Source organism: Pleuronectes platessa, chromosome 14 (genome assembly GCF_947347685.1).
Source record: "Pleuronectes platessa chromosome 14, fPlePla1.1, whole genome shotgun sequence".
Taxonomy (NCBI): domain Eukaryota; kingdom Metazoa; phylum Chordata; class Actinopteri; order Pleuronectiformes; family Pleuronectidae; genus Pleuronectes; species Pleuronectes platessa.
In genome coordinates, this window is record NC_070639.1 from 2,980,050 (window position 1) to 3,122,451 (window position 142,402).

The 142,402-nt window shown below is 40.5% G+C and overlaps 8 protein-coding genes across 13 annotated transcripts in view; 2 read left to right on the top strand and 6 right to left on the bottom strand.

Moving 5' to 3' along the window:
• Positions 1-7,272: 7,272 nt before the first annotated feature.
• LOC128456207 (olfactory receptor 142-like) lies at positions 7,273-9,776 on the bottom strand. The gene is made up of 3 exons (XM_053440296.1): positions 8,780-9,776; positions 8,229-8,523; positions 7,273-7,468 (listed from the first exon to the last, which is right to left on the bottom strand). The coding sequence occupies exons 1-3, from the start codon at positions 9,774-9,776 to the stop codon at positions 7,273-7,275; spliced, it is 1,488 nt and encodes a 495-aa protein (XP_053296271.1).
• An 8,310-nt stretch (positions 9,777-18,086) lies between these two features.
• LOC128456208 (uncharacterized protein KIAA2012 homolog) lies at positions 18,087-23,779 on the top strand. Its single transcript, XM_053440297.1, has 8 exons — positions 18,087-18,376; positions 18,472-18,621; positions 18,741-18,921; positions 19,174-19,333; positions 20,077-20,459; positions 20,579-20,650; positions 20,858-21,030; positions 23,614-23,779. The coding sequence occupies exons 1-8, from the start codon at positions 18,282-18,284 to the stop codon at positions 23,777-23,779; spliced, it is 1,380 nt and encodes a 459-aa protein (XP_053296272.1). The 5' UTR covers positions 18,087-18,281.
• A 3,773-nt stretch (positions 23,780-27,552) lies between these two features.
• Positions 27,553-34,299, top strand: si:ch211-67e16.4 (uncharacterized). 3 transcript variants are annotated; one of them, XM_053439486.1, is made up of 10 exons: positions 27,553-27,815; positions 28,727-29,189; positions 29,272-29,421; positions 29,671-29,825; positions 30,617-30,781; positions 31,559-31,637; positions 31,926-32,131; positions 32,233-32,319; positions 32,768-32,846; positions 33,213-34,299. In XM_053439486.1, exons 2-10 carry the CDS (start codon positions 28,751-28,753, stop codon positions 33,461-33,463), a joined length of 1,611 nt encoding a protein of 536 aa, XP_053295461.1. In that variant the 5' UTR covers positions 27,553-27,815; positions 28,727-28,750; the 3' UTR covers positions 33,464-34,299. The 3 variants fall into 3 exon arrangements, with proteins under 3 accessions (XP_053295461.1, XP_053295462.1, XP_053295464.1); XM_053439487.1 differs by having other exon boundaries at positions 30,644-30,781; XM_053439489.1 differs by lacking the exon at positions 29,272-29,421.
• On the bottom strand, positions 33,649-66,716 carry fer1l6 (fer-1 like family member 6). Of its 3 annotated transcripts, none has more exons than XM_053439484.1 (46): positions 66,561-66,716; positions 63,578-63,660; positions 62,878-62,989; positions 62,155-62,209; positions 61,200-61,331; positions 61,041-61,103; positions 59,394-59,472; positions 59,150-59,306; positions 58,745-58,931; positions 58,305-58,406; positions 58,088-58,178; positions 57,824-57,941; positions 57,509-57,737; positions 57,300-57,405; positions 56,258-56,492; positions 55,825-55,945; positions 55,609-55,709; positions 55,307-55,409; positions 55,022-55,141; positions 54,777-54,929; positions 54,503-54,674; positions 54,238-54,362; positions 53,100-53,234; positions 52,841-52,990; positions 52,641-52,748; positions 52,490-52,552; positions 51,833-51,931; positions 50,418-50,652; positions 41,437-41,567; positions 41,207-41,329; positions 41,093-41,135; positions 39,801-39,845; positions 39,049-39,146; positions 38,830-38,958; positions 38,583-38,723; positions 38,044-38,171; positions 37,797-37,967; positions 37,515-37,669; positions 37,246-37,388; positions 36,702-36,790; positions 36,517-36,615; positions 36,000-36,120; positions 35,695-35,815; positions 35,313-35,470; positions 35,122-35,222; positions 33,649-35,009 (listed from the first exon to the last, which is right to left on the bottom strand). In XM_053439484.1, exons 1-46 carry the CDS (start codon positions 66,575-66,577, stop codon positions 34,829-34,831), a joined length of 5,628 nt encoding a protein of 1,875 aa, XP_053295459.1. In that variant the 5' UTR covers positions 66,578-66,716; the 3' UTR covers positions 33,649-34,828. The 3 variants fall into 3 exon arrangements, with proteins under 3 accessions (XP_053295459.1, XP_053295458.1, XP_053295460.1); XM_053439483.1 differs by lacking the exon at positions 66,561-66,716 and adding an exon at positions 65,055-65,452; XM_053439485.1 differs by lacking the exons at positions 39,801-39,845; positions 66,561-66,716 and adding an exon at positions 65,055-65,452.
• Positions 66,717-68,168: 1,452 nt separating this feature from the next.
• prkag3b (protein kinase, AMP-activated, gamma 3b non-catalytic subunit) lies at positions 68,169-76,391 on the bottom strand. Its single transcript, XM_053439490.1, has 13 exons — positions 76,042-76,391; positions 74,487-74,547; positions 74,126-74,265; positions 73,885-73,966; positions 72,581-72,639; positions 72,377-72,422; positions 72,241-72,295; positions 71,653-71,779; positions 71,369-71,534; positions 71,063-71,100; positions 70,647-70,793; positions 70,366-70,459; positions 68,169-68,680 (listed from the first exon to the last, which is right to left on the bottom strand). Exons 1-13 carry the CDS (start codon positions 76,123-76,125, stop codon positions 68,529-68,531), a joined length of 1,251 nt encoding a protein of 416 aa, XP_053295465.1. The 5' UTR covers positions 76,126-76,391; the 3' UTR covers positions 68,169-68,528.
• Positions 76,392-80,978: 4,587 nt separating this feature from the next.
• Positions 80,979-93,753, bottom strand: ttll4 (tubulin tyrosine ligase-like family, member 4). 2 transcript variants are annotated; one of them, XM_053440435.1, is made up of 21 exons: positions 93,502-93,753; positions 91,319-92,542; positions 89,604-90,081; positions 88,997-89,168; positions 88,831-88,895; positions 88,672-88,735; positions 86,436-86,554; positions 85,450-85,560; positions 85,135-85,211; positions 84,845-85,039; positions 84,624-84,706; positions 84,374-84,502; positions 84,164-84,286; positions 83,275-83,373; positions 82,781-82,915; positions 82,566-82,700; positions 82,283-82,379; positions 81,920-82,130; positions 81,740-81,807; positions 81,563-81,633; positions 80,979-81,482 (listed from the first exon to the last, which is right to left on the bottom strand). In XM_053440435.1, exons 2-21 carry the CDS (start codon positions 91,934-91,936, stop codon positions 81,293-81,295), a joined length of 3,240 nt encoding a protein of 1,079 aa, XP_053296410.1. In that variant the 5' UTR covers positions 91,937-92,542; positions 93,502-93,753; the 3' UTR covers positions 80,979-81,292. The 2 variants fall into 2 exon arrangements, with proteins under 2 accessions (XP_053296410.1, XP_053296411.1); XM_053440436.1 differs by lacking the exon at positions 93,502-93,753 and having other exon boundaries at positions 89,604-90,136; positions 91,319-91,455.
• Positions 93,754-108,912: 15,159 nt separating this feature from the next.
• On the bottom strand, positions 108,913-135,432 carry abcb6b (ATP-binding cassette, sub-family B (MDR/TAP), member 6b). Its single transcript, XM_053440298.1, has 19 exons — positions 135,373-135,432; positions 134,024-134,222; positions 131,008-131,100; positions 130,816-130,892; positions 130,573-130,688; positions 130,375-130,496; positions 129,844-129,953; positions 129,644-129,709; positions 129,429-129,554; positions 128,024-128,100; positions 127,401-127,464; positions 125,144-125,229; positions 124,523-124,580; positions 123,797-123,901; positions 117,552-117,726; positions 117,326-117,438; positions 116,200-116,294; positions 111,602-111,670; positions 108,913-109,030 (listed from the first exon to the last, which is right to left on the bottom strand). The coding sequence occupies exons 1-19, from the start codon at positions 135,430-135,432 to the stop codon at positions 108,913-108,915; spliced, it is 1,929 nt and encodes a 642-aa protein (XP_053296273.1).
• Positions 135,433-137,850: 2,418 nt separating this feature from the next.
• Positions 137,851-142,402, bottom strand: part of kalrna (kalirin RhoGEF kinase a) — a 125,553-nt gene continuing 121,001 nt past the window's right edge. Inside the window, exons 66-68 of the mRNA XM_053439649.1 lie at positions 142,018-142,166; positions 141,729-141,867; positions 137,851-141,630 (exon numbers count right to left, since the gene is read on the bottom strand). Coding sequence (XP_053295624.1) covers positions 141,073-141,630; positions 141,729-141,867; positions 142,018-142,166 — 846 coding nt within the window. The 3' untranslated portion in view covers positions 137,851-141,072. The remainder of the gene's footprint in view (positions 141,631-141,728; positions 141,868-142,017; positions 142,167-142,402) is intronic.

Consider the following 142,402-nt stretch of genomic DNA (forward strand, 5'->3'; position numbering starts at 1 on the left):
AGTGTAAACTAATGGGAAATAAAGTGAACTTTTTTGATTTTAGCAAATGGCTGCAGTGAAACAAAGAGTGAAAAATTTAAAGGGGTCTGAATACTTTCCGTACCCACTGTATATTAGTGCTGTCAGTTAAACGCATTATTAACTATGTTAACGCAAACCCATTTGAACGACGTCAATTTTTTCCTCGCAAGATAACGCAGAGCTGCCAACTCTCACGCTTACGAAAATGTTGGTGGTTGACTAAGTCACAATAATTTTTTAAAACATCATCGGATCAGGTCGTCATGAAGTACCAGGAGCTGGAGAGTGTGTGTGTCTGTGTGTGTGTGTGTGTGCTCCCAGATAGCGCACTGGTCCGGGGGCTCCGCCCCCCGCCCCTGTTCACTCGCTCAGAGAGACACACAGTTAGATCAGAGCTCGTTCACGTGAAGCAGCCGCTCAGTGACTGACTGCCTCTTAACTATGGAAACAGTGAAAACATAGAGTTTCTCTGGTCTTAGCTGCTCAGAGATCAGCGCCTCAGCTTCTTGAAAAGAGCAGAAGCTGCAGTTGGTTTCTACCGAGCTTCAGTATCTGTGTTCGGCCTCCAGTCTGACCCGCTCTCGCTTTTTGTTTTAATATTTCGCCAACTAAAATATATATTTTTAAGCTATTAGGCTGCAGCTATATGTTTTTATTTATTTCAAAATAGGGTACTTCTTATTTCATACATCTTCCACAAATATGGGGAGGACTCAAATAGCCCTACAAAGGTCTGTGTTTAATTTATTTCAAAGTAGGCCGACACTTGCCTTTGCATTTTGTTTGTTTGTTATTTAAAAAAATAAATGAAGGGACATTTAGAATAGATACAAATTGCAATTAATTGTGATTAATTTTGAGTTAACTATGACATAAATGCGATTAATCGTGAAAAAATATTTTAATCGTTTAACAGCACTATGGGTGAAACGCTGACACTGACTTACAATTGCACAAGCACATGTATTAGTGGGACCTCGTTCAATTAAAGAGACGCTATTTTTATTTATGACGTGACTTTTCTGCTCAACAGAGCTTTTTAGGCTGTTTTAACCTACCAATTGTTTTGGTTTCATGGTTCAGTCTGAGTGATCTAGTTACAAATCTTCACAACTTTGCTTGTAGTGCAGTATAGAACCATAACTTTTATCTCAAATGGGATAATTGTATTTATCTCTTGTTGTATATGTGGAAATGTAAACAGATGCTTGAGTTTCTCTGCAAAAGATACATTTGGATGTGTCTCTTCTAGGGTTGTCACGATACCAAAATTATGACTTCGATACAATACCTTCCAAAATATCACGATACCCGATATGATACCACAAATAACTTGATACTGGTATATTTATCTATGATAGTAATAAATAAGTTCCGTCAGGTTTTTTTTTACCAGCTTGTTCCTGACCAGCTTTTTGAACACTTAACCAATGGCATTCATATTTGTTAAGGATTGATTGAGGTTTGGACCCCAAACCAGACACGACGAGTTGTTGGTGGGTAAATGAACAGTTTATTTGCAGGAGAAGTAGATGAAGGCTGGAGCGGTGAGGCACACAAAGGTTCTGGGTTGAAGGAAAGGACAAAGGTTAGAGTACATCCAAAGGACACGAAGGTCGAGAGTTCTGCAGCGCTACAGCTACCATATTAGGCAGAATAATCTGGCAATGAAGTGGTGAGTAGAACAGGCTTTTATGGAGGGGATGATTAGATGGAATGGGAGCAGGTGTGCCTCGCCCTGCTGCAGCCACGAGCCAGCCATGCCCCCCTGCCAGACACAACACACAGGGAGAAACCAGAAGGGATGGGTCCAAGATGAGGGAACGGGAAATCCACTGTCCCTCCTCCGGCCCATACCCCTCCCAATCCATGAGGAATTGGTAGCCTCGACCACGCCGACGTACGTCCAACACCCTATTTATAGTATACGCTATGGTTGGGTGGGGGGAGCTCTGCAGGAGGGCTTAGGGGACTGGCGGACACTGGCTTGAGGAGAGAGACGTGAAATGTGGGGTGAATCTTTAGCAACAGGGGAAGTTTCAGTCTCACCTCACATGGATTAATGGTCCGGTCGACCTTGAACGGATCAATATACCTCTGCGTCAATTTTTGAGATTCGGCCTGGAGAGGTAGATCCCAGGATGACAACCAGACCATCTGTCCAGGCTGGTAGTCAGGAGCAGGGGTGCGGTGACGGTCAGCCACTCGCTGATTGCTAGCAGCTGTGCGGACGAGGGCTGCCCGGGCCTCGCGCCAGACCCGACGAGCACGCTGGAGATGCTCCTCCACGGATGGCACTGCCACGTCAGTCTCCTGGGAAGGGAACAGAGGAGGTTGGAAACCATTAGCTGCCATGAATGGAGACATATCTGTGGCGGAGCAGACCAGGGAGTTGTGAGCATATTCAATCCAGGAGAGGTGTGTGGACCAGGAAGCCGGATCTCGAGCTGTCACACAACGCAGGGTCGCCCCCTGATCCTGGTTTGCCCGTTCTGTCTGGCCGTTGGTCTGAAGATGGTAACCTGACAAAAGGCTGGCCGACGCCCCCAACGCCTGGCAGAAGGCCTTCCGAGTCCTGGCGGAGAACTGCGGACCCTGTCCGAGACGATGTCCACGGGGACGCCAAGATGGTAGGATGGTGCTTCCTGATGTGTCCTCCACATGGAGAGCAAACTGACGTGACAGCGCGTCCAGTTTGATGCTCTTGGATCCCGGCCGGTAGGTGAGCGTGAAGTGAAAACGCCCCAGGAACAATGCCCACCGGGCCTAACGCAACTTGAGCCTACGAGCAGAACGGATGTAAGACAGGTTCTTATGATAAGACCACACAATGACCAGATGAGTGGATCCCTCAAGCCAGTGTGTAACCAGGTGTAAGAAACACTGTTAATTTAGTACCGTAAAAGAAGAGAGACTGTTTGCTTTGATTATCTTATTTGTTTTGAATGCACCGCTCAACTCGCATGGTCCCACGTGGGGTACCTAGTTCTCAGCAGCCAATCAGAAGCTACGCAGGCCACGCTCAGCCTGTCGGCTCGGAGAGGAAGTGCAGTCGCGTTGCTCTTCCGGTCTTTTCGGATCTCGGCCCGGGAAGCGAGGGCAGCTGTGTGTTAAGGAGAAGAGGAAAACTAGAGAAAAAAACCCAGAGTGAAACCTGTGAAAAAGGAAAAAAGAGTCGGAGCACTTACCCAGTGGAGGTCCGGAGCCAAGTGGCTGAACGAAGGAGAGTTACGTCGGTAAGACGTGTTAATTATCCGATGAAAAGATAGCTTGACGCTTACCGTCGGTGTCCATGCTAATGCTAGCTCTGTGCTTAGCAGGCTAACTGCTTGCCTGTCCTCCGGAGAGCTGCTACGAGGTTCGGCATCGGCATGCTCCACCTTGATACACAGAGCAACGGTGAGAAATTTGCTCTTTAGCTGCTCTGGTGCTATTTTCCTGTTGTTTTCCGTGTGCTGAAAGAAAGCAGTGGTGATATTTGGGAAAAAAGAGTAATTTGATATGTTGTGAATGTGATGAATATAAAACAATAGTTTATTTTGTATTGTGCAATTTATTGAAGACATTGATGTTATTCCAACTGAGTTTAAAGCAATTAGAGGGTAGTTTTTGGTGCAGATCTCGGACATGAATAGGCCTATAGTGTAAGAGTGAACTAAGCACAATTCTTTAATACCTCTGAGTCTACCTCAAAATGTGTACTGTTATGTTATTTGCACATGGTTCAGATGTTTATAATTAATGGTTTTGTATGTTAATGGTTACTTGCCATTATTTAAACTGTTCACATGAACAGGTTAATGTGTGAGCACTTTAATATTTAGTTCTCATGAATGATACACTAAAGATTGAACGTTGTACAACAAAGATAGAGATTTGAGAATTGAATAGAGATGAAGATTTGTCAGAATAAGATGTAATTGTGTGCATCTTTTGACATCTGATATCCCTAATGATGCATCTGAGAATGGATAGTGTTGAATGTATTGTGTGACCCTGTCTACAGGTCAGGTTTTTTAGAGAACTGAGAGTCTGAGGTTCAGGACAACTTCCTGCTGTGAAAGATGGCGAGCCAACTACCCTGATTGAAGATTAGCACCGAGGAGATATTCACGTACACACTCATTCACACAAATAATACACTCACATTACACTACAAGGAACCTTGGAATCAGGTGAACTTTCAACAACTCCTTTTATTTTAAGGGCCCCAACAGACATTTTTGTTTTAAGTGTGCACACTACTTTTTATTTTTCTTACTGTTTGGTATAATATTTTGCATTTTGTACGAACCAGACAAATTACTTTGTTCACTGTAAAATATAAGAGTGGCTACTCAATTGTTACTCTTGTGTCTGCCTCATTGTTGTTGCTCAGTATAGTGGCTCCTCTCGAATTTGGTCTCTTCTGATTCTGGTCCTGGTCTTATTGTTAGTCCAACTTATATTATACTGTAATTCACTTTTACACTCCTAAAATTGGTTACAAGTGTCTCCACTCCTGAAGAGCCAGGACGACCACCAGCAGCTCCCGGTTCCCCACGTCATAGTTCCTCTCTGCCGGTGAGAGCTGGCTAGAGAAAAAGGCACACAGGTGCTGCTTAAGGTCAGAGGTGGGGCACTGCAAGAGCACGGCCCCCACCCCGGAGTCCGAGGCATCCACCTCCACAATAAACTGTAAGGCAGGGTCAGGGTGAATCAGAACAGGTGCAGATGAAAACAACAGCTTAAGTTTAGCAAACGCAACCTCGGCTGCCGGCGACCAAACAAAGGGAATTTTAACAGAAGTTAGCTGCGTAAGAGGTGTGGCTACTCTACTATAGTCCCGGATAAACCTGCGGTAGAAATTGGCAAACCCGTCAAACCTCTGCAGTTGCTTCCTTGATGTAGGAGTGGGCCATTCGGCCACTGTCTTAACCTTGGCAGGGTCAGTCTTGATTTCCCCCTTCTCCACAATGGAACCCAAAAAAACTAAGAGATGATACATGAAAATCCCATTTCTCTGCCTTAACATATGATCTATTCTCCAGGAGTCTTTTAAGCACTAAATTAACATTTTGAACATGCTCCTGGAGGTTTCGGGAGAAAATCAAAATGTTGTCTAAGTCAACAAACACAAAACAGTTCAGCATGTCTCTTAAGACGTCATTAATCAAGTTTTGAAATACAGCCGGGGCATTGGTGAGGCCAAAGGGCATCACCAGGTACTCGAAATGTCCCAGGGGAGTGTTGAACCCCGTCTTCCACTCGTCCCCCTCTCTGATTCTTACTAAGTGGTATGCATTTAGGAGATCCAACTTAGTAAAAATAGTAGAGATGAGCCGGATACGGTACGGATAAAGCACTTTTGCCGAGCACGAGTATTATACGAGTAATACGAGTCAATATCTGTGCTCGGACTGAATGAAAATCCTCACACAGCGTCACAGCGCTCCTCCCCTTCACACACCGCTCTGCTCACTCACTCACAGAACAGCTCTCTGTCTCTCAGTCACTCAGTTTCGCGGGTCTTTTCCGTTAACGTTTAGGGTTTCTTCAGCTTGAAGTTTATTTTTATTTCAGTTTGTACTTACTTATTAACCAGTAGAGTTCTGTTAAACGTGGGTTCGTTCAGACTTGGTGCTGGTAGAAAGCGACTCGCGTTGCGTCTCTGCCTGTCGGAGATTTTTTATTTTACTGCACGGATTGAGTGTCTGACTACTCTCTAGCGTCTGGCTTCTCTCTCTCTCTCTCTCTCTCTCTCTCTCTCTCTCTCTCTCTCTCTCTCTCTTCTCTCTCTCTCTCTCTCTCTCTGCCGGTCGTTGGAGTTTTTAGTTTTTTTTTAAACCGTCAGTTGGCTCTAACCAGTTTTATTTCACTTCACACACTGAGTGTCTGACACATTCTAGGTAGTAGTGGTATAAAAAATATTAAAAATTAACCTACACACACACACACTCCCCCTCTCTCTCTCTGTCTCTCTCTTACTCACTCATACACACACTCACACACACACTCCCAGGTTAAGTCACACCCACTTCCGGGTTAGGCCCTGCCCACTCCGAGTACGGATACGGATACAGATAATTCATATGGTTAACAGATACAGATACAGATAATGCTGTACTCGCTCATCCCTAAAAAATAGTAGCTTCGTGAATGGGTCCGAAAGCAGAGTCAATGAGAGGGAGGGGGTATTTATTCTTCACTGTAATGTCATTAAGCCCCCTAAAGTCAATACAGGGGCGCAGCGACCCCCCGCCCCCAACGGAGAAGACGATGGATGAATGAGTCCAGTGGCCAAGGAGTCTGAAATATACGTCTCCATGGCAACCCTATCCGGCTTGGACAAATTATAAAGTTTGCTGGAAGGATATGGGACGTTCGGAAGCAACTCAATACCACAGTCGTAAGGTCTTTGAGGTGGAAGGGATAGTGCATGGTCCTTACTGAACACCTGACGTCCACTGGTTTGGGAGGAGACGGTGTGGAAGGAATGGTGGAATGCAAACAATGAGAGTGGCAAAATAAACTCCAATTAAGGATGGATACGGTGTACCAGTCTATTTGGGGGTTATGAAATCTTAACCATGGGAGACCTAGCACTACAGGAGAAGTGGGCGATGGGATAACAAAAAAGGATATGGTTTCATGGTGATTACCGGACAACAGAAGACTAATGGGCATAGTGCGGTGGGTGACCTGAGCTAGGAGCCTGCCATACAGAGCGAATACCCTCTTCGGGTGAGAAAGAATCTGACATGGGATCTTAGCCTGGGTAGCAAAACTAGCATCAATAAAATTGTCATCCGCTCCCGAGTCCACTAGGATGGACAGAGAACGGGAGGTCTGATCCCATGACACAGTACCTTTAATCATCAGGCGAGGAGGAGACGAACAGACAGAGGACTGGCTCACCAACGCTCCTCCAGTGGTTGGTGAGCCCCCCCTTTTGGCAGAGCCGGGCAGTGCACCCGCAGATGTCCATCCTGCCCGCAGTAGACGCAGAGACCATGGAGCCGACGACGTTGACGCTCCCGTGGAGTGAGTCTCGTCCTCCCCAGCTGCATGGGTTCATCGGGACCGGGAGGGGAAGGAGCGGTCCGAGGAGGAATCCTGTCGGGGCATGATGGTGTAGGTGGAGAGGGCGTAAGTCCACGCTGAGGAGGGCTCATTGTCCGAATCACGGGAGGGGTGTGACTAACTATCCCAGATCTCTCCCTGCGCCGCTCGTGAAGACGAGGAATCTAAACCAATTGACAAAGAAATTAACTAGTCTAACGAGGTGGTCTCATCCAGAGCGGCTAATTCATCCCTCAACTCGTCCCTCAATCCCCGGAGAAAGACCCCCTGCAATGCTTTCTCGTCCCACCCGCTCTCAATCGCTAAAATGCGGAAGTCGACGGAGTGCTTAGCCACGGAGTTTTCTCCCTGGCGAAGAGACAGGAGCCGGCTACTGGCCTCCTTGCTGCGCAGAGGATGATCAAAAACTTTAAGGAATTCCTCGTAGAAGGAGGAAAACGAAAAACATATCGTTGAGTTATTATATGAGAGGGCTACAGCCCAAGCCGCGGCTTTCTTCGACAGGAGACTCATGACAAAAGCTATCCGCGAATTGTCTGTAGAGTAAGTTAAGGGCTGTTGCTCGAAAACGAGGCTGCACTGAAAGATAAACCCCACACATATTAGTATTAGCCTACAGCAAGATATTAATGAAAACTACATGGTGACATCATAATATTGATCATACACGGCTATTGTCTGTATCTGACTATATATGTGTGTGTCTCACGTTACCGTTCAACATATGAACACTGTACAGGGAGCCACTGCAGAGAGGCTTAAGAGCCGCATGCGGCTTCACAACCGCGGGTTGCCGACCCCTGGCTACGGCGAAAGAACGACTTGTTTCAGTGTTCCGCCGTTAAAGAGATGCGGACGTCAAAACATTAGTTCTGCTATAATATTAGTTCCGCCTCACATTTCCCCCTCCTGGTTGCGCGCCCCACCTGTTATGTCTCTGCGCCGGTCGCGCCACACAGTTTGATAATCACTGCGTTAACCACACTGCATCATGATCATTGTACTAAGCATCATCAAAATTCTGTGATGGGGGAAATCGCTTGTTGCTAAACTAGGTTAAGGCTACTCGTGTTAGGCTGTATATGGGTGAGCTTGGGGATGTTCATGTTTATAATTCTCTGAAAAGTTCAGGGTGTCTGTCTGACAGGTGCCTAGCCATATTTGACGTGTGGCCTCCCTTTGACTGAGTGGATTTGAAGCATGTTTTACAGATGGGTCTCTGTGTGTTGATGGGCTTTCCTTCACAGTCTGCTTCGTATCCGAAGTACTTCCAGATCTCACTTCTGGCATCTTTTTTTTCAACAAGCCGAGGATGGTCGGCAAGAGCTCCTACACATGAGGCCATGTCTCCCCTGAGATCACTCGCCGTGAGTGAGGGCTGCCTGTTGCATGTGTGAGAGCTGGGCAGCCCCGCCCTTGCAGTCAAGTCTTGCGGGCAGCCTGACAGGGAGCGGAACAGTGAGTGCGCTCTGATTGCGTGCTATTTTAATGAAGTACCGATACTCAAAATATCCATAATCGTATCGTTTTAAACGTAAGGGTACCGCGTTGTTTCTAGTACTGATACACCGTGCAACATTAGTCTCCTATCTCCAGTGCTCCTATTCCAGACCCGCTCCATCCCTCTTTCCTCCTCTTCACGTCCCTCCAGTTGCAAATGTTCGTTTTCCCAATCTTCAGCCGGCTTGCTCCACACCAGCACAGCCCAGTCCCGAGTTGTTTGTAGAATTTAAATATGCTTCAGGAAAAATATAGAGTTGTGATGGTTTTAATGTCAACACATTTTTACAAGCATGCTTAATTTTTGACAGTTTGAGACCATAAATTAGAGGATTAAGAAGAGGCTGAATGACCACCGCATACGTAGATAAGAAAACACAGAGAGGGTATGGCACTTTGGACGCGTCAAATCTCTGACTGATCAAACTATAAAAACAGGCAAACACAAAGCTAATGAGTGAAACGAAATGTGGAGTGCAAGTTTCTAAAGCCTTCATTCTGGTCTCTTTGGACCCTTTTAAACACACTGAAAAAATATTGACGTAACTGTATGAAATATAACTGACAGGCCCAGCTACAGAGAAAATTAGACCAAAAATCACATCATGAACGAGTGAAACTGTTCTGTCTGATGAACAAGAAAGGTCAACAACTAAGTGATGTACACAGAATACTTTGTTGATAACAGTCCCACAAAAATTTAAACGAATAGTAAAAGACATTAAAACTCCAACCTCCAAAAAACAAAATATCCAAATAAATAATATGACAAGTTGTACTTTCCTATTTGTAATTATGCTGTTGTAATGTAAAGGTTTACAAATGCATACATATCTGTCATGTGCCATAATTGTTAATGTTCCAAATTCAATAGCTATATATGAATGAATGTTAAATATTTGAATGAAGCAGAAGGAGGCAGAAATTTCATGTGTGTCTGACAACATATGCACCATGAAGCAGGGCAGCAAAGATGTGCTGCCGTATATTTCATTTACAAATAAACTACAAAGGAATAAATACATGGGCTCATGAAGATTTTTGTCTGTATAAAGAACGATAATAAGCACAGAGTTTACAACAATAACTGATATGTAAAACATCACAGCCAGAGTAAAGTACAGGTACTTTAACTGTCCTGTGTCACCATACATAGCCAACACAAATGAAAAACTCTCGGTTGAGTTCTCCATCGTGGTCCTAGTAATGAAGGTTAATTTGTTAAACTACTTAACTTTGAATGATATGTGATGGCTAATGTAAAAAGTTAAATCAAATCTTGAAATCCAAGTGTTTTAAGGGTAAATAAAGATAATCACGAAAGCATATTTCTTACCTTAAGAATTCAACCCTGAACAGAATAAAAAAGTTATAGCAATTTCTTAATGTCTGGTTCCAGAATCCAATTTATGTAATTTTATATTACTTTATGTATAAATAAATATGATACACATTGTCTATAAAACATGTCAAGATACCAGAGTTAAGATCAATGCACATTTATGAGACCAACTTCCAAACCGTTATAAGCTGTTGAACAACGTCATAGGAATTCATTACATACCATTTTGCAAAATATCACATTAAAATAATAATATCAAAACTTCACCGAAGAATAAGACAGATTGATGATCAATAGAAAAGTGCAGACTGTAACCTCCCCTCCCCACTGAGAAAGCAGCAGTTGCTCAACCTTTATACGAAAGTCCTGATGAAAAAAAAAAACTCGACAAGCAGAATGTGATGCAAGTGAAGACTGAGCCTGATTCTCTTGATCAATGTCGTCATGTAAAGATAAAGAAAATCTCAAATCATTGTGTTGTATATTTTGATGCCTCTGCACCGGCGACAAGAATACCTTGAGGGAATGTCATCAAATTTGGAACAAAGGTCAAAGATCAAGGTCACTGTTATCTCACTAATCAAATTTTGAATATAGTATCTCAGAAACACCCTGAGGGAGATAATCACATAGTCAATAATCCGACTAGAGTGGCACTTCGAATGCAAACCTCCACCAAGGGTCCTATCTCACAATGTTAAAGAAAGGAATAAAAAATAATTCCCCTCTAAATACCAATTTTTGTTAATCGAGATGAACGAGATCTAGTATTTTCTCTGCCCGAATGTCGCATTCTTCTAAAAAGTTTCATGGAATTTAGTTCAGTAGTACTCAGGGGTGAAAACATGAAGGCCTCGGTGGGGGTAATAATTCTGACAGTCTGGAAAATAGTACAGACGACAAATACAGACTAATTTTGACCAGTCAAGTCTTGTTTGGTGTGTATGAGGTCCTTTCTCAATACTCTTAGTGTCACATTAGATCGTAACCTGGCCTGGAAGCATACTGAAAGACATTTGTCTTTGTGTGTGTGTGTGTGTGTGTGTGTATGTGTGTGCGTTTGCATGTTTTTGTTTCCAATTGTTCAACCATAGTTGCTAGGTTTTCCAGAGTTGGGGCTCTGTGTTTCTTTCTGTTTCCATGGCTGCAGTTACAAACGCGCACGCCCGCGCACACACACACATTCAGGTTTTTGTGCATTACCAGGACTCAGCCTGCAGTTGTTTTTTGCCATACAGGCATTACAGGACCCACCTCTTATTACACTTTGTGTGTGTACAGTGTATATGTGCTGTAAAATACTATCCACTAATGGTTGTTCCCTGTTAAACCAAAATTGTCCTGACATTCCAATGTTTTACAACATCATAACCAGGTCTCAATTTACGATAGCTGACTGGCAGCTGAAGAGTAATTGGATGTTGAGGTTGTGGGTTAATTTCGAAGTTCAACCTCCACAGGTTTAAAATATGACAGTTCTATATCAAATTTATATCAACGGTTTGATACATTTTATGCACTCTTAAGTTTGAAATCCGGTGTTCTAAAAAAGGATTACAAATTCTGCACATGGACTTTTAAGTGTTTCTGGAGAAATTGCATAATGGCCTTTTGAAGTTCAACACCTGAAATGAGCACTCAGAGCCTCTATATACTGAACTAATGTTAATTAATAACTTGGTCAGGACTGCTTCAAAGCTCCAAATACGTGTGCAGACTTTTGCCAAAGGAATCTGGTATAACAAAACACAAGCACTATAGTAATAGCCACTATTATACACTTTACACATTACATACAGTTATCACTAGCATATTTGGTTTAATTCTAGTGCCTTTTGGTCACTTTAGTATAAATAATTCAAACACGATGTTGTTTCATCTACAGTAAAATACTAATAATTGTGATGTTAGAATCTTCAGAATATTTGTCAAAGCCAAGTGCGTAACATGTCGAATTGCAGTCAAAGACACATTTGTTTCATCTAAAGTGTAGCATGAATAGAATACCGGTGATTATAACTTCTAGAATATTTGTCAAAGCAAAATTCGTATATGTTAAAAACAGTGATTTAATTAAATCAGTGATTGACAGACACAAAACATATCAGGGTTCATGTCTGTGTTCATCACCCAATTTTCCATTCAAAGCCATGGATGTTCCTCGTTTAATAAAGGTTGTAAGTTCTGCTCTTGGTTATTTAAACCATTTTTTGCTGCTTATACTATGAAAACAATATTTCAAATGTAATTTATTTTTATTTGTTTGAAACAACAAATTGTCGTCCTTAGATGGTCAGCCTAAGTCGACAGTCCACTGTTGGCAGCATAGGAATGTGTGTATATCAGTTTTGAGAAGCTGCCTGGACTTATACAATCTCTCTCTCTCTCTCTCTCTCTCTCTCTCTCTCTCTCTCTCTCTCTCTCTCTCTTTCTCAGACACACACACAGCATAGAGAGAGAGAGACGCAGCTTTGGCACAAGAGAAAACAGGTATGTTAACTGTTTTGTATTTAACATGATCAAAATTAAGATGTAATAAGGAGCTGATTAACTTAATATATCAACACACAAAATCTAATCTTTAATTTTCTTCCTGTAAGTTTTTGGTAGAACTGTATTCAGAGCTCTAATCTGTGACTCACCTCTGTGAGTTGGTTACTTATAAGCTTGGCAATTGAGGAGTTAGGTTTATTTAAATGATCTAGCTATCAGGTTTTCCCAGTAATTTGTTAGTTTTGATTGTAATTTGCATTATTGTATACCTTTTTTTTAATTTATGGTATATCCTAATTATCCACCAGCTTGAAATGACATCATGAAGGAGTTTTCTCTGTCTCTGCTGAGTCGAGGCTGTGGTCGATTGATCTCGTCCAAGAGAAATCCTGGAAGACATGATGGACGGCTGGACGTCTGCTTCACACCACAGGTACACCAATTCTATGATGGAATACAGTTTATACAGTATTTGCATCAGCATTTTAATACACTTTAGTTGCCACATTAGTCCCCAACCAACCGTCGATCTAATTTTCCATCAATCAATCTAGACATTCATTTCTGTAATAGCCAACAATATAATCCATCCATGTTCCAAAGGATTACTACATCTGGAAGTGCCAGGAGCCTCTGATGCATTGGTCCAACAGTGGTCGCCTACTTGTACAAGCAGAGTCAACCCTTCCAAAGACGTACAGCACTCGTAGGGGCCCACTGCTACTGTACTCCCAGGTATTTACATGTTAAGTAACCACAGTAATGTCCCTTAGGTGCCATGATACATTTTGCCAGGTGCAGTCAATGAGATATATACATATGGCATAGAAACAATGAATTGTATCCTTTCCTTTATATCCAGGACCTGGTTTCAACGGAAAGCAAATGTGGGTCAGTGGCTGGTAAAAGGAATAAGCGGGCTGTGCAACATTACTCTGAACAAGTGGAACAGCAGCTCAGCACCCTGAAGGAGCTGACATCGGCCATTTTGAGCTACAGAAACAATCAGGTAGACCGAGACGGGAATGACTTCTCTAGTTATACTTTGTGTATAATTTATGTGTTTGTACTGTATTATGTAAGAAAATGTTGTGTTTATTTGCTTAGACTACAGACTGTAAATAAAAATGGATGATATGACAACACCCAAAAGTGAAGCCAAACCACTTGGATAGCCAGATAGCCATAGTTTCTGTCATTCTGTTCATGTTACTGGTTTAATTTGTTGTTTGATCATATATAAATGGTGAAATTCTGGCTCTAACTTACAATTGCACAAGCACATGTATTAGTGGGACTTCTTTCAATTAAAGAGACCCTATTTTTTAGTTTTGAGAGTTAGTTAGTTTTAGTTACAGAGCTTTTTAGGCTGTTTTAACCTACCAATTGTTTTGGTTTTATGGTTCAGTCTGAGTGCTCTAGTTGCAAATCTCCCCCACTTTGCTTGTAGTGCAGTTTTGAACCATAACTTTGATCCTAAATGTGATAATTGTATTTATCTATTGTTGTATATGTGAAAATGTAAACAGATGTTTGCTTATGTTTGAGTTCCTCTGAAAAATATACATTTGGATGTGTCTCTTCTCTCCAGTGCTCCTATTCCAGACTCGCTCCATCCCTCTTTCCTCCTCTTCACGTACCTCCAGTTCCAAATGTTCGTTTCCCCAATCTTCAGCCGGCTAGCTCCACACCAACACAGCCCAGTCCAGAGTTGTTTGTGCAGCATAACCCAGTGTGGCTTCCTGCAGAGGAAAACACTGAACAACTGGAGAATCAAACTGAAGGTTATAACATTTTGACGGGTAGAAAGATACCCTTCCAACCTCAGCGTTTACACACTTCTCATGTTCTTTTCATACGCCTTGTTTAGCTTCTTGCTGATAAACCAACTAAATAGAAGGATAAAACCAATTCTAAAATAATCCTACTCTGCAGATAAAGAGGAGCTGGTCAACAGGAGCAGAGTCAGGCTGGATATGTTCCTTCAAATAACATGTACCTCAAGGAGTCCGACCCCACACACAGAGCCTCAGCCCTGGGTACATTATGTAGTGTTAACCCCTAAAGAACCAGAAGAAGATAAGGTCTCTTCCTAATTTCTAATAAATACATGTTAATATTCCTTTATCTTTGCAAATGTTAATTGTGTGTAATTCATTGGTCTTAACTACCAAATGCAGGCGTACTTTGACACGTGTCTGCAGCAGACTGAAAGTATACAGAACACTGAAGTAAATCACCCCAGTACAGGAGAGGAGCTGCATTATCCACACATAAACAGTGTCTACGACATGGCTGATGATCGAGACTGTTCCATTTGGAGAAACAGTGAAACACTGAGTGAGAAAGGCAACTGTGAGAGATCGATGAGTGGGAACCGACACAGGAGAACAGGTAAAGTTTTACATGGTGGCCGCAAATCCTTTAAACATATTAAACTGTCTTAAATAAAATTTTACAAATAAAAGGGCTTAAAAAGTATGAATCTTTCTTGAATTCAGATTGCATAATTTGTTATATTTGTAGGCATCTCATCAACAAATGTCACTATGAACATTTCTTTTAATCTGCCAGACAGATTAACTGCGTCATTTGTTGATACTTTAAACTAAGCCAGCCTGTTAGTTAGTTTGTGAACGATAAATGGCTTGGGAATGACAACGAGGTTATGATTGCATCTCCAACACACAGGACTGTACCTTCCTCCAGTGGAATTGGGAAATTCAGCCTGTTACAGATCCTGCGGGGAGAAGACAGACTGGGTAAGACAACAGCATCTAGAACAGTACAGTGTCCATCGGAAGAAAAAACATGACTACTATTTAGTGGTTGGGGCTTTCATTGCCCATTTAAACTCTTGTGCTTTTTCTAAATATCTTTATTCGATTAACCAAAAAAACAATGTTAAAAAAGTTTACCGAACCAATAGTTTTAGTTTTTATCAGCTGCTGCTTTCCTGTGAAATAAAATATTTCATCTCTCATGGTTTTTATGTTAAAAGAGTACTTAAATATTAATTTCTATCGTGTTTCAGTCGGACGGTGCCGAACACCGAGCCCAACGCTTGCCTCCCATAGCAGGTGCCACCGCAAGAGTGATCAACACTCAGAACCAGCAGGACGTCCGACCACGATCAGAAAAAGACATTGTTCAGTGCAGAGAAAATCTGAATAGACTCCATCTGCCGCCTTTGGTTCTATCCCCACTGTTTCCTGAACAAGAAGGTGAACAGAGAACATAAAACTGTCCTTTCTATCTAACCGATTCAACTGGCTTACTTAATCTCATACATTCTACAATTTAGTGGACTATGAACTTCTGTGACCTCTTTACTTGTTAGAATCTACTACCAGAGCTCTCTTTCAACAATAGGACCAAATTTATGTGATATTCTGTCAAATAATAGGGAAAGTGTTGTTGTGTTTTACAAACTGTGTCAGGTAACCTCCTGTTGTTCTAATCTTTAGGAACACAGAGGTTGTAGAACAAGTTCACTTTATTTCATCTAATTTAAAAAGCTGACCTGACGTCAGTGTAGAGATGTTATTTTCCATCCTCACTTTGTATTTCAGAGGAGATGAGTGTGAAGCAGAAAGGACAAAGAGAAAAAAATGAGAGATTTTACTTTAAAAAACAGACCGCAGCAGGAGGAAGAGAAAGGCTGCTGTCTGAGAAAGGTGCTACAATTCTGCTGGAGCCCGGACATGGTACAGTGCGCACTCACAAACACACACACTAAAGTCACAGTGAAACTGTATAGTCTGTAGGTGGATACTTAAAGATCCGTCAATTTAATCTAAAATAAATCAGCAAAGCAACGACATATCCATATTGTTGCTTTGTCTTTCAGTTTAAATCTTATTTTGACTAAACCCTTTACAGTCTTAGTTTTGCACCAAACATGTACAGAATATTACTGTCTCAGGTTTTTAATGTTTCTAGTCGTTATTTCAGTTTATGTTGTTCAGTTTTCTTGTTCTACTTTTTCTTTCACTGCCGTTTGGCGATGCAATTTTCCACTCAGTATATTGTGTTTCTATACATTTAATTGAATTTATTAAAAGATGGTGTTTCACTCTGTTTTCTCTTCTAGAGCCTCCTCCTGCAGTAGGAGTTTCGGGTTGTGTTGTGGGACGGATAGGTCCGGGTAGGCAGAGCTCTTTGGCTTTCTTACAGAACCGACTTCCTGACCTCCAGAATCCCTGTTGGTCCAGGGATGCTGACAGAGGTGTGGTCAGGGGCCTTCTACCTCTGGAACTGAGAGGTAATTAAAGATATACCTCTACCGTAAACCATGATCCTCAAAGTATGAGTAAATATGCATTGTATTTTATTGGATAAATGGACTTAATAAGTGTAAAGCATACTGACCTCACAAAGCTTTGTGAATTCTCAGGTTATGTGTTTCACTCATGTATTAGTAATAATCAAAGAAATGTCATTAGTGTTTCTTTCCTCTGGGATGTTTAGGAGGTTGTTTCTGAATATAAAAGTTCTACAAAGTGAAAAACTCGAAGGATGCCATGTAACATCACAAAAGTCAACATTTGCATAATACACATCTACCTGCTAGTTTGACTAGCCACATAAAATGAGAGTGGAGGTCGACATTTCCTAAATGTGCTGCAAGCGGTTGACCAATCACAACAGAGTTGGGCCGGTTGTTCAATCAGAACTTCCAAACAGCATAGGTTATTTAGCCATTTATCATTCTGACGTCGCTGATTTGCATGTACACATGAAAACTGAGACATTCTGCTTTCCGATTTGTGATCCGACCAAAAGTTTTATCTGAAAGTTGTTATATTATCAGATTTGCAGAATGGCAAATCTGTTGGCAGCCTGATCCTGGGTCCTGATGGCGAAATCATTCAACTGTCACTGTACGACAACAACAGCCAGCATTCATCTCAGGTTGATAATGGAACACAACAGCAAGGTACAAATGATGAGCCAAAACCTGCACATCTTACAACTGTGTATTTATCATTAGTAAGTTACTGTTTTTGTCCCCCAGCTCTCCAGGTTCTTTCAACAGAGGGAGAGACGTTACCCTGGTTCATTGTGCTGCAGTCTGAGGACACACATATAGGTCTGGACACAAACACACACACACAAACACACACACACGTACACACGTTTGAAAGCAGTTCAAGAGAAACACAGAAGTATGTGTTTTTAATGACACAGAGTGGAACCAAGTTTTCACATACAACAAACACTTAAAATGTTGTGTGCATGACCAGAATCTTTGTCCTTCTCCTTGCTCCAACCAACCATTGTCTGTTCATTGTATATGTGTGTGTAGATAGAGCAGTGGAGCTGAACACAGATGCTCTTTTAAGTAACGTCCAGCAACATCTACCTAAGCATGAGGTGAGTGGGTATAAAGATCCAGGATCCTCTTCATGAACAACATGTTTGTTTTGTTTTCTTATTTTTCTACTGTTTCTCTAGGGAACAGAAAGTCACGTGTCTGTGGGTCAGTTTGCAACAGGGAAGCGAAGAATCAGAACCAGACTGGTCAGTCAGCTTGATATTATTCTGTATTCTCCTTCAATATGTACTGACCCTGTCTGATTCCTGTCTGATGAACTCTGTACTCCTACCAGTTCCAAGATGTCCATGGCTCGACTGAGCCTAACACTTGTCCAGCCACCAGCTCCCCTGATACAGGTACAACTCTGATGATTATTTTTTTATTAATTTAAATTAGGTTTAAAAAAATGTTTTGTTTGTCGCTCTAGTGGCTGTGACCCTGAAAAAAAGTAAAAGTTCAGTAGCAGCGACGGGAACATTAACTAAACCAAAGAAGGATGGGAGAAACAATGTAAGGATAACTCCACTGAGGGAGAAGGTAGGGATGGAGGAGCAAAGAGGAGGCGACGCTGAGGCAGAGGTGGAAGAGGGGGATGAGATAGGACAAACAGAACATTTGTCTCCATCACATCGACCAGGGTTTGTTTAATTCATTTCAAGATGTTACATTTTGTGAAAAGTCTAACCATTTGTTTATTCTTTGGGGTGACGTTTTTGATTTTGAATCTCTCAAGTCAACCCAGAAAGAAGCTTCACGATAAAGAGGATATGTTTGGCAGCGAGCAGAGAATCAATCCAACTGCTGCAACAGCAGAAGAAGCTGTGGACAGAAGAAGGAGGAATATTAAGAAGAAGGACACAGAAGAAGCTGGAATAACAACCGGGTGAATGAGGAATAATCAGAAACTGCAATGAGATCAACTTTACAGATTTGGATTAAAAAAAAATATTCTCAGTAGTAGTTGCACAAACTGACACAGGCTTGTGTCCTTCGTTTATATAGGACAAGTGCTATTACAACTGCAGAATCAGAGGGACAGAAGACGTCCAGGGTCAGCAGAGACGGAGGATTGGAGAGACAAAAAACAAGAGACACTTCTCAACATATCAGGAGCCAGAAACCAGAGGAACGGACAATCAGAGGAACAACAGAGACTCATGATGACTCCGCTCCTCCTTCATTGGTGAGAACTGACATTCACACTGAAGCTGTGGCCTCCACCTTCTTTTGTGGAGAGCTAAGTGGGGTTATTTAAGTTTTTATAAATACCCAAAGTTTATGAAATATATAGAGTAGCAGTACCAATAAGTATAATGGTAAAATGTTTTTAGTACACACAAAAATACTGTATCAGAACATACCTGTCTTAAGTAATGCATGAAATCAGATCAGGTTTACAGTTACTTTTCTGTCAATTGTAATCACTGCCTTTCAGAAAAAGCAAATGAGAGATGATAGGGAAGGAAAGAGAGGACCGGTGAAGAAGAATGAAGGACACGACCGAGATGGAGGAGCGGCGGCGAGGCAGAAGGAAGTGTCTACTGGGAAGAAGAGGGAGAGGAGAGAGAGGCTGACACACAAAGAGTTAGTTGTTGGTAAGACATAGCAAACATTCTGTCAGAAAAATAACATACATGACACGTGTTATGTCAATGTGATGGGACCTGTTTTTAATTATCTCGTAAAAGTTAGTGATTGTGGCACAGATTTTCATATGGATCATATGTTTTATCCGTGTACCACTAATACATGTATGAAAAAGTAGTTACGTCCATGCACTCAAATCCTGGAAGGGAAGACAAATAATAATTTAAATCTAGTGGCAAAAGTTTCTTCTTAATAAAATAATTTAAATCACATTATGATACATGTAGGAAATAAACACTGTTTGTACTTATGCAATAATTATAATATTAATTATGTGGATGACTGACAAAACCAACAAAACTATTTAATCTGACCACAATTTTAGCTTTTTCATCATGATTATTGTCATGATTGTGCAAATTGATATTAGCATTTCACAGAAATATTGATATCAGAGTTTATATTTGTTGATGTAAAACTTTTATTTTACACAGTAAACAAGGAAAAACAGATTTCCATCAGCGTGTCTGTATCAGATTGTTTAATTCCTAATGTTGGTATTTGCCTCTGTAAATCTAACATTTCCCAAGAAAATTCTGCAAAAAATAAGGCTAGAGAGTCACAATGAAGCCAGAAAATGACAGAGTGACTTAATTTTTAAGGTATCGCTTAAATAGACACAACTTAAAGCTTTGCCCCCCAATACTTTTCTATTTCCTTGTTTTTTCTTAGTATTTTCATTTCTCTACAGAGAGCAATGATGACCCTGTGGAGAAAGGGGAGGTGGAGATCAACCAGGAGCTGGAAGAAGAAGAGTCTTTCCTAAAATCCCCCAAAAGCTCATCAGCAACACAAGAACACAAAACAGAAGCAAAGTCGTGTGAAGAAGTGGAAACAGATTGTCTCTCCAGCAATGATGAACAGAGAAACATCCGATCAGTGAGTTCCCTCAGGTCCAGTGACGCTGCGTCCTACATCCGCCAGAGGAACTCGAGGGGGTCTGCAGCCTCTTCCTGTGGGGGGGCAATGATAGCCAGTGCCACAGGTTTCTCTTCAGCATGTGGACGTCTGTCATCATGTTCCACTGTCATGGTCACGGAGGAACAGCTGATGTTGAACCCAGTTAAGCCAGAGGTCGGTAGAACGTGAGCTGAAATAACTTACAGTACTTTTTCCATGTTTTTGATTCATTTAATTTCTAAAATAAATAATAACCGTAGTCAAAGTTCTTATTTGGACTTTTTGTGTAACAGTTACCTAGAATGAGTCAGGAGGAGGCTGCTGCTCTGCGTCTGGCCCAGCGAGCAGAGAGACGGAGGCAGGAGGTGGAGAGGAAGAGGAGGGAGCGGGAGGAAGAGGAGAGGAGGAAGCAGGAGAGGGAGCAGACGGAGGAGCGGATGAAGAGCGAGCTGGAGGGGGAGAGGAGGAAGAGAGCTGAGGAGCTCAGGTCCTACCTTCAATTCAGGGGAACTAAATTATAAAGATTATGGTACACTGCTACGTCAATAATCTTTTTACGTCTCCATCCTCAGACTGAAGAAGCTGACAGAGGAAGAGCAGAGGAGGAGGCACGAGGAGGAGGAGCAGGCAAAAGTGAGACGGGAACAGGCGAAAAGAGAAATGGAGAGAAGGAGTCAGGAGGAAAGGAGGAGGCAGATGGAGCGACTGCAAAGGATGAGAGAGGAGGAGGAACGGAGGAGGAAAGGTGAGAGGAAGTAAAAGGGAGGATAAGGGAAGGAAGAGAAGAAGGAAACAAAGAGGTAGAGAAAAGATTTAAAACAGGCCCCCGCTCAGTCACCTCCCTAAAATAAAGACATTTAAGTTTCCAGGTTGTCCGTCCATCTCCACATATGATTAAATTTGTTTGTCAAAGTTTACTGGACTTTTGATAAATGTTGACATGGTTGAGGTCATTGCTCTTTTTTCGATAATGTTGTCACTACATTTTTTTGTGAACACTTTAGATACAATTTAATGTCGCATTAAACTTTTGTTGCATTCTGATGATGCAGCTGTTGTTTTATAGCATTAGTGCTGTTTAAAGAAATTTCTGAATTGCTTGGAGTCGTATAATTATTGGAAATTTTGTTTTCGTCCTCTTCCAGCTGAGCTTGAGCATTTGCAGATGGAGGAGCAGCGGAGGCAGGAGGAGGAGAACAGAAAGTTACAAGAGATGGATGAGAGCGAGAGGTTCGAGTACCTCCGCATGAAGGAGCAGGAGGAAGAGGAGAGGAGGAAGAAAGAGGAGGAGAACAAAAGGATAGAAGAAGAGGCCGCTCTATGGGGCGCAGAGCAGGCTAGGCTGCAAGCAGAGCAGCTCGCCAGGTATATTTTGAAATTATTTTTCTTACTGACAGCTACAGTGCCTTGCATAAGTATTCACCCCCCTTGGACTTTTTCCCATTATGTACTGTTACTAACTGGAATTCAAATAGACTTAAATAAACTTTTTCCCGTTTGATCAACAAAACATGCATAGTACTTTGGAGGTGCAAAATAAATTTTATTGTGACACAAACAATAATGAGAACAAAAAAGTTGACATCTGTTGGGTGCATAAGTATTCACCCCCCTGTGTCAATACTTGGTAAAACCCCCTTTCGCTGCAATTACAGCTGCAAGTCTTTTGGGGTATGTCTCTACCAGCTTTGCACATCTAGAGATGGAAAGGTTTGTCCATTCTTCTTGGCAAAAAAGATGAAGCTCAGTCAGATTGGATGGAGACCGTCTGTGAACCGCAATCTTCAAGTCTTGCCATACATTCTCTATTGGATTGAGGTCTGGGCTTTGACTGGGCCATTTTAAGACATTAACATTCTTTAATCCAAACCATTCCTTTGTAGCTCTGGCTGTATGTTTAGGGTCATTGTCCTGCTGGAAGATGAACCTCCACCCCAGTCTCAAGTCTTTTGCAGACTGCATCAGATTTTCTTCAAGGATTTCCCTGTATTTGGCTCCATCCATCTTTCCCTCTATTCTGACCAGTTTCCCTGTACCTGCTGAAGAGAAGCATCCCCACAGCATGATGCTACCACCACCATGTTTCACTGTTGGGATGGTGTGCTCAGGGTGATGGGCAGTGTTGGGTTTTCGCCACACATAGCGTTTTGCATTGAGGCCAAAAAGTTCAATTTTGGTCTCATCTGACCAGAGCACCTTCTTCCACATGTTTGCTGTGTCTCCCACATGGCTTCTGGCAAACTCCAAACGGGATTTTTTATGGATCCCTTTCAACAATGGCTTTCTTCTTGCCACTCTTCCATAAAGGCCAGATTTGTGGAGTAGACAACTAATAGTTGTCCTGTGGACAGATTCTCCCACCTCAGCTGTGGATCTCTACAACTCCTCCAGAGTAACCATGGGCCTCCTGGTTGCTTCTCTGATTAATTTTCTCCTTGTCCGACTCTTCAGTTTGGGTGGACGGCCTCCTCTTGGTAGGTTTGCGGTTGTGCCATATTCTTTCCATTTTCTTATGATGGATTTTATGGTGCTCAGAGAGATGTTCAAAGCTCTGGATATTTTTTTATAACCTAACCCTGCTTCATATTTCTCCACAACTTTATCCCTGACCTGTTTGGTGAGCTCCTTGGTCTTCATGATGCTGTTTGTTCAGTAATGATCTCCAACAAACTCTGAGTCCGTCACAGAACAGGTGTATTTATACTGAGATTAAATTGCAGACAGGTGGACCCTATTTACTAATTATGTGACTTGCAAATGTGACTTGTGAATGCAATTGGTCGCACCAGATCTTTGTTAGGGGTTTCACAGTAAAGGGGGTGAATACATATGCACTCAACACTTTTCAGATTTTTATTTGTAAATAATTGTGAAATCCATGTAATATTTCCCCCCACTTCCAAATGATGCACTATTTTGTATTGGTCCATTATATAAACTCACAATGAAATAAATTTTAATCTGTGGTTATACCATGACAAAATGTAGAAAAGTCCAAAGGGGGTGAATACTTATGCAAGGCACTGTATAATTTGTAAAAATATTTGATTTCAACTGTGTATTACTCGGTTCATATTTGGTAAATAAACTCATGATTCAAGTTTTTCTGCCAATTAAAATATAAATTTAATAACTTGTAGTCTATTTGTTTATAGATGAATGAATAAATAAATAAAATAATAAACGTATTGATTAATGCTACCTTACTAATATTATTATGAACTACTATATTTACTATTGGGGTGTTCCACAGATGACAAGCTAAGACAAATGGGAAATAATTTAATGACTCATACATTACTGATCTCTCATTTTGTTGTCCGTGTAGAGAGGTGGCGCTGTTGCAACAGCAGTTGGCCTTTAAAAGGGGTCTTGTTATGGAGGCCGGAGGTCTGGAGAAAACTCAGGGAATCTCCCGTCCCTGGATCTACTCATATTTTAGTTTACTGCAGCTACTGGGTCTGACTCCGTCTCAAGCCGAGACGACCATCTGACAGACGAGTGGAAACAAGGTTTTCACTGGTGACATGAATCTCAATAAATCCCTTGACACACATTGACTGATTCTTTCCATCTTTCATGTCATCAGATTTTCAGTTTCAATGAAAGATGATATAAGAGAAGCTCAGAATCATAAGATCATCATAGAGACAAAAATCAAGTCACATTTACTATTGTGATACTGTTTAAAACATATTTAAAGACATAAGTATGATTATATCACGAGAAAACTTTATATATACAAACCATCATTGGAGTTATGTCAAAACACAGACTTTAAATGACAAGAAACATTACAACAAACATACTAAGATAACTTGAGATTATCAGAATAAATAAAATGGATTTAACAGAAATAGCTATGAATCTACTGTATTAAGTTATTTTACTGTATGATAGTAAAAAAAAAATTGATATCAAGCACTTTAAGCTTCATGTTCATAGCTATTACATATTATATGTATATACATATTTTTGTATGATTAAAGATAATAAATAAAGCAATTTATTTTAACAAAATACAAATAAAAATCACTCACAAGCATTTCATATGTTTTGTTGAAATTTACTGAAAACTGCATCTGTTCAGAAGGAGAAACCTCACAAGCTTAGACGAGGAGGCTGCATTTGTGCAAATTGAAATAGCGGATAATGGACAAATGCAGGGATATCGGTCGTTACAGCATAAACTCCAACGATGTTGCGCGGCCACATATCAGTCAATCACTACTTATTAGATTCGATGTACCAGAGGAGTATTCCTTATCCTTAAAGTGAAAAAGAAAAAAATCTCCCTTCTCCAATTTGTTACCTATTTCTAACCTAATCTAAAGTATGGGGGCCATATTGAAATAAGTATGTATATTCTTGAGATTTAGAGAATATTGATTTATTATTTAGAAATTTAGGTTGTCATTGAGATAAAGTCTTAATTTTACGAAAAATTTGGAATATTATGAGAATAAAGAGGTAGTTTAATAACTTCCTAAAAGTTTGTGACAATGTAAACCCTTGAATCAAGATTTTCAACTTTACATGAGAAAATTGTGTAAAGGAAAAGTTTTAATGTGTGCTTTGTGGTTCTTCTTTGGATACAGTCATTTCAGAGGCGATACACTCAAGCCCAGAGGTGATGTAAGGAAACTGTAATGTGTGTGAGGTGCTCTTCTGTAACGTCCCCGGTGAACTGACCTCAGGGAACAGGACATGGCTGCAGCCACACTTCATACAGCTAATTACTGTACGTCTCAGTGGCTACTGTGAGTTTCCCTAAAGGGACGATCCTTAATTCAAAAGCCTTACACAAGAAGATCAAAAGATTAAATATTTTATAATTATTCAGACTCAGTCTTTTTCATCCGCTGTGATGAGTTTGTCATTATATTTGAACAATTCACTATTAGGCACAATGCTGAGTAAGACTTGAAGGCTACTTGGATGTGCAGTTGTGACAGCAGAACTGGTCATTGTGGGATTATCTTCATTATCCTGTGAGAGCAATTAAACTAAGTGAACCACAGCTGAGAACAAAACAACTGATAACGTAAACAACACAGTCTCTGAAGGTGCTTTTACATGCATCTGTTGGAAAGTTGATGTTTCAGGAAAAACAGATTGCACTAAAGTGCAGTGGTAACACCCTGTTTTAAATGATATGCGAGATAAACCACCACCATTGTCCAGAAACTAGAAGAAACACATCTTCATTGATGTGTATCATCATGATAAAGAACAAAACTATGAGACGCCCTACGAGAGATAATTCATACTTGGTCTCACACAAACACCACCATACTCTTACCTGCACACTACTACTCTCTCTCACATGTACCATCATACTCTCTCACACACACTACTATACTCTTGTAATGGAAATTTGCATTTGTTTAATGATTATTGGATGAACAGACGTGTATGTAGAAGATGCATGCTAAGAGGTCAACTGTGAGTTAACGTTAGGTTTACGATTATTGCTCAGGGATTTTAACTTTATGGCTCTTAGAAGCCTGCAACTTTATGGTGTCTTTGAGAAAATGGTTTTGGGATTTCACTCCAGGGGTCTTTGTTTTGTAAATGATGCCATGATGTCCCGACCCTGATAAAATGTCAAAGAAGGTGATGGATTCCTTCTTTTCCATTGTGGGATATATTGACATACACCAAACACATAATACATACTCATATTGATACACCACATATATTCCTTAAACCATACTCATAGTCAACACTTTATATCACACATCCCAGCTCCCTGATTCAGTTCGCACAGAGACAGTGAGTAGACCTTGGCCCACAATCTCTCCCCCAGACAGCACACTAACGCAGCTGCACTGATACAGCAACATTATCACCTCTGGTAACCACGACAACGGAGTGCACGTACGACATCGTCATCACGCGATATTCCAAGAGGATATAATCTATGTGCGCACTCTGTTTAAGCGTCTTTCTTCCTGCGCAGCCTTCTGCATAGAACTAGAGACCCATGCATGTTCAATTGCTGGACACCGCGTTTTCCTGACCTGTGACCTCTGAATAAACTTGCTTAACTTCAACTTGAGAACGACGACTCCTCTCCTTTGATTTCCACCCGCAACAGATACCTTCACTCATTGTATTTGTCATACTAGGTGATGTGTATTTTGTGTCCATCTGCAGATGTAGAATTGAACTTAGCGAAAGACAACTGTTGGACTTTGTGCTTGATACATGTACCATCATACTCTCCCACACACACTTCTATACTCTCTTACATGTTCCATCATACTCTCCCATATACACTACTACACTCTCTCACATGTACCTTCATACTCTCCAACATACACTACTATACTCTCTCATAGTGACAAGCTGTTTTATATGTTTATAATCATATATAAGGTTTAGCGCTGGTTGTTTTCTACAAGAAGTGAGAGACTAGTTTAAAATATAATTTCTTAGGATACATAACAAATTTTTGTATCATCAATATTATTTGCACAGTCAGACTTAGAAGCATAAAAATGGGTTAAACATCATAATTGATCTTTGCTGGGGCTGACTTGTGATTGGTCAAGTGGGCTCGACTCCATGATCACTACAGCAAAGCAACAGTTGCTGTTTCCATTTAATCTCCGAGCTCAGAATGACGTCACACCCATATAACGAGATGATAGAGTTCCAGTTGCACAGGAACAATGTTAGCTAGCTAGCCATTGTTAGCAAAACCAGTTCATAACGTAGTTATATATTTTGCGCAACTTTGTGTAACACGTCCACGACAGTAATTGGACAGTACTATTTGTACCACACACTTAATGACAGTAGTGCTAACAAACAATTGATACATGGAGCGGACATCTTGGATTTAGAAGTTGGGGGTGGTGAGGTACCCCGACTTTCGAGATTCCGACTTTAGGGGCCATTCCAGTCGCAACTTAGGACTCACGGGGTTGGAAATTCCAAGTTTTTTCAAGGTTTCAAGGTTTAATGGATAACATCACCAGCACAAGACGGCAGCACCCATATCTGGGAAATTTTGGCTTCATTTTTTTTTACAGTGGGAGGAAGTAAAATGCAGAATAACACATTGAAATAATATAATAAATAAAAATAAAATGATACAAGCAAACATGTTGGGCAGTCTTTTAAACAAACATTTAAATGTATAAAAGGCTGGTAGGAAGAATTTCCATAAAGAACCAATCGTGATAACTACTATAGTCAGGAAGAAATAGCCTAGAAGAAGAGGTAGAGTGATCATCTGTCCATAGTGGAAGATCTTCGCCTCAGAAACCGGAAGTTGTTAACCGGTTTTGTCAGAAAAGACTGGACTGTTGTGTAGTTTACTTAAAACATTTAACGTGGAAAGAAAGAGATTTAAATAAAATTCAGTTTCACGTCCCGATGAATAACGTGAGGCCGTGTGTCGTAAAAACAACTGAATAATGGGTTAAAACAGAAGTTAGCCCGTAGCTCACTGGCTTACTCCAGCTCGTATCCTGTGTTGGCTGAAGCTAGCAGCTAAACAACAAAACCCCAGAAGAAACTGTAAGTTCGACATCTTCCCCTTCCTCTCTGTTTACGTTAATTAGAAATACACAGGTTATCCTATGCAACAACTATGGACTTATGAAAAATGTGCAAATGTCAGCTAATGCTAATAACCCGGTCGTTCGTGGAGAGTCTGAAATGCCTCTTCAGCTGAAGATCACAGTAAATATCCATTGTTTCATCAATAGGTCCGACATATTGTTTGTGTTCAGACTGTACTGTATAGATCAGGATTCATGTACTGAAAGAAAACTGTACCACCAGTTGTGAGTGAATGTTCGAGCATCAGTGTTGTTCAGTGTTTATGTTGTGGGTCGTTCTCAAAGCTTCAGCTTGTTTCTTAAAGTAGTCCATGCTAGATGTCTCCGTCTGTTTATGACAATATTAAACGGTGAGAAAAGTTTTTCTTTTCCTTAAATGCTGCTTCTGTTTTACATCCGCCACATCTTTGCTGATTGTTACCTAATAGATCGACGTTATGTATCCACAGTTTCTGTTTCTTAAGTGCACCCACCTGGATGCTGTTTTCTAACTCTTCTAGGTCTATAATTTTCGTTGCGTAAAGTTTTTAACAATTTTGTACACCAATATGTTTCATAAGGTTAACAAATGTAGCATGATCATTTTATTTCGTTCTTTTCAGATTTTAAGAGCTGCAGGAACAAATTTACATTCACATCCCTTTGATGTGTTCCATATTTTTGGGAGCATAGTGCAGACCCTAAATTATTCAATGCTGTAGTTTCCTAAAAATGTACCAGAGGAGTGTTTTTTTTCTGCTCAGAGCTGTATTCCCACATGACATCAGTCTAATTTGAACTTAGACTGATTAATGTTCAGTGTGGTTAATTCTCTCCGTGTCTTTAGTCATAGATTCAAAATACTGTGTACTGTGCTTCTGCTCACAGGTTAAACTTTGAAGAACCTACAAAATGGATGTCAGCATTGCTGTATCACTGATTAGAGGCCAGATGGGCTCTGTGGTTGAACGGGCTGTGAACGGAGCGGTGGAGACGGTGCTTGCCGAGATGCTCAAAGTGGTAGGAGTCAAGTTTGAGGAGGTGAAAACCCAGCTGGCTCTGATGAAGAGGGACGTCACAGCGCTGCAGAGGGAGAAAGCCCTGAAAGAGAAGGAGAATGACAACATCCGTGCCAAGCTGCGCTACACTGAGCTGAAGCTAAAGTACTACAGGCAGGGGGTGGAGGAGGAGCTGCAGCAGAGAGCCTCTGCCTCCACTCTCGTCCGCATCCACCCTTCCTCCTTCCCTCAGCCGCAGACAGAAGCTGCAGGCCTTTCGTCCACTGACACTTCGCCATCATGTTCGACTCAGAACAGGACCACTGAGGGATCACTGATGAAATGTAATCAAGGTAACCACAGTTAAAATGACCGAGTTCTACTTCCCCTTCTCTCGCCACTGAGTTTTACTAGTTTCTGTGTTTGTGCTCCCAGAATGCACCTCGCCACAGAGCACAACCAGGCGTCCCCTGAGAGTGCGTTATCAGTCAGATGCAGGAGGTACCAGCTCTGACCCGTCTGACTTGCTGCTTCCTGTCTCTCTTTCTGAGAACACACCTGCAGAGTCTCTGGACAGCAGCATAGGTACCGATCTGAGGGGTTCAGGGGTTCAGAGCTTCATGTTTTCTCCCAAAACTTCTGCTGACATCACCAAATGAGATTGGAAATAATTGGTTATCTCAGGTAGAAGCATAACCCAAAATAATTCTCAATTGCTGCTTTTTTTCAGAAAAGTTTTTTCATAAAATATGTTCTTAAATATCACTGCTGTCACATTATATTCCTGCACGGATTAAACAAAGAGGCCTGTGTTTATGTTATTTTGTCCCACAGAACAAGAAGCAGTCGAGAGTGTTAATGATTTTCTGGCTCCTCCTACTGTCCAGACCTTGACTTTGGTTTTGGGGAAGAAGTCAGCAACTCAACCGCTGTGCCCTCATGGTTCTATTCAGGCTGTCAGCTCCACACTGCCCTTCTCTGCTCCACAGGTAACAACACACACAGATTACACACACTGTACTGAAAAGGACAAAGAGAAAAAACGGTCTACTTTTATTACTCTATTCATAATAGAGTAAATTATTTGAAGAAATAAATGGATAAGATTAGAAAAAGTTAACTAGATTCTATTACTTTTTTTAATTTTTTATGTTTGAACCCACACATAATTTGAACATTGAATGCTATTTAGGAAACACAGTAACAGTAGTTCCTAATAATTCCTAATTTTAAATTAAAATCTGTGAATCCTATGTATATACAGTATATCTATATATTAAAGATTCAGTGTGTAGAATTTAGTGATATCTAGTGGTGAAGTTGCATGTTGCAGCTGAATACCTCTCACCTCACCCTCAACTTAGATAACCCATAGAATAACAAAGTGCTGCGAATAGATGCACTGTATGAATGTGTATGAGATGAATGTAAAACTGTACTGTAAAGCGCTTTGAGTTGTCATCAAGACTAGAAAAGCGCTATATAAATACAAAACCATTTATCAATTACCATTTAACTTCCAAATATGAAAGAGGAAATAATTGGTGATCTCAGGTAGAAGCATAACTTTACAGTCATAAAAACTGAAAAGGTGTCTCGCTTGTCCAGTTTGGGCTACTGTTAATGACATGGCGGCCTCAGTTGACACTGGAAAAAAAACTTAGTTGACTCGGACAGTAAAGTATCAAACTCAGTGTTAGTCGTGTCCCCCTAACTATGAGAAGAATCACATCTGACTGATGTCTTGCAAAATAATGCTTTGCCCGATTTCTCCTCACAGTCCTGGTCGTCTCCTGTTGTGATGCAGATGAAGCAGGAGGCCCAGCAGCAGCCGGGGGAGGAAGAGGTTGTGATCTGTATCAAGGAGGAGCCTGAAGAGGAGCAGCAAGTTATGGCAACCTTAGGGTTGGACTACCAGGTGCAGCAGACACTTTCAGGGTCAGAGGTGAGGCGAGAGCTCAATATAGTATAGTGTATCATTTCTAAGGGCGGCTGTGGCTGAGGGGTATAGTGGTCGTCCTCCAACCTGAAGGTCGGCAGTTCGATCCCCAGTCTGACCCATCTGCATGCCGAAGTGTCCTTGGGCAAGATGCTGAACCCTGAATGACCCCCTATAGAATAACAAAGTGCTGCGAATAGATGCACTGTATGAATGTGTGTGTGAATGTAAAAACTGTACTGTAAAGCGCTATATAAAATACAAAACCAAAAACCTAAACATTTAAGTTGCATTTAAGTTGGTAGTAATATCTGTCCCTCAAGAGCAAAAGTTATCAGTTATCAAACAGAACAAATACATTTTTTCCATCACCATTTACCATTTACATTCACCATAGTGCTATTTAGCCAAAGAACAGAATATTAAATGTATATATCAAATAAACTCAATCGCATTTTATTCGTATAGCATTTATTCACAAATCACAGTTTACCTCATATGGCTTAACAATCTGTACAGGAAAAAACATCTTCTGTGAGCAAAGACTACAAAACCCTTTTAACAGGGATAGAATGTTATATTAATATATTGTTTCTTATTTTAATGAACTCTTTACAACACAGTTTAGAGGACTGAACTGGAAGACAAGGTAATCGAACTATCAACCCTCCAAAAAGACGTTGAATCACTCTAACTCCTGAGCCACAGCCGCCCAGACTGTCGCTAAACATAACTCAGTGTTCATCTGTGCAAGAAAACAATTGTTTTTGTTTCCTCCTCCAGGGTCAAAGTTCAGTGACAGAGCTTCAACCAAGCCAAGCAACTAAAGCCACAGCCTTTGGCTCAAGTGGAACAAGCAACTGTGAGTAGATGTGATAGTGGGAGCATGACGCCATGAACATGTAGATGAAATGATGCTGTATAGCTGTGTGTTTATATATATAATCATATCACTTGCATGTGAGTGTAGAGATAAGGTTCTCCTAATTTTTTTCTCTTGCCAAAGTCTGTATTAATAACAATTAAAATGACTTAAGACCACTGATCATTATATAATTTAGCAGCTTAATGCATAAGTCTTCCTGTAAACTGTCCATAAATTAAACTTTGAATAAAAGCCCTGCTAACTTTTCCATGTATGTTCTCTCAGACCTGATGCTTCAGCCCATAGGCTCCCTGCCATCGATGGTGACCCTGCCCACCGGCATCCCACCTTTCCAGGAAGGGCGACCTTGGTCTAAAAACCTTAGCTTTTATGAACAATACAAACTACGTAGGAACGAGCTCCAGCAGCGACGACTCAACAGGCGCAGAGAGCAGGAGGAAACACTGCCCCAGCCACTGCTGGCAGATATGGTAAGTCTCAGGGCAAACTCCCTCCTTACAGAAATATTCTGCATATTCTGAGTTTGTCTTTGCATCAAGCTATTTTTAAATATGGGGACAATGTGTTGAAGTTGCGAGAGCGTCGAGAGAAGACCAGGCTGAGGGTGGCCAGATGGAGAGCAAAAAGGAAACTCCAGTTCTGTTTGAACCAGACTCAGGTCAGTGAAGACTCAAGCTGCTTTCAGACACAGTGAGTGAGCCGGCGTGTTGATGATGTTTTTAAAATGTGACCTTTAGAGGAAAACAAATATCTCAGGATAAAAACGTGAAAAGACGACGATGAAGACATCAACTTGTAAACCTTGAAGAACTTCTTCTGTTAGTCTGGAAGCTTTTCATCTAGCTTCATTCTGAGTGACTGATGTAAATGTGGACTTGGCCAACTTAACTTAACATTAAACCTGACAAGTGACAGAACAGCAGCAGATCCTATTTAAGATTTCATGGTCAACACATGACCGGATGGCACAGTATCCACTACCTGGAGCTCACTCCGGTGAGTCTTTATATGCTCACTGATAAAGACTCACCAGAAGACTTTCCTGTTGCATTGGAGTATCATTAACATAGATGGACTGTTGATTGGTTTCTCTTCTTCACCCTTAGGGTCTAGGTGGCGCTGCAGGTCTTTCTCAACCTTTTGTTCCCAGCAGGAGCAAACATCCGGAGGGCAGAGAATCTTTTGGTGGGTTGATCTTCTGAATTCTCGTTGTAAAGCATACATTGAACAGTGAAAGACACATATTTCATGTATGATTATGGACTGTAATTCTTACCTGTCAATCACGACATTTCAAACCCTTTTTGTAACCTCAAATAAATAATTACAACCGAACTTATCAGAAACATGAAAACTTAGAACAAACATGAGTGTGATAAGAACTAACTGAAATGATGTTTGTTCAAATCAAACAGGCTTTTTGTCAAACATGGTCTATAGACATGTTTTTATAGTCTTTATACAGATTAGAGGAAACTAAATTGTTAAGTGATATCATCAGACAGCTGCACTTATCAAATGCTAAATTGTTTTCGTCTTCTTGTGTTCCAGCTTCCTCCAGTGTTCATCGTAGACTGAGCTCCACACTGCCTCAGTCCAGCAGCTTCCTTGACCACAACATGTCTGTGACAAACACCATCACCACTGCTCTGCCCTTTATAACCTCCGTTTCCTCTTCTCTGCTCCCGGGAAGCTCCATCATGTCTGCACACCAGCACACTGTGACATCAACGTCCTCATCCTCGTCCTACCCCCAGATCAAACAGAACTTTTCTCTGACAGATGCAGATATCTTACAGTGAAATGATAAAAGTCACAACTGTGAGGGTGCACACAATAATATGACGTATCATTGATGTTCAACAGAGGTCAGAGGTGGATTAGTGATGCGACACAGTGTTATTGTTTTAAGTGAGAACTGTGACGTTAAGTATTACTTATTTATTTTTCAGGTCAAAATTAAGTCGAAAACTAAATTAAACATAACAACTCTGACAAAAAGTTTATTTACTTCAGCACGTAAAGACTTGACAATAATGAGAAGGAATAAAACTTGAAATCATGCTGTAGCCTAACTAGAATGTCAATTAGTAGAACTCATGCCTCCAGAAAAATGTTTTAATTCAATTGTTCATGGGGTAGGCTGTGTGTACATACAGCAAAGCTTCAACACAGAAGCATGAATTGGGTTCTAATGAGAAGAGATGATATATTTATCAATGGCGGATCTTTATCAGTTGCCAAATACAGACTCAAAACCTTAAAAGATTACATTGTAAAAAATCCTTTACTCTCAATTAATATCTTTTACACTTGCATCCAACTTCAACAGAATAAAAAACAGTCGCTGGAAGCATAAAATCAAATTCATTCAAATAGTCATATAAACAACTTCAACATCCAGAATTTTATACTTAAATCATTTCATTCAATCAATCAAATTTTATTTGTATAGCCCATATTCACACATCACAATTTGTTTCATTGGGCTTTAACAAGGCGTGACATCCTCTGCCCTTAACCTTCAACAAGAGGAAGGACAAACTACTACATGATTTGTTTGTTTGTGTAAAATTATGTAGAAACCTTCAATAATATATGTTATTGATTGACTGAAGTCATAAACCTGAAAAAAGTTGTTTGCAATGTCACGGACAATCTCTCATTATGTTTCTCAGAGTACATGTGGTTAATTGGTGAAATTTGCTGTGACGTTGAAATGTGAGCGCCATGCCAAATTGCTGAAATGATACAAGTATTATTTTATCTCTGGGGTCGTTAACAAGAAACACGTCAAGGCTGCTAAAAAGAAACAGGTTTTAGTTTGGTGCAATCACCAGATAAAAATCTGACTGAAACCTTGATTGGTTCTAATAAATGCAGCTAAAATAAAAAATATTGTCAAACTCTTTTTTTGCATATGAATTTGGAATTTCTCAGGCACCAGAGAGAGACTGCACTTGGCTCAAATATTAACTGACTATAATTCAGTGGTCAAAGCTGAAAGATCAGTGACCTCATACAAAATGTAGACTGAAAGTCTTGAGTGCGGTCTTTCCGGTTTGCAAATATTTTTCAGATGAGGAAAAAAGCTGTAAGGGATGCAGAGGGTTTCTATTAACTAAAGGGTAATTGAGAGCAGAAAGTTCAGTTATTGTATGTTTGTGTTATCCATTGACGATCCTCTGAGAGATGGCTCCAGGCAGTGTGTAGAAGAGCAGGGCGAGGAACAGTATGGTGATGAGCAGGATCAGGGCGAGGATGATGTACTTTTTGTAGCTTCGCCAAACAAGGTGGAAGAAACACTTGAAGGGATTCACAAACCACGAAAACGAGGTGTCTGGACGACTGAGGTGAGCAGAGCGGGGAAAAAATTCAAGTAGTTATATTATATATTACATTTGGAAGCTTGTCTTTTTGGTACCAGCACAAGTCATCTTGGTTATTTGTCTTCTCTTACTTTGGTTTCGGAAGTGGCTCCGGCTCCTTGCGCGCTCGTCCAACAGCATTTTTCTCCGCCTCCTCAGCGGTCACAAGATGAAACTCCGCCTCCACTTTCCCCTGATGCATTCAGAGCACACGGAACACATGTCAGTCAATGTCTCAGCAGCTGTACAACCCGAAGTATAGTGCGTGTGTGTGCGTGTGTACCGTCAGCTCTCCAGATTTGCTGAAGGGCCACCAGCCTCTTGCTCTCTTCTGCTGGAAGATGGAGATTCTCTCTGTACCGTCTGTCAACATGTCTGCCTTACAGGACTTGGCTGACTTTGCTCCATGAGGGAAACCATGGAGGTCTAACTCTACAGTGCCTACACACAGACACACACACAGACAGAGGATGGTTTAAACGTATATGTTGTCGTGATTATTTACTGCAAAGAGAGATGACATGGGAGATGGTTTGTATGAGCACTGAACTGATTGAGGCTGAAGGAGTTGTCAGACCAATGAGAGACATGGATAACTGTGACATGCAGTTACAATTCTAGGTATGTGCACATCAGGCTACAGTGAAGGGTCTACAAACACACACCTAGGAAGTCGTCGGAGGAGAGCGTCTCAAAGTCCCAGACCTGCAAAAGGAGGATGGCGGGAAGCTTCTGCTCCGTTTTATCCAGAGAGAAAATGCTGTCTCTCTTCCTCACCACTACAACCTGTGAGAGAGAACAGCATTAACAAATATGTTTAATTTCACTCATGCCATTTATCTACCCGAGGCAAATGTGACGAGGACAATCCAGAGAAAATAGAAGGTGAACTTGTTTTATTCTTGTAGTTCATGTTTCTACGTCTGCCAAACAACCTTGGCTGCTGGGGATTGTGGGTCATGAGCAGTACCTTCTCAGCAGGCAAGTAGCTGAATGGGAAGACAAAGCGCCAGTTGAAGTTTCCCTCTCCAGTCAGAGAGTTGTAGTGGACGTCAGTCTCCTGTCGGTCATCCTCAAAACCTTTCAACCAGCTACAGAGAAAGACAATAAGTCTCTGTGGTAAATAGTGATAATTAACACATATAATGAATGGATATAATTGTTGGGAGAAGGCAAACAGGCAACAAGCTATGGTTTTATTATTTCATACCACATTATGCATTATTATTGGTTATTAAATGTATTAAAGTCGTATTTAAAATACATTTTCTTATTTCAAGTTCTATGCAATTTCAAGTACTATTTGAAGTTGTATTTGTTTTTTTGTTTTTCTTAATAGTTATTTATAGTAAAGTTTCAAGTTAAACTGTAAGACATTGAAGCTTGATTACATTTCTTTTTCAAAATGACATCTTAGGAATCAATGAAAAATTTTGAAAATATATCAGCAAAATAAAAACCAACAATGTGTTTGAGCTTGTTATTACCCCTTGACGTAAATATCACTGGACTGTTGGCCAGTCAGGAAGTTACTATCCTCTAGAATCACATCCTCTGTATTCCAGACGATGATTCGTAACTCGTACCTGAACACACACATTCAGGTATTTACTGTCATTTCAAAAGAAAAAAATCGTATATCAAGACTTTAACCAAGAGACGCAGCTCTTACCCTTTTGGTGTACGAGGTGAAATGTCCACTGGAGGTCGAGGATGAGGCAAGTCCATGGGAAACATGTCGACCCACATCTGGACCTGACCCTACACACACACGAACACAAACATTTAAAGGGTATTAGTGTTCGCCCTATGGTTGTTAGTGTGCTGATGTGAATCAAATCATGCATCATATAACTATCAACTGTATTCTTTGTTTGACCTGTGTTGAGGCTTTTATTTGGGATCTTTGGATGTCCTTAGTTAAACGACAGCTCAGTAACTGGGTCAAATTTGATGCCAGAAGATTTAGTAATTTGATTACTTTTATTTCACCATATCAGACTGAGAAACAGACAATCACAGGTGCAGATCCATCATGGCAACATCATTCACAAAATGATTACCTGTTGTAGATAGTAGTCGAAGTAATGTATGACAAAATAATATCAGTTCAGTAAATCCTTCAAACTTATATATAAACCACAGTTTATATAACTGCAGTGTCCAAAAATAGTAACATGCAGCAAACCATGTGCTGAGTTAAGGTTTAGTTCTACCTGGTCCATGCCGGGCCGGGCCTTGTGGAACAGAGTTCTGGTCTCGATGTGTTCTGGAACTAGTTTGCAACCCACAGCTGGAATCTCGGCCCAGCGGTGCAGGATCTTCAGAGACAAGTGTTCATAGGACTCCACTGGCTGGTCTGAAACACATCATACATACTATCAAAAACTAACATTCACCATTACAAGGTGGATTACTGCAGACCTCTGTCCCTGCAGATCTAGATATCTGATGCCTCATAAGAGCAGTTTTCCCTCCAGTTTACCTTCATCCATGAAAAGTGTTTTGCCAGTGAAGACTTTGTCCGCGAGAGTGATGCGTCCTGGGCTAAAACAAGGTTCGTCCAGACCGTTGTCTTTGCACATCTTGGACAGCAGCTCTGATGGCTTCAGACAGTCTCTCCAGGCGTTATAGCCGTCACTGACAACAGAGGGAGGGAGCGGGTTCAGTAAAAGTTAAAAACCTGTTCGCTATGACCATCTCTCCATAAACTAAATGCGAAATGATGTGAATATCAAGCAGAGGGAAGGAGAAGGCCAACACGTACAGACTGTACTCAGTGGGGATTCCACAGGTGGCTCTGTGTCGGCTGTAGAATCGGTTCTCAAGGTCAATGCGGGTCTCCCCAATCAGGTCGTCTCCTCCCACCATGTCATAGTCATAGATCACTACTGACAGCAGGGAGTCCTGAGGGAATGTTGCCTGCATCTCATAAGATCTGGAAGACGGAGAAACAGCGTGAGAGGTTACGTGTCAGAGGCACGGGATTCTGCTGTAGTCGACCAACTACTTACCTTCCAAACACAGGATTTAGCTGTTTGGGAATGTATTTGTCTCTGTCTTTGATTTCATTTTTACCAAGACGAAGAACAATGTACGGGTCCGCCTTTCCATCTGGGTCAGATGGATGGAGGTTAGAGGCCTGGAGAGAAGATCAAATACAAAGTCAATGCAGTAATCCAAAAAGTATAACTTGTGCAGAGGCTTGGCACGATGAAGAATTACATTTTTACTATATGTTTGATGCCTTCCTCTACCATGACCTTTTTATGATTCATTGAGTATAACAGATATGCCAGAGGGATAAAAAGAAGAAGACTTGCGGAAACATCAACAAAACATCAGGATCCCCATGTAGGTTTCTAAAATATGTATCAGTTACTATAGTCCAGCTACTGGTTGTACCCTACTACAAACTAAGTTAGCACTAGTGTTCTCTACTATCCCCAGTACATCAGTTTCGCAGTTACTTGTTTCACAAAGCAAAATGTTGCATCGTTTTTGGTTTGAACGCACCATAAAAAGGGGAAACAAGGTCTTATGAGGGACTTACAGACACTATATAAACCCGTATGAGGACTTGGGACGGGCCGTTGCGAGGGATTCCTCTGCTGACTCTGAATTGACCTGTGTCCGCAGATTCATCCCAGTCCCCTTCCTCATCCTCAGAAAGTTTATACAGGCAGAATCTCCCCTGCAGAGAAGATCACAGCGTAATGTGGAATAGATCAGTACTGCTCATGCTTCCCCAGATACAGTAGCATATACAGTATGGACAACAATCAAACAAACTGTCTCACCTTGAATTTGCCGATGAAGCGCTCCTCATTCGCTCCATCGTCCTCATTGGCCTTCCCTCTGAACAACTCATATGTGCTTACCCAATCATCGAATGGCCCAAACTCTGCCTCCAGCTCTTTGTTGTACAGCTGAAAATGTATAAATACCAAAATACAGTGGTTGATCTCATTTGATATCAAAAGATTCAGATTCTACTGTGATCTGATAAGAGCGAGTACCTTGAGTGTGGCTAATCTAGTAGGTAGACCAACATTAATCATGACGGTCTCTTTTCCTTTCGGCTTTTTCTTCTTGTCTCCGTCTGAGTGGGTGCTGACTGATGGAACAAACAAGACATGTTTTAAGTGCTAATCTTCACTTTGAGAAACATGGTATATGTGTGAAGGGTTGACATTGTAGGAACAAACTAAATTCTGTCAGTTTTTTAGTCACTTAAGAAACTCCAGGCTCCAAAGTCACTGAGAAACCTCCATCTCCACCAGAAGAAAAGAATGGAAAATATGTGCAGTTTCCATTTAATCCCTTAGGCTCAAGAGAATTTGTCAGAAATCCTTTTAAATGCGACCCACTTCCATGTTAAAGAACGCTGTGGTGATCGCTTTAGAATAACTTCATTAGTCCAAGTGGTCACCACAACGTTGTCCACAGCTAAAAGTTTGTAAAGAAACAAAAGCTGCAGGGTAACAGCATTGACTGCAGGGGATATCATGCAGTGACAGAACTTCTAGTGTATCAACATCATCCAAACACAGAGCTGTCGACATGTAACCAAGGAGTTGTACCACAGAAACCAATAGGATTCAATCACTCATCAATCACATTTTATTTGTATAGCCCATATTCACAAATCACAGGTTTAGTCAGACCCAGCAGAAGATTTCCTCTAAGGAAGGTTTAAATAAAGTCAACAGATTGTGGGTTAGGACTTTAAAATGCTCCATTTCCCTGAATCACACAACTTCATCCTTACCCAGAGATTCTATTCCCTCGCCGAGCATGGTGTGGTACTGCTGAGCTGCAATACACAACAATGTGTGTGGGAACCCTATGTTATTTACTACTTTTTATTAGAAATGTAAGTTCACAGTATCAGTGGTGACATGCAGCAACATGCAGTTGAAAATATCTTAATCTATAATAATATCTGTTTTTTAAATTGTCAGTAAATAACAGAAGTCCAGACACAACCTGGTAACTGCACTTACTCTAATCTGCCTAAGCCTCCATCCATCTCTTCCCTCCTGTTATCTGACCTCACGTGTAATCCCTACTATTAATTCCAGACATTTGTCTGTATTTGTATTTCTTCTCCCCTTCACCCTAGATTGTTAAGGTCCTCGGGATGTGAAGTGTTGAGTTTGGTACGATTTGGACATGCATAAGTCTAAATAACCAGGTGCACAGCTCTTTGTGCGGTGGTGGTGGTGCAGCTTCAGGTTCTGTGGTAGAATATGTTTTTACTTGCCATGGCTCAAACACTTTTACAGTTTCAGAAAGAAAAACTCAAACCCTCACCGCAGGTCAAACAGCCCTTTCCAAACAGGCAGGTTTAGAAGACTGAACTCGTTATTTTAATTATGTCAAACAATTGATTCTGTATGATGCACAATTTAGATCTGTCTGGTATGAGAGCAAAACATATTGATTTCACTGCAGCTAATCCATGCTTCCTGTTTTTAGACTGGAGAGTAAATCCTGTTCAGAACAGAATTTAATAAGTGTCCTATAGAATAAATATAAATACAGATATCTGTAATTAGAAATCATAAGTAATGAGGCACAAGCAGATGTGTCACCTTTTTAACCCAAGTATACTTCTTCCTTGTCCAAACCTGACCTAACCTACATTACCCACAATGCAAAGTGACCGCAGACAGGTCAGTCAGACAGAAGCTAATGTAGCCTCGACCCTCATATGGAGATGTGACAACTACATGCAGTTTGGGTAATGTCACATTTGCAAACACAACTGCCGCTGACTCAAGTGACATCACAATAGGCAATGCATCAGTCTTCACAAAGCAGGCGAGTTTAACTTTTACACATCTGCATACAAGACATGTAATCACACCTTGATATGTATAAAACTAGTAGAGTTTAAGTTTAAAATATGTCACTGGGGGAATGTGTTGAGGATCTAAAGAGGTAAAGGATCAAAACTATGGTAAATAACGAACAAATGATCTTCATCTTATTATCACCACATTATGTTGACATCAGACAGTGGACGAGGTCATGGTGTCACATTAGAGGAGTTCTTACCATTTTCAAAGCCCTGGGGGAACATGGATTCATCTTTTTTGGCCTGAAACACACAGACGTGCACATGATCACATCTTTTATTTGAAAAAATCTAGAAAAACAAACCTGAGCTACCTCTTTCTCTACAGACGCGTAGTATTTCGACCACCAGTCGATGACGCTCGCTGCTGATTCGTCAGCGATGGTCCGCCTCTTTCTCTTGGTGGAGCGACTGCGAGAGCTTTTACCGCTGCCGTCCTGGATTGAAAATGTACAAAACGTGCAAATAATATTTAGATATTGATATGAGGGATATCCATTGTTGCAGTTACTCCTGTGCCATGTTCACGAGCAGTAACGTTCACCTTTTTCTTCTTGGCGTCTCTCTTTGGGGTGGGCGGGGCTGGAGGCGGAGCTTCATCCTCGACAGTGATGAGTAAATCCTGATTTGTCAGAGTTACAGCCGAACTGGTTTCTCCAGCAAACTGCGAAGGTGCTACATGACAAAAGAGAAAGAGGGAGTTCTGTTGAAGAACATGACTAAAGCTGTTTTCAGACATGAGCCCCTGATCATGCCTTGACAATTGGGTCCAGACATTTTGCAGAGTTTGTCCTTCACAAATGGAAAACGCAGCAGGACATTGTCCGGGGCAGATTCGTTCTCAATATCAAGAAAATGTGCGGAACATTGAGGTGAGGGATGTAGCCTGGGTAGAGCAGCTGGAGGCAGGACATGATGTATAAATTCTGCTTTGAAAAGATCAATGTTTTTTGTTTACAGCAAATCCACACCAGCGTGGGTTCTTATCATCTTGTCCTCTTTCCAAGTTGGAAATATCTCGCCTGCTTCTACGAGATATTTGTGTACAGTGCTTCACTTTGTCTCTGTCAGTATTGCCTCCAAGTTGGGGGTGCTCTAAGTCCTTGTATGACTCTGTTACTGTGTGTGTGAGTAATAATTCGAAAGATAACTGGAATAACTGGCGCATACCTCCACCACAATCCTACAGCTCTTGTAGTAGAAATATGAAAAACACAAAATTACCCCAGAGAGAGAGAGAGAGAGAGAGAGAGAGAGAGAGAGAGAGAGAGAGAGAGAGATTAATATATACTAAATGTTACAATGTATCTATTATCTACATGGTTATGGATCAAAGCCATAACCTATGAAGACAGAGAGAGAGAGAGAAGCCACTGAATATTTACTAAAGGTTACAGTATTAACCTATTAAGTATTAACCTATTAATGACATGATCATAGATCACAGCAAGCAGTTGCTCTTGCAAACCTACAAGAAAAGCATATTTCTTCCTTTTAACGCCATATTTTGAGGAAACATGCCTGCCACGCGTCATGCCAAGAACAGCCAGTTGGTTCTAACAAGCCTGCTCAACTCTGGGTCTTCCAGCTACCAGGTGGAGTCATTGCTCGGCCAGGGCACTTTTGGAACAGTCGTAAAGTGCAAGAATCTGGACAACAAGAGCATCGTGGCCATCAAAATGATTAAACTGCGTGACGATAATATGAAGATGGTAAATCAAGAGGTAAGAAACAAAACTGTGTGCTTATTATGGTTTGAGTTATAACATCCTGCATCCATATCCACACATGTGTACTGCCTTTTTTAAGTTTACATGTGTAAAGCTGATACACAATCTTTGTATTCACCTGTCATGTGTCTCCAGGTGGCTACTCTGAAGAAACTTAAATCGATGGACTTGAGCAAATGCAACATTATTCAGTGGAACCAGTACTTCATTGACACAGGACACATTTGCCTGGAGTTTGAGCACCTAGACAGAAGTCTTTTGAATTTCATGGAGGAACGCAAATTCAGACCTCTCCTTGTGAAAGAGATAAGACCAATTGTCCAGCAGGTGTGTCCACCAGTTTTCTCCTCTGCACCAAAAAGCAGTATGAATATATATACTTGTGGCACATTGCTGACATTATTATGAAAATAACTTTTCAGGTTGCCCAAGCTCTGAAACACTTGAAGGCTGTAGGGATTATCCATGCAGACCTCAAGTTGGATAACATCATGTTGGTTGATCAGCTACGGCAGCCCTACAGAGTCAAGTTGATCGACTTCGGACTGGCGCATGAGGTGTCAGCTGCTGTGGTGGGGTCATACCTGCAGACCCGTCCATACAGGTAGTTAGCTGGAACCATGACAGATCTTATTGGTGTCTTATTAACTGAAAAAGCACGCAAACTAAGAATATAAACATTCTGTCTTTATCCATTGACACAAATATCTTTGCGAGGTGTTTTGCTCCCGAAGCAGTAAGAGTTTTTGAGGTGTCCTTAAAAAAGGCTAATATTTGTCCTGGTTTATGTGACTGTGGCTGTTGCTCCTTTGTCAGATCTCCAGAAATCTTGTTGGGGAATCGCTTCACAGTTGCCATAGACATGTGGTCTCTGGGCTGCACGGCCGCTGCTCTTTACCTCGGGGCCCTGCTCTACCCTGGTTTGGGTGAATATGAAATGGTACACAAACTACTTGAAGTGTACTGTTTTCTGTTCTACATACATAAATCAGTAGTAGTTCCCCTCGACTCCGGTGGAATTTTTAAGTTGTGTTGTACTTTCAGATCACGTTCATCATGGAGACTCAGGGCCAGCTCCCCGTCACCATGCTGAACAAAGGACGTAAGACTCAAAAATATTTCAGGAGAGCAGTCAACTCCACCTCCTCCGTCTGGAAACTCATGGTACCGACCTGAAACAGCTTGTTATATTCAAATATGTCTATATACTTGCTGTAACATATTTGGTTCCCTCTATACATTTGTGCAAGGCTGATGTACTCTGCTAACAACAACACTTTCTGAACAGACACCAGACGAGTACCGTAGAGCCACAGGGAAGCAGCCTATGGAGAACAGGGGTTTTAAGTTCAGCTCCCTGGACCACCTCGTGGATGTATGTCTTCTTTGGATCATTCATCATGAGCTTATTTCTTTAAGATCAAAAGAAAACCCTCCAAATGTCCCAGAGAAGTTATTTTTATTCACTGCTGGACCTCACTAATGACATGTTTGTTTTTTAGGTCCAACCCATCAAGACACACAACTCTGCAGATAGAGTTGCAGAGATATCCGACGTCAACATGTTTGTGGACATGCTGAAGGCGATGCTTCAGCTCGATCCCAACACAAGGGCCACACCCTGTGAGGTGCTGGAGCATAAGTTCATCAGCATGCACCACATTGCCAGCATGAGGAAAAAAAGAAGCTAGTAAGTCATCGATGTGATCCGGTTGAATGTTTTCTATATATATGGAAAACATGTACAGTCCTTACAATATGTCTTATTCATCTTTGCTATCTCACACACATGATGAACTTAGCTAATGAAAGGATTCATTTTTCTGCAGTGTCTTGTCCTGTTTTCAAATGATGGAAATCCAGAGTTCTGACAGTAGCACAGCTGTGTGCGGGCCACTGGTGCAGCCCCAGTGCACCGCTACCAACCTCGTCCAGCCGAATCCTCCATCTCATGCTGGGTCGGGAAAAACCCACCAGCCCCACCACACCGGCTTACTTCCCTGCACCAGCACCCAGTTCAAAGAAACTGATGAGTCTAATACTAAAAGAAGCCTCCAGGGAAATTGTGACTTCAGCTCGAGAATACATGATTATTGGCACACTCGCCAGCGTCGGCCGGATCAGAGGACCAGGCCGGCTGAGCACCATCAGGCCAGCGCGGGTCCTTCGGACAGCACCGTGACCGAGGGTCAGGCTCAGTCGGGACTGAAAAGAGGTGATCATGACAAGGTGGCGTCACACAATGACAGAAGGCAAAGAGACCGAAATGTCAGAGCCACCGGCAGAGATGATTATAGGCACACTCGCCAGCGTCGGCCGGATCAGAGGACCAGGCCTGCTGAGCACCATCAGGCCAGCGCGGGTCCTTCGGACAGCACCAGGACTGAGGGTCAGGCTCAGTCGGGACTGAGAAGAGGTGATCATGACGATGTGCCGTCACACAATGACAGAAGGCAAAGAGACAGAAATGTCAGAGCCACCGGCAGAGATTATGATTGGCACACTCGCCAGCGTCAGCCGGATCAGAGGACCAAGCCTGCTGAGCACCATCAGCCCAGCGCGGGTCCTTCGGACAGCACCAGGACTGAGGGTCAGGCTCAGTCTGGACCGAAAAGAAAAAGAGATGATCATGACTATGTGCTGTCACAAAATGACGGAAGGAAAAGAAAGAAATGACAGATCCACCGGCAGAGATTATCATTGGGACACTCGCCAGCGTCAGCCGGAACAGAGGACCAGGCCTGCTGAGCACTATCACCCCAGCGCGGGTCCTTCGGAATGCAAATGATGGTGTAAATGCTGTGAAATCCATACTGTTGCCTTACAGTCAGCAGATCTATAGAGTTGAACATCTTTTAAGACGGTGCCAGTAAACACCAAATGATGTTTACTTTATCACCCATCTGTATAAGTTTGTAGCCTTAAAAAAAAGAAAGAAAAAAATACGTTAAAAAAATACACAATATAAAATGTTTTAAATCAAGTTATTTTCTGTAAAAATGTTGTACTTGATATGTACTATCTGATGCTGTACAATAAGTACACCAATACAAGTCATCAACAACATCGACAACCAGAAAAAAAAAACTAAAAATGAAAAACCTGCTGTCATGTCAAGTCTGTGTCGACTGCCATAGAGTCCATTTCCTCCATTTACTGTCCATCTGTGATCCTGTCAGCCGTAGCCTGTGTGTCAGTCTTTCCATAATATTTATTTCCCCCACTGTGTCCACCCAATGAGTCTGAGTGGGTAGATCTTCCGTCCCCCATTTCCTTGTGATGGCCTTTTTACCTGCAACCATGAGTATCTTGAATAGATACAAGTCCCCATCATGAACATCATTCTCTGTGTACATACATAGATACATCAGCCCATGATTAATTTGAAATTCGTATCCCAGAATATCTTGTGTTTTCCTATGGACCATTCCCATAAAACCTATTATTTTGTGACATTTCCTGAATATATGTGCATGGTTGGCTTCAGATGACCCACAATTCATCCAACATGACTTTCTTGTTTCAGAATAGTTAGTTGATATTTTAGGTGTGATAAAGAACCGTATCTGATTTTTCCAGGAAAACTCTCTCCAGGCTCGCGAACAGGTTGTTGTTTATGCTTATCCTACATCTTATCCTATTCATCTTCAGATATTTCCAAGTCAAATTCTCTTTCCCATTATTCTTTTATATACCCTGTTGTGTTTTTGCCATCCATCAATGCCTTATATAATGTAGTCCTGACCCGGTTCCCTTTATATGTATCAATCATTACTTGTCCCACCTTGTTCACTTCTAGAGAGAGCTCCTGTCCAATCCGTTTCCAATAATAATCCTGTATCTGTAAATATTTGTAAAATTCCCGCCAATCCAGGCCATGTTTCGTTTTCAAGTCTTGAAAACTCAATTTGAACCTTAATTCCAAGGTAAATTTTGTGATCGAATCCATTTGATTTCTAACCTTCTTAAATGTTTCCCTATCTCCTATAATACTCTGTATCGGACACATTTCAAATGATTTTCCCATTTCTTTCCATTTTGCTTCATAATCCAGTTTACACCAACAATGCAGATTTCTCAGCTGGGCCGCGTGGAAGTATTCTTTCAGGTTCGGCAGATCCAGGCCCCCCCCCCCCCTCCCTCTTTAGCTGGAGAGTTCTGAGTCTCACTCTTGGTCTCTTCCCCCCCATATGAATCTGGATATCATCCTGTCCCATGATATGAATTGTGTTTGAGGTATCTCTATTGGTAATGCTTGGAACAAATATAAAAGTCTGGGTAATACATTCATTCTTATTAATTCAATCCTTGAGCTAAAATTCGATGTTAGGGTGGTCCATCTATGTATATCTTTTAATAATTCTCGGTTAATCCTATCATAATTTGCACCATAAAGTCCTGATAAGTTTCTAGTAACTTCTTCGCCTAAATAATTAATTTTCTTTAGATTCCAATTTAAATTGTATTTTTCCCTGATCTCCTTTGGTGGTGTATAATTGAAAGTGAGTGATTGGGTTTTAGTGATATTTATCTTGTATCCTGATAGCTGTCCATATGCGTTCAAGAGATCTAGCAATTCAGGCAACGATTCACTAGGCCGTTCAAGGAATGCAATAACGTCATCTGCGAAGAGGCCGACCTTATGTTCTACTCCGCGCACTGTCACCCCTTGGATTCGTCTATTCTCGCGTATGGCTTGGGCCAATGGCTCAATAAAGTATGTGAACAGGGTTGGTGACAGACCGCATCCCTGTCTGGTTGATCTCTGTAGATCGAACTTGTTAGATAGGCTTCCATTTATTTTTATTCTAGCTGTAGGTTGTTGATATAGAGTCCGAATAATCTGTATTGATTTATTGTTGAATCCAAACTTCTCTAACAATGTGAATAAGAAAGTCCAATTTACCCTGTCAAACGCCTTTTCGGCATCTACGCTAACCAGAATCGTGTCTCTTTTCTGTTTGTTTGCCTGATCTATAATGTGCAGAGTCCTCCTAATGTTATCGTGCGTCTGTCGCCGGCTCACAAATCCTGTTTGGTCCTCGTCGATCAAATCATGTGTAAAGGCCTGTAATCGTCTAGCAATAATAGATGTATATAACTTGTAGTCCAAATTTAGTAAAGATATTGGTCGATTATTTCCGCATAGTTCCCTATCTTTCCCCGGTTTAGGTATGACCGTTATTATTGCTTCTGTCCATGTTGGTGGTAATTTGCCTTTTTGTAATGTCCAATTAAACGATTTCACTAACAGTGGAGACAGTTCGTCTTTGAATGTCTTATAGATACCATTCTGCTGGGTATCCATCACTACCCAGTGATTTCCCATTTTTTTATTTGTTTATTGCCTCCACTCCCTCCTCTATTGAAATATCCCTTGTTAGGGTATCATTCTGTGTCTGTCCTATCTTTGGTAGGTGTGACGGCCTGCTGGCCTGTGCCGTTCCATGCCATGTATCTAACTCTTTGTTTGTGCCCTCTGGTCTCTGTGTGCAGTTTGGCTGATTGGAGGTGATGAGCCTTAATTGGCTGCACCTGGCACGCAGGTTCACCTGACTCGTTAAAAGCTCTTGCTCCTCCTTCTTCGGGAGATTCGACCTGCAGCAGACACTGCCTAAGACGCTGGTCTTGGCCCAGCATCGGCGTGTTGTGCTGATCATTTGTTTTGGCTTTGTGTGTTGTCATTTGGATTTGATGCAGACGTTTTGTTAACGTGTTTTGGTTGGATAATTGCACCGCTCGAAATCTACAATAAAACCATTGTTGTACATGGTAAAACCTACTCCGTCTGCTCTGTTATGTCATTTCTACCCTAGGTGTGACATAGGGGGGCTCATCTAAAATGCCAGTTTCGTAGCCGAATTGGATAAGTAAGGTTGAGTAAATCGTTCTTTGATACATTGATCGGAAAAGTGCGTTGTTCTACTGGAGCGGAGTATAGTGCATGTGGGTTGTGCAAACCGTGGTGAGTAAGCGTCATCGTGTGATTATTTCTGATTGACTTAGATTTGGAAAGTCGGATCAAAAAATTACCTTGCTTAAGATTAGTGCGTGTCTTTGGATGCGTGGTTTGTTATTTTGGTTTGTTGTTTTTGGGTGGCAGGGATCTAGAGCGGTCGTCTCGTGGGGCACTTCTGATTTCCACGGAGTCATTATCAACCTAGCCTGGATGCCTGTTGTCTTTATACAACATGTGCCGAGGATCATACAACTCACTGTACTTCTCCACTTCAATTATTAATTTAATGTCATCCATGTTGAAGAACTTCTCCGCTGTTTGATCCGTTAAATGTCGGGTGTGGAGGGTAAATTACGTATTCTCCACTCAAGCCAATGTGGAGAATATGTAGTCCCCCCCCCCCCCCTCTCTCTCTTTTTATCTTTATCACTGCTTGTGTGGCTGTAGTGGATGGGCAGAGGGGGACATTTAATAATGTCATCGGTAAAATTAAAACTCCAGGACAACAGAAGGGGAATTGAAAGTATGGGATGCATATTTGATAATTTATATCATATAAAATATGTCATCAATATCGTTTAAAATCATTTTTCAGGGTGTTTCGTGGCACAATACGCTCGCGTCAAGCGCAAAAAATAGACTCGACGCCGACACGATCGCTGCACAGTGCTAGGCAGCCTTGGTGCAGCGCGGCGCTTCCGGCTACGGTGTGACCCGCACAAAGGTTTAACGTGGGAGTGGATGGGAGCCAGCTGTTATTTAAGGCTTGGCGCTGCCCAGTGAATGCGCATCTTTGCTAGCGGTGTCTGGAAGTGGATCTGTTCTTCCTTCAATATTTTCTTTATTGCCCCGTATGCCTTTCTCTTCCGGACCACTTCAGTTGCATAATCATGGTCGAAAAAAATCCTCTTCTCTCCCACCTAAATCTTCCTCTTCCATGCATGACTAAGCACCATTTCCTTAGTCTCGAATTGTAAGAAGTTAACTACCATTGATCTGGGGGGTGCGTTCGGAGGCGGCTTCTGTGCCAGGGCCCTGTGCGCTCTCTGTATCTGGAGCGGGATGTCTTCAGGTAATTCGAGTTTGGTGGTCAGGAAGCGCTCCAGGTACTTGCCTGCCGAATTCTCCTCCGTGCCCTCCGGTAAGCCAAAAATGCGTATGTTTTTCCTCCTCGACCTACCCTTGAGGTCAAACATTTTCTCTCTCATCCTTTGGGTCTGGGCCGTCATAATTAACATCTCACTCTTAGCTTCTGTCTGCCACTCCTCCAGTTCAGCTATGCGTGTTTGAGCTTCCTCCATGTTGTCATGCTGTGTTTTCATGTCGGCATTAATCCCTTCGAATTTGTTCTACCGTCAGCATTTTAATTAATTTTCTTCCTTTTCTATCACCTCTGACTTGATTTTCTTTGTATATCCGTCCTCTTCATTAGCTCCCTCCTGTATTACATTGAATCCATTTGTCCAAATTATGCTTTTTGAGGGTTTATCGTCGCCGAGTTGAGAGAACCCAAAACTACGTGACTGCTCACTCCGCCATCTTCCTGAACTCCCTACTATCTTATTTCTAATAAATATATAAAAAAATCCGTGCTGTTTTTTTACCTCTGCTCTCTACTTTCAATGTTCTCTGTTTGTTTCAGTCCACCATCCACTGATGATTGTGTGTGTGCTCGTGTGTGTGTGTACCTCTGTGTGAGTCCGCAACACATGGCGTGTCCTAAGTGAGCTAGAGGCCTAAAGCTAATCAATGATCGTCATTTAAGGCCATTCTCGTCCTACACACACATACACACACACACACACACACACACTGATATACACACTGTGGTATTACCTTCAGTGCTTTGTTGGTCTGCAGTCAGTGCAGTTCCAGGGGCGTATTGGACACTGCGTATTGGTGGTGTGGGAACCTTGGTGGGAGCCTTGGTGGGAGCCGGCAGTGGGGTGCATTTAAAGGCTTTGAGGTTGTTGATGATGTGGTTTCCAACCAGCGTGCTGCGACCGAAGGCCCGCCAATCAACGACAGTGATACTGAGAGGAGGGAGGAGGAGCTCGTTCTCTGGCAACTGCTACAGGACAAGAAAGTAGAAGATCTATGTCAAAGATTTGTAATCCCCCTGGTCAAACTCCATTGCTGCATAGTACACTACATGGTCAAAAGCATATGGACACTTGAACATTTCACCTTAATAGAAGCTAATCATCTCATTCTAAACCATCAACTCTCTGCTGTTGCCACGAATTAACTATTATCTGAAATGTCATCATGTGTGGGCAGGTGGGTGGTGTGAGGATGCTCCAATAGTTTTTTTTATTTTTATTTTTTATATTTTATTTTCAGTTTCATATGTAATGTGTACAAACAAACATATCAGTATACCAACAGTATAGAGACATAACAAAGGACAACAAAGGATAAAGTGCCCCCCGCCCCCCTTAAAAAAAAAAAAAAGTCAGTGTTCAAGGTCAATACAAACAACTACATTAAATCATTGAGTATTTGGTGTAAGAGATGTACCAATATGGTCTAAATATGGCTGCCAAATTTTGAAAAAGGTGTTATATCGTTTTCTGAGACAATAAGTGATTTTTTCCAGGGGGATGCAACTATTCATCTCAACAGACCACCTGTCAATAAGAAGAGGGGAGTCAGATTTCCATGACACTGCAATGCACTTCTTAGCCACACATAGAGCAACTTCAATGAATTTGAGTTGTGCATTGGTTAGAGAACGGCGAATACTTATTAAGTTCCCCAATAAACAAAGTTCAGGTTCCATTGGAACATTAACTCCCGTGATCCTGGTTAAAGTGGAGCAGATATCATGCCAGAAAGGCCTAACTTTCATACACAGCCACATACAATGCAAAAAGAAACCAACTTCAGTATCACATCTAAAGCACATTTCTGACAGGTTAGATTTGAATGAGTGTCATTTTTCTGGGGTAAGATATAATTGATGTAGAATATTATAGTTAATCAATCTGTAGCGGGCATTGATAATAGTTGACAAGCTGTTTTGACATAGTTCTGTCCAAAATTGTTCGTCAATTGTAACATTGAGATCTGACTCCCACTTCATTCTAGACTTATGCACACCTGGTTTTGGGCCTTCATTCAACAATAGGCGATACATTTTAGAAATACATTTATGTGTGTTCCGGATGCTCCAATAGTATTCCCACTATATGCACTGTGTGCAGAATGTTTATTATAATGTTATGTTGTGAAGGTTGTACTGTTCTTACCAGCTCTATGGCATCAAATAGCGTGGTGAAGTTCGGGTTGGACTTGTACTTCTGAATGATGGAGGATCGCAATGTTTTACCTGCACACTCTATGAAGACCTAGAGAGCGAGAGAGAGAGAGTGAATTATTTAACTTGTTCACCTGTTTTTCTTCATCTGAAATGACAAACTGTGGATCAGGGTTTTGGGGGAAAGTTTTCATTATCCAAAATAGGATTGACGTGAAAATATGACAAACAAATGCATAAGGAATGTATAATGAATAAAATTAACTCAACTTGTTTCATTTTCTTCAAAAAGAAGCAACTTTAAAGACACAAAATAGGGAGATATAATAAATATACAGAGAAGTTGTGATGCTTGGAAACTCAAATTTTCCAGAGGCATGAAATCTTTCACCAAAAGAGCCAAAATAAAAGAATCACAATAAAATATTTCTAACTCTTTTTACAGGTATATTGACATAAGATGGATATTAAAGCTTGAGCCCGGAACATCCGGTGGAATCTGCTTCTAATCAACAACTGTGTTTTCAAAACAAACCAAATCAGGGTCAAACCAGCTGATTTCACCTCAGTCTGCAGTGCAACTCAGATGAAATGCACATTTATGGACCTGTGAGGAAGCAGAAGCCTTGTTAGTTTTTTGTTTTCGTACCTGTGGACGATCGACAGATAGTAGCTGAACTTTCTTTAGCTCCCTCAGACCCCAGAACAGCACCTAGTGGAGAGGAAAACTGAAATATAGACTCATGTCTGTCTCAGCTGTTCGAGAAACCCTTACAGACCACACATGCAGAGAGCCAAACCTCCAGCCTGTAGGTGCTGAGAACAGGTCTGATGTTGGCTGGAACCCGGTAGATCCCTCCTTCCTCTTCCTCTAACGCCGTCAGACTATCTTGTCCAGACTCTGGGATCTACACAGTTAAAAATAGCGAAGCCTCGTTATCATCAGTTCGTCATCCTGCGTTTTCATGATTGAAACAGAATAGGGAAGCAGAAAACCCACCTGCAGGAGTTCAAATGCAGCAAGCAGGTCTCCTCCAGATTGGCTGCCGCAGTGCAGCGGGCTATACTTTAGGGTCGGAGGTGTGTAGGGGCTAGAGGTCAACTGAACCTCGGGCACAGCCACTGTGGCTCCCAGATACTCAGCTTTGCCCTGCACACAGCGGGGTTAGATCATAGAGAGGAGGTCATGTGTTTAAAAAATTCTTTTAACCCTTATTTGAATAATATTCTATTCAATGTATCTATCGGCTCTGCAGTACCAGTGCATCGTCGTCATAAACTTCGATGATGATGCGTGGCGGCTCCTCCTGGATGTGCTGCAGGTCTCCACTCAGCAGCAGGCGGCTCATCGGCAAACACTGATTCCAGGTCGGACTGAGAGTCTGACTGATGATCTGATAACAGTACACACACACACACACACACACACACACACACACACACACCACAGTGATGACACACACACACACACACACGTCACACCCAAACAGCACCAATTCAGGTCACTGACAAATGGAGGCGCAGCTCATCACACAAGCAAAACACGAACGCAGCTATTTCTCTTTTGAGAAAGGAATTTAGATTTATTGAGGCACCAGTTTGTTGCATTTTTTATTTTAATATAGGTTTGACTCTATGTGTAGTTTATTTATCTTTCTGTAGAGACACACACACTAGGTGGAAATCATAAATCCCCTTGCTGATTCAAATAATTCAGCTAAAATATCACACTCACAATTTTTTGCACTCTATGTTTTCTGAATTCAAGAGCCCGATTTTTCAGTTTGAGGGAAGGACAATTTTAAATGTCATCACTACACCTGGTATTCTATTGGTTTAATAGATTTGACAGATTTTTTGCACAAATAAATCCAAAGTTAGATGAGAAATCTGAGAGCTTCAAATGCTAAGAAGCAGCTGATACAAGCACACAGTTTGAGAACAAGCAGCGTAAATGTAAACACAAGCGGCTGCATTCGCAGGGTTTTGAGTGAGAGCATAACTTAATATGAAAATGAAACCAATACTAGGTGCTATCAAATTGAGAAACCCCACTCTTGAGTGAGGAGAGAGAAAAAAAAACTCAGCACTTGGGCGGCTGTGGCTGAGAGGTAGAGCGGTCGTCCTCCAAACAGAAGGTCGGCATTCTGCATGCAGAAGTGTCCTCGGGCAAGATGGTGAACCCCAAACTGCCCCTCATAGAACAACAAAGTGCTGCTAATAGATGCACTGTATGAATGTGTTTGTGAATGGCAAACTGTTCTGTGAAGTGCTTTGAGTGGCAATTACCATTTTCTCCTAACTTGCCACAACATTGTCCAAATATACTTTAGCCTGTGCCTAAATTAGTCAAGAAAAATTTCTCAAATTCATACATGTACTGAATCACACACTTACCTCAGTGGTTTGGCTGTGCGACAGGAAGGTGACGCGAGCGAAAGGATCAGACAGGCCAGAGGTGTCGCCGGCGATCAGACCACGAGCCTGATACATGTGACACCTCAGCTGGAACTCATGCTGCTCTGGAGACACAGACAAGAAACATAGCATGAAAACAAAGATTTATTTTGTATTATTTTGTTGTTTTCCTTTAGTGTTGGACTGATTTACAAGGACAAAATGTCAAAAGGAACCACAGAGATTTGAACGGTCAGTTTCTCACCTGTGCAGAGCAGGTGTGATGGGGGGCTGCTGGCGTCAGTGCCCCCTCGGGCCGGACTGAATCCTGCAGGCAGGTCGTCCAGCATGTGAGTGGAGTCTGAACAGGTTCCCAACCACAGATACACATCCAGCTTCGCTTGGACTGATAAACCTGCTACACGCTTCCCTGGAGGCTGCAACACACACCCCCACACACTCACATATCTTTTTTTCCTGCCTTCCTTTGTTAAAAATGACTTTTGTGTTATGTCGTGTGTGTGTGTGTGTTTGTTTACCTTCAGAAACAGTGTAATGATCTTGCCACAGTGTTTTCCTCGGGCCTCCTGAATGCTAGAGAACAGCAGATCTCTTGCTCGGACCCGAGCATGTGCAACACGCTTGTTGTTGCTTAGCAGCCACACAAACACATCTGGCACAGTGTGCTGGGGCTTCAGTGTGTGAGGGCATACGTGAGTGATTGAAACAAGTTAGATAAAGAAAATATAAAACGCACTCACATACACTTAGGCTGAGTCGTTACCTCTTCCACGAGAAAACGAAGCCTGACTGTAAGTTTCGTCACATCTTGCAGCATCTCTTTCATTCCACCAGATTTGCTCTTCCTCCCTCCTAAGGACTGAGCCTCTCCTATTATAATCTCCTGAAACAAACATAATAGTAGAGTGGTCATCAAAGTTTTTGTAAACATTAAACCCGCTCAAATAACTCCTGTAATGACCCAATGATCCTTTGTCTGTTTGTGGAGACTGAGCAGAATTGATTCAATGGTTTATATAAAAAGTTTTCAGTGTGTGTGATTTCCTACCAACTCTTCTTTACACATGGTGAGACGTTTCTTGTCCAGCTGTGTCAGGTAAGTGGATTTTACTTCTGTCTTAAGCTTGGCCTCCGCTGCCGATATGAAACTCCTTCCGGAAAAAACACAGCACATGTATGACATTTAACATATACTGCTGGACCAGCTTTTATTTAGAATATGTTGCCAAGTTTGGATTCTTATATAAAATGAAAAGAGCTTCATCCCAATAAAGAAATGGGACATTCACACAGCAACGACAGGCTTTTCTGACTTATAGAAACTATATCATCATGTGATCTGACATATACCTGGCGTCCATGCAGAATTCTTTAAGAACATTATTCAGCTCATCCTTTGCTCCAGGATCCGACTTTCTGTTTAGCTCTGCAACACCGGACACACCCTCCTCCTAAATTCAGTAATAATAAATAATACAATATTTTTGTCAGTACTTTACATTCTGACAAATCTGAAATAGTGAAAAAAACGTGTGTGTGTGTGTGCGTGTGTGTGAGTGTACATACAAACAGAACAGCTATGTTCTCCAGCATGTTGGAGTTGTAGAGTCGGTAGGGTCTGTTCTCCCAGTGACTCAGCACATTAACACACGGCTTCTGCTTCTCCAGGGGTAGATACATAAAGTACCTACATGTAAATATGTGTACAATATAAAGAAACATAACATACAGTTATACATAAAATGCACAGACACACTTATAAAAGCACTGTATAGAAAAAAATACTGTATGATACTGTATCCTTGAAAACACTCCTCTTTACGGGAAGTCACTGATCATCCTGCTACAAGCTTTGAAAAAGGTGCAAACTCCCGTTTCCTTCTCCTACTGACAATATGTAAATATTAAGCATCAGTGTAGCTACAAATTTAATTTAATAATTTACATCCTTGGCAGCAGTCATCTACTATCCCTCTTATCAAATGCAGAGGTGACTGACCTGTTTCCTTCGATGATGACCGGTCTTTCAGGAGGTGTGGTGGACTTGGAGGTCGGGGCGGTCTCCTGAGCTTCTCTGGGCAGGAGGGGGGAACGTGGAGAGGTGGGCGAGAGGCGGGGATGGGATGAGCCTGAGAGGTCGCTGGTGTCTGTGACATCCAGCACTCTTCTCCTCCGAGGAACAGAAGGACTTGGGATGGGCTGGCCCGGAGACTCCAAGGTATTACCACAGTTACCTGGGGGAGGAAGTATTTGGATTAACACAAACATTATTAGCTCTTTATTGATAGATTTTAGGAGTTTCTGCGAAAGGCATCTCCACTTTCCCCTCTGTACAAAAATTAAGCCAAAACATCGTGGATACTTGCGCATCATCATGTGCTCGTAGAATCATTTAGAGCTAGTAGTGATCGGGTAGTTGAGGCACCGTCTAATCTAATCTAATCTAACTATTAATTCAAACTGAATTTATCAGAATCATAAACAATCAAATTTATATCAGTGTTATAAGAACTACTTAACATGACAGAAACTTAAGGTTGTTTAACGTGTACTTTGACATTTTAGGTTTATTTTTAGGCCATTTCCCCCCATTCATTAGCATTAAAGAGTTACGCCGGGTTCACACCGGACGCGGAAGCGACGCTCAGCGCCAAGCCAGAAAAGCCAGCTGGCTCCCATCCACTCCCATTTTAAACCTTTGTGCGGGTCACACCGGACGCTGAAGTTTAGAAAACCATCTAAAAAAGGCAATTGACTCTTCTGCCGCTGTCAGTTGAGGAGTTCCTGTTTTCCCCGTAGAGTGTAACTTGCATGATACACAGAATTCACTGTTGCACGTTGTTCCCAAGACGTTAAAAACAAAGCTCCCGTAAGTGTCTCCATCACTGCTGATAAAAAGCAGTTTCTAATGCAGAGTCATTTCACCAGTGAGTTAATGATTTGATCTATTCACATTGTAGAACAAAGCCAGATGTTAGTGGGTTTTTTACCTGTGGAAAAGGGACTTCACTGAATAAGAGGACCAAAAAGAGACGACTCACCCACGGAGAACTCAAAGCTGATTGGTTTGTCTCCAATCTTTCTGTCGATCATGGTGGCTTCAAACACGGTACCAAACAGCAGGAAGCTGGTGTTGTTGTCACTCAGCTGCAGAGAGAAACACAATTTATTCATGAAGCTACAGTCTTGTAGATAGGACTCATGGGTGAAGCTATTTGCCACAGACAAAAGAAACATAATTCTTTCTCACTGCAGGAGGAGATTCCACCGGCAGGACCTCTGCGGCCAAAGCTTTTCCTTTGTCGTCATCGGCAGCTCCTCCTGCTGCTCCGCTTGCTGCTCCTCCTGCACCAGTCTTACCGTCCTTCCCTCCAGCCTTTCCTGTTTTCGTGTCCTTCACAGGTTTGCTCATTCGTCCTGAGTCCGAACCCGTCCCTCCTGACATGATCTCCACTGCCAGCTCCACGTAGATCCGCCCCCTGCAGCCAACGACATGGACAGATATTTTGAGGATGCTTTTTCATTATAATATCCTTTGAATAATCAGCATCTCTTAAAGGTTAACCTGTATGACACGCCCTGTCCGATACCCTCGTTCAGCTCCGCTGTGTCGTCGCCCAGGGAAAAGTTTCGGGCAGATCCGTACAGGTTGATCCAAGCAGGACCAAAAGTCGGTAAAAACCCTGGAGAAAGAGAGGAGGACGGGACAAGATGGAGAGAAAATATAGAGAACAAACAACAATCATTTCCTGTGTTACCTCGTCATGTAATTCTCTTCTCCCCTCCTTTCCTTCATCCCTTTCCCTTCACTCCTTTCATCTGTCCTTACCTCTGTCACCATCCTGTTCATTGGAGATGCGTCTCAGGTCAAAGTAATGGGTTCCTATGGCAACGTCACTCATGCTTCCCGCATCCCAGACCTATGAGGCAAGAGGAGCCAGAACTTGATGACATTTATAATGTGTATACAGTGTTAGATATTTAAATCTAATGTGTTTTTAGCGTAAAACAAAAGTAAATCTTGCAGAAGCACATAACATTCCAACCTGGATCTTCATTCTCTGACACAGAGGAGGAAACATCTCTATAAAGACGATCTGTTCGTTCCACACCGGGTCGGCCGTGGACTTCTGAGTGGATGTGCGACCCTGAGAGGTGAGGGAAAGAGAATTGAAGATGAGTGGATTCATTTGATGCGATCGAGATTAGTGTTCTAGAAGTTTAAGGACAACTTTATGTACCTTCCTCTAATTTCAATGATTGAAGCATAAACCATATGTAATTTAGATTTCTGTCTGGAATTAATATGATAACTCTTTGGTTCTTTGATTTTGAGCTTTCTCGTGTTTGCCCTCTTTTGTACCTGTTCCTTGAGTCAGTAATTACAGACATGTACATCTCGGAACCTCTTGTCTGCTACACAAACCCTTTACACATAGAATTCAAATGAAAGTACACAAAAATCATTCATTGATATTCCACCCACCACTTGTCTGTAGAAGCTGACCACTACATATGGGTCTACGAGTGCTGTGTTGTCTCCGATGAAGGCCTTGGTGACATTGGCCATGATGCTGGAGTTGTTCCGGGGAAGACCTTCAGCTCGATACACCTTCATGCAGAATCGTGCCCATGGCCGTTCAGAAGGACAACCCTCTGGTATCAGCAGGTTCCTGTGGAGGAGGAACATCGCAGCAACACAAAATTATTTAGATCCAAGACCGAAACTAATCAATACATTTTTTCATAAACAGGGTTTGCAATCTTTGAGATAACTTACAAATCATAATGGATTATGTAAATATGATCTTTCAGCATATAATTTGTTTATTATATATTTCACCATATTTTCAGATAAAGAAAGGATACTCTGAAAAGCTGTTTCTTATACTTGTCTATCTGCTCGTCAGCATCACTTGCTTTGGGACCGGGTTGCATGGCGTCTCCCTTTGCCGAGACGCTGATGTCACACTTGACATAACCTTTGACCCCAGTGCTGATGTCACCAGCATTGGTCAACATGGCCCACTTATTAACAAACTGGTGACCTGAGGGAGTGAGACAGACAAAGGCCTGTAAGCAAATCATTGCATCAGCCTGAATGAATCACAACATGGTCGACCTTGTGTTGTTACCTGGCTGTTTGTAGACTGTCCACAAATCCAGCTTGAAGGAGCCGACACAGAAACTCCTCAGCATCTTAGAGTGCATCACCTGGAGGGAAAAGAGACAGATCAAAGCCAAGAAACAAACAGGACTTTCCGTTGGGACAGTGTTTTTGTAAAACCAAAGGCCTTCTCTTCGGCCTATATGTGTAGTCAAAAGCCTGAAACCACAGAGCACAGGGAACCCAGTAACCCAAGATTCCTCAACTTCACACAGAGGTGTGAAAAGCCACAAGGTTCACTCCTATTGTCACTCTGGACCCCATGACCTGTTAGGTCAATATAAGGCCACTTCTCCCCCTCCTCTTTCTCTTTCTTCATCCGTCTGAGGGCGGAAGGCTGCCAGCCTCTCTTCCTGCATCGCCGAGAGGAGAAGCCTGATTTCTCGAGCTCGCATCTTCTCTTCGCATCCAAATCTACGAGAGGAGCGCAAAGGTGCAGCTGGAAGTCAAGCCCTACCAAAGTCCTAGTAGTGACTCGATGTCCTGCAGGAGAACTTCAACCAGCAACTGAGCCCCAGAGCTCAAAAGAACCGTGAAGGAAGAAACCATACGACCAGCTAGAAGACTTCACAGAACTGCAAACTGATCTGCAACTTCCTTATTCTCTTTTCCTCGGACGGGTAACACAACTGAGCTTAACAATTATACTAGGCTAAGCAAGACTGTTAATTCGATTTTGTGTGGTGTTTATAAGTTTGATTTGTGTTGTGATACTTTGGTTATAGGTTATTCAAAAGTAATGCTAGTTTGCTAGGAGTCTTTCTTTGCATTTCATTCTAAACTCTTTGTCTAACTTAGCACCAACACAGACACACGCATATCTCTTCACCTAGTTATCTCCTCCCCAGCTACCTGTCTTAAAACCACTCCAAAAGGAGGGGGGCTGTTTCTTTAGGTTGACCACCGACCATCTTAGAAGCACACAGGAAGGTGCTTCCCTTTTGGCCAGCCGCCATTTTGGGAGAACTCCGATTTACATAGACATACACATACACACTCACATGTACATCTTTGGTTAGTTCTTAGTAATTTGTGTAGTTATACTTTATTATATTCATAATAAATATTTTTCTTTAACATATGTTCTTTCATTAATGCTGCATAAGTGAATTTTGCCAACCTCTACACTGTCAAGAACTCCATAACCTTCAGTGTTCATTCGATAATCTTTAATAGTAAATAGTGAGATTTCTAATTGAACTAGATTTAAATGAGACGGATCTTTACATTTGATTGGGGGTCCCTGATACCAGGGTGGTGCCCCATCTTTTATAAATTATAATTACAAATTGTATTATTCCTAATGGATAATTGTACTGTTTTCACTAATAAGTGCATTATTCTTAATTGATAACCTTGTTGTTTTAATTAATAATTTTATTATTTTCAATAAATAATTGTATTATTATAATAATCATATTTTAAGAATTAGCTAACATCAAGTCTACCTATTATTGCACAACAGTTCCTAAAAACCTAATGATATAAAAAATTCTGACAAACGCACAATTGACCAGGGAAGCAAAACACACTATGTCTAAAGTCAAGATTAAACATTTTATTCAAAGATTTTGGAGGATAGCCATTCTTTGAACAACCACCTCTTTTTGCTCACCGTTAGCTTGATCACTTTGTCGAAGAGGACGTCTTTGTGGGCAAAGAAGTCAAACACGAAATACTGATGGAAAGACGAGAAGGGACTGACAGTTAGAAAACTTACAAACACATGCACAGGTCATCATAAGTATTTCAATTTTAGTTAATCTATTCAAACCTCATTGTAAAAGGGAGCGTTGGTTCCTTCCTTGACAGACGTCTGTTTCTTCTCATCACCAATCTCAATCACCACACTGGGGTCGATGTTCTCCCCCACTAGCTGTCTGGCCTCTGTGATGTTGATGGCTATCTAAGATAGAAAATAAATATTACCTAATATATATTTAAGTTTTGCCAATATTTAGTTCCAATTAGCCTTTAAAATATCATACTTTACGAGTGTTGCCACAGTTACTATGAAAAAGTAACTTAGTTACTTTACAGATTACTCGATTTTAAAAGTAACTTAGTTACTTTACAGATTACTTGATTTTAAAAATAACTAAATTAGATTACAATTTACTTTATTAGTTACATTCAGCAGCTGCCGACAACATCCCCGCCGCCTCAACATAAAAATGACAACCGATTTTGCCAACACTGACTTTATTAGAAACCGCCGGAGGGGGCCCCGCGCGAACGGAGGGTTCCCCTAGCGGGCGCCGTTGCTGAGGTGATCCGAGAGAAGGGACCGACACGCGTCCAGAGTCGCCGTACCCGGTCCCCTCCAGCCTGTCCCCGCCTTCCGCACCGGCAAAGGACACCGCCCCGTGGCCCAAGAGAAAAGAAAAAGGACCCCGCACCAGTGACGCCGTGAGGCGCCACCGGACGAGGACCTCCCCCCCCAAAAAAAAGTTGAGGCATGCTGCACAACGAGCCTCCGGCGGCGTGGAGAGGACGGCGACGGGGCGACTGCTCCCCCAGCCGCGGCACGTGCCCAGCGGTTTAACCACAAATACCAAAAAAGTAACGCACAGTGACTTGGACAAGTACCTATAATCTGATTACTGGTTTGGAAATGATGCCGTGTTACCGGCATCACTGTACTTTACTGAAATACTGTGTTTCACAGAGCAATTCCAAACAGTTGTTGACCCTTGGCGGAGGTATGAGCTCTACAGAGAGATATTTACCTGGAAGCTCTGTGGTTTCCTGTCAATGTCCTGGATGTTCGTTTTCAGTTTGGACCTGTTGGAGTTTCACTGAAGAGGTCAGGGTCAAAATAATAGCGGTAATAGAGAGATATGTGCATATTAAGGTTATAATATAGTGTATATACATATATATATATATTTATAATATATATATATATAAGAAGATGCATTTATTCGTCCCAAACACATGCACAGTCATGCAAAGGCACACTCATGCAGGTAGGGAAATTTAATCTCTGCTTTTAACCCATCTGGTGCAGGACACACAGAGCAGTGAGCAGCCATGTACAGCGCTCGGGGAGCAGATGATGGGGGAGTAAGGTGCCTTGCTCAGGGGCACTAGACAGGGTAGGGAGAGTCATGGATTTTTGGACAGATCAATCCAGGTTCGTCTTTTGTTGTCTCTCCGTGGAGTCGAACCAGAGACGAACCAGAGACCTTCTCTGCCCATAGTCCAAGTTTCTGCCACTAGACCACCGCCTCTCTAAACAGTTATTAGTTATTTTCAGTTTCAGATAACAGGTTTATTCTATTTTCATTTTGATTGGCCAATGCTTGATTAAAGTATAGTGATACTTTAATTAAATTTGTATTGGTAGTGTGGTGATATCAAACTGTGTATTTGTTGTCATAAACAGATTATATATATTTTTTAAATATATATAAATGTATATAAATGTTATGTAGAAACATAATTCAAACCTCTTCTTGTTTGGTATGATTCTGGATCTGACTTCAGACCTTCCTGGCTGGTCATCAGTGTTTTCTTCTTCCAGCAGAGGAGTCCCTTCAAAATGCAACTGTACCTCGCTGTCTGCACACAAACACATGCACAGTTTTTTTTTGTTTTATCGACCACCCATTCACACACATTCTTGCAATACTACTACACTCAGCTCAGTAAAACAGTTGGTATAACAAAAACAACAACAACAATAATGGTATTAATAATAATCATGATAACGACATTAAATTGACATTATCTGAAAGACTTATTGGACTAAACTTTCTGAAGTTGTGTTGTGTGGAACCAGAGTTTTGACACTAATAAGCACTTGCAACAGACACATTCATGTCTTAAAGGGAAGTTCTATTTTAGAAAGTTCTGTGGTTGTGTTGTGAGTGGTTCTGAAAATACTGGAACTACACATAAATCCTGCTCCCTCATCCTACAGAACCTTTATCAGCTCACTGGTTAAACACGTGATTACACCTCTGAAAACCTAAATGACCCATAATGACTGTGGCTGTATAAACTCTCAGTCCAATATTCAACATGTGACTGTTTGACAAGGGTTTGTCTCAGCCACAGTGAGAGGACACGGATGATTACTGCACACTGTGAATACAGCCACAATTCGTGTGTGTGTGTGTGTGTGTATGTTTGTTTTCCAGGCCTTACCCACAGCTCCCTTGTTTGCCAGGACCAGGTCTTTGTTGACTTTCTTCTTCTTCACTTTCAGGCCGAACATCATCTTGGCTTTTCTGCAGGACAAAGACTTTCAGTTAGAAGGAAAAAAACTTTCTTATTTTCAACCTTCTCCACTAGAAGGGACAAAAAACGCATTTATATCATATAATTGTATCATATATATTTGTGTATATAGCATCAACATTTTGCAATCACAAAAAAGCCTGGAACCCCTTCAATTTATAGTGTAGTATATTATTTGTACCGGTAATTGTTTATTTTCTTATAGTTTATATATTGTATTTTATCTTCATTATACATCAAATATTCAACAAATTTATTGGATTCAAAGAGTGACTATGTTTTTTTAAATCGATATTATTATTTTTTAGCTGCAGAGTTTAGTGGAGAGTTTACTTTCCTCAAAAGTGGATTCAGCATTTTATACAAGAAAAAGCAATGGATACAAAATCACTTGATGCTTCCCCTCCAAAGAAAAAACTCATAACCAAAGTCTTACATTTTTACATTTATTATTCGAAAAACTTTGGATAAACCATATTCTTTTCTCAATTATTTTAATGTAAGAAGGGTCATCAACAGTGTTGCCATAGTTACTTTGAAAAAGTAACTTAGTTACTTTACAAGTTACTTGATTTTAAAAGTAACTAAGTTAGATTACAAGTTACTTGATTTTAAAAGTAACTAAGTTAGATTACAAGTTACTTTATTAGTTACATTCAGCAGCTGCCGACAACACCCCCGCCGCCTAAACATAAAAATGACAACCGGTTTGGCCAACACTAACTTTATTAGACACCGCCGGAGGTTCCCCCCCCCCCCCCCCCCCCCGCGCGAACGGAGGGTTCCCCCAACGGGCGCTGTAGCTGAGGTGATCCGCTAGACGGGACCGACACGCGTCCAGAGTCGCTGTCGCCGACCGCCGTACCCGGTACCGCCCCGCGGCATACTATAAGGAAAGCCCCCGCGTCTCGGACGAGCACCTCACCCCCTAAAAAAACGCCGAGGAGTGCCGCACACCGAGCCTCCGGCGGCGTGGTGAGGAGGGCGACGGGGCGACTGCTCCCCCAGCCGCAGGACGTGCCCAGTGGTTTAACCACAAATACCGAAATAGTAACGCAAGGTGACTTGGACAAGTAACTTTAATCTGATTACTGGTTTGGAAATAGTAACGCGTTAGATTTCTCGTTACTGAAAAAAGTGGTCAGATTAGAGTAACGCGTTACTAAGTAGCGCGTTACCGGCATCACTGGTCATCAATCGAAAATATTACCTTTCTGTTTCTATAAGATGTGGAAATGAATATTGTTTTCCAAATTTTCATCTAAGATACAATTTTAAAAAATTATATTTTCATTATTAATACAGATCTTTTCTTTGAGAGTGGTGTTAATAAATCTCCTTCTGATTTAACAGTAGGGAAATATTGAAAAATCAAGCTGCTCACCGCTGCAGGGTATTAGGACTCTCAAAAGGATCCATTCTGCTGAAGTCCAGAGAAGTTTTCTTTCTCTTCTAGAAGGCCTCCGTTGGTGTAAATCTAACTTTCAATCTTAATGAATCACGTCTGGTTACAGAGAATAATTTACCATCTCATCTCCAGACCATATCTGAATAAAAATACATCACGCTATGGTCGACTGTTATCAGCACAGCTTCTTGTCCCAGTGTCAAATAATCGGTTCTCTTTTTCTTCACTAGATTTCCTTTAGATTCTTCAGTAAACATATTTTTAACCAGCTCATCCTCATCTGCCTACTTACGCCCCAATAAATGAACTTGAGCGTGTCTCACTATTAAAACAACTCTGCACTCATGGATTAAACCTGACAAGCTTAGCGCCTACCTCCTGGATCTAAAGAAAATATTGTTTATCTTATCTGTGTCGATGTTTAACTTTCTGTGGCTGAGTTTCTTCAGTGTTTAGTGTTTAGTTTGTGGTTTAGTTGAAGGGAGCTGCCCTCCGCGCTCAGCTTCAAAAGATTAAGTCACATGCCTTAAAGAGTTATTCCCACCATTGGTTTCTAACGTCTCAGTCACGAAAAACAAAGTACACAAAGCTTTATGGACAGAAGATATGATTGATGTTTGTCATGTGTGGTAGATTAAAACAGAACAAACTGAAGGATCATTGGTGATACACGGAAGGTAGAACTAATTAAGAGTCATTGTTTTATCATGTTCTCCAAATTAAAGTCATAGACTGTAAATAGAAAGGAAAAAATATATAAAAACCAGAGTTTATCTCCAATATTCAGCAGGAACATTTAAAATATGAAGAATTCTGAACAGAGCTGTGTGGTTTTGTTACAGGTTCAGGAAGCAGGGGATCATGGGTAATATCCACCCTTCTGTTTGTGTTTGAGTTCAGTGAGTGGGACGACGCAGTCAGAGCTCCCCACAACACATAGACTTTGTTTTTTATTTAATTCATCGACCAAGCAAAACCAAAACACAAAATTTTAAATCTTGAATAAAAGGGGCAGAACGAAAAATAATCCGATATAATCTGCCCTTCTTTCACAAGACATAAATTAACAAAGCAAATAATTGAATAAAATATAACTATGAAACGTAAATTTAGAATTAAAACCAAGTTATCGCTAAGAGATGGAGCCCAACAGAATGTATCCCTACATGTGGCTGCAGAGAGTGCTGTTGCTTAGTGAGCTTTAAATAGTGTTGCTTTTAACAGAATATACAGTATCACCGTTGTAAACTCTTACAAAGGGAATATAGGACAAACTTGGCAAGTCATTTTACCTTTTTAAAACATATTTAAAAGCAAATACCTACTTTTACTTGAGTAGAAAACTTTATGTGGTACTTCTACTTTTACTTGAGTAAAAGTACAGAGCACACCCTGCACTTCAGTTTAGGTAAGAAGATAAAGAAAATAATGCAACTGCGGTAAAAGCAGAATGAACCTGTTGACTCAAAGCCGGTCTCTTACCTGGGTTTAGGATCCATAGCTGCTGTCAGAAGTCAGAGTCACACTGTGTGTAACTGTGTGCATGTGTTGGCAGAGTCAGGCGTTCAGAGTTAAACAACCTAACCTGCAACTCAACTGTTTGTTCAGGGGATGGAAACATGTGGCTGATGGACAATCAGGTCGTCACTGACTTTTACTTCATTACCTGCTGAAGAGTTCAACAGTTTAACTTTATTTCATTTATCCTCTTTTACTGCTTTATTTTTTTGGAAAAAAACAACCAAAACAGAAGAGTCTTAAAATAAAAGAATATAAACATATATATCTACTGGGTAAAAAACTAAGAATAAATAAAACACAAAAACAATAAAACATTTGACAGAATAAATATTTGAAATCGAAAATAAGGATCTCAATAGAAAATTAAATCGAGGTTATCAAATGGAAAGCTAGCATCAGTCGGAGCAAGATAAAAATTATTTGCAATAACAGTAGAATTAGTAAGTCTGAAGCTTAGGTTAAATTAGCTTTGATACCATGCTACCAACTCCTGAAAATAATTCTGTCATTAAGTTACATTTATATTTTATTTAGAGATCGAACAGTCTCAGAAAATGTAGAATAAACTACAGCTCAGATCTGCTCGACATGAAAATTACCCAGAGATTATTTCTGTTATGATTTAATGATAACTAATTAAATTTGATTAGACCTAACATCTGTCTGTTTGACATATCTCACTAATGAGGAGTGTTGAGATACAAGCAGAGACATTTACTGAATATGTATATGTATAACTGTGTGTGTGTGTAGACTAGACCAGGATGTATGAGACTGGCAGAGTTAACAAACCCTCCCCTGGTAAACAGAGCGGCAGCAGCTCATGTCGGACAGAATCAACCGTCCAATCAGCCAACAAAGAGGACTTCATGTACAAGTTACAAATTACAATATGTATGATGTCATCGCTGACCAAATTAAATGCGAATTCAATCATTACAATGATATTTAAATCCTAGTCATCAAGGTGTTTTCAAAAGACAATGACCCCTGACCTTTGTTGTATTGTTAAAACAACACTAACTTATTCTGTCGACCCATTCACAACTAGAATCCTGAAATCATCCCACAAATTAGACTGGTCCGTGAAAGAACTTAAATTGTATTTAAAATCTTAAAACCTATAATAGGGACCACAGCTGAAAAGTCAGAACATATAGTTAAACATTTGTACTACTGACGTTGAACTGTATTTTACTTTGTTCTCTCCTGCCCTACTTTATGTATAACTTTAGTAACCATTTATCAATTTATGGGATCAGTATTGTTTGATATATATGCTGCCATTTTCCAAAATCTTCATGGGTGTCAGATGTTAATTTCTACTCTTTTTTCAATATGAGAAAAAATGCTGTAAGTTACTGCTTTATTATTTTTGTTATATCTCATATTAGTATTAGTTATTATTAACAATAATTAATAGGAGTATTTATCCTTCATCTGACTGACATTACTGCATCACTTCTAAAGTTTGTCTTTACCCCTATCAAAACTAAATCGCCTTAAAGAAAAACAACATTTTGTGTTATTGCAGTTACATACATTTTGCGCACAAATAAAATGACGGAAGACAAAGCAAAACATTTATTGTTTTCACAGTGATCGGAGCATAAGTGCATTTACAAAAATCTCATCGAAAATTCAATGATTTCAAGTTTTCATATATGAAGTTTCAAATATTCTAAAACCACAAAGTTAAGAAAAAAATCATTACAATCATCTACTTTTTTTATCATATCAGCAAATCAATCTCAGAGTAACGCAGCTTCCAATGTGACTTTAAATTAGACTTTTTAGTCCAGTTCAGTCTCTAAGTTTGTTTAGTTTTGCAGACAAACCCAGCTCCATTTATTTTCCACCAGGGAATAAACTGTTGCCTTAAAGGGCACATTACTGAGCTCATTGAGGAGAGTGTAAGTGTTTCTGCTTTCACTTTTCCTTCCAATGTTCTTCCTCTAGACTCGGACTGAAAGCAGTGACTTCTCTGTCACCATCCTGCTGCGCCTCCTTGTTCTCTGGTTTTACACAAATCGTCTCTACCTGGTTTTCTTCAGGGTCAAAGGGACGAACTCTGTAAATATCTGTAAAAGATGAAATGAGGAAATTAAGGTGATTTACATTTAATACACATTCACAACAAAACATCTAGAATGTGTTCAGTGTTTATTTGTAGACAGCCCAAAAACATTGAAGTGCACAATCGGACACTTATATCAAAGCTGAAACTCAAAGCCATGTTCACATCATATCAGGAAACACTCGGTGTATTAAAGCATTTGCACGGTTGGACAAAAAAATCTGTTATTGACAGCTCATCTTTGTTTTATATAAGGTTTTCTACTTTACCAAACAGAAATAGTTGAAATTGGTAATCCCACTTTGTGATCAGGTCTGTGATCAATGCTGCTTGTATTTAGAGTATTTCTGATATGATGTAGATGCAGTGTCATGAAAATGTCCAAAATGTCAGCAAGGTTTTGTAATTAGGTAATAAACCATCACAGCATGGTTTAGCATTATTAATAGCAACACCATGTAATTCTTACTGAGCAACAGCGCCCTCTGTAGCCACACATGCTGATTAATTCTGTTCCGTCTCTGAGCGATGAAGTGGTTGTCATGTTTTTCAAAACGTATTTTCCTTCACCCTCACATTAGTGATGGGTCAAGACTTTTAGTCTCCACTCATTTCATTAATCTGATGTTCAGGTACTGAAGAACTGTCCCTAGATGTCAACACACTCTTGAACAAGAGACGGTTGGGAACGGTACCACACTGGAATGAGAACTCCACGATGTACTGGAACCAGAAAACTACATCATAAGACATTTGTTGCCTTATTTGGGTCAATGGAGCCTGTTGTAGGTCTTAGATTATATCATTACATGCTATATTGATAAAAGTTGCATAGGTACCAGTTCTCCTTCACAGCAGCAGACCTTGAGGCTTAGAGGAAAAATAAAGATGCAAAGTCAAACAGGCAACCAGCTGTTTGCTGGGTTTCCTACCTGAGTTGTGTTGGATAAAAGGTGTTAGTGGCCTGTTGGTTTCAGAAAAGGCGCTGCAGTATGAAGATGCTGCCGGAGCGATTGAAGTTTGGGTGAAAGTGTCGGAGACTATCGAGAACAAAGAGGCTGAGGTGAAAGGCTGATCGGTGTGAGTTTCAGTAGATGTTCGGATGTCCGGTAGGATGATCATTTTTTGGTATGGTTGATTTTTGAAGTTTGTGTGGATGAACATCCAGATCTGAAGGGTTTTAGAAAAGGTCTTTGTTGATTGTGAAGAACCTATCAAAGCAGGCTTGGGAAACATGAATTATTTCGTTTGATGCTTCAGAAGAGGGAGTAGGCAAGAGTACACCATTCCAAATGGTTTCTTGGGGGAGGTGCTTTGTTTGATAATGACGTAGTTGAGGCTTTCGGAAGAGATGGCTAGTTGTTCAGAGGGTTTGAAGGTTTCAAAGGAGGTTGATCTTGGATGAGCAGGATGAGTTTCTTGGATAAGGAATTAAAAAAGCTCAAAGGTTCAGGAGGAAACAGGCAGAGGCTGGAGCTTTGACACCAGAAACGTTCACAGAAGAAAGAACCTCAGTCTTCAGGAGAATGAAAAACTGGATGAAGAACAGTTTGGCAGGTGGGAGACATTTGCGTTCACAGTAGGAGGCAGGAGCGTAGGTCGGGCAGAGAGGTGGGTGAACAGAGGGACTGAGAGACAGAGCAAGGGATGGATGGAGGTGTTGGAGTTAGGAGTACAGAGCATCAATACCTGCAGGAGTGAGGACTAGAGATTGTAGGAGGTCCGATAAAGAAACAATCCCTCTCACTACATCGTCACTGTCGACCAACACCAAACGATGCACCTGTAAACAAAAAACAGGATTCACGATAGGCTGCAGTCTTATCACAAACCCTACCTCCTCAAAGTTAGTAGATGTGGACCAAGCAGAAAGTATTCCAAAAATACATTTTTGCCCAGGATGATTTCATTTAGGACAGTTACAGTGTCTAAGCTTACATTTAATTAATTATTGTATGTGTGTGTATCACCTCTGCCTTTGCAATGCGGTCGATGATGGTCTCCAGTGTTTCATAAGGGTAACACTTGAGGACTCCCTCCATGCAGCAGGCTCTGGAGGCGATAGCCTCCCGCATCGTCATGTTCAGGTTGTTGTAGTTTTTCTGGGCTGCGAGATTCTAAAGGATAGAAATAAACAGAAAACTACACTTATTTCACCAGTAGCAGTTGGCTTCACAAAACCCATCCTATAAGGTTCAATTTAACCAACAACCATCATTAAGTGTTGACAGCCATCTTTAATTTACTCTCTAAGTTGGACCAGTCTATAGACGCTTTATTTATGACTTGCTAGCTATGTCAGCAACTAGAACGAATGTAAATGTAAATGTTAATCACAGGATTTATTTGTTCATCGATGTTATAGTAAAATTGTTAAGTGACTTACAATGACGTCAAACCTGGAGTACAGCGCCACCACCTTACCTAGAGAGAAACCACAGATACAAATTAAATATGAACATAAACAGATGTCAACTTATGTCATGTAACATAAAAGATATTCAGCCTTTAAAAGAAAATATTCTGGTAGTCACAAATTTCACCACCCTGAAAGTGAAGTTAGTTTGACCTTTAGACACTGTGTTGTAATCTTCATGTTAAGAAATACCTGAAACTCTCAATTTACTAAACTGTGATTCTAACAGGTAAGTGTGAACTAAACTGTTAAATAGGAGCGTGAGCTCGGGGCTACCTAGCTCATTGACAACAGGCAGAGCCGACACTCGTCTCTCTACGAAAATCGTCAGGGCATCGTACACAGAGGCCGATTCCTGCACCGTCGCAATTTCTTTGAAAGTTCCAATCGACACTTCACTGATCCGCTTCTGGAGAAACCTGGGTTTGGGAATCATGGATCCCTGCGCGAGGGTTAAAAACATGTATGATGGTTTGAGTTAAATCAAACAGATCCGTTTCTAGCCTGGAGTAAATAAATATTCAAAAAGTGTTGAGTTGCACAATCAAGTCCTAACTCACAAAGATGTGGAGGAACTTGAGGATGCGTTTGTGAGTGAGGATGTGAAGGACATTTCCTGATGCCGGGTCGATGACCGGCAGGCGGTGGATCCTATTCTTCAACAGAGAGTAGATGGCATCGAACAGACTGAGCAGACGACAAAACGTGAGATTAGGATTTTAGAAGAAAAAAAGACTTAAAAAACAAAACATCAAAAACTGCTCCTCTTGCATACGATACACAAAACGATATGATACAAAATGATATGATACAATACGATGTGATACAATATGATCCAGTACAATAAGAAAATATTTGTTTTAAATAGAAAGATGATAAAAAAAGGAATACAGGAATAAGTAAAAATTAACAAAAGGAAATATATATATATTCAAATAATAACAATACTATATTCAATGACAACAGAATTGAGCAGACAGATATTGATCATTGCACAATAATAAATAAATAAGTTAAACCTGAGTGGATTTGTATCTTAGTCCCAGAATTTGTAGCATTTCCAGATAAAATAACGATAAGGAGAAATATTACAACAGAATAAAATAATAAAGGAAGAAAACTACATCATTGCAAGGGGCTCTATTCACCTTGATTCAGGAGTAATGCTGATCAGTCTGTTAATGGAGTACTTCAGATAGGTCTCTGCAAAGTTCAAATAAAAACAGATGATTTTATAACACAAGACGTTTGGGGCTATATGAGGAGGTGGTTGTTTTAACAGACCTCTCCATGTCTCTATCTTGTGTTCCTCCAGCTCATAGATCTGAACCTGCAGACAAAACAAACTTCTCAGATCCAAAAGGGACGGTCCTCAGGTGTGATGTGTACATCTTATTTTATTTTCATCAAGATTATACTGGTTAACCTGACATGTGACTTCACTGTGATGTGCGTCATGTCAACAAAACAACAGACACAACAGCTCACCAGAGGAGACTTGTAGTATCGATGAAGAATGTTGATGAAGTCTGTGATGGTCAGCATTCCTGCACGCACACACGCACACACACACACACACACACACACACACACACACACACACACACACACACACACACACACACACACACACACACACAAACACACACAATGCAAAAATCAAACATGGATTTATCACCAGACATTAATCTGCCACCCACTTGTGATTGACCTTCTCTCCATCTATTTTTATGTATAATCTCAGTAATAAGAACAATCAAATAAACATAAAATGTAGCTCAAGCCTTAGAACGGAACAGATTAAAAAATTGTTAAAACAAATATAAAAAATTAAAAAATTATGTTACATGATAACAAAAGAAATGAAATTATTTTAAAGAAAGATTTTTAAAATAAGTTTGAGCATTTTTTAAAACCATGTTGAAAGGGAATCCATTTATAATATTCAGTGGAAAATTGAACTATAAGACAACGTTTCATCACTCTATTTTTTTTGTAGTTTGTGTACGGCGCTGCAGCAGTGAGTGACCTCAGTAAGCGTTTTGAAAAATTTATATGAGTTTATGTTGAAAATCAATCATGCGTTGACATGAACTTGGTTTGCACGTTAAAGGCCGCAGCTGTTTTGAATATGAGCAGAAAACTGATACCCACAGACCTGGTGTCATGATGATCAGCTCTGCGTGCCGAGCGAGGTGACTGAGTTTGTAATGAAACACATGTTATGTCGCTGACCTGCTTTCCTCCGAGTGTTAGCAAACAAACTGGCATCATATGAAACTACAGTGAAGAAACCTGAGCCTTCACACCTGAGCTTCAGTAGAAGAGAACCCAGCGTCAGTGTCCAACTGTTTACAATTCAAACTCATACTTTTTCAGATTGTATGTGACCATTATAAAATTAGTAGTGATTGTTTGTATTTTACTAATGTGCGTTATTGAGGGAAACATGTCCGTCTGTACGTGATGGACAAGGGGGTTAAAATAATCAGGATACTAAAATAATGGTTGGTTATCACACCTGGTGTGAGGATGAACCTGAATATGGACCATGCTTTTGTTTTTAGCACATCTTAAATCAGGTCATGTCTTTGAATCAAAGGTGCAGCTTGAACTTCCTCACTGAGGTACACTCAGCTTATTTAATTCTGCATGTTTTTTACGTGAAGCTAGATTTGTAGGCGATGTCTATCTCTGGTACGAAACTTCAATATATTCCATCTGGCAAAGCTGCTGCTGATGTGTGTTTATGCAACTAAGGCAAAGACGTGGACAGATGAATTGGGGCTCACCCACAAAACACTGAAGCTTGTTGTCCCACAGAGGCGCTGCCCTCACACCATTAGCCACCAGAGCAAAGAAAGCCTTCTTCACCTGAGGAAAAAGAGGATCTTCAAAGCTTACAATGCAAAATTGCCAAAAAGGAGGAATAATAACAACAACAACAACAATAATAATAATAATAATAATAATAATAATATATAATATTATTATCATTATTATCATTATTATTATTATTATTGTATATTATACCTGTAGCGTTGTGTCAAATATGACCAGTTTGGAGCTGGTAGGGATGGCGTCGTAGCAGCAGTGACTCTTCATGAAGTTCATGTATATGAATGGGTCAGGGTCTGTGTCTGCAGGGGGCTCCCCGGTATACGTGCAGCCACCTATAGATAAACAATTACACACTTGAACTGGTTAAAAACAAAAAATATGATTGTATCTTTTTTTTCAATCTTGATAAATGTTTGGGGGTTTGTATTTGATATTTGCATCACATGGTTCTCACAATAATTCATTTAGGTTGGGATTCGTTTTGTTTGGAGTATGTGAGGTTGTAGACGAACAGTCGCAGAAGATTAGATTCACACAAACTGATCTGCTTTACCTCTGCTCTTCAGTGATGAAACATCTTCCTCCTCATCCTCGTATATCTGAAATAACGGAACCTGGATGAGGGAATAAATCAGAAGTTTACCGATTTAATATTACGATTTAACAAACTTACAGCAAGAATAACCCTCAATGACTCTCGCAATGCTTTTCATTAAGAATTTGTTCGCGAGACCATTTCAGCTCTTCTTCATCATGCAGGACAGGCAGAAGGAACAGCCTTATCCATTGTATTTGGAACAGACTGCAGTGAAAAGTCCTTAGAAGTAACTGTGCAAAGTGTCTGTTGGCCTCACATCGTCTGAACCTGCTGGTGGAAGGTTTAAAGTGGTGATAAAGATGTTCACACTGTACATTCTTTACGTTATCTTGACCTCAGCTGGCACAGAGCCCAGGGTAAATGAGCTGAGCACATCTATGTGGATCACAACATTAATTTAAATCTTGCTGAGGTCATGCAAGCTATATATAAAACATGATGTTGCCCAAAGCTGATAAAAGACAATACACAAAGGTTCAAACACTGAAGAAGAAATCATCTCATATATTTACGGGGAATGACAGATTATTTATGGTGCATTAATTTATGTGTTGATTAGTAAAAGGGACCATTAACAGTATTTTTATAATTGTTTTTATTTCAAACATAGTCATTCAATGAGCTTTGAGTTAATGTCACTTTCTGCCATATCATAAAAAAAGGATAGTTCAGTTGTTTGCATTTTAGCAGAAATATCTTTAGTTAAGGTGATCACTCAGTGTCAATATTCTCATTATGCTACATGATGCGTTATAATAATAAGTGTTTTCTTTTCATTTCTAACAGCTTCAGTAGAAGAAACAGCAGGAGAACTGCTCTGACATTTATTTTCATCTGGAGCTGCAGCTTCTATTGTAGTTTCTTTTATGCAACATTTGGTGGATACACTGCCAATAATAAGAAATATAACAAATATAAACATTGCTTTTACACTGCGATTATATATGTAAAATACTATAAAGTCTAGTAGGAAATATCTGATATTGTATTTATAACCTCATTTTCATGAATGCATCACGAAAATGTTTCGATAATATTCCATTATATTGATAATAATTATCAGAGATAAAACCTATTTTACAATCAATGACAGTACAGTATTTAGGATGCGTTATTTTGTATTATTCTAGCCTGACCTTTCACCCTCATCACCATCTCAGCTAACAGAATCAGTTAACATTCTGTTCCCAGTGCTGTTGGGATTAGGTTGTTCTCACAGTCCAGACTTTATCTGGAATTTATCCAGGTAAAGAAAAACCCAGGTTGTGAATGTGCTTCACTTCAAAAAAGGTAAATAATAACAGATGATGCCGAAGGGTTTGCTTCAGGTAATAAAAACAAGTGTTAAGAATAGCAATGTAAAACAGACTTGTGTTTTTCTCTTTGCAGCTTCTCAGTTACAAAGTCAAACACACACCAGCACACACACACACACACACACACACACACTTCAGTTTACAAACACACACAGAACAAACAAAGAGTAGGGGGAGTCAGCCGAGAGCTTTACCTCAGGAAGAGGCTCCATGTCTGGGGAAGAGGAACAGGCCGTCTGCCTCTGCGGATCCAGACCGACAGGTAAAAACATGGGCATGAAAACAAAAGACTGCGAGATTCCGACACACAGTCGCCCTGAAACATCTGTGGAGATCTGCCACCATGTCAGATAAAGAGGTGATGAAAGACTCCACACATGGTCAGAGGAGGGGAGGAAGGAAAGAAGGGAGAATCGGACAGAAAACGAGGAGACGAGGGAGTGGGAGCAGCAGCAGGCAGCTTCGGACAGCTGGGTCTGGAAGTCTGGGAAAGACTGATGTCTAAATCTGGACCAAAGGGGTGAGAGGCCTGTGGCACTCACACAGAGAGAGAGAGAGAGAGAAGGGGAGAGAGAGAGGGAGAGGGAGGGGAAACATGTAGAGAGAGAACAAGAAGGGAGGAGGAACACACAGAGACCCTACATGTAAATGTTAGTGTGGTGACAGGAATCTTTATTATCCAGGGTGAGAACATCGGGAGGCAGCATCATTTAGAAAACACAGAGAGCAGAGCAGTTAAAGGAGAAAAGATGAAGAACAGTGAAATAAAACAGACGTATCATTATTAAAGAGGCTGAGAAAGATGAACGAAGCCCAGACAAGACACTGATGATTCAAATAAGACTTGATTTACCTCCAACTATAGTCAAGTTGCAGGAAACATGGTCTCCTCTTCTCTTCCTGAGTGCTTGTGTCAAATAATGTCCAGTGAGATATTTTTTGCAGAGAATTATGATGTCACATAAAAGTTGACCTTTGACCTTTTGGACGATCTGTCATTACTTTATCATTTCCAGTTGTTTGTCTGTAGACTGATCTTTGGATAGATACGTACGTGTCAGGGAAGAACTCTCCTTTTCTCTTCCAATGTTTCGTGATTTCTCAGATTCAAAAACAAATCTGACATGTTTAAAGGTCTGATATCTATAATGTTTGGATCAGATAAAAATCCAGATCTAGTGAAATTGAATGTGTTTTTTTGAGGGAACTGCTGGGCCTTGGTGGAGGTGTGAACTTTCCTGAGTTACATTCTAGTAAGCAAAAAAATCTTGACATGTTCGGTGAGCTCACAGTGACCCTTTGACCACTAATTTCCTCTTACCAGTCATTCTTTAGTCCAAGTAAACATTCGTGCCAAATATAAAAAAAAATTCTTGAGGTTTTCTTGAGAAATCGTTTTTACAAGAATGGCAGACAGTGGTCATGTTTGTACAATAATGCAATTTATGCATTAAGGGCTAGAATATGAGAAACTACTCATAAAATCATAAATAAGTCTAATAACTAAAACTGAAAACAATAATGATTAGGTTAGTTGATTTTGTTAGAAAATCGTGAAAAATATAATAATTTGCACCTCAGGTCACTGAATAATAGCTGGTAAACGGCTTAGTTAGTAAATATATACGTAACAGACATATTTTCCCAATGACACAAACGGGACAAAACACAGCAGTTTTTCTCTTAATACCGAAAGTCTTTTATTTGATGTGTTCAAATACTTTGTGTCTGTTTTATAATCTTTGTGACTTGCTCTGTCAAAGGTGTAATATTGATCACATTTTACTTTCCAATACTTTGTTTGTCTGTGACATTAACAGTAGTAACAATGAGAAATAATCCACTGGTGTTGTGGCAAATAATAAGAATAAAGTGAGTGAATGAATAAATGTATACATCTAGATCTACGACATGACAGCTCCTCCTGTGTGGCCAAAGCGTCTTGATAGTGGCAGTAGACGTTATAGACCCCGCCTCCCCCATCTTTGCAAATGGGACTTGGGCCAAACTCAAATTCGAAGATGGTTTTGGTCAAGTTGAACAGATTTCCACACTGATGTATGTTGAAATGTTCATGTTGCTGATAAATTTGGTTTATTTGATGCTATAAAAACAGGGTGAAACGTCATGATTGAGAGCTGGGAGTGACTCCTGATTGGTTGAAAGGTTATATCGGCGAGTCCTCAACAATTCAATCCCCCTGTGCAGACTCCAATCCTAGTTCAAGATGGTTGCGTTCATATACGGGGATATTTTTGCTGGATTATCAGAAGGTTGAAAGAAGTGGAAACGGATCTTCATATCTTCATGTATCAGTAATATTCATGCAGCAGGAACAGAGAAATATCATCATTCCTCTTGTTTCTGGAAACCTGGCAGACCCACTATAAAAATAAGAGAAGTGCAGCTTTAAGGGTTTGCCAGTGCTTCTGTGGGAGACGTTCCAGTTTCATTGGGTCAAACTATTTATAGACACACTGAACTGCATCAGAGGAGTATCGCCTCCTTCTCACAGAGCTGAGTTTACATGCAGCCTTAAAAGTCAGGAAAATAAAGATCACGCACATTAAACGTGTTAAAAATAACCTTTGAGAATCAGAACCAGAGACGAACCAGAGACCTTTTCTGCCCATAGTCCAAGTTTCTGCCACTAGTCCACCGCCTCTCCCGTTTATTTCCTGTAACTCCCAACAGATCATCTGTCATGTCACAGAGGAGCAGAAATCAAAATCAACGATCTAAAATATTTTAATTATGACTGAGCAAAGAAAAATCCCTACAGTTAATTTTGATTTGTTGGTGTAGAGATCTACTGCTTTAAATGAGATTTTAGTTAATAAAAATCAAACCAGATATTAGAAGTTCCCTGAATCCAGTCCACAATTATAATTCGGACCTTACATTATACAGAACCTTTCTAATAATAAATGCAGTTATTTAACCGGGCCTGTCACTGCTGGTCCCAGAGAAGAGCTCAGATATTAATAGTTTACAACTATTTACAGTCCTGACACACATTCAGTTTAACAAGGTCTTTACTCCTCAGCAATTCTCTCCAGAGCAGAGTCTGTGCATGTTTACTTATCTCTCTCTCTTTCTCTAGCTTTGATATTACAATAGGAATAAACTAAAATAATATAGTAAAATACCATTTGTATTGTTGTGGGCGGAGCATCTCAGACAGGCAAAAGATTTAAAGCAACACAATGCGAGTTTAAAAGTAGAGCTGAACTGTAAATCAGTTAAAAAGACTCAGAAGTTATTAAAAAGTTTATCTCTAATATTCAGCAGGAAATATTTAATATTAGGAATTCTAAACAGTTTGGTGGATTTGTTACAGCAACTGCTCTTCTGGTTCAGGAAGCCGGGGATCATGGGGAATATCCACCATTCAGTTGTTTGTCAGTGAGTGGGACGATACAGTCAGAGCTCAATAAACAGATTGCTAGACTTTGTTTTTCCTCTATTTGAAAACTAATTCTGTTGGGCTCTGTTGGGCTCTGTCTGAGCGATGAAGTAATCCCCACATGTTCCTGCAGAGGGCGCCATTGCTCTATACAAATTACATAGTGTTGCATTAATTTGTGTAATTACAGATGAGACAATAATTAAAAACAAATACAAGACTCCAGGTATGAGATGGCAACTGCTTAGACACATTAGTCTGAAAATAAAGTTGCTCTTAAAAATGTGGTTTTGGAGCTGCTGATGTAAATAAAGCCTCTTTTCTTAACTTATTTTTTCACACCACCCATTTTTTAAACATGCTCTCAGGTTCAGACAGGAAAATGCATTATTGATCAAAAAGTGATGAACAAATTCATATTTTTTAACTATGGAAAAGATAAAGACTCTTACTTTCACCTCAAATGACTTTTATTTTGAAATAATCATCCTGAGCATCTCATACAGCCTTTTCACATAGGAACTTTACAATTGTCCAGTTAGTCAAAATATTTGAAACATCTTTTAAATTAAAAACACTTTCTTTCCGGCCATTTTCCTGAAGCATTCATGGACTCACTTGGACATTTTCTGAGGGAGCTGGCAGAGAAGATTCTGGAAATGGTCTGGAGCAACTGACTTGGATATTTGCTTTCTCATAATCATTCCCTCTGGAAAATGTCTGGAGTTCAGTGCACATCTGAAAGCAGCCCAGTTCAATCCTCAGGAGCCTATGAGCCTCATTTCAAAGCAGGTGAATAGGATAAGTACACAGGAGCATAGGAGCAAGACTACATTGAGGCTTTTTTATATGTTTGACCTTATTTAACCTTTGTTTTAGAAACTTCCAAATGAGACAAAAAGGGATATATTTATTAAGATTATGCACAAACGTACCAATATACCCATAGTGGCCTACAAAGTGTTGACTTTTCAAATGGTGGATCTGTGAAGCTCGGCTTATGTTGCGTCATCAGGGTTTGATAGTAACATCTTAACGAATTATTGCCAATTCTTTTTTAATATACATCGGTCGATATATCAGTATCTAACATTTTTTACTCCCTCAGTAACGACATCATCCCTTAAAAACCTGTCTTCCGTCAGGCTCTAGCCAAGTTGGAAGGAAGCCCAGCAGGAGTTATTCACAGATTAGGTTGCGTACCAAAAGCCATGAGGACTAACGTGTGCAGGAGCAGGCACATGAACATGGCATAAGACTGTAGGTTTGAGGGGGACATGAATCTCCTGCTGCAGGTGAGAATTACCGTGAGGTTTCAGTAAAACATCCCAGAGTTTTAAGACTAATCCTTAGATACTGCATGACGGATTAAAATACTATAAGGAGTTGTTTCATTCTCTGTCACGCGAAAACAGCAGAACGTACTTTTTCGATTTGAAATGGCCTTGCAAGATGGCGTTGTGTCGACTGCGCAGGGTTCTAACAGAGTTCTCATTGCAACCGTAACGCTGCCGACTCCTTTTGAACATTTGTACTGAATCAACATGTTGTATTGTAAATGTGACCGTGATGGACGACCACGTGTCACCTCCATGGTTCAAGTTTCTGCTGGATGATTTGCACAGAACTTTACTGAAGCTGCTCAGAGGTTTTGAAGAACTCTAGAGTTTGATTGGCATATAGATCATTTAAACTTATAAGGCTAAAAAAAACAAAAAACACTGGTGTGGTTCTGTAGGTGTTTTATTTTCACTGATGTTTTAGTACTTTAAGACTAGAATGGATACGCTGCCACACTCATGACCTAAGTACTAAAATACTTTAAAAAGCTGCTTCTTGCCCAAAATCATATTAGTATCTGGTTCCGTAACACTTCACTTCAATTCTGTTCAAAACCAAAATTCACTCCCTCCTAGTGTTTGTTAAGACTGGATTTTCAAACTTCTGAGTACATTTCTCATCTAGAGCGACAGTTTTGGTGCCGAGGAAAAGGATGAGGCTATATATGACCCTGAGCGTCATGTTGGCAAACCGGATGGTCAGAGTGAGGCGAACTGGTGTGGCAGCAGGCTCTGGGTGGGACTGGGCTGAGGGCTCGTGCAGGCACTGCTGGTGACACTGGATCCAGGACTGGGCGAAACAGGAAGACTGGAGACGCAAGTGACTTCCCTGTCCGAAGCGTCATCATTGTCATCATAATCTAAGCAGTGATGATGGCTCACCACAACCCTTGAGAACAGGAATTGAGGAAACTTTAGAGAATCGGTCTATACTGTGTTGTATATTGTTGTTCTGCTGTGTGACTGTACCTGGATCTGGATTGGCTGATGAGGTCTTGTCTGTGAGCTTCAATCCTGGAGATGTAGCTACACTTGGACCACTACACAAACAGATTTATTAAACATTTTAAATCAAGCCAACAACTTTCTGATTATAAAAATATCACCATTTATTCACATCAATTCAGTCTTCCCACAGTTACTTACTATATGAGCAGGGTTGGTGGTTCCCAGATGGACTCCTTTCTGACAGAGCGTTTGCAGCAGACTGATCCCTGGACACACAACAGAGAATTAAAAACTTTACACAGTTTTAGCATTTCTCCTCCTCCTCAGTGTGTTGTTCCGTCTTTAAAGGAAAGTGAGGAGAGACACACACGCAAGTACCTTTTGTCCTGTTGCTCCAGTATTTCCGTTCCCACTGATCCAGCAGGATGTTGAGGTATCTCGGATTCTCGAAGAAGCGGAGGTAGCGGGACGATGACTGTTTCGGGAAAACTCGCTCGAACTCTCCCCGGCGGTTCAACTCGTCTTCACTGTCTGCCAGCACGCGAATGTCCTCTGGAGTCATGACATCCAACACCGTGGAGAAGAACTCCTGACAGAGACGAGAGGAAACCTGAGCACAGAGCTTCTATTGTTGCAATTTCAATAAACCTTCCAAAGTTTTGAAATAAATTGAATGCAATGACTTTTTTTTACCTATGATTTAACGTATATTGTCTTAATGTAAATTCACAATTTGCTTACCTGGTCGGCGTAGCGCTGTGTGAGGTAATATGCCCGTTTAACCTTCTCATCATTGGACAGGTCAGGTTTGGTCCTCTCCCTCGACCCTCCAAAAAGGCTACACACACACACAGACACAGACACACACACAGAGACACACACACACACACAGTGGAGGGTTAGTAAAAACAATAAGGTCATTTCTGAGGCTGTACATTGAATTGCACTAGTTGTTCCTAAACTATCTCTGCTTAGTTTCCATTCAGTCAAACGATGTAGGTGTGAAGTAGAACCTCCTCCCTACCTGCTGGTGGAGCTAGAGGCGGAGCTGCAGGGGGCGTCCACATCTTTTTGTGGAACATGAAAGCCGGCCAGGTTCAGGAGATCTCTGATCATCTGACCTTTGATGGCAACATCCAGTGCTGTGTTGGAGTGGAGGCTGGACCAGAAACATGACAACAGTTAAAAGATGTGGTTTGAACACCTGCATGTGATTTTGTTTGTTTGCGTACATATTACCTGGGTGATATGTTAACTTCAAGGATCCAGGGTTTGAGGTTCTCATCCAGCATGATGTCGAAGCCAAACAGCTCGTGGCAGCTGTACGATGTCTTAACGTTCAACTTCAGCAGGCTGTTGACGTACGGTTCTGACCTGAAAAACCAACCAGCAGAAGACGGAGGGTTCATTTCATCATTATTATTATTTCATCGCTTCCCTGTCTCCAGTCAGTCGTCGCTTCATTGCATGCAAAATGCAAAACTGAGCTAATTTCATGTTTCCCCAAAGTTTCAAATAGGAGGGAGTGGATGATCAGCTGTAGCTCACTTCACATTTAAACCAGGAATTTTTTTTACTGCAGCATAAAAAATAACTTGTGAACTAGAATATTTCTTGGTAGAGCAAATAACTCTGCCAATAATTTAATTAGGTCTCAAAGCTGAGCCAAGATAATAAGATTAAAGATACAAAACCTGTTGATTCCCTAAATCCACTAAATGAGTGAAACTTACGCAATGATGGTTTTGATCACGATGTCTTTAATCTTCTCCCAAATCAAAGTGGTGTTGACTCCCTTAGAGCCGAGAAACTGCCACAAGGCCTTCAAAGCCCTGAAAACACAAAAACAGGATTTGTTAAGAGTGAATCTATGACCAGAGAAAGAAAACACTATAGTGTGTTAGTCACCAAGATGTGGAGCGGGTTGGAGTTTCACTTTTACAAAACCGCTTCTCCGCTGAAAGATATTTTCTGGTAGGATTATAATTGTTGGTTTATTTAAACTCTTTGGAAAGACCGAAATTAACAGAATGCAATATAATAAATAAATTCCGACCTTCAAACACTTCAACCACCAAGTGTTGTTTATGCTTTATTCAGTCAGACTGTGTCCTTAATCCTCACTTGTTCCCTACTTTCACTTCTTCCAATAAACCCTTTCCCTAGCTCCATGCCTCCTTTTATTCAGGCTACGTCTACATCTTCATTTTAAAGCAGCGTTGTAAATTTAAAAGGATATTAGTCTACACAGACAATTTAGCTCCTTATCAGAAATAATGTCCATGCTAACACAACTAAAGACATATTAACATTTTCGTTCACTGGTCATGTGGGGCAGACAGGAAGTGCCATAGCTGCAGTTGGTTACTCAAGTTCCAAAAATCTACGAAACATAAACATTGTTCAAAATAAGAGCAGGGATTTAATTTCTTGGAGCGACGACGAGGTGGAACAAGAAGTGTTAAAAACTTGTAAAACTTGACATCTTGACATGCATTTTCAACGCTCAGAAACTCCAGGGTAGTCTGGATAGCAGGCGTTAATGTAGAAGCAATGGTTAGTTTTTAAAACTGTAATTTAGTTGTGTGTATGTAACCTCAAACATAAACACCTGTCTGTTACCATTTGTGTCCCTGGCAGGCCTTGTCATCGCTGTTCGTCTGGTATTCAGAGTTTTTCTTGTTGACGCTGTAGTTGGTCAGGTGCATGAACTTGTTACTCAGAGTCTTCATGGAAGACGAATACCTACAACAGGGAAGAGGACAGAGGTGTTACCTCCGCTCAGATGCTGCACATTGACTTGTCTTTGTGGACGCTGTGGGGAAAACTGACTTGCAGCTGGCGAATCGAACCAGCCCGTCGGTGAAGATGTAAATCCTGAGCGGGTCGTAGGATGTCACGTAGACGTAGATCCTCAAGTCAAACTTGTTGCCACTGATGAGGTAGGGCTTGTGAAGGTATCTGCAAAAACACAACTACATTAATGGAGTTTCAACCCAAATGAGTGATGCGTGATTTGGAGTCACGTCCTGGGAAAGTGTCTCTGATCCAAACCAGTGGTGCTCACATCTGGACTACTTACTTCTGAACTAGTAGTGGTCTCTTACGGGGCATCTGGCTCCATTTGTGGATGACCTGGATACCTATTCCTCTGGCTGATGCAGGCTATTAGAAACAATAGAATCAAAAGATAAACTACATATATTGGCTTAAAATTCAAGATATTTTAAGGATCATGGTCAAATCTAGCTTATTAAAGCTAAGAGTAAACCAACAAAATTAATATTTACTGGAAGAACATACAGGTTTGATGATCCATTTCTGCCGGGAGACTCCATCCTCCCAGGCCTTGCGGAGCTGCTTGATGTCCTGGGGAAGAATGAAGGTGCGGGGGAAAAAGCTGAACTCCTGTTTCCCAAAGCGCCCCTTCATCTTGGAGAGGTTCCTCCACAGTCGGTCCTTCCTGCCAATCTGAAAGGTTCCTGGGAAGTGGTTCAACTAGGACACAAACAAAAAACATGTGTTACAAAGATCAAAAAGGAAGTTAAGGCTTCCTAGAGACACAAGCTTGGATCAGATTCACAGTTTCTCACTTTCTGGTGTTCTCCAAGGGCCTTGAAACCAGGAGACTTCATGTGGTGTCCCCAGCAGCCAAGCCAGTCATGGCTTTCTACATGAACAACAGACAATCATCACATCACAGCTTCTGCTTACTCTACATCCGCATTGCAAAGTTTGAGTTTAATAACTGTTGCTTTTGTCTGCCTCCCAAAGTTCTAATTCTAATCTTAATGATTGTATCGACACATCTGGCAGATGTTTATATTTTGATAATGTCACTCTCTGTCTCTGTATGAAGGATTCTGAAATATGTGCAGCAACTGTCACTCTCACACACACCAACTTACTCTTTGTGACTTTGAAGTGTGACCTGGCGATGGTATGCCTGACCACATTAGGAGTGACGGTGCTCATCTTCCATTTTAACAGTCGTCTTTGTTCCGCAGGCAGCAGTTCCACTGCAGAGCACACAACACAAAGTTTTAACTATTTTATTGCCATATCTTTCTACAAATAAAAGTCACAGGCTGAAGATACGACAACTACTCACACACTTTGATGCATTTTAACACGTACTGGAAACATGCAGCAGTAAAATTATTTAGTACATTTAAAAAACAATAACATTTACATAAAAGAAATGCTGTAAAATATGATAAACTTCTGTTTCTGCTAAAAAGTTAGAAAACAGTTTTCAGTTAATTCACAAACATTCAACACACAACAGCAGAACGGTTTATCAGTTGCTGATATAAATTGTCTAATATGAGCCTTTCACATACATATTGGTATCGGCTATAATGAAATGAAATAAACAAGCTGGTAAGATTTGAATTTATTATTCAAAATAATTTGATGTTCTTAATTTAACTTACATATATATGAGTTTTCATTTGTGTATCCTTTTTTCCAATAGATATTTATAATAAAGTTTATGGATTAGCTGTAAAATTATTATAAAAATTATCATTATTTGTCATAAGGGTTTTATGAAATTTTAGGAATGATTGACATAATAAATAAATAAATATCAGAATTTCTTTACTGCCCAATATCAGTTTTGACTACCAAAAATCCAAAAAGATATTTTAGGATTTTTGCTAATAAACAGCTCTGATAACAAATATTCCATCATTCTGGAAATTGAGGATCACAAAAAGATTCTCTCTGACTGTCTTCTCAAATAAAAATAAATGAAAAATACAACACGTCATAATCACACCTTGAAAGCATGTAGCTTAGATAGTTTCTATTGGCCCCTTGACAGGTGTTTAAATGACTGTTTGAGTTTGCCTCCGGTGTTTTATACAACAGAAAACAACAGTTTCCTGACCTTTCTCATTAGCGGTGCTGAAGTAAAGTGTCGAAGGGATGAGGGGAAACAGACTGGGAACCAGCGCTGGACGCTCTTCTCGAACATCCTCCGCCCCAGATGACATTGGCTCCTCAATACTGAAAGACAGAAAAAGGGACTATAAATACATTCATACAATAATAATCAGACCATGATAATAACATTTTTCAATTTTTTTTTACTATTATCAAAAAGAAAAAAAATCTGTTTATACATAAATGATACTGCATTCTGTTAACACAATATTTTTAAAGTCACCTTAAAACAACACTCAATTAAAAGACGAGTTAATAAAAACACTCACATGACAGTCATAAAGAAAGGAAGGAAGGAAAAAAGAGATGATGATGATGGGGGATGATAATCTCGTCTTCCAGATCTTGTAAGTAAAATCCTTTCGCCACTGACCGGTACATAAAGGCATTACAGCCAGAGCAGGCCAACTTCTCTCTATACTATAACTATGCGGGAGCTGTGGCTTACAGAAAAGGTTGTGGGGTGGTGGTGTATGTAAATGAACACATAAACAAATCAGCATATTGGGGTTAAAAAACAAATAACAACAAAAAGAACCTGAGTGAATAGCACTCCCTATCCAGGCTGTTTTAGCAGAGAATCGGCTCCGAGTCTTTGGTAGGGAGTTCTACTGTTGAGGCCATCACAGTGGAGAACAATGTGACACACAATGCTGCGGACCTTTCCACCATGCTCTGCTGCTTTCAGGACATTTTTAACAATGCACTGAGAGATAAAGGCAGAGAGACACAAAGATTCTCTGACCGATGGATATTTTTGGAGATCAATTAGAAAGCAGGCTTCGATGATGGGCGCCGCGAGGAAAAGACATTTCCAGGTGTGTAAGTTAGCGAAGGAAGAAAATTAACTATGTATCTTTATTTTTTATGGCCATGTTGAAACCACAGGAAGGCTTGAGCATCACTACCTCATAAACTCATTTTGAAATTACGATATTTGTAGAGACCCAACGTTTTACCAGTCAGAGAACTTTTTGGGGTTATTGGCTGACTGATAAATACTGATATGAGCCATTTACTGACGCAATCTGTATCTGTTTGTCTTTGCCAATATGAAAAATTATATTTCACAGTATAAACATCGCAGAAAAGAAGCGTATTTATGCATATAACCAAGATGCTAATTTGAGAGGTTTGCTGACAGAGTAGATTTCTAGCAGTATCAAACAGCACAATATTTGGAATTTGCATAGGCCTACATTCATTTTATCAATGGAGATTTAACCTCCTCTGGTATGTGTTGTAAGTACTGTGATACCTAAGATGTCCTCACTTTTTATGTTGCCCCAAAATCCACCGTACTCTCAGCGATCACTCGTATCTTGGCTGTTAAGGGGGGAGGGAATGAAAGAGGACCCCCTTAGATCGGTCATACTGGACTTTGAGCTCATTTATTTTCCGCGTCCTTACCTCTGACTGCTTGGGCTAAGAATCTTCTAAGTGTCAGTGTTTAGTTTCCTAATAGTGTTTTAAATTGGCACTTTTGTCAACCGCAACAGACTCTGAGCAAATGAGATACACCGGTCACATTGACCCCACTGCAGGAAGAATATACACATACTTTTCTGTCCACTTTTCAGATTTCGTTTATTGAGTGTCTCCATCTGCATGCTTCTCTCTACCTAGCAACCTACACAGTGTGTGATAGCAACACATAGGACCCAGATGGCCCTCTGGGCTTGGGTCAAAATGCCTGATTAAAAGTCTCTTAAATGTCAAACTAGGCCTCCAATATTTTTATTTTGAGTGAAGAAGAGTCGGGGACCTGTAGGAAACCTCTCACGGTCTGTATTTGGACTTGAGTCCTTCAGTTGGTGACCCCTGATGTAGTGTGTGACCCCATAACAAGGCAGTCATGTAGCATAAACTCATGACAGTAGACTCACAAGACAGCAAGTCGTGTAATATGAACTGCACATTGATTACTTGCAGGCTGGACAGTACCCAAAGCTGATTTTCCCATGAAGACAATAAAATAAAACATATCTTATCAACAACTTTGAAAGTCGTGTATTGTGATCTTATCATTTGTGAGACGAAAAAAATAAACCTGCCAAAAATTCTCTGTCATGGGGTTTTGTATTAGAACAGAGATATAACAGATATGCTCAGTTTTCTTAAATGTGAACAGAAATGATTTAGCTATGAAGGTGTGTGTGTTTGGTTACACAGTGTCTCACCCAGAAGAGAGGCCACTAGACGCCGTAGAAGAAGTGTCCGTGATGGACGAACAGTCTGAATCATCTGATGATAGAAAAACAAAAAAACATTGTTTTAAACTGTTGATTACCGGCTGAATAAGCTGTAGTACAATGAAGAGTTATACTGTGTTTTCTTACCGTCGTCACTACAGGCATCTTCCAGCTCCTCCTCAACTCCATCCACCTGCATAACACACTCCATTCTGGAAACAGTTAACAGAAGGTGAAATCTTCAGATTGAGAATGTAAAGGGTCAATAAGTGAACTACACTGATTGATTGAGAGGGAATCAGCCGTTTCTCACCCCGATAGGTGAGTCTCTCCTACTACACACTCCTCTGTTGGCGAGGGCGAGGACGTAGAAGGGGATGGACAGGAAGATGACATGGAGACAGGCTGTCCCTGCTTCGTCAGATGGATTGCTGAGATCTGAGTGGTCATAGAACCCACCAAGGTTCCTGCAGGAGAGGCCACAGCTACGAAGGAAGGAGCAGCAACACATTCTCACAGTTTCAGACCATGTCTGGTGTCATGCTTTAATGAATTTAATTGAATAAAACTGAAAGTTGATCTCTCATATGTCTATTATTTCTGATATCCTGACCCCTTTAGTTTTTTTTTAAAAAAAACAAACAACCAAACTCTCTGTGCTTTGCTGAATTAGGTCCAGATATCACACACCTTTCCCCCGTTATGTTGAAGCCAATACTAAAATATATAAATAGAGAACATAGGACCATTCTAGGATACAGTGAGATGTGCAAGTATCGCAGAGATAACATTTTGTTAATGACATTTATGTCGTTGCATAATTTTTTACACATTCTTGGCTCTGAAGATGTTCATCAAATGACCATACAATCTACTGATCTATCATCCATAAGTTTTAATAACTTAATCATTCTGATTACCTGGGGTGACGTGCGTCAGCGTCTGCTCCTGCATGGCACAGACATTGGCACTGAGCACAGTTGGCATGATGCAGTTTGGAGAGGTTCTGATCTCTGGAGGGCCGTGTCCTATGCATGAGGTCAGGGAGCTTCCTGGTGCATATTGGCTTTCTGGGGGCTGTTTATTCACTTCTAGTGATGCAAAAGATTGAGGCTTACGGCTTGTTGTTGCTAACAAACCTGCAGGAGAACCACCGCTTACATGCAATTGATTGTTTTTGTCAATTATTGTGCAATCGTTTCGTGTCGGACTAGGTTTTGTTGGCAGTTTTGCAGAATGGCATCTTCCTGTCGTCATTTCTCTTGTTGTGGTTCTCATTTCTAATGTTGTTTTATCAAGGCTGGAGGCATCGTTTTCAAATGTTGCCCCCTGATGTTCACATAGAGCAAGGCATAGAGGAGGCATTGATGGTGAAGAGGAACAGTCTGCAGCCTCAAGCTGCGGAGACAAAACCAGGAGAAAATTAAAGCCCTCAAAAAGCCAAATAATTTGCCTGAAAAAGAATATAAATAAAAATAGGAAAAAATAAATAAATAATAAATGGAAATTTAAATCAAAGGGACACATATCGAAAAAAGTATTTATAATTTTATGATAATAATAATGCGCCCGAGCACATGCTTTGATGAGAATTTGAGGGCTTGTTGAAAACTTTGATGCTAATAATGCAGGAGCTGTTTGTCATCAAATGCATGGTCCATTTATGTCCAAGATACAGAACCTCTTTTGACACACCGTGTGATGAAAAATATATCTTTGGGTTATTATCATCTCCATCTTGTTTAGATGACACTCAACTCAATTTGAAGTTGATCTTATGAAAGCCCTGGGACAAGTTCGTCAAAGTAAAAATGTGAAAGAATTTTGTGAAGATCGGTCAATGTGAACGCGTTCCAGGGGGAGCAGGGGGCGATGTTGAGGCATTTTGCCATGCCGATTTATAATTACTCCAAAAATACATACATTTCCACCGCTTTGGTAACGATTTAAGCATGTTAAAGTCCTAAAAAAGCCAATTCATTTTAATGAAAAAATAAATAATAATCCTTACAATTTCAATAGGGCCTCCAACTGTTCGGTGCTCGAGCCCTAATAATTAATTAATGAATATTGTATAAAACTTTTAAATCCATGACATGATGATGTTTCATCTGACAGTGAACACATTTTATAAACAAACTTGATAAAGATTTACGGTGCAGGGGTGATACTTTTTTTTTTTTTTTTTTTACAAATTTGATCGTGTGGCTAATGAAAAATACATCTGACATACAGGCCATATAAACTGAAGAAGGCCAGTGTGCCGTTACTAGGTCCAAGTTAATCTTGGCTAAAGAAAAAGTGTCTTGGTTTATTTTGTTTAATTCCATTAAAACTTCTGATTGAATGATGAACTGCCAATTATTACTTACATCTTATCTAGTTTGGCATTTTCTGTTACATACAGGCCATCATATACAGCCTCCATCACATTATATCGGTTGCCCAGATGCAGGTGTCCAATATAACTCTTAACGTTCAGCAGGAGCTAGAAATTAACCTCTAACCTAAATTAAGCCGTTTTTAAATTCTTACGATCACAATAAGCACCGTATCTCCTGAATATTAAAGATCAGACTTAGTGGAGTGAGGTATCGTTTTTAAAGGCTCGCTGCTATTAAACATCAATTCTCACCATGGACTTGTTTGTTTGCAGGATGGACTGTCCTCTTATGAACAGGTCTTGATGGCAAATGGACAAAAGTGGCTCAGATCGCAGCAGTGCATCACTGGATGCACCCTGATGTTGGCTCATCGATACGCCATTTTCATGCGGAGAGGTTTGGAGCGATGTACATTTCTGTATAGCATCCGACAGCTGACCGTTAAATCCAACCTGCCAGTCTTGCTTATAGATGGAGGAGGAAGCATTGGTCCCTGTGAGGCTACTGCCAACCTGCTTTTGTCCTGCGGCCAGAACCTGGCTGGGAATCTGTATACCATTAAGTAGTTGTGGCAGGGTTGGAGACCGGGTTGGCACAGCGGTGAATTGGCTCTGGGTGTTGGTTTTACATCTGTCCCCGTTCTCAGAGTGGGCAGCTGATGTCTGTCTCAGATGGGATGCAGAAGAGGCAAAATGAGAAGATGAAGGTTTGGCTTGGTCTTTTCGTCTGGATAGCTCGAGAGAGGTCTGACCAAAAGGCACCTTAGAGGCCACAACTGTCTTGGCAAGGGTTGTAGTGGTGGAACTGTCTGCATTAGAGCAAGCGCGTAGCTTTCCCCCACCCCAGAGGGAGGACTGATTGGTGGGCATGGCACCGCCCAACAAAGACGTGGTTATTTCTGAAGGGCTGAGTTTTCCGGGTTAGAGTCCTGGGTGGGAAATAACAGTCAAGTTGATACTGAATGAGTTTGAGGTGGAGAAGCCCTCCTGGATGCTCCTCAACCAGTGACTGGTTCTTCAGTGAGTCACTTCTCAGGTGTCAGCTCCAGCTGAATGGAGTTTTACATTTTCTGTTGGTTGCTGTAGATGGACTACAAGTTCTTGATAAGTCCTTACCAACAGCACACATAACTGCAACCACAGATGCAGTGACGGCAGCTCAGCCGGACTCCAAAGCAGTTATGAGCCGACTCGTGCAGCTCTGACAGGCAGGCACATAAGTTTTGATTTTTTATCCTGAGGAAAAGTGGTTCCCACTCTGACAGTCACACTCAGAGTTTGACATAAGGCCGAAGCTGTGTCAAGTAGTCTTGGTGTCATTAGTTTATGAGCCAGAAGCTGGTTCTTCTTCACTATCACAGGGATGTAATGTGACTCTCACATCAAGGTTCCTGGCCTGAGGGTAGAGAGCAGAGTCTATTGGATCTTCCTGTCATCCTCCTCAGTTGCTTGAACTGTCAGCTGTCTCTGTGGAAACTACACAAGAAGAAAATCACAGTGAATTTGAGAGGATCCTTGTGCTGGGCCATGGAACAATGTGAGGATTTCTGCAGTTTTCACCAAGATTATTTAAGACTATGTAAACTTTACAAAAGACATCTGAGTGAGCTGCGATCAATTCTGACTGAGTGTTTGTAGAAGATCTCCTATCAGTAACACGTTTGTAGTTTTCAAAGACTTTTTCAGACCTAAAATTCAGGTTACTGACCTCTACCTCAATTAACAGGTTTCAGGTTACTGAATTTTGGACTCAATAGTAACATAACAAAAAGTCCAATACATACTGATATAATACATATATGTTGTGATTTGAACAAAATCTGTCTCTAAACTTAAAAGATTACATTTATCGTTATATATCCATACAAAATAGTGAACTGTTTTTCAATCAATCAACTGATAGTTTTTGAACTATATTTAAAAAAAAAAACATTTTCAAATTATCATTAGGATCAAATAATCCCAATATGATACAATGCTATTGTTTGTTAATATAAGAAATAGTGTCACACTTAAATGAAAAGGTGTTCGACCATCATTATTATAGAATTTTACATAAATACAACAATCAAAACGTCAAACTAAAATAGTTATAAACATAATTTTAGAATAGTTACAAAAATGAAATACACTGAACAGTTAAGAACACACGAGAGGAGTTAGTTCACCTGTGTCACTAAAGTAAATATAATTCATTAGTGACTTAAATGTGATTTCGCTGCTGTCAGTCTCAGCAGAGATGAGTTCTCACGTGTGTGTCAGACATGCCGCTTAGCTTAGCTCTGGCTAACCGGCTAACTTTAGCAAAGAGCTTGGTTGTTACCCTTTAAAAATAAAAACATTAGCTCAAGATGAGACTTGACTTTAAAGGCAGTCTGTTCTCTGACCACAGTTGCGCTATTCGTACAGCTACTGTTAATTTAGCTAGCAGTTACCTGAGGCTCCGGTTAGCATTAGCTTCGCAACAGCGACCCAGACAACACAAACACTGTCCCCCGGTGTCCCCCCCGGTGTATCCGCTGCACCGGTGTCAGCGATAAAACACAGGTTTGATACCGGTGGAATACAAAACATTCACAGCTTCCCCATCTCTCGCGGTGAAGATGACATCTTCGGTGTATCGAGCAGCGGCAGTTTCTTACATCGCAGACAGAAGCCGAAATATCAAAGTGACACGTCCCGGACAAAGATCGTCTATTGGTGTCCACGTTTCCGTGAGCTTCTGCGTCACCGCGCCCCCACCGGTCAACAGCTGCTACTGCACAAGCATATACATATAAACATGTATAAACTTTTCACATGGTGTAATTTCAACGTATTATTTGAAGCCCAAAGACGACAAATATAATTTTTTTACAAATCAAGAAGGTTCTTGAAGAAACTAACCCTCTATCATCTATCTTGATTTATATCAGATATATATAAAAGGTTAGAGTCAAAAGGCAACTTTATACATATTTCATTATCTTAATCAGACATGATCATTTCTAATTATAGCTCAACTGTAACAAAGAATATGAGGAGAGCTTCTCCAGAAAAAAAGACAACTTAAATTATTGTTTAGTTTCAGTGCTTTGGTGCTTTTAAGTAATTTTATTTATCTGCACTATTTCAATCCAAATAAAACTCCCAGGGACCAAAGTACCTGTAAAATAAAAATATCCTTCTCTGTGAGTGAAATCTGTATTAGCAGCAGTTTATTCTGAGGGACCATAGAAACCTGTATATCCCATATTTCATCACTAGAGGACACACTAGAGAAGCCCTACCTCCTGTCCTTCATCTCCTACCTCCTTCATCACTTTACTCACCTCCTTATGTCCCCCCTCTTACCCTTCTCCTGTCCTTTCTCACACTTTCCTATCTTTCCTTTCCTGTTCTCCCTTCTTCCCTCCATTTCCCAGATTCCTTCCCCCTGTACTTCTATCATTCGTAGCATTTTCATAATTTTTCCTTCATTAACTCTTTCTTTTTCATACTCTTCTTTTCCCTTTCTACTTTTCTTATTGCTTCTGTTTCCCATTACTTCCTTTCCCCATCTCTTCCTCCCTATTTCCTTTCCTCTCCAGTTCCCACTTTCCCTCATTTTCTTCCTTGCCTTTCATATTCTCCCCTTCTTTCTGTTTCCCTATTTGTTTCCCTACTGCTCTTTTTTTTCACTTCAACTCTCTTGTGTAGGTTTTCTTCTCACTTTTTCTCACTTCCTTTCCTTTTCTCTGCCTTTCCACCCTTTTTTTCTCTCAAATCCTCCTCCCACTTATTCATCCTTTCTCTCTCTCCTTTTTATCCTAATCCTTCTCTCATGTTCCTTCCTCTTCCATCACTGTTGTCTATTCTTCCCTCATCTCTTCTCTTCTCCTCTCCTCTCCTCCTTCCTTCTCCTCTCATCATTCCCTCTTTTTTTTCTCATCCGTTGCAAAATTCTTTCCTCCTCTGGAGTTTTTCTCTCTTATCTTAGATATGAGAGATATCTCTCATATCCTCTTTTCTCCTTTACCTCTGGCATGTCAGAGCTAGAGGAAGAGAGAGAGGAAAGTGTGTGTTTGTGAGAGAGCAAGAGAGAGAGAGAGAGAGAGAGAGAGAGAGAGGGAGAGAGAGAGAGAGTGTTTATGTATGTGGGTGTGTTTGTTCGTGGGTGTGTGTGTGTGTGTGTGTGTGTGAGAGAGAGAGAGAGAGAGAGAGAGAGAGAGAGAGAGAGAGAGAGAGAGAGAGAGAGAGAGAGTCAGACAGATAAAGAGAGCAGGGCAAGCAGACTGAAGCTGAGCAGCAGGAGTGGTGTCCGTCCTGGTGGATGTGGACGCTCTGATCTCAAGTGTCACTGAGAGCAAAGAGTCTTTAAGACTCGTCCCACAAAAAGGAAGAGAAGAAAAGGACGACAGAAGAGGATCTGATCACCAGTACAAACTTTTTTCTTCTTTCTTCAGGATGATCTATTGCCTCCCAAACCAACACAGAACCTGAAGCTGTTCCAGAATAAATCCTTCTACACGAGGGACGAATAAAGAAGAAAGAGAAGAAGGAAAGAACATCAACAAAAAAAGTGTTGCCCTTGGGGAGTGTTGGATATATTACCCTGATCTGAAGTCCAGAAGAAAAGAGGAAAAAAGCAAAACAAGTGAAGTGAGAAAAAAAGGGAAACAGGTTATTCATTGTCAGATCGACCCAAAGAGGATTCTGAGATATGTTTCATCCACTCAGGTGCAAAGAAAAGTAAATTTAATGATGAAAATAGAGACAGAATAACAGGTTTTTTTTTCATTTCAAAGGCAGAAAAAAGGAGAAATAAAGCTGAAAAGCAACAAGACAGAAGAGGAGAACGTTTTCTGATTTCGTAGACCAACGTTTGTGAGAACTTCACCCTCTCATGTCCAGATAAAGAGGGAAGAGCGTGAATACAGAAGACATCTTATTGGCGTGAAAAGTAAAGGAAAAGCATATGTTGTAATATATTATTCTGGAAGAAAACAACTGGACGCAAAACCAGGAAAAGCTTAAGGAACAAAAATCTCAAGTGAAGAGACAAAAGTGAAGGAATAATAGCATACAGAGGAAAAGAGGAGCATCTGGGTATATAAGAGGAAAAAAGAGGACCAGGAGGTTAAGAGCAGATACCGAGAAGAAAAGGAATAATCGAGAGGGAAAAAGAAAAAGGGAGAAAGGGATAACCAAGAGTGAAGAACAAAACAAGGACGAGTTGAAAGTAGAAGAACTGAGGTGGAATAATCACAAGTGAAAATATCAGACGCTAAAGAACAAGTAGATCCCTGGTATGAGAATGAGGCTCCTGCTGCTTCTCGCTGCTCCGCTCAGCATCCTCAGCCTCCATGTCTCCTTCAGGGCCTCCCCAGGCAGCGTGATGTCCCCAGGCCGGCTGGAGCGCTGGGTCCGCTCCGGCCTCCAATCTCTGCAGTGGGACCAACTGGACCGGTGCCTCCGCTTGTCCTCACTCTCCGAAGCAGAGTGCAGGCAGCTCGCCCACCTGCCGCCGTCTGCTGTGGCCGTTTACGTGTCGGAGCCACGGACCATCGCAGGTACAGAGGTCAAAGGTCATTCATCACCACAGTGTTTAAACATTGTTTCTTATTTTGTGTGAGAATCATATGATGTTTGTGGCACTTTATATGGAATAAACCACTGGGAAAGCACAGTGTAAGTTCATGTGCAAATTTATGAGTCAGACAGTTCGAATAAAAAAAATACAATAAAATCTCGCTGATTATGAAGCAAATAAAGAGAATAATTTATTGACTAGGATTAAGGTTTTAATTGTCTTAGAATAAAAGTAGTTCACTGATAAATGGTCCTTATTATGTGCACAAACTGAAAAATAAATGATTGTTTACATTTTCTGTTTGCAACTTCAATAACAAAGCTGTTATCACTTATATGTGAATAGATAATTTACTTGTGTCGGTCTGAATATTAGAATCAATATTAATGTGCTAAACAACTAAATGGGTTAAGTTGTCAAGATGTATTCAAATAAAACATCTTTAAAATCTGCTATATTATTAGAAAATGGAAATAATGTCATTTTAAATAAATAGAAATAGAATATTTACAAATTTAGTGATAATTTTTTTACTTAACAGAATTTATTCAACTTTATATGAATATGGCCACTTATTATGTTTAAAAAAATTATTTTTCAGTAAAACATTGTTTCAAATTGAGCATCACTCTATGATTCCTATAAACACTAAAGACACAGAGACCTCAGGCAAACTTTAGATTCCAATTACTAGTATTTAGTATCAACAGTCGTATGTTTTCTAATTTCTCTAATAAATGGATCATTACACTTCATTTTTTTGGTTACTATGAGGAGTCTGCTGTTCCAAAATCTTTCAGGTTCCTCAGACAAAGTTGTGGCCATCCTGCCGGACTCCTCAGGTGGGACATTGAGCTTCAAACCTCGGGCAGGTTTCGGGGTCAGTCAGATGCCGAATGGAGGGGACGGCCCCTACAGGCACCAGCAGCCTTTTCCTGGATCCATGGCCCACGATGCCGTCCTGGTGCTGGATCCGAGCCCCGGGGAAAACTTTGGACATCCTGTGGTCCTCTTCTACTTGGACATGAACATGACAAAGAAGAGATGCTCCCACCTGGACGGCATTTACCTGGGTGAGTCTGTCTGATTTAATTTGTGCAATGTACTCTAAACAATCCGATGTTTTGGAAATGCCCAATCGTTAATCAAAATTTGTCCTACATGAATGTGTGTACTCTATAATCAAAGCATTTATCAACTAAACATCAACAGAGTCAGTGTGATGCAGAAGGCTTGTTTTTGAGCCCCGCTGCCATAGGGAAAAAACTGTTCAGGTGGTGCCAGGTTTTGGTCCTGATAGCCCGGAACCTTTTTCCGGATGGGAGTCTCTGAAATAGGTGGTGACCGGGATGGGAAGGATCAGCAATGACTTATAGTCGTAGTGGCAATAGCAGATAGAAGACAGTTTCAAAAGTAGCAGAAGCGATAATAATGGGGTTTCGCAGGGTTCTTTTCTTGGCCCAATACGGTTTACATTGCACATAGTTATATTCTGTACTAAGTATATCGGTTTCTATGCAGATACTGTGATTTCAAACGTCCCAAACTAATACTTATACTACTAAATACAGTATTATCTAGATAATTCACATAAACATACTAATCTTACTGAAGAATTTCAAGTACGTTACTGGAATAAACAGTTAAGTGCCTTAAAACTAGATGATTAAATCCCTGTGGAGATCTAGAGGCGGTTTGATGTTTTCATTGATCGTAATTATTTCTATGAACTATTGCTGTATTGACTGTGTTGATTTTGCCTTTAACTGGAGCAGAAGAGACAAGTTGGTTGGCGTGGTCCCATTTATAGCTCATTGTGTGATGCAGGACATTTTCTTGCTCAGAGGGCATTCGACCAGACTTCAGCACTTTGTGCCCACAGCTACACCTGTGATGTCTCAGCCTGCGTTTGTGTTTGCATTTTCTATTTATGGTAACCTACTTGAGTTAAAGATTAAGAGTAAGAGCATTTGCAAGGTTTGAATATTTTGGGTTGTTCATCACTTCCTGTTTTGGATATATTATTATGTTTATACGGACAATATGAAAATTCCGCCGAAGTTTAATTTCCTTTTAGTTTAAGAGAACCAAGGTCTCTCCTCCCAGACTGTAAGTAAAGATGGACAACACGTCACTACTTCATCCCAGTATCTGGAAATAGCACCAAGAGGGATATGAACGCTGCCATCTTGCGCCGAATATGTAATTTGAAACCAGAGGCTACGCAGTAGTGATAGGAGGATGAGGCCACTCTATCAAGATCCTACCCATACATGTGCTTGACCAATCGAGAGTAACTCCCAGCAGTCAATCATGATGTTTCACTCTGTTTTAATGGGGCGAGGCCTGTGAGCTAGTTCAGGCAGCCAACTTGAGCTGCGCTGCTCAAATCATGTGGAATACATCATGTGACATATTATCAGGTGGTCTATTTAAGCAGAGATAAATTTCCCATCATCCCCTTTGCTCGCACTGCTTCTGCAGTTTTGCTTCCAGTTGCTTCCACCCCAGCATCCACCTGTAGGCTCAGACGGGGGGATACAAGTATTTGCTAATCAGTCCCATCATTCCTGTGTAATCATACGGGGGTGTGATTAAGTTAGAGCCTAGACGCCAAATGCTAAACATGTTCTACTGCTACAATAAACATTTGAACGTGAGTTTTCTGACTGACATTTTATAGCCTATATTAGAGCTAGACACCAGGCAGGTAATCAAGACATTGCTTTACTTAGGAGCTAGTGTCATGTCGTCCATCTTTATTTCAGTCTGTGTTCAAATTCAAAAAGTTGCTTCTGTTTCTCATCTTGAGTGGTTTCCATTCATTCTTATCTGTTTTCTAAAGTTTGTCATCTACAGCGCCACGGTATTAAGTATATTTTTATATTATTTCATTTTAAATATTAAATTGTATATATTATATACTGAAGATTTACTGTTTGTCCTGGTAGTTTATTAAATCCCAATTAAGTACTCTGCAAATCATTTTATCAGAAAAGAAGATATGTCAGTATAAGCAACTTTATCGAGAAATGTCATCAGCATAAACAAGAAAATATTATTTTAAAAGGAATAAGAGAGTATTTCAAATAATTGTGAAATTATCAAACCTCAGTGTTTCTTAAATATAAACGCCCGTTTCAATGTGGATAAAAGGCCAAAAGTGAGAGTAGAAGTCTCCAAAGTGCTTCATTCATGTAGAAACGGTCTAATGGGACAGGAAGTCAATGTGTTCTGCACCGGTCCTCACAAGCTCTGTAAAATCCTAGTGTGTTGGAGTGAAAGTCGCTGACCTCCTGCTGTGAGAGAGGTTGGGGCCAGATGTTGAGGTGAATTTGGCTTCTTGTTACACGAACACACACCGGTCAATTATTCATGCACACGCACATGGAGCACGGGGCCCCCTGCTGGGTCCCGTCGACAGAGATTGAACAACGTCTTTAAGAGCAAAACTTTCTTTAGACCTAATTTAACCTTGAGAAGAGTGGAGGGAGTAGGAGAGATGGAGTAGGGGAAAGGGGGGGGGGTAGTACACGGAGGAGAAAAAGTGAGATAAACTAGAAGCTCTGGGAGTGAAGGAGATAAATGACAGAGGGCATAGGAGGTGAACAGAGAAGAATAATCAAAAGCAGGATGGAGCTTTGGGTTCTTTATGCTATGTATGATTTTACAACTTAACTCTAGCCATGGTGATCATGGCACAATTAATTAGACGGCCCTACAGCAAGGCAACTGTGGCCAGGCCCCTAACGATCACCAAGTTAAGATACGATAAGATAAGATAAGCTAAGTAAACAAGAGAGCAAGTTCTTTTTAAAACAGTTAGTTTGTGCGAATCTGATTAATTATAATTATTCAGGGGTGAATACAGTCTGGTGTGAAATAAAAAAAAGAAATAGAAGATAATAAACTGCTACCATCAATTTAAAAGATATTTATGATAATATTATGATACAAGACGAATAGAGTCAAATGCAGTTCTACATAAAGTTTCAGACTTTCAATGGCAACAGACAATAAAAGAGTCTAGTTGTCAGTGGGTTTTATTTCGAATATCTTAAAGCCCAAAAGAAAGAGGTCAAACTCCTTATGCATTGGGAGAATCTGTAAAATCTCAACAAATCTGATAAAAACTGTATCCATCACCTTCTTTTCAAACTCTTGTCGCTCTCTGTGTCTTCAGGTGACGAGTGTTTGACTCTGGCTCTGAAGGGTCGTTGTCAGAACCAGCTTAAGCGTCGGCAAGCCGGGCCAGAGAGGCTCATGGGTAACGGACACAGCCGGCTGGCAGGTGGGGCCCTGCGCGGCGGCAGTATCAGCACCAGTGGTGGCGGCCGACTGGTAGAGCGGACCGTCGGAGGGCTCTGCGAAGTCCACTTTCTGCCGCTGGTTGTCGGGGTCGGAGACAGCAACCGAACACAGAGACTAAGATGTGTGGGTGAGGAATTCAGTACTGACACAGGTTGAAAGGAAAATGGAACACATTTTTGACTAAATAGAGAAATCATCAGGATATCATCAAAACCAATAACATTTCATTTAAGATCAGAGATGTCAGTGGTGGTCCTTGATGAAAAGTCAGGGGATTAACCAACGTCGTTATTCATCCAACATTTAACAGTTTACGCTTCATGCTTGTCACGGAAAGTTGGTTTTCCAAGTGTAGAAAAAGAAAAACTAAACGAACCGCAGAGACGGGGATTGTTAAAATCCACCTGCATTTTATAGCTTGAGTGGCATTCCGTTGGCTTCACTTTTCCTGGTGGGAGGCTTTCTTAGTCAAATGCACATTCTGCCAGGACCACCCACACCTGCAGCCTCTGCTAGCAACCTGGGAGTCGTGAGAAAAGCTTATATGAAAAAAACACAGACAATCCTCAGGATAAGACCAAAACCCACCTCCGAAATGCTACAAATATGTGGGGATGAGGTTGTCCTTAATGGTTGGTTGTGTCCCAAGCAAATGGTCTTAATGTCAGGAAATGTGTTAAATGCTCTTTTAGAAGTCGTTTCCGAGACAAACACCTGTGCATTTTCTGTGAAGCTGATCCTTTTTTATACCTGCCTCCAACAGACCACACAGAGTTTGCGAGGTGTCCTCAGCCACTGCCGATGGGCTCTCCCAGTTTGCCTGTCTCCAGCTGTGAGCTGAATAAAAACACTCGCCGCTGCCACCAGCAGCCGCTCGCCACTCACCTCTCTTGCCGGCTCTACCAGACCTGTGACCACGCCGTGCTCATATCGGGTATGACTCAGTTGTTTGTTAAACACAAACCACCATCTCTCCATAAATCTATAGTTATTTTGGTTTGTAAAACTGATAAATAAAAACAGTGCCACATCTCAAAAGTTTTTTTCAACATTGATTTATAACAGTCCTGTTGCTATTAGAGTGTAATGCTCCATGTCGGGGAAAATAACCTGTGTGGTTTGTTGGTGTATGTGTGTGTGTGTGTGTGTGTGTGTGTGTGTGTTTGTGGGCAGGTGGCTGGCAGCAACAGATGACGTTCCAGCATCACGTTGAAAATCTTCAGAGGATCTATAAAATGCTCCGGAACAATGGCTTCCATAAAGATCACATCAAGACCTTCTTTGCCAACAGTGGACAACTTCCTGGTACGACGATTCTAAAATCTCATCATTGTCTCGGTTACACACAAAAAAAAAATAACGATGGAAGAAGAATTCATAAAATGTATTGAAGTATAGTTGGTATCAAGTATAAAAATACTTGTAAACATCCTGCGTTTAGAAGTTCACTTTGTCGGTAAGTAAAGGTGCAAAACTAGAAAAAATATTGCATGAAGTATCAAAAGAAAATATTTCACTATACAGAAATATATGTTCTGTATAGTGAAATCTTTTCTTTGAAAGATTGATGACATGACAGCTTTCCAGCAGTGAAGCCAAAATGTCTTGATTTCCCCCTGGTGGGGCAGCCTGCAGTATAAGTCATAAACCTTGCCTCCTCCATGTTAGTGAACAGTTAAAGTATTTACAATTTTCTCAAAGATGGTTTCTGTCATTTTATAGCATTTTGCTCAACTGTTCATGTTTTGAAAAGTTAGTCATTTATGTAGTCTGAGACTGAAACTTCTGGACCAAATATGAACTCAACACATTTAATCCTCTTGCTGTGAGATTCGTGTAAGTAAAGATATGTATTTATTTCCCCCCTTCAGAGGACATAGAGGGCGTGTACTCAGCAACAGAGAAAGCGGTGATTCGTAACCACGTGTCGTACGTCTGCAGGAAGCAACACTGCGCTGACACACTGGTTCTCTACCTGAACTCGCCAACACGCAACGATGGCACCATGCTGCTGTGGGACGCCAACCTCAATGGCATTGTAAGAAAAGACAGTACACAGTCTAGGAAAGAATGATTTGTTGGACACACATTGGAGGCATTATCAGCCTGATAAAGATAACTCCATACACACACATGCACGCACACAAGCACGCACGCACGCACGCACGCACGCACGCACACACACACACACACACACACACACACACACACACACACACACACACACACACGAGCACACACACAAACAGGACTTAGAAGATGAGCTCATATCATTAGGTCCTGGTAAATGGATGGAATCTCAGTTATTTATTCTGTTAATATGTCAGATCAAAGAGCTCCATGTTGGGCAAGGTATTTGAAAACTGTAATCAGACGCATGCGCAAGATGGAGGCATTAATTGGAACATTTAAGCTTCATTTCTGGTTAGCGGGAGGAAGTGGAGTCGCTGAAACTTTTTTGTGAAACCCAGTAGATGCACAACACTCATCTAACTCATCTATAGCAATTGGTACTATGTGTGTATGGCTGCATGCAGTGCTGGTAGATCAGGAAGTCAAAGGAAAACCTCAGAAGATTTACAACCCACCCAAGCCTCCTTTTCATTCCATTCCCTTTCCAGGCTGATCTGAAAGAGCGATACTCTGTCAATGAGCTGCTGGCCGACCTGGCCGGCTGCAGGGCCACTCGCGTCCTACTCTTTGTGGATCAGAGCTACAGTGGCGTTCTGTTCAAGAGGCTGCAAGGGTCCCAGAAACACCTCAACGTGGTCCTGATCCCAAAGCAGCCCAGGCAGACCCACAACCACCACAGCCAGAGGGTGAACACAGGCTCGGAGGACGGCAGCTGGTCCAACATCCATCCTGCATCCTGCCTGCTGGACCACCTGGGGAAGGTAATTTATTTGTTTGCCGTTAAGTTTAATTTGTCTCGTCACTCTTCTAAATGATCTCCTGACCTCGTCCACTCATGATACCTTCAGGCTGCAGGGATATCTAATTTGCTGGAGCCGTGGGCCGGCCTTTTGAACGTGACCCTGGCGGGCGCCCCCTGCAACGCCACACCGCCGCTGACTGACGCGGAGATGCGACGAGAATACCAGGGCTGCCAGAACCTGCCGACCGCGCTGTGGCACCAGAGACACAGGCGGACCAACTGAGAGAGAGAGACACTGAGACTGACCAGGAGAGAGAGAGAGAGAGAGTGAGAGAGAGAGAGAGAGAGAGAGAGAGAGAGAGAGAGAGAGAGAGAGAGAGAGAGAGAGAGATAGAGAGATAGAGATTTATTATGGACACACACAAACACACACACACACACACACACACACACACACACACACACACACACACAAACACAAACACACACACACATACAAACAAACACACGCATCCACTCACAGGAATCACACAAGGTGTTTGCGGTGTGGGTGTTGACTTAGGACTTAAGTTGCAGAGTGCTTTGTGGACACTGAAGTGTGTGTGTCCTAACTCTGAACTCGAAGACTGTAACCATGGTGATGACAGCTCATCCCAATGGGAGTGTCCTGAACGCCATGTTGTGTGTGTGTTTGTGTGGGTGTATGTGTGTGTGTGAGTTCAGCAAGAGGACAACCACGCTTGGAGACTATTGCTAGCTTACGCTCGGGTCAGTGTGTTTTTGCGCGTGCGTTTGTGTTTGTGTTAGTGTGTGTGTACGCCACATCTCCTGGGCACTTTAACATGTCGGAGCCAATCATCCGCCTCTATTTTAATCTTTACGACATTTATTACTTCTTCCTTCTTTTCCTTCATTTTGTCCTTTGCTTTACCTTTTGTCTGCCACCTTCCTCCCAGCGTCCCTCTCTTCTCTAACCTCCTTCTCGCCTCCTTCTTTCCTTCCTTGCAACTGTTATTTCGCTCAGCTGCCTCCATCTTTTCACCTTCCTCTGTCGCTTTTTCCGACATTTCTTTTTGTCTTCTTTTCAGGATCTTTATCCACTTTATTGTCTCCTTCTCCCCATTTAAAGTTAAAATAAGATGCTGGAATTAATTTGTAATAGACAGCAAAAGGGACAAAACGCTGAAACGTAAAATGACTTTCCATCCATGTGTTGTGTGTATTTGGGGTTTTTATTTCACAAACTGACTAAACTCTTCACTGTTGTGACACATTTTTGGTCAAACTAATACTTCCAACACCAACAGTGAGTTTTTTATCTCAGTATTCACAGTATTTTTTCCCACAATCCCCTAATGTTTATTCAGTATATTTAAAATATGATTCTATATTGTTATCATGAAAAAAACCAAAGCCAGCAGTGCATTATTGTGTCCATCAAAATATTTCAAGTTCCCTTCTATTTTGTGGCAAGTAATAATGCATGAAGAGGAACTAGTTTCCCCTGTGGATGAAAACACATTTTAAACATGTTTTAGTATTTGTGGCGAAAGGACTGAGTACACATAGACTGTAAATAGAGATTGAGGGATGGAGACATGGTAGCAATGGCCCACTTTTATATAATTGAATAACAAATTAAATCCAAACGTAACACTTAGACAAAAACCATCTTACAGAAAAATATAGTTGACTTTTAAGTTTGGTTCATGTCCCATCCGCTTACATGGAGGAGCCAGAGTTTATGACCTATAAAGCAGCCAGCCACCAGGGGGTGATTGAAACATTTTGGCTTCACTTTTGGTAGCTGTCACGTCGTCCAAGTTTATGGTTTATAGCCAATGCTCCTGTGTTCATCATAATGAGGCAGCATGTGACAGTGTGGCTCATTGATTTATAGATGATACTTCCAAGTTATTGTTGATTTTGGTCTTTTCACTGGATTTATAACTAAAAATACTAAAATATCCTGAAAGAGGAAGCAACAGTGTCCATATGAATTGATATTCACAAATTTTTTTGGAGAGGAGAATCTCTACCGAATAAACCTTTTTCAATCATTTGCAATGTCAATCAACGGCGCTGTGACAACCACGTAAGGTTTTTCACAAATCCTCAATTCATATGAGAAGTGAGTATTTGTAGCTACTTTCTTACAAGTCGATAATTCGACAAGTCCCCGATTTCAGAAACAAAATTGAAAAATAAACTTATGCCATAATCAATTGATGGCCAGCACTCCAGAAAAATGTGGCTTTTACGTCTTAATACCAGAGTGTCTGACGTCAGGAGGCTCACTTTTTTTTATATGTAGAGGTGAAGGAGTTTTCATGAGGAAGGACAGAGACAGAAAATGACAGACAAGGAGATTGGTTAGCAGCGATCATGATTAAGATATGAAGCACTGAGACTGCCCTCGCTGCTACGCAGACCGTCTATGGCATTTTAATAAAGACATGTAAGTGTGTGTGTGTGTGGTCCATCACATCAAACATGCACACGCTCTAACATTAACCCATCTCTACACTTACAGCGTACGTGCTGGCTTTGCTGGATCTTTGTGATTTTTCTCTGTGCATTACCTCCTGTCATGTTTTTGTTTTCCTCGAAGTAGCCACACAGATCATGATCCACAGTCCAGAGTGCATCTCCTTCCCTCCCCGCTGTGTTTCCTACTGATGTTTCCTCATTGTACTGATTTTACTATAGAGATTTGTTTATTCAAATGACAGAGGTTGAACTTTCCAGTTTGCCTTGCAACATTTTTTAAACGAAACCTCGTCCAAGAAGTCGACATGTGCATATTCACAGTTTGTGTAATGATCTGTACAGAATACGAGATGACATTTTAGCTGAAATGTTTCTAGTTGCATGCAGCATCACAAAATCTAGTCAATAAAAAAACTTTTAGAAAGCAGTGATGTATCACAGATTGATTTGTTCAGTTTCCGCCTCTGAAGCACCGTCCTGACGCTGATGAGTTATTGTCAAGATGTAATCAACACAGGAACAACTTTGATGTGAACCCTACTTTATAAGGAAATACAGCAGAATAGTTGGACCTGTTCCATGATTTTACTTGTAAACACTATATTAATAGGGTTAGGGTTAGAAAGAGAAAAGACATTAGACACGGGTACCTGGAAACCAATATTCCAATAATAACCTGTTTAAATCAATTGTCTGAATAACACACAACCACGGAAGCAGTATTTTCTGATTAACTTAGACTGAATAAAGTCATAAATCCTAAAAAAATGTTTACAAACATATTCTGAATTGAGCCGCATTAATTCAACACTTTGTCATAAACCTTATTTATTCTCAATGTTAGATACGAATACTTTGTATATTATCTTCTGAAAGCACAGTGTTTTGGTTTACTTTCCAAGTTGACGTCTTCGTCTGCGTGTTCTTTGTTTACGATGTTCTCCTCATCTTTGTCATCCTGAGTTATTTGGATTCCTCTTGTGTCCCCTCCACCGCACTCGCTGTGAAGTTGTCAGACATTGTTCTGCTGTATTCTCACATGGACTAACTCTGAACATTAACAGTGTGGTTGGCAGGTAAAGCTCCGGAATTGTCAAGAGCAAAAGACTTGCTCCGGATAATTTCAGTAAAATGTGTAAAGTTCATTGCAGGTCTGAAAGCAGCACTAGTGTATAAACCAAAAGAGGAAAGTGTAATGGTGCAGCAAAGCATGTTGGGAGCTCTGGCTGATGAACACAGCGACACAGGGGCTAATAATCAAAAAGAACAATTCATCAACACTTTTAATCACCTAAAGGAGAAAACAACTTGATGTAGTTAGTTTATTTCTATGAAAATTCCAATTAGGCTCTAAAAGATGATGAACTAAAAGCTATTTTTTTTTTTCTTTTGAGTTGCTTATTTACACATCAAGCCGGCGAGCAACATTATAATAGTTAAAGTTCTGATGAGTGAAATATTCACTCTTCTTCAGCTCTGTTTTTTCAGTCTCTGACGACTGCTGAGAATAACATCTGGATCTGTAGCTGCTAAACACTCCGCTATGTTCAAAGAAAACCCTGTCGTTTTTTTTGCTGCCTGCTGGGATGAAAACGCAGCAGCGAGGGCAGTAAAGTTTTGGGACAGACAACTAAACAATGAGCTGAGCTTTAAAATGAAGCTGAGGGCAGCTCGATTAAAGATATGAATAACTGTTCATTTAATTGAACTGCAATACATAATATACCTACGTGTGACTTTTTCCAAAAAGTTGTAAAACCAACATAAACACATTTTTAATGTGCATCACTGATTCAGTTGTTGTTACATTGGGTTTTTATTGGTAACGACACATTCTCTCCATCTGTCTCCGTCTCTTTAGGACCCTCAGGCTGCAGATATAGTGTTTCCCCCAAACAGTAACTTTCAACCCATTCAGGATGTTTGGACCAAAACAATCCCAGTAACTCAATCGCCTCGTTTTTAATGACTCAGGTGGAATCATGTGTCCACTGCTGCTTCTTCTGCTGCAGAGGAAACTTTCACCTTGACATTTCACTAAGTTCTCACCATTGTTCATTACAGCTTTGCCACCATGAGGCCACAGAGCAAACATCTCCATTTCTTGCAGCTTGTTCTCTACGATGGTGGCTGCTATCAAGGACAAGGTCTCAGGCTTCATCCACACTTCGATCTTACTTTAAAATGTATCACCTTTGTTACGTTTCTGTAGTATCCTGAGATCCTTGGAAATCTTTTCATATTTTGGCTTAATTTTCTCAGTGGGAGAAGGTGGAGAAGCATCGTCAACCATAAATTAAAGTTTATGATTCCTCATAGTGAAAAATTCCAGTCTTACTCAAATTTAGAAAAAGTAGAGATTGATGAATACTAAATAAACTGTAATTCTTGGGTAATTGAAATTAAGTGCAATTAATTATAATGAAAATTGTTATTTTTGTTAACTGTTCCTAATGCTTCTTAGACACAGTGAATTTTGGTAATTTAATAACCAGCTGCAGAGTTTCACTTTCTTCGGATTTATTTTATGCAGTGGTGCATATACACAAGAATATGTTAGATATGAAAAAAGTATGCGATGAGTTCAGAATCCAAAAAGTTTTAAAGTCAAGGTCTACGTCAAGTTTCCTGAGCTTGATTGTTGATGTGTGTTTCTGTTGTTGGTCCGTTGAGAGTTTTCTGCTGTTTCATCCACATGGCTGCATACAGACCTCCCTGGAGCAGCAGCTCCTCGTGTCTGGATGAAACAAGAAAATGAGAGGAACAACACAACAAAGAGTAAAAAAACAGTATTGCTTTTTTCCTTCAACATGGAGTGCGTTCTGCTCCGGTTTGTGCACAAGAAGCTGGATCTTTTGCAGCATTTTGAACAGGAGTATATTGATTTTCGAAACCTGCTAATTTGGTTCCCAGTTGCACCATGGTATATAGTAAATGGTTTTGTATTTATATAGCGCTTTTCTAGTCTTGATGACCATTCAAAGCGCTTTACATTACAGCGTTACATTCCCCCATTCACACAAACATTCATGCAGTGCATCTAATCGCAGCACTTTGTTATTCTATGGGGGGGCCATTCAGGGTTCAGCACCCTGCCCAAGGACACTTCGGCATGCAGATGGGTCAGACTGGGGATCGAACCGCCGACCTTCACGTTGGAGGATGACCACTCTACCCCTCAGCCACAGCCACCCATGAGTCCAAGAACCAAAGCTAAGTTGGTGGAAAAGTTGGTCAATGTGAATCTCTAGCAGCACGTAAACTCTTGAGACATCCAAACATTCTCCAGTGAGGCTGGTTCTGAAAATGGAATTTCTCCGGCCAGCCCCTTGTGAAACCTCAGCACAATGTAAGAACATCCCCAGGATTCACCGGGAGTGAGTTGCTGTGCTGATGAAAGTGACACATGCAAAAATGAAAAAAAAAAAAAGGAATTTTATAACCCAGGATGAGGCAAAGACATAAACGTTCAAAACAGACAAAGATGTCAAGAAAGTTTTTGTGGATAAGTTTTGACGCCGGTGTCGATGAGCCGTTATGTCCTGGCCTTAAAGAAACTGTAGATCCTGGAGCCTGACGTTTAACTGGATCAACTCCAAAATCGAATCTTTCCCTTCCACATACTTCATGGAAATGAGTTTTTGAGTAATTCTGCTAATTGAAGGATTGAAGGAAATGTGGAGCAGGCGGAAGAGGACGTGGGTCACTCATAATGTCTTGTGACACCAGAGCTGCGTTAAGAACAAAGTTTAGCTGTTTAAAATCTTCTTGGAGACTTTAACCAACTTTACTATGAATTAATAAAACCACCAGTCTGTGACTGTCTGGACTGCAAGATGGAGAGAGAGAGAAAGAGAGGGTCAGAAATTAAATAAAAAACAAATTCAGGAAGTAGAAAGTGATGGAAATGCGGAGATGAGATGATAGAAAAAAATTGTTCAATCGGAGAGTAAAAAAAGAGGAAGGAGAGAAAAGTACGTAAACCTAAGACTAAAAATACTTTCACACTGAAGCAGAAACATTCTTGTGAGAAGACTTAATCACAGAATTTTTATTTCATTGTTTAATTTATCTTCTCATTGAATATCGAATGACAAACACAGGCATATATAAAAGTAACAAACACTAAATAAGGTTTCTCTTGACTGAAATCAAACCATTTTCATAAATTAACTCCAGAAATGATCTGGCAAATTGGGTCTCGACATTTTCTGAAGTTTGTTTTTCCACAAATAAAGAAGCAGCAGGAGATTGTCCGGGTACGACTAATTCACAGTGAGCCCAGGTAGAGCAGCATGAGGCAGGACATGACGTATAAACTCTGCTATGGCATTTCCCCCACATTTTGCTTGGGGGCTGACAGGAAAAGTTCCAGAAAATGTGAGGAACAACGGGCTCGGACATTTGAGTTCTTACTTAAAGCCCCTCCCCAAAATTTCTTGAGAATATCCAGGGTTCAGTTCATGTCTGAAAGCAGCCACAGTTCAGGTGAGCCTCAGATTAAAGGTTTAAAACTCTTTAGGGATGTGATCTATCGAAAACCATAGTTGTGGTTTGCTGCCCAAAAGTGGACAAAAAATAATATATATATTTTTCAGGTGTATCGTTGGAAGAACTATTTACAAACATCTTTTTTGGATGCGCGTTGCTTTCACACATAAAGAGCGTTTTTCAGAATTAGCCGGCTCAGACTGGATGGTCCATGTAGGACTTAAGGTAAACCCAGAGGACAGGATGAAGGCTTTGGCTTACGATGCACCCCCACACTTTGAGGCACACACTGTGTGTAGTCCGACACCGGAGGTTATATGGGCCTGTCCTGTGTTTACATCACAGTGTCAATCAAAAGATGAATGGTTTTCGGATGGTTTGCCTTCCACCTGCCTGCAGGGTTTAATTGTGTTCTGCTGCGAGTGGTGGTTTAACGCCAGCGTGCATGTGTTTGTACTGCTCCAGATGTGACCACCTCATCTCCTAGGTGTGTTCCTCACTGATACCGTGCTGTCCTTTGTGTGTCTGTGAAACAGTGTGCGAGAAAGGAAGTCTTCGTAACCAGCTCCTATATCAAAAGATCTTATGCATCAGCAGGTAAGTGACAGCTCCCCTGTGTGTGTGTGATGGTCAATCAGCCTCTGGGGCTGAGATGGATATCAGAAGGTTTAAGGGTCACACAGTCAAACACAATCTGAGGTTTTGATCAACCGATAACAAATTTGCAAGCACTTAGGACACACAACAACATTTAGGTGTCTCTCTCTCACACATACACACACACTCACGGGATGGAGGAGGAAAAAAACATCCTTACCTTCCTCTTTCTGCTACGTGTCCATTGTGAACCACCAGGATCTGGTCTGCTCTGACGATGGTGGATAACCTGCAACATCACAATCACAGAGTTTTTGGGATGGTAGACATGCCAGATACCCAAATGAACGTGTAGAAGCACTACAAAAGTGGAATTTTCATAATATGTCCCCTTTAAAGCAACAAAACAAACGTTATGCTTTTTAATTTGAAGACAACTTGCCAAAGATACATATTGCAGTGAAGGAGCTACACATTTATATATATAAATAAATGTGTAGCTCCTTCAGAGCAATGTTCCCATGTTCTGAGATTGCAGCCTCAAACAATGACATTTTATTACAGACATATTTAGAAATATTCTTTAAGACAAGTAAAATGTCACAAAAGTTTACGTTAAAAACTTTTATACAGTCCGCTTCTTTACAGTGCTTTGATCATTTTCGAGAAATTCCATAGGTGCCATAGGTTGGGAGGAGAGGGATGAGGAAAATGATGAAATGGGAAAAGAGGAACACATCTAAAGAAAGGAAGAGCAGTTAATCCCAATGTGTGGTTAGATGTTAAATATACTCAGATGCCCTATAAAGGTAAAATACACTTATTCCTCAGTAACCACTCACAGGAACATACCAACACACTCACACAGCTGAGGACGTCGCTCAGGGCTGGAGAACTCTGAATGAACCTCTCTGTAAATTATTAAAGTTAATATTTATAACCGTGCTCTGATGAGAGTCTGATTAAAGCCACACTCAGCGATCTGAATGGTTCTCAGGGACGGACGCAACTTCGCTCCGGTTACCAAGAAAAGCTTTTCCCAGGTGCACCCATGAAAGTTTTCAACAGATGCTTCATCTTCTCGATGATAAATGTACGAATATGACATCTTGGAATCTAAAAATAGTATTTTTGAAAACTGAAGGGAACACATCGCAATGTTCCCCAGTTGATGTTACGCTCGTATGAAGAACCACCCCAAAAAAAGGTCTCTGCAAACTGCTGAATGCCACTTTAAAGCTTCAGCAGAGCCGCCACTCTGCTTTAATGTCATCGAGACCATCTTTGGACGTCCGCCTGCTCAATATTTGATAGAAAGCCTCGGTCACAGGTAGAATTATCTCTCTCCAGAGAACGCAGATGTCAATCTTGTTTTTTTCTCCTCTCATTCAGGCGTTTGAGCAAGAAAAAAAACATCCAATGTGTTTACATGCAGATATTTTATTGAAGGTAGAGTTCATGTCCTGAGTTTAGGTTTTGCAAAAATAAAATTATTTGTTTTAGAAGGTTTCTAACCTATGTTCAGGGAAGTGGAAGAATCTGCTGACGTTTTTAAAACTGCAAACTGTTTCTAGTTTTGTCAACATGCTTACCTCAGGTCTGAGCATTTGCATTTTGATGATAATGGAAATTCAGGGGAATTCATTTAAGTTTAAAGGAGACAAATTATGTTCTTCCAGTGTTTCTTTCCTCTTGTGTGTTTTAAAGGTTTTTCGTGATGTATAAGTTCTGCAAAGTTAAAACCCATAAGGTTTCCCAATAGTATATCTGATAGTTCTGCATCATCGTGATGTTAAGTTTTTACACAAACCGTATATGACACAGTGAGCTTGATGCCATGTTCAGGAGCTGGTGCAAATCCATCCAATAGATGAGGGTCATGACCTGCCTGCTCTGTTTGTGTGTGTTTTAATTTTATTTAAGACCCGACTGAATCAGTCAATAAAAACAGATCTGTTCCAGACTCCATCTGCTGCTGCTATTTAAAGATTAAGAAGCTGCTGGATCAAAGACTCTCAACATATAATCAACATGGAGGAGAGAGACTTACACTGTACAACAAACAGTTAATTAAAGAAGGAATGTAATTATAATCACAGCAAAAATTCATCAACTAAATCATTAAGTGTTTTTGGGACAAATTATAAGTTGAAAACTGAAACAAACTCATTTATTTGATGCCAGTGTTAACATATTAAGTGAATACAAATCAAAATATTTTTCCTCAGATTTGTGTGATAATGTCAAAGTAACAAGAAAGTTAAGTTAATCAAAATACTAATGTTGGTTACAGAGACTCAAATATCTAAATAAATTACCTACATTTTCAGTAACCTCAAGTTTAAAGGAGATGGAGACATTTAAAGTGTTGGTGCCACAATGTTTGCTGAGATGTATATCTGAGTCACAGATGACGAGTCCCAGTCCACATCTGTAACCAGTGTTTGTATGTGTGGCTCAGAGTTTCCATACAGGTGTAAAAACATGTTTGTTCTTTCAGCGTGTCTCAGGGAAGAATGTTCCTTTAACTATTAGGTGCAGGACTCTTACAATTACCCTGGCTCATGCTTCAAAATGTGTGAAAATGGTTTTCAATACAATCAGGTTTTGAAACTGGCAATGGAATTGTATATGGGAGGGTACGACTATGTAATTAGACTTAAAGTGGTAACTAAAACTTAATTCGGACATAAACACTGCAATTTGAGCCTAATTTTGGGGATTCAATGAGTAGATTCTCCCAAAATCAGTTTAATCGGGACTCACTGCGTCAGCACGAAATAGCAGAACACAACAGTAGTAAATGTATAGTAGTTTATGGCTGGAAGCAGCTGCACAGCAAGAAAGAGAAAGTAGGAGATAAAGTGGTTACTACTGTATCAGACTGTAGCTAGAGAGCAATTTACATTATAGTAGCCTCAAACTTAGTTATCTTCCTTTCTACAAAACAGCCAAACCAAATGGCCCCACGTATTAACAATCTAGCTGTGTCTAAGACACTTATGACCAATGCAGCCCGTTTCCACATGGTTAGCATTGTTGAGAATAAGACACCGGTCCGAAACTGGTCCAGAGGAGCCAATGCAACGCGCAGTGTAAGCAGTCAGGTCATGTCAGACAACCGAATCTTAGAGTGAGCACATTGTGAGCTTTAATAATAAATAAATACAAATATATAGATATATAACTGAACCCATAGCTGCTACAACATTTACAGATCCTGTGGCCTTGTTTATTTTAGCCTTTTGCCAAATTAGATCCTAGGCCACCTTGTGGCAACTCTGGGCTCAGCAAATCAGAATGTAGGTACATTATTAATGATTATTAATTAATTATTAATTACTTCTGCCTAAAGCCCATGTTGCTGGGACAGAAATAAAATTGTGGCAAAATCAAATCAACGCTATTTTTAACACCATCACAGAATGTTTGTCACAGTGTTTAACATGTTCAGACAAAAGTTGTTAAACCTTTGTTTTGGTTGTTTTTGTTTTATCAGTCCTTCTTCTAAAATGTAACCTTTTCCTTTTGACCAGTTGATCAAATGAGTCAACCTGGTTCAGTACAATAGAGACCATGGTTTAGTAATGTCAGTCACAGAACAAGATAAACGAGATCCATTGTGTGGAGTAAGTGATGAAAACTGGGTCCTTGCAGTGATGCAGGCATCAGCTCTGTAGGCTGCTTCACTCCTGATGTAGTTTAGTGTCTGCGATTGTCAGAGCCTTTCAAGTCTTTTTTCAAAATCACTCTGACTGATGAACGAGTAGACATCTGTTTCTTTTACTTTTGTTGACCTGTCATCACCTGTCATCCTCCAATCAGCTTTCCCTTTAATCTCTCCATCCTTCTCTTTGTGTGCGCTCTAATCCTGTTTTTCTTTCACCACATCCCACTTTTCCTTTCATCTTCTCTATTCACATTTGGTTTTCCTTTTCAGTTCATGTCCTGTATTATCATGGCTGTTACCATATTGTAACAGACCGTTGACATTTTTTAGAACAAGGGATAGAAACCCATGGCCAGTTCCACATTGTACAATGTGCTTGTCTACAATAAAAGAGGGACTGTAACAATGGTATGACTATGAACACAATATAACATACTTCACTAGTTACCTCCATTTATCAGTTCTGATCAGTTAATAAGGTTGAGCTCAATATTCTTCAGACCACAGATCACAACATCCTCACTTCATTCTACTAAGATTTTAATTGGCATTGCTATCCAGTCATGATTGAGGCAAAGATCCACAGATAGCTCTTGTTGAAAATATTGCAAAACCCGTACAGTCCTTTGAGCAAAGCTGAGTTCCTGAATTTGGTGCAAATACATCTACAGATCCTGTGGCCTTGTTTGCTGTCGCCTTTTTGCCAAATCTGATCCTTGGCGCACTTGTCAACTGTAAGCAAAAGCTAAGCTACATTTTCACATTACTAATGTGGTGATTCCAGACAAACACAGAAGTCCAGACATTTTCCTAAAAGGACAGTTTGTGAGAAATCAAAAAAAGGCTGCACCACTCGCCTGAACGTTCCAGATGTTTTCCTGTTGTTGTAAACAAGTCTGACCAGGACAATCTCCTGCTGCTTTCTTCATATGTGACGAACAAACTAAAGAAACTATCTGGACCCAATTTTGCTGAAGTTCTCCAGAGTGAAAACAGCTTTTCTGTCCTATTAGAGAATTCAATGATAGTCAAAAAGTAACTGCTCAAGTAAAAAAAGGGAAACCTATAAAGAAGCTTAAGGGTCATGAATACAGAAAGCAAGAGTTTGTCTTCCTTATGAGACACATCTTCATATCATGTAATGTCACCTGTGTGCGACCACTATAGTCGTCCTGGTGATGCAGACCTTGGCCAGTGAAGCCTGGATGTTCCTCTCAGTTTGGGTGTCCAGTGAAGAAGTGGCCTAATGGAACAAACACAGTAAAATAATACAGTAAAATGAATCACTGTTGTTGCAGGAGACACCACAAAAAAAGAACCGCTCCGCAATTAACTGATAAAATGTGTGAATTCACGACTGCTTTATGTCTTTGTTGTTTAGCATGTCGTGTAATTAGTTCTCTTGTAAAACAAAAGTAGATCTAGCACTTAAAGAATTTCCTTAGTGAAGAACGCTTAAATAGCTCAAATTGGACACAAGACTTTTTTTAATGACGCAGTGGTGGAGACGGCAGTTACAGCCAGACATGGTCGGAGATGTTTATAATTGAAATCAGGCTGAGATGTACAGAGGACTTTACATGGAACACTTGAATAAGTTTCTCAGCTGTGTGACTTTTATTATCGAAAATATCTTGAACAGGGAAGTTAATGCCCCACTGTGACCTCAGCCACTGGTTTGAAACTTTGAATTGGTCATTTTGTCGGGAGCAATCATGTTTTTTCTAAGACCAGAAGTAACCATATTTGAAAAACACGGGTCGAGGCCTGCACGCCAACCTACACCTGGCACCTGCACCCATTGGACGCTGCTAGCTGTCACCACACAGTGATTTACGATCTATTTGACTTTAAATGGATCATAATTTACAAAATAAACATCAGCTGTATTGAAGAAGACTTGAAACTAGAGATTGAGAGATAAACTTCTGAGGAAAATGTTGTAGAGTAATTTTATCATATACTTCTATAGAAACATCTAGTGTAGTCGACCTCTGCAGGTCGTTCAAGAGAATACAGGTGTCAGTCACTTCCACATTGGCTTCACCTTCTGCAGCCAGAGTCTACGTCCATCTTTAAATACAGTCGATATAAATAGGTGCAAGTGCTAACCCAAGTTCTCTTTCATTGAGAAAAAATTAAAGATTTGTCAGGAATAATGGACATTGACCTGGAAATTAGTGGAAATACTTTTTGACCGTTCAAATCTTCTTTAAGAAGCTGTTGAAAATCCTATATTTGAAGTGATTTATTTTATGTATCTTGCCCCCTCACCTCATCCAGCAGAATGATCTGAGGCTCCTTCAGGATGGTTCGAGCAATCGCCACTCTTTGCTTCTCCCCACCACTGAGCTTCAGCCCTCGCTCGCCCACCTCCGTGTCATAGCCTAGCACAGCACCCCAAAACAAAGTGAATTGGCAAACACAACACAACTCAGTAAAAACAGGTACATTTTTACAATTAGCATTTAAACACACCACAAACACACCGTGGCCTGACCCTGAGGTAGCTCCAGTATTCTGTTGTGTATGTCAGCAGCAATGGCAGCTCCCTCCACCTCTTGGTCGGTGGCTGAAATTCGGCTGTAGCGGATGTTGTTGCCAATGGTGTCGTTGAACAGAACCGTATCCTGGGGAACCACGCCAATGAACGACCTTAGAGAAGACAGGTGCACCTGAGACACAGCAAGGAAAATGAGGTAGAGAGTTATTGTAACATTACACTAGTCCTGAAACAATTAGCTGGTTATCCTACTCCTAATCCTTAATTCTTATGTGGATTGGAGAGATGTATGCATTTAAACTCTGTCTTTTCAGGCGTTAGTGCCGACAGTCAGTGGCCGGAGTCGTTATGTTTTCGTCCTTTCTTGAGAACATGAAATCTCAGGAACACCTCCAGGATATCCTTTTTATTTTGGTATAAATGTCATTTGGACTAACACACAAACTGATTAGAATTAATAGGTCAAAGGTCAAAGTCACTGTGTCCTTACAAACCAGGTTTTTGGTCAAAATCTCAGGAAAAGTTTGGAGAAAAAAGAATTTTTTCAATTACAGGACAACGTTCACTGAGATTCACAGATTAACTGATTCGATTTGGCCTCTTGAATATTATTTCTCAAGTCTGCCTTCAAGGAATTTCTACAAATTTGAATCTCTCTTGGTTTTTCCTTATTTTTCAACGTCTCTCCCTCTCTCTCTCGCTCACATACACACTCGCACGCACGCACGCACGCACGCACACACGCACACACACACACACACGCACACACACACACACATACTCAAAGCATACATCTACATAAATGTTGCATGACTAAATTCATCCTATACTATATAATGCATGCTGCTCCAGGTCACAGATAGTACACATGTCTTAATGTAATTCTGTGCTCTCTCTTAGGCTCCAATGCACAGAATTGTTTGTCCTTTATCTTTCATACAATTAAGAACTTTAATTAAAACTTGGGGTGGGTAAAATTGAATAAGTTGGGGTTTGTTCTAAGAGCTGAGAGAGCACAAATCTCGAGATTTTTTTTTCAACCAAAAGTGGCTGACTGCAGTAGGGCAATAAACACCGTCTCTCCTATGTTAGCGTATGGGACATGGACCAAATGTCATTTTTGCTAGTTCTTATCACGCGTGTTTTGTACAATGTTACTAAGAATCGGCTCCATTCCCTGATCCCTACTACACAGACTTTGGGTCCTAATGTACAAGATGGCAGCATTTTTATTCAGGACATTTTTACTTTAATTTGGTATAGTGTGAGGAAGTGGAGACGAGGAGATTATGATTTGATTCCTATTTGTCTGACTGTCTGCAGAATAACACAAAAACGGTGTTCTTGGTGCAGGGGTGGTTATTGGTCAAGGAAGACCTCATAAACTAAATAATTTTATAAAAGCAGACATGTGTAGGGAGCTGATATTGATTTACAGGTGAAATTTGGTGTGGATCTGGATGTAGATCTGGATTTGGTCAATCCAAATAAGTACTGTATGGTAACAAATATTCCTTTCAACTATATCATTGGATTTATATCTTCCCTGTGATTAATGTAAACAGTTTGCAGAACATTTCTGTGTACCATTCGGTTTTATATGTATCTAGTCCTAATACATATAGCCGTGGAGGAGGAATGCGTCCACTATGTGTCTGTCCAGCTTTAAGATTGAAACCGTGTTGAAGTGAATCACAAAAGGAGCTGCTTTGTATTTTCTCCTCAGTTGCTGGAAAGGACTTCTTCTGTCTGTGTTTATTAAATCTATCGTCACGTCATCAGGATCAATTCTGATTGAAATAGTTAACATTTGACTAGAAGGAACGAGATGATATGAAAAACCATCACACACTGTAGGATTTAACCTCATTGTAATGTTAAGAGCAGATGAGGCAGATCATACTGACATCAATATGTTGCATGTGTCCAAACGAGTGAAATCGTTGTGAGGTTTTTCCTTTGTTCACAATAAACCTCTCAGCATCCTATGAATTTTGGCTCCTTCTCCTCCAGATATAATTTCCTGTTTTCCTCGACTCTCAGGTCAGTTTGCAGAACTTTTGAGTCTTTCCTGTGGAAAGCTTTCCTCCGCAGCCACAATACAAATTCCATTTCCTTCACCAGCTTGGTCTTGGCTAGTAATCACTCACTTTCCCCTAATTTGATCTTTGCTGCTCACTTTTGTAATTTCTTCCACTCTAAAACAACGTCACATCTGTTTTTGATAGAGGCGGACCTGTAGCACCGAGTGTTATAAAAGGAGAAAGACACAGATGTAGAAGAAAAAAAGGCAAAAGGGGAAAACCAAAAAAAAGAGAAAGGCTTTTAATGTTTATCATTGAAACATGACATCAAAAGAGGAAATGTGAGTGTGAGGCAGCTGTCCTTACTCACATGAGATAATGACCGTCATTAAAGTTCATCTGTGAGATGATGTAGAATTTATTTCTTCAACCCTCCTTTCAACAAAATATGTTTTTTATCAGCTGCTTTGCCAAATATTTTCAGCAGTAAAAACAGTTACTCATAGAGAGGAGGTCGGCTGGATGGTTCTGCACTGAGTTCAAACACAACATAATGACCATAACAAGCTGAGGATCATGACAAATTATGGTCTGTCATGTGCTTGTGTTGACTCTTTTAACACTGACCAAGATCGCAATCTTACCAGATGATTAAAGGTTTCAAAAATAAACTTTTATAAAAAGGTATCAAATATGAGGTCAGGTGAATATCATGCTCTATCTTTAAAGACACGACGACAAAGTCTGGCCATACATCACCTAGTGATGTATGGCCAGCAGAGACATAGGCTTTTGTATTTGTATTTTATTAAAATGTATTTATAATAAGGTTTATAGAGAAACTAAAATATCAAGTCTCTATTACATTTATTTTTGTCATAAGGGTTAGATAATATAGTTATTTCAGCTACACATGACATCTATTGCAGTTTGTCCTTCCTGGTAGAGGATCCCTCTCATGGGGCTCTCTCTGACTTGTTTTTGGTAGTTTTACTCTTGTTGAGGGTTAAGAACAGAAGATGCTGCACCCTGTTAAGATCTTTGAGAAACATTTTGATTTGTGAATATGGGCTATACAAATAAAATTTGATTGATGAACTTCATCCACAACAGAAGTACCAAACGGATGCAAGATAAACGAAGCAACCATCTTGTGTATGCGTATTAATATCAAGTCTATTCCAACCTTTAGGAATCATTACTACGTCTTATTATGTGACTCATGGACAGAGCCAAACAGGATATTTCCAGCCATTGTGTTCTAAGTTACCTCTCTGAAAGAAAACAAATATTTGTCTATACAACTATTAATTAACAGGTTGGCAGTATATTCTGTGCCCTTGTGTCAAGTTCTAATGATTCAGCTTATAAAGCTTCATAAATAGTTGATTGCCTGATTACTCAGCTGACCAACAGGAAGGTGTGTCATAAAATAACAGGAAAGCACGAGTAGTTATGAGCAGTGCCAACATGTTGAAAGCAGCTAAGCAGACATTTTATCACCTAAAATCAAAAAAAGCAAACCTGACTGGCACCTTAAAAAAACACAAACAGATGACTCATTCAGTAACTGCCCGTCAGCGTTGGGGTCAGCATAACTGGACACGTCAGAGCTGCATCACATGTGGCAGCCATATGCCCATACAAACAGAATGGCACAGGACAGACCCCTCCCGAGGTCTGAGGGCCTGAGCTGAGTTCACTGTGTTGCACAAGTTTGCAGCAAAACTAACATGATCCGAAGAACAAGAAGTATCCGTGCTGATAAAATGAATGTACTTCAAACCGATAAAGGTAAATCTCTGCATGTCTCGGTAGTTATGAAGGAGGCAACCTTTTCTTAGCTAAACAGGACCTAATGGCGAAGCAGCTCAATCCAGGACTGAATATTTGGTCCAAACCATGGTCCAAACCCACTTAGATTTTTCAGTAATTATCACGTTATTTTTTTCAATCGAAACACAAATAGAAATGTAAAAGTAGTGAGAATGCTACAGCTAGTCCAGAGCCAGGCTAGCTGTCTGTACCAGCTTGCAGTTTCCATGCTAAACTGAGCGAATTGCTTGCAAGCTCGAGCTTTATTCTACAGAGAAATGTTGAATTATTTCTTTATCTGTAAATAAAAACTGATAATCTTTGGACTTCTGCTCAGATACTAAATGCAATTCGTTGTACTTGCACAAAGACATTCCAGTCAATTAAAATCTAAAGATTTTAATTTAATTTGCATCCAGTGACTCTTTGAAATAAAGTTGTTTTGAATTTGAATTGAACGGCTACTGTTGCACTGTTATACTGAGACTGATACTTTTCCTGAAAGTTCTTTTGATTAAAAAAGTGTATGTCACATTGGAAAATGTGGTTAACTCCTGTGGACATTCTATTTCTCTAGAATTCCTGTTTCAGTGTCGAGTATTGTGGCACCAAGCTTTGTTCTTGGGCATCAAAACTACATTTTTTCTGTCTTGACAACACTCAGTGTACTCAAATACATACCACACATATTCTGTTTTAACCACATGAGCATAGTTAATACAACTATAAGGCTGAAGTACTTGCTAAGACGGACGCAGTTTTATGGAGTAGAAATGGCCGACGAGTGCTTTGATCTTGAGACGTTGAAAAAAGTATTTACAGAGTACAACAAGTGTGGTGGATTTTAATGCAGTGACAACAGGCAATGTGTCAAACAGATGTGTAAAAAAACCTGCTGGGATGATAATCAGAGTTCAACATCCTCCCCACTGTCGCTCCGTTAAAGAGGTGAAACTTTACGCCCACCTGCTAATCAAAAGGTAATTTTTAATAATTCATAATTTTAAACATTTAGTTTTCTTTATTTTATGTAATTTTCTCATTTTTTCCTCTTTGTAATTTCCATGTTATGTTGGTATGTTTTCATCAGGTGGGTTGGGCCTTTCGTGATTTTTTTCGGAATTTAATTGTGATGCTTCACAACAACAGAATCATTCGGCAGAGGAAGAGGAGGAGTTTTACCACTTCTTTCTCTTCCTCCTCTCTAAATAAAACCCTGTTTGATAAAGAGTCTGATTCAACTTTAAGAGAATTCCTCATGTGCATATATGTGCCTTGATTAAACGTTCCTCCTGCTGTGTAATTACAAACGACGTCCTCGTAATCATCACCAGCCTCTTCATCCCAGCAAGTATGTTTGTGGTATGAAAACACGTGTACGTGTGTGTGTGTGAGAGAGAGAGTTTTTGTACAGTTTGGATTTTATTGGGACTTTTGGCAAATCATAAACAGAGATACTTCAACCACAGTGACAATAAATGGGCTCTCTACACACACACGCATACACACACACACACGCATACATACACACACACACAAATACACATACACACATACACACAACACACACACACACACACACACACACACACACACACACACACACACACGTAGTGTCTGGACTCGTTGCTGCATTATTTAGGAACCTTTTACTATGATTTATTCACAGTGTGACTGTGGCTCACACACTTAGTCCAGCTTTGTGTGTGTGTGTGTGTGTGTGTGTGTGTGTGTGTGTGTGTGTGTGTTGTGTGTGTGTAAGTGTGTGTGTGTGTGACTGAGAGAGAGAGAGAGAGAGAGAGAGTGGAAACACAGGGAAAGTGCAAGTCAAAGTGCGCAGGGCTAAACCTGGAAACAGCAGATAGAAATACGACCAGAAATCAAGAAGAGGGAAATAAGCTCATTTGTTGATACCACTGTTAAAAAAGACTGTAAAGAAGATGGGTCTCCACTTTCTCCCACTTCCCAGAAATGAAGCTAAAACATCCCGATATGAACGTTACCATCTTGTGGATTTGAAGCCAGAGTCTGAGCAGTGTGGATCGGAGATGGAGCCACGGTATGGAGGTACCGTCAATACACTTTTTATATAATCAAATAACTGATCAAACTGATCAGAAAAATGAACATTTGAACAAAAATCTGTGTAATAAGAACTATTTAAAATGACTGAAACCATCTTTGAGAAAAATCTGCTTTGACTTTTTTGTTTTGTGCAAATCCCATCTGCTAACATGGAAGCAGGGCTTATGATCTATACTGCAGCCACAATTCAGGTGGCGATCGATTCGGGAGCGATCTGTGATCCATCTTTATAAACAGTCAATGTAACGAACAGTGTGTGTGTGTGCGTGTGTGTGTGTGTGTGTCTGTGTGTGTGTGTGTTTGTGTGTAAGTAGATACCTTGGAGATGTCCTGCCCGTCTATGCGGATGCAGCCACTCTGAGGGTCATAGAATCGGAACAAGAGACGTAGGATGGAGCTTTTCCCTGATCCAGATGGACCAACCTGCAAAAACACACACACACGTTACTGGACAAGACATCTCGACTTCCGTGTGGTGTCTACAACATGTGTCAGTCTGCCGCATTTCTATTGAATTTAAATGATTGGATCACCCAAACCAGATAAACAAATGTCCTCACTAATTTTACAGCATTGTGGTGTTTAACTACCTATAAAGATTTGGTTCCATGATAATTCACAGAGGGCATTTACTTAAATACTGTGGTGAAGTACCTTACTTTAATATTTCCATTTTCTGAAAGTTTATACTAAAGCATTTCAAATTCTTTTTTAAAGCTGTAATAATCACGTGTTTATAGTTATCATAAACACACGACAGGCTTATAAAATGCAAGCACACTGTTTAAGATTAGATCAAGGCTGTGGTTTTAATATTGTAGTTTTACATTTTTGTATTTTACCCCTGTCAAGAATCTCTTCGTTAAACAGTAGCTGCAATGAAAATATTTGATTAATCTGTGCAAATTTCCAAAGACAGAGGTTTGAAAATCTAGGAAATAAAACCGAAAAAGACACCACCAGAGACACAAAAAGGAAAAAACGTGATGCATTGGTGGAAGTGGCCTGATAAAGAACACTAAAGAAGCAGAGAAGATAACGTACCAGGGCGACCGTCTGCCCCGCCTCCACCGTGAAGGTCACATGTCTGAGAACCTCCATGCTGCACACAAACACGCACATGTGGATATGGAAAAGAGCGACAGTCAGGATCCAAACAAACTTTATTTAAACTCTAATTTTGTGGATTAGAGAAAAGTCAAGACGGAGCACAAACATTTCAGATATAAAAGGTATCCTTTCAGGTTCAGAGTAAAAATGGAGAAGGCAGTTCTTCTCTTCGTCTTCGTTCGTCTTCCACTGTGAAATAAAGGCCAGTGCACACAGGAGGTCAGCCGAGTCTCCTAATTAATAAAAGTCAATGTGTTTGTCAGGGTGTCAGTCATTCTGCAGACAGCAGGCGACCATGACCAGCTGAGCTTCTTCTAAATACAGAATTCAACTGCTGCTTCTCGTCCTTATTAATAAAAGACCGTGGAATACCCATGAGTATTTCGTATGTGCCATTGTTGCTGAACATGTAAAATGACAGTAAAAAACAAAGTAAAAACAAACCATCCAGTGATGCATTATCAGCATCAAGCTATTTCTTTATGTACAATCGAGACATGTCTGTTATAGAAAGATGGATTTGGGCTATAGACAGATTCATTGTTGGCTACACACCCAGGTACGTAGTTGAAACAGACTCTGTCAAACTCCACCTGACCTGCTGTGAGCTGCAAGTCCTGTGCATCCTCCGCATCCAGAACCTGGGAGGAGGAAGAGGAGGAGGAAGATATTTAATGCAAATCAGTCTCAATTCAAGCAGAAGAAGAAATTTGCTCAAACACTCTTGTTTCTGTCATGTCGGCGCCAAAGCTTTGCCTGGTCGCTCATTCTAAACTTTGGAGACAAGACAGCTCGCACAGAATGATGGAAAGTTTGAACATATACAACGACAAAACTTGTGCCCATTTGCTGATTTGGTGAGTAAAGATTATTCGTTCAGTTGATTAAATTGAAAGCAGCGAGCAAAGTGAGGTTATAAGATAATAATAATTTGTTTTGACACGTTATGTATCTACTTCTATAGATATAAGGACATTTTTATGTATTATAAGTATTTGCCATCAATGAAAACTATTAAGTACAGTGGCCCTGAGACCTCAACGCACTGCAACTTAAGAAAACACAAGCAAGTGGACAAAACACAAGCCAACTAAGAAAAACATCACACAACACAACACATAACAGAAACGCGCTGCACATACAGAAAACGATAATGGAAGTGTTTCCAGAGGACATCTAAAAGTGATGGACATGTCCACTTGTTGCTGCCGCAGTTTGAAGTTGTTAAAGCCGGTGTCTGTCAGTGATCTTGGAAAATTTGCTAAACTGTAAACGTTTTAGGTTTATTTTTATAAATAATAATAATACAAATTTATTACAGCAGATGTATCCTGTTAACCCTCTGAGACCCACTGGGATTTATATAGATCTCAAATATCATGTTGTCTTTTGAGCGTCATGACTCCTCAACGGTCTGAGGGCCACCTTAATTACGACATATTTATATTATTACAGTTGTGTCACTGGGGGACATTAAGTTGTTGACACCACAGACATTATTTAAAGATGGACGACAGGACCACTCCCCATTAGAGAAGCCAAAGTGACTCGAGTGTCACCCTAGTGGCTGGCTGCAATATAGATCATAAACCCTGCCTCCTCAATGTTAGCAGATGAGACATGAGCTACACTAAAAAGTCAAAACATAAATATATTTTTCTCAAATATGGTTTCTGTCATTTTAGGTAGTGTTCATGTTTCTAATAGTTGTGATTATAGTTTGATGATATAAAAACTGGGTGGAACATCATGATTGAGAGCTGAGATGTGATGAAAAACCCTAAGCCTAACCCTAATCATGCTTGTGAATGGTCTAACGCATGTATCCGTGGGACATTGACACTGCGGTCTCCATCCACCTGTATTCACAGTCTATGGTTGACACATACATCTGCTGAATGCCATTTTAATACCCTTTATAACATGATATTTCTTATAAATATGAAACACATGGACCAAAGTTGATGATTTCTCTTCCTGACCTTCTCCGACTCCCCCGACCCCCCGCGCCTGCAGCTTCCCAAGCAAAAGAAAAGAGGCTGCTTTGTTTTTAAGGTGCTCTAATGCTTTTGTTTACATTCATGTGGCTGTTTACCATATCAAGGGCCTGTGAATGTAGGAGCCTTTAGTGAGGAAGGCAGAGGACGCCTTTTCCCACAGAAACGCACACACACACACACACACACACACACACACACACACACACACACACACAAACACACACACAAACACACAGACATACTCACACACAAACACACACACGCACACGCACACGCACACGCACATGCACACACACACACACACACACACACACATACAGGCAGACTGTGTACACGCACAAATACACACAAAGTCACACAAAGTCACACACAAACACTTGTTGACCTCCTAATCCACTGACCTCTGCCTATGTGAGTTTCTCTGTTTCCATGCACACAGACAGTGTAACTCTGAAAACGTTTCTAATTTTAGCTGAATTAGGACATTTGAGTTAAATTATCTTGCTTATCAAAAATGTTGCTTGTATTGTATTTAATATCCTAAACTGTTAATACAAAATAGCAATAGCATTAAGTTACTATTAATGCTGATAAATAAATGATTAAATGACATCAGCGACAACTTTTTATTACCTTATTAACATTATCTGATCTTCCTTTATAATTATTATTATTCTAAAATATATATTTGTACACTGGCATTAAACATATGACCAACATATTGATCTTATTATATTCAATATAATTAATTAACTCCAACTGAGCTCTCTGCACTAACTCGGTCCAGTAAGAATGACAAGTTTGTGACTCACCTCTTTCTTTTCCGTCAGAAGCGCCAGCATGTTCTCCATGTCAACAAATGAACTTTGAATCAACCTGCAGAAACATGAAATGTACAATCAAGGTCATAAGTTGTACTAATAGTATAAAGAAAAAACAGAAATATAAAAATAGTTACATTCATTGTAGGTGCAGAAGTAGACAATGAAGTGGTGTATTGGGAGTAGTAGTATAACATCTTTATTTCAGATAAAAATATATTCGTATATATAAACTTAGATATAAATTAAAGCCTTCAAAAAGCCAATTCATTAACGCGGAGAAAAATAATAATAATAATAATCATTTCAATTTCAATAGGGCCTCCCACCGATTTCGGTGCTCGGGCCCTAATTATTTACTCTTTACTCACTGTGTTGATAGGTTGTAGCCACGCAAATATAAATCATGTACATTTTTTATTTAGTTAATATTAGTAGTTTGAAAAAACCAGAGTCATGCACTGGGACTTGAGTTACAAATCTGTGTCAAATTCCTCTGTCATTTTGAAAACTATGAACACTGTCTAAACATTATTTAAATTATGCAGAATTTAGGTTCGTGTTTAGATGTGTAACATGGTAATTTGCCTCTGGTCCTGATTCTCTCATCTCACCTGTAGTAGGTACCAAACCAGTTGAGGGGGGTGTACAACTGAATGATGTAGGTCCCAAACAGAACATAATCTCCAACCTGAGGGAAAAGGAAAACACTGAATAAAAATGAACCTGCAGAACATCATCGATAAATAAATGAACCTCTGACTAGCAGAAGCTTCTCACATATGTGAACCAGCCGACAACATTAAACTTACTTCCTGTATATGTTTGTGTAAAGCGGATGGAGAAAGTAACACCATAGTAGGTGACCTAATTTAATGTGTCCTCAAAAACGAACAAACTGCAGCACTGCAGATAAAGATGTTAGTGGTCTTTCGAATTTTATAATTGGAAGATAATAAAAACCTTTTTCTGTTGATCAGGGTCAAAGGAGCTGCGATGAATCGACTGATTCAATGTTGAAGGGCCAAGTCCAAGCCTGATATTTCTGTCATGTCCAGGTCCTGATGATCCCTGAGGTCTGTGTTATTGAGGTCAAGTCCAGAACACAGTGGTCACGTCCTGGGTCAATGTTTAATTTAGAGAGGTTATGGTCGAATTGCTCGTCACTGTCAAGTCCACGTTATTGTGGTTGTCTGAAGGGCAGCGTCTCGGAAATCATGTTCAAGTGACGAAGGGCACTTCGTCCAAGTCGTCACAGTCAAGTCGAGACACAGACGTCATGTCTGAGTCATTGTGGTTTTCTGAGGTCGTGAGTCATGTCCAAAAGTGAGTGAAGTTCAATGTCTGAGTTGTAACCTCTTCTTCTGTTTATTTGTTGGGTTTTAAACAGAGAAACAAAGACGTGAAGTTTTCAGGACCAAATTATTGACTCAGGACAAGAGCAGGTTGGTGCAGAACATAGTTAACAAAAATCAGAAACTGAGAGAACATAGAGCAAGTTAACTTCAAGGAAGGGAAGAAACATATAAAGTGAGGAGGAGGAGTGAGAGCTTGAAGGATACATGTGTACCGAAGGCAAGTGAAACACATGCAGACAATCACAAGACCGATAAACAGGAAGTAAAAGAAAATCAAGAGACGCACAAGGTGAGAAACTTCAAAGTAAAACTGGAAGTAGCATCAGACAGGATCTAAAAGTTTGAAAGTCACTTTAGAGTCCCTGACAATTGTGGAAAATAATCAAAATAACAAATCGAAAAAACATCAAAGACATCAGATATGATGAAATAAATTTAAAGTTTAAAATATTCTGTTGTGTGCAGGTAAATTAGGTTTTCAAATCTGTGTAATTCAATTAATGCAGATATTTTCAGCCAAAAACATAAACAGGTTTATATAATAAAGCCTTGTGCACATCCACAAGTATCATCCTTTATCTTTTTGTAACCTCTACATGAGGAGGTGGGACTTAGAGATCCTGTTTTTTTATTTTTGTATCTTCTTCACCTAAACTCGTACCTGGAACTGTCCATCAGAAACCAGGTGGGAGCAGAGCAGTGATCCAGCGAGCAGACCTGATCCTATGATGATGTTCTGGGTTTGATTCAGCAGAGCGAGCGATGCCGAGCTCTTCCACTCACACTGCTACAAGACACACAATGAATGAAATGAATGAATGAATGAAAATGATTTGGTTGATGATGTTTCGCTTCACCTGAAAAACACTAGCTTACTTGATACTTGAGAATGGCCTCCTCAAAGCAGCAAACCTCGTAATCCTCTGCGCTGTAATATTTCACCTGTGAAAATAAGCTGCTCATCAATTGGATCATTAACAATCTAATTTAAGATTCGACTCTTTTCTCAACGAGAAATAAATCATTATGACAAAGATGACAGAATTATTGTTTAGAGAAGTTTTGCAGTGTGTTACCGTCTCAAAGTTGAGCAGCGAGTCGACGGCTCTGGACTTGGCGTCGTTGTCCTGAGTGTTCATCTCTCTCCTGTATTTCGTCCTCCACTCTGTGATCAGGATGGTGAAGGCTGCAGATACAAAGCATCTGATTCCCGTCAGTCCGAAATCACAAGAGTGTCAAACTTCACTCGTATACAAGTACAAATTGATTTGGTGCTGAATAATTATTTTCCATGGTTAATATTTTTATATTTTGTAAGAGGCAGAATTTATGTAATTCAATAGATAATGGAGTTAGAAAAACTGAGGAAAAAGTTAAATTTTATGAAACTTTGGTGAGATAATATTATCAAATAGCTTTTGGATTAAATTTAGAAGGCTGCATTTGTTCCCTGATGCAGCAGTGCTTCAAGGGTCCTGGTGAAAGATGTCTCCATTTCGTTGTCATGTTTTCTCTGCTGCTGTTCTGATGAAACCATCTTGAACAGAAGAAAAATGTAAGAAACAAACCCAGTCAAGCTCATACAGTCCCAACACACACTGACTCACTGAGGTAAAGAACCATGCAGGTGAATACGATGAGTCCAAACCAGACATTGAAGTAGGAGACAAAGTAGACGATGGCGATTATGATATCACAGATGGTCGGGAGGATGCTGAACAGGATGTAGCTGAAGACAAAAACAATCACAGGTTATTACTCGCCAGTTAGACAAGTGAATCTCCATCAGCCTCTGCCTGTCCAACCTCAGCAGGTTGTTGATGGAGGAGGTTCCTCGGTCGACGCTCCGCAGCACGTCCCCGGTGCGTCTGTCCAGGTGCCAGCGCAGAGACAGGTTGTGCAGGTGAGAAAACAAACGCAACTAAAGGTATTGAAGGAGAAAATAGGTACTCACTTAGACAAAGGTGAGGCATTTACATCTGAATACATTCAAATAAATGTTTGGTATCAGGCAGCATTTCTGAGTCAGGAGGGAAAAGAAGTGGCACCTGGACGCCTCTGCTGGTGAACTGCTGAACTCTGATCCATAGAAACTGACGAAGGTTACTGATGAAACCAGATGTGCCTACAAGGACAGGAGATAGGATGCTCATAAGTACAGGCACACAAACACACACACACACATACAAACACACACACACACACTTTAGCTATTATGATATGAACACACACTTGTGCACCTGCCCCTCCGCCTTGCAGGAACTTGAGCAACGTGTAGATGCAGACAGTGGCGATCAGTGAAGTCCATCCGCCTCCTGAGGAAAGTTCATTCACTGCGCACACAAACACACACACACAAACACACACACGCACACACACACAAGGTAAATTAATTTGCAAACTTGCAAGCTTATTTACATGATCTCTGATTAGCATGTTAAATCTGATTTCACTCTTTCTTTACAATCACAATTTCATTTCTGTTACAGAGTGAGACAGTTACAATTGCACTGTATATATATTTTGATTGGTTAAATTATATTACATACTTTCAATAAACATATTGGGACCTCTATATTAACTAATCTTTTGTTCTATTTCCGTAAAACTTTGCACTCAAAGTCACATTAACCCATCACTAAGTCTTTCTACATACCGCACTTTTTCTACCAGACAACATCCACACTTTGATGGACAAGGAGGAGCAGGGATCAAACCACTGACATATAGTACAGCTGTTTCCCGCTCTAGCCCTTGGACCACATCCATCCTGGGCTCTCAGCACCTTTATCGCCAGTGATCATATGCAACAACTACCTTCTTTTCCTGTCATATGTTATTTTTCGATGTTGCATGTGTTGTGTTGCACTTTGGTCCATGAGATTTAATTCTACCTTTTGCTTTTCATGAGGATGAATGACAATAAAAGTAAACTTGAACTTTGGTCTCTGTTTTTGGTCTACACCACCTCCCGAGGGAAACATGTGACCCTCTGCTAAATGATCCACCGTGGTCACCAGCGGGTTTTTGACTACGTCTTTTGGCTGGACAAAAGCATTTAATAGCTTATTTTAAACTGAAAACATTCAACACTTCTGTCACATTTACATTTACAGGGCAAATATTATACTATAAATCCACAACACTGTATGAACCAAGGTCAATGGTCTGGTTCTCACAGATCAAAAACATCCACAGACACTCACAGACATTCACACACTCCCCTTTCTGCCACACACACACACTCTCATTCACATTCATTACCATTTTGTACAAGTGCTGGGAATCTGTTGGAAAATGAATAAAGACAGCGACAGAGGAAGAAGAGAAACAGAAGATCCAGAGACAGAGAGAGAGATGTGTGGAAAAAAGACAGCAGAGAAATAGAAAATAAGATTCAAAAGAAATTGCTTAAATGTGTGTATTCTATACTCTTCAACTTTCTTCTGTTTTGTTTTCAGCGGGGGGGTATTTTCAACTCTTTGGCACTGGGTTCTGGAGTCTGAGGGGGGGAGGCGGGGTCGGACCCAGAGACAAAACGTCCGTTGTACCGGTGTGTTAGTGCCAAGCAAAAAGGCTGCTAATGCTGGCTAAGCATGACTGGCAGGAGGGGTGACCTCCCAGAAACCCTCTGCACACAAACACACACTCACAGACACACACAATCACACACACTCACACTCTCAACAACCTCCCCCCACCTCTGAAACCTCTTCCACGCCTTCCTCATCACACAAAGCAGCACTCGGCCTCAGCCCTGGCGAACACTTTCATGTGGCTCCAAAAGCCAAATGGCCAATTTTGTCAAAGGGAAAGTGGCTGAAGACAAACTGAACGCTGACTTCCTCTGAAGTGGAGACTTCTGGGTCGTTGCCTTGTGGCGAATGCTGCCTTGCTTACAAAACAGCGCACAAAAGACCCCCCCCCCCCCCGTTGTGCACTAACTCATCCTTCATATGTTTAAATGAACTTGATTCCTCCTTAAATCGTTTCTAAGATCCAACAGAGCTGGGTTGTTTAGATTAAACCACAGTCTGGACTGTTCTTCAGTTATGGTGAGAAGCGATGTAGTTATGTTTAGTTTCAGTGTTGGCCCTACAAACACAAATACTCTATGAGTTACAGTCCAACAGGTTGAACGCACCTGCTGAAAATGAAAACTTAACCTACCCCAGATAGTCTGAAAACATTTGCCTTGTTATTAAACAATGAATGAGTTGTTTGAGCTCTCAGGTCGTTACATCTCCAGTTTCACATTTTATGTAAAAGAAAATATAAAGAGGATTTCCTGGTCATGTGCTGAGATATTCTGTCAAAATAAAAGACCTTTTGAAACTAAACAGTAAAACAGGGATTCTGTATTATTTAGTCTTCAGTAAAATTGAGATAAAGTTATTGTTGCCATATGTCAGCACCAATCAACAGAGGTTAACACAGCTTCTTAAAACAAAAACACAAACACAAAAACATAAAATAGAAATTAATAATAATCAAAAAAACATATAAATCAAATCAGTGGGATTCAATTCTATTAAATTACAAAATATTTTCATGGCTTTTGGTTTTATTTACATTTAAAATAACTCATATTAATGATGAAATAGAGACAAATAAAACCTGTGCTGACAAATATGGACAAATCAATCAAAGACACAGTGAAACAAGCCCCACTTTAATAAATGTGACCACACTACCACCTAGAGTTTTGAGAACATAGTGCAACTGTCCAGCTTTTGTTGTTCTGTTGCTTTGCTTTATCTATGAACTAAACGATAAATCAACATTAAACACATGAATGTTTGTGTTCGTCAGTCAATTTTGAAATTATATTAGAAAAAATATTTAGTGTAAACATTATTTCCTTCATATTAAATCTATTTATCTATGCTTACATTTGTCTATCCGAATGAATCATATTTTGTTTTTTGACATTTAAACAGTGTTATGTAAATGGTTTTGGTTTTTTGTATTTATATAGCGCTTTTCTAGTCTTGATGACCACTCTAAGCGCTTTACAGTACAGTTTTACATTCACCCATACATTCATACAGTGCATCTAATCGCAGCACTATGTTATTCTATGGGGGGCCATTCAGGGTTCAGCAACTTGCCCAAGGACACTTCGACATGCAGATGGGTCAGACTGGGGATCAAACCGCCGACCTTCAGGCTGGAGGACAACCACATTACCCCTCAGCCAGAGCCGCCCAAGGGGAACCAAGAAGAATCAGGTTCTCTTTGTGTGCTAGTTCTTACCGATGTTCTTGGAGTAAACTGGCACCAGCACATTAACCAGACGCTCCGCCGCCAGCAGGCCCACACACAGCAGCACGAGTCCCTGCAGTGCCGCAGTGCCTTTGGGCCAGACATACGGCAGCAGCAACGTCAGCTTCCTCCCAAAGCCTCTCCAGGCAGAGGGCAGATGGGAGGGGGAGGGAGGGGAGCAGTGCTTGATCTGAGGATGGAGAAAGAGAAGTCAGAGGAAGAATGTTAATGTGAGATACACAGGAAATATGTGGTAACTTTATACATTTAGTATTATTTTTAATTATGTAGGTTTTTAATTTAAGCAATGTTTCCTGTTTTGTTTTTGTGAATCCGATTTTTTACGGCACCAATTGAACCAGACTTCACTTTTTGTCTCAATGGGCAAAAGTAGGAACCATAAAGATGGACGACAGGACAGCTCCCTCAAGGTAAAACCAAATCACATTCATCGCCCCTTAGTGACTGGCTGTACTAAAGGTCATGAATATAGCAGTAGTCTATAAAGTCTATATAGTATAAACATTCCTGCCCCCTCTGTCTAAAGAGTAGAAAAATTCTCACTTTCAGAGAGGACCTCCGGAGAATGTCCATACTTTGGGTCCGGACTTTCTCTTGGAATTTGCTTTCGGCCCTATAACAAAAGCTCTCTTGATATTGTCTTTGGTATTTTCTACGTGAGTGGCTCAACTTCTCCATTCTTAGATATTTCTATTATTTAGTTTACTCTTTTAGAAACGTCATCAACACACCCAATTGCTCGCGGTGAATCCTGCGGAGGACCCGGCCTCCTGCTGTGTCTTATTTGGACATTCTGCGACTTTATACTCAGGGGCTGGCAGGAGAAACTCCTTAGAAAGTCCAAAGCCTCTCAATCAGACATTTGCATGTCTAGAGATTCTCAGGAGGTCAGTGCATGTCTGAACGCAACTAAAAATGTATTCATATCATAGGAAAAAAAATAGGGTCTTTTCATTTGCATCCTAACATCCGAGCTGACTCAGGGCTTCTCATCAGACTTCTCAACAGACTTCATCAGAGTATAACTGAAGATGTGTAAACTAAATCTGATGTTTAAAATTAGTTAAGTTTGAGCTTGAGCTTCAGCAGTCATGAGCCTGACATACGCAGTTGTTTTCCAGAAGATTCAGATTTGCTCTTTACTGTCATGAATTAGTTGCACTGAGGCGTTTTGTGTCTGTGTGTGTGTGTGTGTGTGTGTGTGTGTGTGTGTGTGTGTGTGTGTGTCTAAAATGAGTTTACAGCCAAACTGATTTCAAGCTTCCATTGTTTGTCTGGAATGTAACATTTTTCAGATATCCATTGAATCAACAACTTACCTCCACATCAACAGCTTCTCTTTTTCCACCTTGTCTGCTCTTAACTCCGAAGTTTTCCATCTGATTCACTGGCAGGTTATAATGTGCCCTAAACACACTCGGTCACTTCTGTTCAAACAGCAAACTGAACTGACCACAGGATTATAAATATTTCATTAACCGAGGCTGAGCGTTCAACCTGCTGCTGTGACGGTGTTCAAACGCAGCCAGAAAGAGTGCACACACAAACACACACACGCATGCAGGCACTCATGCACACACACACACACACACAGACACACGCACACACAGACAGACACACACACACACACTTGTGTTGTGATTTGAGCTTTGAGTTTAAAGTAGCTGTTGTCAGCATTTTGCTTTGTTGTGGCAGTATGTATGTGTGTATGTGTATATGTACTTCTATCATTGTGGGGACCAGTTTGTCCATTCAACTTTCAAAAGACTATTTGGTTTCAGCTCAATGTTTGGTCTCCACCGAGGGAAACATCTGGCTCTTTAGTTGTTTACTACAGAGAGTTTTTAGAGTTTACAATAAAAGAGCTGTCAGCCTGAACTGAAATAATAAAGTTGTGGGTCATATTTATCATTGCAAAAAGGGTAATGAATAAAGAATGTTAAAGCTGCAGGTTTTGTTAGTCTACACTTTTCTGTCTCTGCTTCATGTCTCACATTTCTAAGTTGCGTTAAAGAAAGAACTCATTAACCTTCATTTAGAAAATCTACAAAGTTGTTCGGCTCTACAAGAACTGAGCTAAAAGCTTAAATCCAGATAAAAAATGTGTAAGTGAACATGTTCACGTTCTTTGATAATCCTACTGAACTCAGTAAATACTCTGAAACAGGATTAGCAGTTTGTACAGTCTTATTTAAATCACATGGTTTCTTTCAGGGAGGTTGAATAGATGATGTGATAAATCAATCAGATGGTCATTTCAATTGTATCATTAATGTAGAGCTTATATCTCAAACTCATGAAGATCAGTCCCCTAAATTTGCCTGTTTTTAAATTTCGAGTTGTTCTCTGGGAAGTTTATTGAGTACTATCTTGCAACCGAGTCTAATCAGTCCAAATTTCAAGCTAAATTGTTCTGTGTTTTTGCGTCATCCTGTTAACAAACTACGGTGCAGCTCTAGCTGCAATTTTCTGTAGGAACCCAACCCTGAGCCCAATGAAGTTCAAATTTGCTGTGCTGAGTTTGTGTTACCCTGTACCTGACACACATGGTTGTTGTGCTGTGTATACAAATCAGGTCGATCTTCAAGTGACAAAACCTTAATATTATTTCAAATTTTTTGTTACAACCGGCCTGATTGGACATGTCCTGACAGCTTGGGTATCCACACCCACCAATCAACCAACAGTGGGAACATGAGACATTGAGTGTCATTAATATAAACAAGCAGGTTCTTTATTAGTAAAGAGTAACAAACCAGCAGGTCTTAAGGAACAAGAGGAAGCAGCTTATACAGCAGTTTGACATGAAGTCAACAGTAAAACGTTTCAACACGGTCCAGATGGAACAGCACATTCAACAGGGCGGAGCCACCACAGTGCTACGTGGCTCACCAAGCCATGACAGATGCATTGTGGGAGTGGGACTGAGTCGACACTGGGACAATAAATCAGAAGTTTTAACTCTTCTGAGACAAAGAACTGAAGTTCTGTCTGAAACATGCAGGGATGTGATTCTTTTCTTTGTTAAATGCTCTCTGGAGGATTCTGGATAGAAATAAAACTAAACATTGGGACAGGGTTAGAATCCCAGGTACATTTACATCTTTACATGAGTCATATTTACATTATATTTGTATATGATCCAAAAATTCAAAACAAGTTAAGCCTGACATGCTATAAGGTGAATATTTTCAGCCAGAGTAGCCAAACCAGAGAGGAGTGCCTCCTGAAAATTAAATAATTGCAGATCCCCAAAGTGAAGCCAAATCACCTTCATCGCCTGCTGGAAGCTGGATCCATTATAGGCCGTAAGCCTTCCTCCTCCATGTGAGCAGATGGGACATGGACCAAACTAAAAAGTCAATCTTCAAGTGCTAATTGTTCCAGTAAGTTTGGTTTTAATAAGTTATTTTGTTGTGAAATGTCTTGACAGCCCAAGCTGAGTTGTGATTGGTCGAGTGAATTTATTGGCAGAACCTGGATACCATGGCTCCACCCCCCCTGATCACTACTGTGCAGACCGTGGGTAGAAAATACGCACAAGAATGCTGAACCTTTGTTTTGTATTTTAGCTTCACTGTACAACAGGATGAAGTAGAGACACGTCGTCCATCTTACATCAGTCGATGCTTGAGAAGTATTTTTGCTGCACCTTCAGGTGACGTGATTCAGGACCTAATTTGCTGGAACATCCTCTGTAGTGAAGTTTCTTGTCGTTTAGACGACTCCTTCTTCATAAAGTTAAAATTCAGCCTCGGTTGCTGTGCAGTGTAAAAGAATTGAAGCAAACCAGAATGTGGAGCTTTTCAGGTTTTAAACAGATCTGTTATTTTACATACTGTACAATACTACTGCATTCTCAAGTTTTAATATTTCTTCCTTTTCTCCATTTACAAGCTGTCACCTCGGCACAAGTTTAAATCCAAACAAATAAATAAAAGGTTTCACATGAATTTAAAAAGACAAAAAATACAGACCTCAGTCGAACTTAAACATTCTGGTGAACTGAACATGTTTTCAGGCTGGGTTAGACCTTATACATCACGAAGACCCCGTGTATTTCAGTGAAATACTAAAACACAACACATGTACTTCTTCAGCGTAAATGTAAACTGAGGTCACATGTAGGCTCTTTTGTCGTGAGACCAAAGCTGCGAAGTCTGATCATTATGTTTTTATTCTCCTCTCTTCGCTTATTGTGTTTTCTACTTATTGACTTAGTGTTCAGATTTTGAAATGCTTTCACTGGAAACCCTGCGCTCACACTCAAACAGCTCCTGCTTGAGCTCAAACTGAGTGCATGCAGGTGTTTGTTGCTTGCACTCAGATTTCTTTATCTTCAGCTCTTGTTGTGTTCATGCTGCTTTTATGCACAAATGAAACTTCTGCCACATTTGACAGATTAAATTGTCCCCCCCACTCGTGGATCGATGTTAACTTTATCTATGAGAGACGTGTTAGGGTGGTTACTTTAACCGGATTAATGCACTGTTGCCCCCCACCGCTTTATAATAAAACCATCTTCGTAAATAAAGCTAAAGCTAAACAGGGGCTACCTGAGTGCAAGTGCATGGTTTTAAGATTAAGCATTATACAATCTGAATGTGAGATCAATACGTTTAATAAGCGTACTTATATATTCACAATAATCTGTGTCTTACCTAAAAATGTATTGCTCTGTAGCCTTTTTTTCACAGCCAGTTTTAGTCGAATAAATGAAGCAGAAATAAGATGCCCGTTTGCCTCCCGGGTTTGTACTTATCCAAATCAGCTGCCCAGGTAAACACAAACGACTACACTTGCAGATGTGTAATGATGTTGTGTGAGGCCATCAAAGTGGCTCACATTTTCACATTTTGCGCCCCTTCCTGCACAATATATAAATGCCTAATATCGCAGTAAGCTAAATGCTAACTGGGTAATTGGAGGTGCAAAAAGATGTGAAAGCATTTGGTGAAAGCAGAATACATCACCTATGATGGCTAAACACATTCTACAAGAAATTACAATCATCAGTAGAAACGGGACAGTGAAACATTATCTGCTGTCCTCCAGCCACAGCAGCTGCTAAGTCGGAGCAATTTTACAAGCCAAACAAACGAGAACCAAACACGAGAGTCTGTGATTTTTCACTGTGGTTTTAGACAAATGTACACACAATAGGGATTGAGTTCATTTCTCACCTCCACACCAAATGTTGATGGACTTCTAAACCATCCCTGGTGATTTAACATGCAGGTTTTCCCTGATTATACTACTAGCTAAGTTCTTGTAAACAGTGATACGAACTAATTGTGTTCCATCGAGCAGATTTCAGCCTCCAGGTTTCCCCATGTGGTCAGAGATCCAACGTTAAGTACAGAAGTCCTGAGTGTCAGGGTGACACCGTCCTGGTGGTGATGCCGCTGGTACATTCGAGCCAGTTCATCTTGTTTCATGACAGTTTAGTCCAGTGCAGATAAGTCCGAGCAGGGCACTGTTCAGAATGTAAACTCTGCTCCTGCTCACTTCAGCAGTACCTTATTGAATTGTTTGACTTCATGTTCTGGTCCAGGTCACGACTTCAAATATGAGGCATGATCAACCTTAGTCCTAACATAAATAAACATTCAATAAATAAGTCTGATAAATAATAAGTATATGATAGAAAGGTCCAAAGCAGATGCAACCAAGGAAGCTGTTGTTGTTGGTGGTTTAGGTTTCAGGACCTGTGACGGACAAGACGAGTACAACATCCCCTTAAGTCCTGGTTTCTTAACTGAAGACATTTAAGATCTAAATATTTTTTATTTTTCTGTTTAAAAGAAAATTCCCACAATAACCAAACTGAAACAAACAATGAGAAATGACTGATGGCAAGATCTTGTTTCATATTCCCTCCTTGATGAATCACCTCATGGTCAACACCACAATTAGTTAAACATTCTTGCTTCTGGGTGAAATGGCAAATTCTCACAGAAACCATTGAGCTCATTTATGCTCAATGTTGAGATTTGTAAACTGAAAAAGTCGACCTTCATTTAGTCCACATTTGTTTACATCTTCAGGGAGTTTACTACTACTTTCTTGATGTTGATGCAAAAATTTCTCATCATACTGTTGATACTAGTAAACGTATGATTACTAGTTGACTTTTTTTCCCCTTAAGCTACCCCCCCAGGTTTAGTCTCTAAAGGCTAAGAATCACGTCAGTACAGTTGGGCAAGGCATCGAACTCTGACCCTGCTCACCTCACTATGTAGCCAGAGAAAGAAAACCAACATTAAAGGCTTTTTAACTACTCTAACACTTATCCTGGATCTTAATTTAGCTCAAATTAGACAACAGCAGACACTTTAATAACATAATTCATCACAGTGTTTAACCAGATTTGCTACGAACTCACTCACTGATGTCAGCCGCTGGTCACGCATACATCAAGCCAGTTATTTTGTTGACAAAACAGAGTGCCTTATTGGTTTGAAACTTTCCATTACTTTTTAGCCTGTTCAGGTAGATTATTTTGGCCAGTTGGCTAGTGAGGATGCCAACAGGCCAAGTGTCCCTGAGCATCGTGTCTAAGGTTGAGGAAACAACCTTCATCAGATCTAAGTTAAGGTTTAGCTCCACATTACGGATTAACAGACCGTTATCTTTAATAAATAAAAAAATGTATCTGTAAAAATAAACAATTTAATGTAAACAAAATCAAACACGTTGCCATCATGCTTCTTCACAGTGGTTATTTTCCTCAGAGCTACTTCTGTAGGTTTGGTAGGGCAGATTGATACTCTGTGACAAAAGACTTGATGAAATGTTGGTCAAATGTAAATAATGCGCAGCCATAAAATCTAAAGACTTTCTTTGCTCAATAGATTTGGACCAAGGAAAGATAATTAAATCTTACTCCAAAGGCACCAAATCCTTTTCCCACTCAGAAAGTATAAAATACTCAAGATGATTAAATGCTTAAAGTATATTGTGATGTCATTCCTGGTGGTCACACATGGTTTGTTCTCGGATGTTCGGACACTCAGATCTCACAGTGTGTTGCCCATGCTGCTGCTCACCAGCCCTTTGATATTCGTGATGGGCCTAACATCATGCAGCTGTTTTCTTCGGTCAATGAATGTGGCAAGCCGCGTTGTGTCCAGGGGTGTCTTGGAGTACTCCCCGCCATGTGCGCCCCCACGACCCACCCACGGATGCTGCAGACAGGAAGAAGCACTCGGCCTCTTCCTCTGATCCTGCTGCAGCACCGACGTCACAAAATCCCTTGCCGCCTGACTCACATCACGGAAGTAATCGTCCGGGAAGCAGAAGTCCAGGCGGCAGATGTTGACGCAAGTTTCCTCTGGAGATTCATCCAGAAATGGGGAAACGCCGCTGAGCATCACGTAAGCCAACACGCCGATGCTCCACACGTCTGTCGCAACAGAGACCGGTGTCCCACGGATGAGCTCAGGTGCGGCAAACTCTGGGTTTCCAAGCAGGAGGTGGACGTAACGGCGGTGGGCGGACAGCTGGACAGCATCGCCAAGGTCAATGAGTTTAATGCACGGGGTGGGAGAGTGAAGGTCGACCATGATGTTCTCAGGCTGAAGAGGAGACAAACAGGATTCAGACAGATGGAATAACAAGTCCATATAAAGTTAAAATAGTCATTATTCATTTAGAGCACACGTGTGGTTCTGACCTTGAGATCCAGGTGCGCTACTCTGCAGGTGTGAAGGTGCTGCAGCGCCTCGAGTGTCTCTCGGATGAAGAATGCCACCTTCTCCTCCATCAGCTCATCGTGGGCAACAAGGTAGTCAAGTAGACGACCATCCTCCAGCCTGATTCGCACAAATAAAGTAACGTTAAGGTTTTTCAGCTCCTTAGCTACGCAGGATAGTCCACTAGCTAAAATGGCTGAGGTGTTAGACCGCCAGCTCGCTAGGTAGAAAAAGCAAAAACAGAATCTTTAGTTGACATGTCAGACTTACAGCTCGAGGATCAGCATAAATGAATTGGGAGACTCGTATGTGTCCAACAGAACCACCAGCTGGTGATTCTGTGCGTGCCGCAGGATGTCCGCCTCATGAGCCGCCTGCTCCTTCTTTTGCATCTTCTTACTCACAAACTTCACGGCAACCTGGACAGAAAAATTACAAACCGGCTTTATGGTGAAACAGAATACGAAAAAATATATGTACTAAAAAAAATGATAGAATAACCCTAGAATAATCTTAAAACTTCATCATTTATCTTCTTTGCCTGGTACTTAGTATAGAAATGTAAACCTTACTGAACACTAAATCGACCAGTTGTATAATTACAAACTATACTGAAAGATAAAAATGTATGGGATACGTATACAACTACAACCCT

What these genes read in the sequence shown, in the direction of transcription:
- ttll4 (XM_053440435.1), bottom strand. Translation starts at nt 91,936, where the DNA reads ATGCCCACCAATCAGTCCTCCCTCTGGGGTGGGGGAAAGCTACGCGCT. An exon ending in GCTGACGCACGTCACCCCAG is followed by an intron (nt 89,169 to 89,603) that starts GTAATCAGAATG and finishes CTTCCTTCGTAG; the next exon opens with CTGTGGCCTCTCCTGCAGGA. An exon ending in GAAGTTAACATATCACCCAG is followed by an intron (nt 82,701 to 82,780) that starts GTAATATGTACG and finishes TTTCTGGTCCAG; the next exon opens with CCTCCACTCCAACACAGCAC.
- LOC128456208 (XM_053440297.1), top strand. Translation starts at nt 18,282, where the DNA reads ATGGAGGAGCAAAGAGGAGGCGACGCTGAGGCAGAGGTGGAAGAGGGG. An exon ending in TCTCCATCACATCGACCAGG is followed by an intron (nt 18,377 to 18,471) that starts GTTTGTTTAATT and finishes GAATCTCTCAAG; the next exon opens with TCAACCCAGAAAGAAGCTTC. An exon ending in CAGAGAGACGGAGGCAGGAG is followed by an intron (nt 20,651 to 20,857) that starts GTGGAGAGGAAG and finishes CTCCATCCTCAG; the next exon opens with ACTGAAGAAGCTGACAGAGG.
- si:ch211-67e16.4 (XM_053439486.1), top strand. Translation starts at nt 28,751, where the DNA reads ATGGATGTCAGCATTGCTGTATCACTGATTAGAGGCCAGATGGGCTCT. An exon ending in AGCCACTGCTGGCAGATATG is followed by an intron (nt 32,132 to 32,232) that starts GTAAGTCTCAGG and finishes AATGTGTTGAAG; the next exon opens with TTGCGAGAGCGTCGAGAGAA. An exon ending in TCTGTTTGAACCAGACTCAG is followed by an intron (nt 32,320 to 32,767) that starts GTCAGTGAAGAC and finishes CTTCACCCTTAG; the next exon opens with GGTCTAGGTGGCGCTGCAGG.
- abcb6b (XM_053440298.1), bottom strand. Translation starts at nt 135,432, where the DNA reads ATGGAAAACTTCGGAGTTAAGAGCAGACAAGGTGGAAAAAGAGAAGCT. An exon ending in CGCTGCTCAACTTTGAGACG is followed by an intron (nt 129,710 to 129,843) that starts GTAACACACTGC and finishes TTATTTTCACAG; the next exon opens with GTGAAATATTACAGCGCAGA. An exon ending in TGTTTCAACTACGTACCTGG is followed by an intron (nt 124,581 to 125,143) that starts GTGTGTAGCCAA and finishes GTTTGTGTGCAG; the next exon opens with CATGGAGGTTCTCAGACATG.
- fer1l6 (XM_053439483.1), bottom strand. Translation starts at nt 65,089, where the DNA reads ATGGATCCTTTTGAGAGTCCTAATACCCTGCAGCG. An exon ending in CAGCTTTGAGTTCTCCGTGG is followed by an intron (nt 56,493 to 57,299) that starts GTGAGTCGTCTC and finishes TTCCTCCCCCAG; the next exon opens with GTAACTGTGGTAATACCTTG. An exon ending in CGCACAGCCAAACCACTGAG is followed by an intron (nt 53,235 to 54,237) that starts GTAAGTGTGTGA and finishes TACTGTTATCAG; the next exon opens with ATCATCAGTCAGACTCTCAG.
- prkag3b (XM_053439490.1), bottom strand. Translation starts at nt 76,125, where the DNA reads ATGCCCATGTTTTTACCTGTCGGTCTGGATCCGCAGAGGCAGACGGCC. An exon ending in TTCATCACTGAAGAGCAGAG is followed by an intron (nt 74,266 to 74,486) that starts GTAAAGCAGATC and finishes GTTTATCTATAG; the next exon opens with GTGGCTGCACGTATACCGGG. An exon ending in AGCATTACTCCTGAATCAAG is followed by an intron (nt 71,780 to 72,240) that starts GTGAATAGAGCC and finishes TCGTCTGCTCAG; the next exon opens with TCTGTTCGATGCCATCTACT.
- LOC128456207 (XM_053440296.1), bottom strand. Translation starts at nt 9,776, where the DNA reads ATGGAGAACTCAACCGAGAGTTTTTCATTTGTGTTGGCTATGTATGGT. An exon ending in CTCGGGACTGGGCTGTGCTG is followed by an intron (nt 8,524 to 8,779) that starts GTGTGGAGCAAG and finishes GCTCCCTGTCAG; the next exon opens with GCTGCCCGCAAGACTTGACT. An exon ending in TCAAATATGGCTAGGCACCT is followed by an intron (nt 7,469 to 8,228) that starts GTCAGACAGACA and finishes TCCTCTGCGCAG; the next exon opens with CAAGGAGGCCAGTAGCCGGC.